General features: G+C 31.7%; 6 protein-coding genes and 2 long non-coding RNA genes across 13 annotated transcripts in view; 4 read left to right on the top strand and 4 right to left on the bottom strand.

Annotated features, from left to right (window-relative positions):
- Positions 1-260: 260 nt before the first annotated feature.
- Positions 261-11725, bottom strand: LOC139528363 (CDP-diacylglycerol--inositol 3-phosphatidyltransferase-like). Its single transcript, XM_071324312.1, has 6 exons — positions 11515-11725; positions 9889-10023; positions 7754-7907; positions 5662-5743; positions 3610-3691; positions 261-2924 (listed from the first exon to the last, which is right to left on the bottom strand). The coding sequence occupies exons 1-6, from the start codon at positions 11552-11554 to the stop codon at positions 2776-2778; spliced, it is 642 nt and encodes a 213-aa protein (XP_071180413.1). The 5' UTR covers positions 11555-11725; the 3' UTR covers positions 261-2775.
- Positions 11726-11746: 21 nt separating this feature from the next.
- Positions 11747-43439, top strand: LOC139528361 (uro-adherence factor A-like). 5 transcript variants are annotated; one of them, XM_071324308.1, is made up of 6 exons: positions 11760-11940; positions 15185-15361; positions 16111-17221; positions 33318-36203; positions 37809-37841; positions 38736-43439. In XM_071324308.1, exons 3-6 carry the CDS (start codon positions 16222-16224, stop codon positions 38765-38767), a joined length of 3951 nt encoding a protein of 1316 aa, XP_071180409.1. In that variant the 5' UTR covers positions 11760-11940; positions 15185-15361; positions 16111-16221; the 3' UTR covers positions 38768-43439. The 5 variants fall into 5 exon arrangements, with proteins under 5 accessions (XP_071180408.1, XP_071180409.1, XP_071180410.1 ...); XM_071324310.1 differs by lacking the exon at positions 11760-11940 and adding an exon at positions 12196-12379; XM_071324307.1 differs by lacking the exon at positions 15185-15361 and having other exon boundaries at positions 11747-11940.
- Positions 43440-54984: 11545 nt separating this feature from the next.
- Positions 54985-70337, top strand: LOC139528359 (protein pelota-like). Its single transcript, XM_071324306.1, has 12 exons — positions 54985-55169; positions 55890-55982; positions 56483-56633; positions 57440-57530; positions 59365-59528; positions 61329-61389; positions 62338-62378; positions 63484-63604; positions 64400-64520; positions 65023-65094; positions 66144-66250; positions 67219-70337. The coding sequence occupies exons 1-12, from the start codon at positions 55129-55131 to the stop codon at positions 67299-67301; spliced, it is 1146 nt and encodes a 381-aa protein (XP_071180407.1). The 5' UTR covers positions 54985-55128; the 3' UTR covers positions 67302-70337.
- A 417-nt stretch (positions 70338-70754) lies between these two features.
- LOC139528360 (uncharacterized) lies at positions 70755-71953 on the top strand. 2 transcript variants are annotated; one of them, XR_011665576.1, is made up of 3 exons: positions 70755-70864; positions 71215-71293; positions 71858-71953. It is a non-coding gene; the product is annotated as an uncharacterized lncRNA (long non-coding RNA). The 2 variants fall into 2 exon arrangements; XR_011665578.1 differs by lacking the exon at positions 70755-70864 and adding an exon at positions 70999-71072.
- Positions 71954-83830: 11877 nt separating this feature from the next.
- Positions 83831-85842, bottom strand: LOC139526804 (complement C1q tumor necrosis factor-related protein 4-like). The gene is made up of 2 exons (XM_071321959.1): positions 85432-85842; positions 83831-84290 (listed from the first exon to the last, which is right to left on the bottom strand). Exons 1-2 carry the CDS (start codon positions 85751-85753, stop codon positions 83836-83838), a joined length of 777 nt encoding a protein of 258 aa, XP_071178060.1. The 5' UTR covers positions 85754-85842; the 3' UTR covers positions 83831-83835.
- Positions 85843-90955: 5113 nt separating this feature from the next.
- LOC139526805 (uncharacterized) lies at positions 90956-91925 on the bottom strand. Its single transcript, XR_011665182.1, has 2 exons — positions 91823-91925; positions 90956-91425 (listed from the first exon to the last, which is right to left on the bottom strand). It is a non-coding gene; the product is annotated as an uncharacterized lncRNA (long non-coding RNA).
- A 9197-nt stretch (positions 91926-101122) lies between these two features.
- On the bottom strand, positions 101123-102760 carry LOC139526803 (uncharacterized). Its single transcript, XM_071321958.1, has 2 exons — positions 102383-102760; positions 101123-101652 (listed from the first exon to the last, which is right to left on the bottom strand). The coding sequence occupies exons 1-2, from the start codon at positions 102750-102752 to the stop codon at positions 101183-101185; spliced, it is 840 nt and encodes a 279-aa protein (XP_071178059.1). The 5' UTR covers positions 102753-102760; the 3' UTR covers positions 101123-101182.
- A 17597-nt stretch (positions 102761-120357) lies between these two features.
- Positions 120358-121896, top strand: part of LOC139528357 (uncharacterized) — an 8403-nt gene continuing 6864 nt past the window's right edge. Inside the window, exon 1 of the mRNA XM_071324304.1 lies at positions 120358-120472. The gene's annotated coding sequence lies outside the window, so the exon portion shown is untranslated. The remainder of the gene's footprint in view (positions 120473-121896) is intronic.

Here is a 121896-nt window from a genome sequence, read left to right as displayed (position 1 = left end):
TAGACAGCTGTAATCTAATAGTTTGTTTATATGTATGTTGCATTTTCGTTTGTTTTTTATTGCACTTCACAGTTTCTGTTGTTTGATTGTTTTCTTCTTATAGTTGATGTGTTTACTTAATTTTAAGTTTGTAACCCTGGCTTGTTTTCTCTCAATCGATTTTTTAATTTTGAACAGCAGTATACTACTGTTGCCTTTATTTATCCATTCATGAAGCCATTTAACAAATGCCCCTTTTAAATAAATCATGTGACAAAACATCAAAGATTGTTCAATTTTATTTCAATATTGCACACTACTGAGTGGATAATTGACATACAAATAAGCTGTTTGTATACTAAGACACTAAACACTATCAGACTTATGAATCAGTCTGGTAATTGCAAACTGTATGATATGAAATTTACATTCTATGTAAAATATGAAACAGTAAATATATTATTCAGTATATTTAAATAATCATAAAAGTTGTATATTGAAATTATTTTGTTCATAAACATTTTACTAAAAAAGGGAGGGGCTACTTAATTATGATTCATTTGTAACCATGTCAATTTTTTTTTCACACCATTCAGATTCATTGTAGCATATTATTCAATGTGAATAAGTAAAAAAAATCACTGTAGATGTACAAGAACATATTACACTAAAGTTGAATTAGGATCTCATAAATTCTGTCCAATTCCTATATATTAAAAAATAGTAATTTCAAATATTCAAATATGCCATATTTTACATTAAAAAAAACATTCATAATAATAAAATTGAGAATGGAAATAACAATGTTATATAAATAGCAATTTGGTTTTCCCCCTCAAAAACTAATGTTAAAGCTGATTCCATATACCTGAAAAACATGAGGCTGTATATAGTTAACAGAAGTTCTAAGTATCAGTTTTTTTCTAAACTTAGACCTGATTGTCTGTACTATTCTTGTCATCACAATTCACAGATATAAAGTGTTTCGACATCTTTTCAGAAATAGAAACAGGTATCTTTCAAAATTTTAAGTTAGCAGTGCAAATGAACTTTTCTCAGTAATTTCTTTATGATAACAGGTTGTGTTCAGAATAAATGCAAAAAGGTTTCAAACTACATTGTACCTACATTTTTAAGTTTAGTAATAAAATAAGGATTATTTTGAACTTATTAAAATTAATTTTTTTTTATAATAATTAACCCAGTAAAAACAGTTTGCAAAAAGTGGGTCAACTTTTTATTTGTTTCATTTCTCAGTACAAGACAGACAGATATAAATTTTTCATAGAAAACCCAATCCTTGAATACATATTTAAAAAAAAATATATATTGATATAATATGATAACTTTAAAACTATCCTTACATTTATATATGAGAAAATTCTTAAAATAAAGTTTATCTTCTCAAATTTGTAAATGTCTTTTAATAATAAAGTCAGCTATAACAAAAAAACTCATATAAAAAATATTTACTCATTCAATATTTATAATGTTCCTATTTCAAAAGTAATACAAGGATTTCTAGTTCAAAAAACATTTTGCTTTCAACAAGATTCACCATTCAACATACATTTCTTAAATAATGAAAATATTCTGTAATGCTCTTACAGTTTTATTTCCAAAATTATGATGGTTGCATTAATAACAAGTAATTTCTTAATACATCAGAAAAAAATTATAATCAAACCTCGATATATTAATAGCTGATATGAAATCCCATACACTCCTGTTTGGGAGTTTTCTGTTTTGAGAGACAAGAAATAAATGAAAATAAAATTGCACAAAACTATAAAATCATTGACATAAAAAGCATACAATATATACACAGAAATACAGATGTTACTAAAAAGTTAAAGCTATAAAGATTACATATGAAACATTTACCTGATTTATACTCAATTAACAGATTTATAAGATTAAATAATTACAAAAATGCATAAAAGTTTAGCAGATGATTTTTAAACAATTGCAATGACATATTCCAATCTTCTTAAAAATGTATGTACAAAATAAAAATTGTTTGAAAATATATTTTCCACATAGTTTTATTATATTGGTTAAAGAATTTAAATTTCTTTTGAAACTTAAGTTTTTTTAATGGAATGTTTTTGAAAATAAATATAATGAGAGATGGAGTATACAAGAGTGTTGTCATATCCCTCTAATATTTATATTTGTCATAAATGAATTAGTCTGAACTATCATTCTAGTGTTTGAGTAAAAGTTTCTTCACCAATTCCTATATCCAGGACAATATGGCAATTGACATAATATAGAGGGGGGATAGGACGTTTATCGGGACTCCAGGATCGGGTGTTTTTAAGCTCGGGATTTCGGGATCCGGGAATCCTTTTTTCGGACTTCGGGATCTACTTTATCTAAAATCGGGACCTCAGGAATTTGTTTTTTAAGTCCGGGATTTTGGGATCAGGACCCCTCCTATCCCCCCTCAATATAGGGAAGTTTGTCTATTCTTCAAACCTACATGTTCACCTTAACATGTTTTTTTTGTGAAATCGCATTGCTGTAACCATGGAAGCAGTACCTTAAATCTCCTTTTCTTCATTGTGTTTACATATTAAGTATAACTAATTAGAATTCATGTATAGTAATTCTTAAGTTAATGTGTGATTTGGCAAGTTCATATATGAAAACAACAGAAGCAATTACACAACAGATAGACAACTCTCAAAGATAAACTAACAGTACACATTATCTATTTTTAACAAACATATCCATTTCACATTAACAATAAATAAACAACATTTTATTCTTTGGCTCTAATTGTTCATCAATTTACTGGTTCTTGTTTCCAGCATCTGCAGCTCTATCTGCCACATCCACAGCGGCCACATTCTGACATGCCACCACTAACTGAAGGATACTGATACCAGTCTTAATGAGGGCTAGTGGAGCAGACAGGTACAGGATTATACTGAATAAATCTAAAATAGAAACAAATTCAATTTTAAATCAGCAAATACTTCAAAGACCTTCAAATAAACTATTTGAAATTAAAATATCCAAAAAAATCAAATTTGCTTTGTTTGCATATTAAAGAAATGTTTGAAGGTCCAGTATTTTTTTAACTACAATTAGTGAATTAACAGATACATTTATATGTATAACAGATAGAACATTAACAAATTCATATATAAATAACATACCAACTAGCATATCTAAGATATTTCTCAAAGTATGATCAGGCCTTAAGTCTTATGACAGAATGTTCTTTCCTTTTTGGTAAGCAACCTTTTATCAAAATAACGAACCCAGGATAGAAACCCATCACAAATATCTATTTTGATTCCATTTTGAATCTCAATGTGTAAATTACTTGAAAGTATTGGCTACTTACAATTAAACAATTAAGACTATGGTTTCCAAACACATTTAGAGTTATCTTAACACAGACTTTTGGAATTATTTTCAATTAAATAAATACAAGTCAGCAGTTTTTTTGGATGATTGGGCTATAGGTATGAGCCAGAAAATTAAATTCAACATGCCTGCAGATGCTCAATTCTAAAAAAAATTTATTAATATTCATAATCAATCTAAGAGATTATCCTTGTACAGAATACTTATGGAATAAATATCTTAAGTTGTAATATAAACCTTAATACTTACTGAAAGGTCCTGACGTGAAGTGTGTTAAGTATAACATACAATAGAACAGCTCATTAGCTGCACACATCACAAATAGAATTTTCTGAAAAATACGAAACAAAATGTTATTACTTCTCCTATTTTTATGTTACTTTTTTTTGTAAAAGATTCATATATATATATAGTTGTGCACAAACTAGTGGAAAATATTTTTCTTTTCTTCAAAGCTAGTTTAAAAGAAATCGAATACACAATCATTTTATAATGCTTTGTATTTTTAAAAAGGCTAAACATGTAAAGAATCTAACTAGAGGCTTCAAAATGCTATATTCACTAAAACTTCACTTCAATGCAATTCATTACTAATCCTTTAGGTTTTGATTGGTGTTAGTCACACAGTTATTGTAGTAGACTGTTTGTTCTACTATCTATTATGTATATACAAAATTTAGTCCTGGTATCTATGATGAGTTTATTTACAACCACTGGGTTGATGCCACTGCTGGTGGAGATTTATTTCCCCGAGGGTATCACAAGCCCAGTAGTCAGCACTTTTTGTGCTGACATGAATTATCATTGATATTGTTATATTTATAAATTAACTGTTTACAAAATTTTGAATTTTTTGAAATAATAAGGCTTTTCTACCTCAGGCATAGATTACCTTAGCTGTATTTGGCAACACTTTTAGGAATTTTGGATCTCAATGCTCTTCAACTTTGTACTTTATTTGGCTTTTTTAACTTTTTTGGATTCGAGCGTCACTGATGAGTCTTTTGTAGACGAAACGCGCATCTGGCGTATATACAAAATTTAGTCCTGGTATCTATAATGAGTTTATTTACCATTTCAAAAGATGCATTTCTACATAAGAAAATGCCTGAACCAAGTCAGGAATATGACAGTTGTTATCCATTCTGTTGATGTGTTTGACCTTTTGATTAGGGACTTTTCGTTTTGAATTTTCCTCAGTGTTCATTATTTTTATGATTTTACTTTTTTCAATAGAAAACAGGGCTCAAATATTAAACAATCATTTTTTCTTTTTATCTACTAATTTCCTTATGAAGACCCTATTTTATGAAATATCTTAATGTTTCTGACTATATGGAGAATTTGATAACAGATCTTTGATAGTTTCTGTCTCATTTTTCACATTTTTTTTAGATTCAGGACGACTATGAGCTTGAATAATTGTGAAGACATCTGTCTAATGTTGAAGAATATGTGTTGCCCTGTTAATGTCTTTTGGTTATTTGTGTCCATTGGTTGCTGTTGTATGGATGTATACCCACACCATCTTTATGCATAATCACATTTGTGGTATTGTAGCAGCATGCTTGCCTTGGGTGTGGGAGATTATAAAAACTGTTTCATATGATGAAGTATAAGTTTGAGGTTAATGTGATCTTTTTTGATGATATTTTGTTCCTAACATCAGCTATTCTGATAAGTGACATGAGAAGTAAAGTTCATGAGCTTGATCCTGATGATGTCAGTATGTATAAGCATTCTTTGATGCAGGATCATCCAGTAATTGTCTTGTATATCTTGTATCTATGTTTTCATAATTTGTTATATATTTATTGAGTTATCTTATTCCTCTGGACTAATTTTCATTGTGTTCTTCAGAGTAATCACTCTGTGGCAATAAATTTGTTTAACCTGCAATCAGCCAACTATTGTACAAATAATATGTACACAGATAAGTTTTTGCTTTATTTGTACAAATAAAGTCTCCTGCTATGCAGCTTTCATGTTTAGCAAATGGTAATGTGGATATTTCTTTTTGTGTGACATCTCATTTTGGGGTCATCTTTGTGGGGTCTGCTTGTCGATTTCTTTGAAAATTTTGAGACAATGATTTGGATATTAACAACAAAAGTTTCAAGTGCTGGTTGAAAATTGCAGAATTAAAACAGTACATTGTTGAAATATGAAATGCATTTGTACTTGCTACGAAACAGGAGAAAAACTTGGCAACCTTCACTTTTCATCCTCTTTCTAAAGCTCGTACAATTTTTTTTTACATTTTCTGACAATGTACATGTATTGTATATATTTTGTACTTACCCTGTTATGATAGTAATGTCTCAGTACAGGATTAGCACCTAAATCTATCATCTTGTGACTTGTAGCACCCTTCATCAGTGAACTGTAATATAAAAACAATAAACTTAATCATATAATATTAAATTTCATATTGTTGGAAATTATCTTTAAGTTTCTATTTCTATTTTTAGGTTCTATTTTACGACAATAAACAAACATAACAAATACAGATGGTCTTTCTCAGCAAGTTAAAATCTCTTCACATCACAAAGAAAATCAAAAGTTTTATAACATATCAAAATTATATATATAGTTACATCACTCAGATAACAATACAAAAAGAATTGAATCAGACATAGTTTCAATGTTATCTTTTTTCTTATTTTATCAGATTGGATTGATGATCTTTTTGAAATTAACTTTCCAACTTCCTATAACTCAAAGTACTAGGGATTATGAAACTTAAATTTGGCCTTAGATTTTTTAAGGTTTTCATTTCTAGTACATTTGTATAATTACAGTTTAATATAATGGTGTAATAGTCAGTAATAGGTATGCAGGTTATCAGAATGAACCATGTAATAATGATGTTTATAGATTCATGCATTTCTTTGGTCAAACTGATATACTGCTTTGTGAATTCTGAAACAAGTCTAGATTCCATTCTTTTTAAAGATGGCTTTAAATTATCAGTGAGAGGTAAAATTAAATATTTCATTGTATAATGCATAGGGCTATTACATGTATTACATGTATAAGGCTAAAGATGACAAACTACAATTCTGGATACAGGCAGATAACTCCAATCTTTATTGTGTAATTTTTGATTTTATAAAAATGGATAATTACCACGTGAATCACTGTTTAGATTTACTCGGAAGAAATTGTTCCGAGTATTCCTTATTTTGATTGGTCAATTTGTTACCTGGATACAGGACGCTCTTATATAATTTCTTTGTTTCGGGATTCGTGGTACATTTGAAATTTTTCATTGAAATTATTTAATACAACTGTGTTAGCATGGTTAGTTATGAATTTAAATGTATTATATGTACTTATTTATAAGATGTGCTTGTGTATACTGTGGCTAGCTCATGTGTTTATTCGAGCTGTTTGGATGAATATATTTATCATTTCTAATGGCTAGACGCTATATTTGCTCTTTAACATTAACTTTACATGTTATATGTGACTGTCAGTGGTATAGTCGAGTGTTTGTCCTGTGCTGTGAAATATATCTGTGTGTCTTGTGTATATATTGTGCCGTAATAAAATTGAGTAACTTTGATTTCTTTTGTGAGAAGCCTGGTAATTAAAGATGACTTTAACAATGGCATCATTGATATTTTTAGAACAATTATTAGATTCCTGCACCTTGCAAAAGTTATTTAATTTTCTTTGCAAGTATAACATCATATTGAAGCTTGAAAATCTGAGCACATATTTCTTTGATAAATTTCTGAAAATGTTCATTGATAGGATGCATAGAATTTTATGAACTATGCACTATATTTTGTGTAGTAGTGATAATCTTAGAAGCTTTAGATATCAAGTCAGTACCATATGGTTTTGATTGCATTCATGAAACTTTACCCAAAAAGGGTTAACAGGTTCCAACCATAAGTTGTCAAACAAAAAGGGGAAGTAACAATCAAAGCTGGTATACATGTTAACATTAAACAACAAAAAAGCATTACAAATTATCAACAGGTCAAATTAACAAGAAAGGGCAGTTTGAAAGTACATGTACTCGCAGTTAATGGCAGCTAGTTAAAAGCCAAAACAATTAATAATAAACAAGAATGTGTCCACAGTACACGGATTCCCCACTGGCACTATCATTTTCTAAGTTCAGTCGACCAAAACATTGGAGTAACAAATCTTATTTGGCATTGAAATTAGAAAGATCATATCATAGACATAGGGAACATGTATACTAAGTTTCAAGTTGATTGGACGTCAACTTCATGAAAATCTACCTTGACCAAAAATTTTAACCTGAAGCAGGACAGACAGACAGACAGACAGACAAACGTACACACAAACCAGAAAACATAATGCCCCCATCGTAGGTGGGGCTTAAAAAATCATGTTTACTTCAGATGTTTTTTACCTTTGGACATGGAACCAGTGACTGGTTATATCTATAGACATGGAGATCTGGAAGAACATCATGTAATCTGGATAGAAATGGCATAAAGCTGCTAACAGACACATAGTGGCACATCTATCTATCAACATGTCTAGGAGTGCACCTAACTTGCTTCCTACAATGTAAGCATTATAGCATGAAGATATATATCAGAAATTTGTTTCTTATTTATCTGTGGTATATAACATTACGGTAGAGTCCATAAAGTGGATACCTGAGGGTATGCAGGGTCGTTATGATAAAAACATAAAATGTAGAAAGTCTTATAACAACAACACTTTAGGGACTGCTGCAGAAAATTTATTGATCGACATGTTTCGGTGCCTAGGGCACCGTCATCAGGATAAAAACAATATATAAAATCATGTTGAAGTAAAAAATCGGGTTGTTAAAATTTAAACGTCACAATGTTACAATGGTAAGTAACGTTATTAATAGCAACGTACTGAAAGTGAAAGTGAAAGTTCATTGGAAGTATGTAAATAAACTATAAAAAGAAAATAAAAATAAAATGTTTTTGTTGTGAAAATGTTTGTTAAAATTATTCTTCCAACATGTGTTTGTCCTCTTGCACCGTGGAAAGAATAATACAATAAGTTGTCAGGCTGTGTATATACTGTATAGGTTGTGTGGTCTGACCTTTCTTCCCCAAAATAGACGACATTTTATCAGCAATTCCGTACCATTTCGACTGGCTTCCCTTGGCCAGAGGTACTGCTTCCAGTCGCGTCAGGAATGCTGTAAAATGTTTCGGTCGCCGAAAGTAAAGGACAAAGTATAAATATCACTAGTCTATGTTGAATTTTAACTATGTGTTCATTCATCAAACTATCGGGAATGGCCAGTAATCTGTAAAAGTTGTTGTATCTCGAGGGTTGTATGTTTGATTAACATATTTTCGGGAGCATCAGATTGAATTTGAAGAATACGAAATCGGGTGCATTTAATTTCAAATGAATTCTGTTAGAGAGAAATAATTTCCTATCACTGTTCTTTTCCTGCTTAAGGCTCGTTTTGGGTTAAGATGGTCCCTTATTATCGATTTCTTTTCTTGTAGTTGATGGCAGCATTCTCGGAAGGTTCCTGTGGGTGCCTCAATAAAATATAACTTTGTTTACTCTGTGCGAATGGCTAGTATGATTAGCGCTGGTTGCAACGGCGGTTCCTTAAAAGGAATGCAGGGGTTCACGATAAAAAAATAAAATCAATTACAAACGAAAGTGAACCAACGCCTGGTGAGTCTGTAGTACGGTAGAGTCCATAAAGTGGATACCCGAGGTATAAAAACATAAAATGTAGAGAGTCTTATAACAACAACACTTTAGGGATTGCTGCAGAAAATTTATTGATCGATATGTTTCGGTGCCTCGGGTTGTTAAAATTTAAACGTCACAATGTTACAATGGTAAGTAACGTTATTAATAGCAACGTACTGAAAGTGAAAGTGAAAGTTTATAAATAAAGTAATTTAATTCAACTATATTTTAGGAAAAAAGTATTAGATTCAGTTGTAAATTAAAAAAATATATACATAAATAAATTTTATATTGAACATTATTTATAAATTTAAATGCCCTTTTATACAATACTCTTCTGTAAAAAATGGATGTCACTATATTTTATGACAAATATCCAATATTTATAGGATAACTAATCGAAGAATTCAAATAGAGAAAAAATTTCAATGAGTGACCCAACAACACATTAATTCACGAATGTGTATAGCGCATGGCTTAATTATCATTATTGTATGAAGTCAAGAGTGACATGTGAAATTAAAAGTTTTTATTTCACTGGGAAATCTACGTAATTCCTTGCAACCTAATGTAATAAAAATCTAAAATTAATTTCATTCTTTCAATATTATACATGTTGTACTGATTAAGAAGCATTTTCCAAACTTATCTCATATAATCTCAAAATTATTGCTGAGAAAATCAAATCATTTTGGAAGATATTCAAGGAAAGGAGTAGCACTACCCTTAAATAACCTGTGGCGATACCTGTACCCAGGACACACTTTCACTGATATTACATAGATATATACATGTACTAGAATTGTAAGATGAAGTGTTATTAATCTGAATACACTATACCTTGATTTAACATTCTTGCTGCATGACCATCAATGGCATCTAATAGTCCACTTAACAGGTACCAGAAAGTAGTCAACATATAATCTGTTCTCATATAATAAAATGACAGCAAAGCTGTTATCACTCGGAAATAATCTGAAATACAGTATTATCATTCATGTCATTGTAATTTAGTATCAATTGATTATCAAATCATATATAGTAATCATGGTAATTGCAATAGTTGTTTCTGTACAACACATTTTCATATTCAGGCAGCCAAAAATTTAATTGAAATAAATTCTGCTTAGAAAAACAATATCAAACAAAGTCTTCTCCCTAATAAATTCTTGCATAAATTATCTATTGCATAGGTCAGCCTCCAGACCAGAGAAAACTGACCTTAAAAGAGAGATGACCTTTGAATAAGGGTTTAAAATGCAAAGGTATTACTACAGAATGACAAGAAAGACGGTTACCTGAAAAGGCAAGGTTTCACATAATAGATGGTTGTTTAACATATTCTCCTTTAGAGGCTTAAAAACAATTGGGTAAATATCCCTAATGCACCTCGAAATGCGGAACTCAAAAGTTTTGTGTAAATAAAAAATCTCTGTGTAGTTCTATTGGACAGGTCTTTATTTTTTACAAATGACTGAGCTTAACCATTGTGGTGATTAGGAAAGTAGAGCCTAGCAGAGGAATATAGTCATAGAATAAATGTGTAAAAACTATGGAGCTATTAAATGTATTCAAAGTAATATGAGACAGGCATTACCTGTGAATGGGGACGAAGTCTGTGTGTTATTTTTTCTGAAACTTACATATTTGTCCAAAAAAAAAGAAACGGAAATACCATAACGTTTTCGATTTTGTTTCTGTTGTTAGGGATTTTACTTGTGACGTTATTTAAGTTATGATGTCATGTTCAATGTAAACAAAGAAACGCAATGCTGCATCAGGTAACGTTAATATCAAAGACATAGAACTATTAAAAATGAAATATTGGTAGTATTGTGCGAGTTCCTATATTTTACTGGACTACTCAAAGTCTCACGACAACCAGACTGGAAGAAGGAAGTAGATTTCTGTGTTCTGTGCAAATGCGGGAATTAAAAAAATGTGACAAAAAAAGATTTTCCCGATTTTGAGTTCATTAGTACAATGAAAATTTCGGGAAATTTTCCCGATTTTTTAATTTTTTTTATTTTTTCTACTGTAATAGGAGACTTCGTCCCCATATTAATTTTTGAAGAACTGGACATGTGCAGATCCTTTGGTTTTGAAATCGGGTAGTTAAGTCACCCAAAATGTGCAAACCTGATGCTGTAAATGTGTTGTCTGTTGAGGGAGAAAACGGACCAACACTCTTCTTACAGTAACAGCCCAAATATATAGTGGCAATACTGCCAATAGGCAATACCAAACCTCTGAGGATAAACAGACCAGCGGTGTATAAAAAAATAAAATAACCTTTCAAGATGTCGAAATAATTGGACTAGACCAGAGTGGTGAGATAAACTGGCTAGCCTATACGTACATGTATACATGTAGATAGAATATAAAATATTAAAGTGGATGTGGTCAAATTGGATATGAGACTACTCTACACCAGAGATCAAATGATATTGAAGTTTCTGTGCATACCAATTATGTTAGGGATGAACAAAAATATGTTTTCTGCCATCTTGTTTTGCTGCAGTGACGCTCTTTCTATAAATATTTCTGACTATCTGACATGCAAATTCCTGATCAATTTCCAAAGCAGACGAAGAATTCAGTGTCATAAATGTTCTCTACTACTAAAAGAAAAGAAAGTGTCGAAAAAACACTCAGAAGACCAATTTCGTGTCAAAGGTCATTTAATTCTCGTTACTTACGAGACTTTCTCTTGGAGACGAAAAATCGGAATTTTCAAGATGGCTTCGAGGTAAAATGGAAAGCGACGCCGAAAATGCAAAAGAAATAGAAACTTATTCCTTTTTGCTTGGTTCTGCAATTAGAAATGAAGACACGAACCAGTTTTTGAGCATTTATGACTCTATTTTACCGTCTGGCTTGTCTGAGAAACAGGTATTCTATTCGTATCGATGTCAGGGCCACATTTGTTTTGAAGAATTTCAGCATGTTTTTCACGTTTATTTAGTATGTCAGTTGTGGTCGCAGTAGCTTTTGAAAACGATACTCCTTAAAATTATTTAGGATCATTATTTCATCAAAAATAAAACTCGTTCTAGCTTGTTAGTGAACTTATGGGGTGTTTTACTATGCGATTCTTTCGAAATATTTGTGTAGGCTTTTGACCTTGGTAATTTGCATCTGCTAAATATTCATGAGTAATGGTCGTCTCCCAGTAGAGTAGTGTGTCGCTGCCCCTAATGACGTGTCTGTGATTATGTTACAGCAAGAATTCCCTAATGTAGTCTTCCTCAAAAGCAACACTAAATTTTTTATTATCAAACCATTGTTAGATGACCTAAGATGGCACTAAAATGAAAAGTTGTAAACACAGGTAGGCGGCAGAGAAACCAACATGTCTGCACTTATGTGTGCTAAATATGGAGTAGGTAGGGGACATTACACAGGATGACATTACTTTTTTCTTGTTTCTTTTAGATTTGTAGGCAGACAATCATTGCCATGCCAACCCTTTAAACACTGTTGATAGGGTAAAAAACAATTTGGCATTAAAATATTCTTTATTTTCTGTGAGGTTGCAAATAATGACATGGTGAAAAGGGGGACATAAGATATACATATATCTAGTGGAGAAGGATGCATGTTTGAATTTATTTTTGCCTTCATTCTGAAACGTTCACAAGTAGTTTTAACCAGTCTTCACACTAAACATTTGAATCCACAAGCTCGAAGCGCAATTTAACAAAAAATTTAGTTGGATTCTGTTGGCTTGTAGAGAAGAATTTTACAAGCCTGAAAGCAACTCTACAAGCCATTGCCGTAGGACTTGTGGTTAAGCATGAAGACTGAGTTTACAATGTCAATGGTGTGCTAAAGAATAAACCTGACTCATGTGGTCAGCACTACATGTAGCTCTATCCAGTTATATATTCACACAACTTCAAACTTGTGCGTTTGTACATTTTTACAAGATTAAGGATTAGACTCTTCTTCAAATAAATCTTATATGCAAATTGATATCAAATCCAGTTAAAAAATAACATTCTTGTGCTGAGTTCACCTGGCATACATTGTACATGTACAAAAAATGTATTCTTCTCAAAAGGTGATAATTGTTGGTAACTATTGACAGTATTGTAAATGCTGTAAATGTTGAGAACTAAACTTTCAACTACTCAGTGCAAGTGCAATAAAAAAAAAAGGTAAATATTTTGCATAAAAAAAGATAAAAATAATAACTGATTCTGAATATTTGTTTTACAAATTTTGATTTAAAAATGGAAAAACATGGAAAAAAATAAGACAGATTAAAGTGTATGTTCAAAAATGTATATCACTCCATCATCATAGTTTTTTTTTTCACATGCTCTTTAATATGTGTCGACTATCACATGATAAAGATCGGTAAAATTTTGAATAGAGAAACATACATGCATGCATTGGTTCAATAATTTCCTCATCATTATAACTTCCAGAATCTCATTTCATTGACTTTGAGTCTGAATTACAGATTTTGAGAACTCTGATGGTCAATCCAAAAGTTGACAGAAAAGCAAATTCAAAATTCAATTATCTTAACTATTTAAGTGTCTATGATCAAATAAAACAAGAAAACAAATTAAATTTAGATACATTTGTAATGTTTTGCTACAAGGTTGAGATGAAACGTCATTGTACAATCTTGATGCAACTTTAGACATAAAAGTTCTGAAAAGGGTCAGTCTTGACAGATTTTTGTGGGATCTGACTTTGCAGTTTTAAAATTTGGAGCACGACTAGTGCTCAAGACTTTAAAGTTCTGAATCAGAATTCAACAAATAAAATGCTGGATTTCTTGTTTCTCGCACTATTAATGTATTTGAAGTACTTTGTAAATTTTTACAGAGGTACATGTAAGCCTTAGACTCATTGACTCCTCTAAGTTAGAACCAGGTATATAAAACTAAAAACAGAAAAATTATGTTGTACAATTTATAAGATTTTTCTCACTGAACATAATGAAACTAGAAAGTGTGAAACAAGACAAAATTATTATTCAATATTCATATTTAATGCAAAACATATTTTGTTTTAAATCAATTGATTTGATTAATTACATTTAATTATTTCCCAAAAATAACAGTAACAGATAATTTATAATTTGAGACCCCTGACAAATCACAAAAGGATAGTTTGAAGAATGTCAATAACATTTTAACCAATTTGAGGCTCACGGTAGCCAAAAATGACCGTTTGAAACCCAGCCGTAAAGCCTATTGAACGACATTCTTATCCTTTGTATTTATTGAAATAAATATTTATCTGTACATGTAATTTATAGATCAAATATGTTTTTCTGCTGAATAAAAAATGTACTTCTAGCCTAGGTAAAGTTTGTTGGAAAATTTACTATGCAAAGTGAAAACAAACTTAACCCCCAATGCCTGCCCTCAAATTTGATTCACCAGTCCACCCTCATGTGTTCAGACCTTGATGCTTAATATAGCTTTGATTATATTTCATTGTTGTATAATTTGCTTCTAGATTTCACAGCTGTTTTTTTTTCATGAGGTACAAATGTAAGGAGTTACTCAACTGCATAATTGACATTTTACCCAAACAATTTTAGAAACTTGTGACAATTTATCATCATTTTATTAACAAAAGTACATGATAAAAAGATGTACATTGTACAAATGCCATGAATGTAGACCAAAATTATTTAAGATTTTAACAGTTCTTTACAAATTTATATATATATATAAGCTTATGCAAAAACTATAGCATCACATCCATAACCATGATAACACAACCTATAAGAGAACCACTTCAGATAGCATCACATTTAAGATTATAGCATCACATAACCATGATGTTAAAAGACCCTGGGGAGAATACTGTTAATTATTCCATAGCTAGGAAATGTGACAAAATAAACAATATATATTCAAGTTTACTTGTTCTGATATATATATTAGTATTTATTTATAATCTATTTTTCATGAAAATATTAATGCCGGTCAAAAGAATGTATAGAGAAAAAAACAAAGCAAAATCACTTTAATTCAATGACATGCATTTAAATTTTACTATTGTCTATATCACTATCATGACTATGCTAGCTATATACATGTACTTTTGTTTCCAATGCATGATACATGTAGTCAATTTTCAAATTACTGACCTTTTCCAATTTTAGAATTTTTTACTAAAGGGAAACAACACCTAGAATAGGTAGGGAAAACTGTATCCCTGTCTTGACAAAGTAAGTGGAGTGAGCTTGGTGAATTGCATTGTTGTCAGGGTTCTCACTAAGACGAATCCATTAGTCCTGGACTCCTGAAAATCTGATAAATGTATTATTATTTCTGAACTGGTGAGTCCATAGATCCATTAAAAGCGTACAATTTACTGTATAGTTACCTATTCAGACAAGATGTGTCTTGAAGACAAGTATTTAATTGCAAAATATACTCTTTGATTTAGACACATAGTTTTAGGCAGGCAATACTGCCTTATGTGGCCATGGTCACTCCAGATTTAAAGAACCTTTAAATCATCTTCCATTATTTTTCACATGTTAAATGCCCATAAATTTAAAAAGGGGTACCTACAAATGTATATAGCTAACAGTCACAATATTCATTTTGGGACAAAAAGCCGCCTCGTAGCACCAACAATGCTTTAGTTTGATTGAAGATTATGTGATTGAAATGAGGTGCCAAGATTCGATATGGACTGGATTTCATTGCTTTAGAATTGGGCCATGCATGTTTTTGAAATCCTGATATTTATTATCAAGGATGGGATCCAGACAAAACCGTGAAAACAGAAACCTATTTTGAGAATGATTTCTGATACATACATCTATGTACATGTGATAATTGCCACAATTTTTGCATGAAACATATCATGTAGTATACATGTACACATGTATATAAACACCAAGAAAATGTTATTTTGAAAAACCACACATTTTTTAACCCCATTCTTTTTTGAAACATGCAGGAGTTAGGAAAAACAAAACTTATCTTTTAATTTTCATCCAACCAGAGAAATGTTTTGAGACTTTTCTGTAAAGACATTTGATTTCCTTTTGTAGTAACAGTTTATTATTTATTGCAGGTTGATACCGTCAAGCAAAAGGCTCGTGCTATAGCAGATCTTACAGAGGACGATTTCACAGGTCTGGTGAGCAAGGCAAGAGATTTTAGTCTGGCTCAGGACAGAGACAAGATGTCCCACAGGGACCAAAGGTCTACACACTTCACAAATAGACATCAAATTTTCCAGGATGATGATTCTGATGAAAATGGCCCTTCATCTGAATCTTCATATTTTCGTGTGAATAAGGATGTCATTATTGACATCCCATCCTTTCCGGATGAGGAGAAACGTACTGACAATGACTCAGGGATCTATAATTCTAGTAAGGCAACAACCAGTCTGTGTAGTAACTCTGATCAGGAAGAGAGCGAAGGGGAGGAAAGGGCAGCCAGTTTCGATTACTTCCCCTCTGCTACTAAAGTAACACCAATGTATCATAATGAATATGATGAGGCATATGATGTAGAGTCTGACAAAGCATCACAAAATGACATTGAGTCTCCGCGAAGTGATAAATCTGGAAACAAGGAGAGTGATCAAGACTTTTATCCAGGTACAGAAATGGAAACGTTTCGTACATACAGTCGCGGACAGGATGATTTTGAAACCAGTGAAGACAGTGATGATGAGGTCAAGTTTGCTCCTCATCGCACATTATACAATGAAAGGAGGAGTCGTAATTATTACACTCCTATGACTCAGGAAAGCACAGAAGAATATGGTGAAATGACATCGTCAACCTTTTCTTTTGACAAAAGCCGTAAGGCACTTAAAGACAACTCTGCTTCCTCTTTGAGAAGGGTGGATGATCACATTCACTTCCCATTAAGTAGTCCAACTCCTAGTCGCTACAGTAACTTTACTAGATACGATAAAAGTAAAAGCACTGGGGTACATGTAGAAAAATCTGTGTATTCTCGTCATCATGACGATATGTTCAGTGGTGAGAAGGACCCTCCTTTTGGTCATGGTAAAGACCAAGTTGACAAAGTGGGTAAATCAATCTGTTCTTTGCTGACAAACAGTTGCTCCTCAGTTGATGACATGCCTGAAGGAAGACCCATAGCACAAAGTCTAGACCTGGCTGATGATGGGAGGAGAAAGAAAAAGAAAAAGAGAGGATCAAAGGGTTTGTATATATTGCTTCATCTTTTTCTAAATCCGGTTAAGAATTTCATAAATTAATCTCTTATATTCAATATGCATTTTTGTGTAATTTGTACCTGTCCAAATCATTTTTAAATGTTAACAACAGATAGATTTTTTTATATATTCTGAGAAAAAAGCCATGAGCTCTCCTGGAAGTGTTATTTATTACATTTGTACATGTAAGTTAATACTACATGATCAGATGATTGATATAAATAAATGAGCCTCCCTATAATAATGTCTAAATGGCAAAAGCAGCAATTCATTACTAGTTTTAAGATATTTCTAGGAACTTGTAAATTTGAAGCTAGTGCGTAGAACCACAAATTCTTTAATCTTGTGAATAATAATCATGATAATGAAGAAAACATTGAAACATGAAACACGAAACATTTTATTTCACTAAAGGCCTCACATGATGAGGCATGATATAGTACAACAATATAACAAATAAGAAATAATACATGAACAAACATATTTACAAATGCATGAATAAATGGGAAGGTACTGTAAATAACATTTGTAAATTGACATTACAATTTTACAAAACTTGGCTCAGCCAACAAAAACAAATTTATCTTTGCTGTTCATTAATTAAATTAGAGAAACTCATAGTATTTTTAACTTTACAAATATCTGAAGGCAAAAATTTCAGCCGTTCAGCATTAACGAAAGTACAATCATATATGTAATGAAACTCATCTCCTAGCACATTTATGTTACACAAATCACATATTTTTTTCTGATTTATCAATACTGATCGTGTTGATAGCCTCTCATTTAGTTAGAGTTATCTCCCTTTTGCCATGTTTTCTGATCATGATGTATATATATGTTAATAAATTGTTAAAACATTTCATCTATGTATACAATGGTATACATGTACAATATACATGACAATTCTTGAATATTTCTCTCCAAAGACAAACATACATTATTGTTTAAAGATTATGACAATCAATAGACAATATCTATTTTAGAAATAGAAATAATATTGAAAATCTGAATTCACAAATCATAAATGGTTAACAAGCTTACGGGTAATGCAGGTTTAAACTTTCATACAACTATTACAATATTTTTACATGACATTATGTATATATGATAGAATAGTGAATAAGATTAAGCCTTATTACATATACACTGCATGTACAATGTACATCACTACATGAAAAAGAAATCTAAATAGGGGAGACAATCATTTGACATTGTAATTATTTATTTTCTTTGTACATCCATCATGTACATGATATAGAATCTGCTTGTATAAAATTCCTCTATCTTGCGTTGTTCGCTAAAACTTTTGCATAATTTACTAAGATAAAGTTTGTGTTTTGGGTAAGTTTAAAGGGAACCACTTATGATAAGCCAATGCTATTGGTATGCAGTTTCATATTTAGCATTGCCATTTCTCATTTCCATGGATATTATTTGACCCTGAGCCTTTAGTCTATGTCATGATTCATTGAATCTTTTGCATAGTTAACATTGTTTAAATATTGCCATTTTTATTTTCATCATTTGCATTTGAATTTTTACTATCAAAAAAGAAAAAGGGAGGTCTACATAGACATACATATCTTATACATATGTGTCAATTGTTTATTAAGAAATCAGAAATTTTTAAGTTGTAACATCTTTTTGTGATTTCATTAAAAATTGAAACATGGATATGATACATATATGTATATATATGCTAAAATTGCTATTTCCAAATGATTTCTTGTGATAAATACAACTTAATGTTATTACATGTACATCAAGGACTAATAATTTACACATGCATGTAGTTTATTACATATTATTAACCAACCAATATCATAGTAATTTACACCTTCAAATGTTCTGTACACATAGGTTTGATTTTTACATCTCTCGAGTAACTATGCACCTAGCTTGTAAAGTCAGAGGTGTTAACTACTGGTTAGCACCTCTATCTAAGGCCACTTCACCAGATCCAATCTTTAAAGACAGGAGTTTCGATATTCATAATAGGGAAGTGTAATATAAATATACCTTTGCTTGTCACTAAAGCTTTCTTGTTAGTTCTTGTCTGTAACATACACAGTGTTTGATGGGTTTATGGGCGTTAATTACACATGTACTATGCTTTCAAACAGCTGCAAGTATAGGGGAGTTTGTCCATCAATTGGAGTAACCTTCTGTCCCACAGACTCTTAACTTTTGTATATACAACTACACTTGTACCTCATGATGGAATTTTTTTGAACAAAACATCTTATTCATTTGACATGTTTGATCAATGGTCATGTCAGATCACCGTGGATGATTTACTTTTGCAATAGCTTAAATTTCCTTTCTTCTAACTACCAGTGATTGTAGGAGTCTGCTTAGGCCTGCCATGGATTGATCATTCATTTTTACCTGCGCCCTACAGTACACGTTTGAATCGATTTGAGGAATGATATTAAAAATTAAGGCTCCTCCTGAACCGCTACATGTAGTTAGAATACATGTATGTATTTTAAAACTTCCTCAGGATCTTATCAGTAACTGACTACAATGATACGTGTGGGTGTGTTAATCATGACAGGCAACTTCTTGTTTTGATTCACATCCAGACACTTTTATTCCAATAATAAAAACATAACTAAAAATGTCTTTATTTACAGTTATTAAAATGTACAAAAATTGATTAGAATTTTAAAATGATTCCATCTGGAAGTCAACTTTTAAAATGGGCTGACTGGAGGTCATAGAGGTCAAGTTTACATTTAAACTCAATCAATGTATATGAGAATTTCATATGGATATCCTTTTGAAGAATAATTGAAATGTCCACAAATTTACACAATCAATGGAGAAATATTTACAATTTACTTGTCAATTGTTGTCCAAAACTTTGTGTCCCCTTCCGACGGACTATCATCGTTCCCTCGAGACCATACTGGCTGACCCGTGTTAAGAGAGAGCCATATCTCTTGCACGTTAAAGACCCCCTTGTAGATTTCGAAAAAGAGCAGGCTAATGCCGCTACAAGGCAGCACTCACACCCGCAAAGTGGAAAGGTATTAATATAAGTTGCAAAACTTGTTTCCCAATCCACTATAAATAAATATGTTTAAACTAAAACTTTGTGTGTTTGATAATTGCATTACATGGTCTAGAAAGGCTAATAGAGGGTTCTACATTAAAAAGACAATCAATGTTCTTTTGGTTTTACCAATGCATGATAATTTGGTACAGAATGACAAATATCTCTAGACATGCTTGTTTAAAATAAAAAATATGATGGTAAACGAAAAAAATATAATGTACAATCGGCTAAATAAGTAAAAAGAAACTGTCTTTAAGAAAACAGGAAACAGCTCAAATCTGATTATATCCTAACAAATTAAAGTTAAGCTTTTTATCTTCCTGCTGAACAGGAAGTTTTACATATGAAAGACACATACATAGATCTGTGACATTAGGTTGATTAATGGAGTCTCATTGACATTGTCTGATAAAACCTTTCAATTTGTTAAATTAAAAGGGGAGACAAGTTATATTGAAATTGCACTGGGTTTTTGTATTGACTTTTTTTCACACCTGTCAGACTGAAAAAGAAACCATTTTAATATATATACATTGTACATGTATATGTTAAAAGAGCATAAATTGAATACACACATGATAGATGAGAAATTTAATCTGTTAACATCTTAAAGTGCATATTCCGTTTTAATACATTTTGCAAGTGTTAATATAAATTTACTACTGGATTTAAACAAAAAAAATGTGTCAGCATAAATAAGGAGAAATTTGAAGCCAAATGTAACTGCCTGATTATACTGATAAATGCACTTTTTGTGAATTTTTTTTAATGATTTACAGTCAGTAATCACTGGTATAAATTAAAGAACAAAATCAGTGAATTCGATATTAGTAGAAGTTGTGATTCTTCCATCTTTTGTTCATATACCTTGTTAGAAAACAATGAAGGAGTGAATGAATATAACTTGCCAATAGAATTATCATGCAAGTGATGGACTGATTGCAGTCAAAATTAATTATCGTGATAGATTTCACAGTATGAAATGAATGAAGAATGTACATTTCTACAGTATGTTATTTGACAATGTGTTGGCAGGAGATACATGATGAACTTGATGATATGCCAATAACTAGGTGATCTTAAGTATTGGCTTTTTGGTCTTTTGTTTTACCTTACCTTTCGGTTTTCGTATTACTGAGGAATCGCAACTTTTTCTCCTATCATTTCGGAGTTTAATGCAGTTTTTAAATAATTTTATAGTTGAGTTAGGTTTTCAAAGAAAAAATGAAATTAAATTTGTGATGTGAACATGAAATTAAAAAATGGATGGTATTTATAGAATACTAACTAGTGCATTTTCAGGGATAATTATCAAATATCATGTGATTTTAAAGCTAAAAGGATTAGACTGATGATAAAAACATATACAAATAGGAAAAGATAACACAAGTTTTCACCAAGCTTATTGTGTACACGTTTAAGGAAGTTTATTCACTACAATGGATTTTATACATTAACATCCTGGATGAATGAAGTAGACACACAAAAATGAAGTTGAAATTTATTTCGGATGAATTAAAAGGGGATAGCCCAGAATCACCTGATTCAGGTAAGAAAGAAGCATCTTTTATGCTGCACAATCTTTGTTAAATGTTTTAACAATTAGATTTATCTTAAATCTGATGTCAAATCCATTTGAGACTGGTCACAGTACTATTGTGTTGAGGCTAGCAAAAAAGTAAAATATTTATGGTGCTGGATATATATCTAAACCTCCACATTAACCTAGTCTTCACGCTTAACCACAGTACCAGCAGCCTAGGCTAGGTTTCTAAAATTCCTTTGTGGTCTATAAAAATAATCTCTACTGACCAACAGAATTTTTAACTAAAATTTTTACTAAAATTAAATTTAAGCTCTGGGCATGTATCGTATATTATAAACTGTAACACCCTTGTTGATAATTTGAGCAGATGCCATGAATATGATTAATGACCAACATTTATTTTCATGCAAATATGATCTTGTTATCAACTGCTAAGGTATCTTTCTTGGACTCCCTGTTCTTATTATACATGTATAAGGAAAGGCTAGCAATAATTAACCACATTGACCACCATTGACCACAACAACAAAAGTATACAGTTATCTAAGGGAAAATGTAATAAATGTGCTTCAGTTATACTTATTGTGACATCTCTTTCTCTGAATTCTCATGTTAACTATGAGCAATGGGGCATAATATATATAAAGTCTACCCCTTTTTATACCTGGTCTTTATCAACAATGGTATAAATTTTAACCAAATGTTTGAAAATAGTAGGAACCTAAGCCCTAAAATTTTATCTAACAATAGATTCCTTGCAAGTGATGATGCTAATTCACCTTTTGACAATTCGAAAAAAGCTTGCTTTGACCTCTGACAGCTGGTCTCCAAATTCTCCTAGTTTCTGAGACTGCTTAACAGTCAGAACTAGATATTCACTGTAAACTCTTAACTCTGGCTCCAGCAAGTCGGCGAATCCAACCATTTTCATATGGAGAGGTTTCAACCATATGCATTGGTCATCCTAAAAAAGGTGAGTTCCAACCCCTGGAACCCCCTGCCCTTTGGATCTGCCACTGCAAGTCATATTTAAAACTGCCATGTCAATATCCTGCAATCTCTTGGACTAAATATTGCTAGACACAGACATACTGGTATTGTAAGTTGTCAAGGTTACAAATTGTACCAGTTTACAGACAAATATAAGAACATGATCATCTTACAGTGCACTTAAAACATTTATAATGTAACATGAAATGAAATTATAGTTATTTTTTTGTGCACATGTATACAAGTATTAAATAGTTTAAAACTCTACAGTAATTTTGATGTTCTCATTTTTGAGACAGTTATGTTGATGTTGTCAGATGATGATATATGTTTACCTTATGACTTAGAACCAACCTATATTGTCTGATCAAGTGTTTTTATGCATTATGTTTTCTAATCTTTTATCCTTCTCCTTTCTGTAATATCTTTTTCCTGTTAAGGTAATTCAGTATGAAATTGTGGTTCTATAAAATTGAAACATAGTTCACGCTTTGATGTGTGTTTTTGTTTTTTTATTTATTTAAATAACACCAAAATACTATTTTTACCCTGGTTTTATGGTTAATTGAAAATAGTAAAATGATAGTGGGAAATTAGTATAGTCTCAGATTTAAGTTTTTTTGGTGAAGGTATTTTATCCTTAAAAAGTGGTTAAATCGACTTGAAACTTGAAACCAGTACACCCATTCCAATCATTGTCAATAAAACTGTTAAAATTGAATATCATATTTTGATTTTGACCTTGATTTTGTAATGAACTGAACATGAGCATGTGATAAGGTGAGGGGGCATGGTGTCTTATGGACATATATTTTTTTTTTTTTTTTTTTTTTTTCATATTTGAATATTTGAGCTCAAACATCCAGAAACTATTTGCAAAGATTATCAATTTAAAAAACATGAAGCCAGATGAAATATAAATAGAAAATCGCAATTGGCAACACCAAGTGTAGTCCCTGCACAGTATACCGCTTATTAAATATATAATCTGTTAATATAAAAATGAAGATGTGGTATGATTGCCAACTCTCCACAAAAAATAGTCTAGTTATAGTAATCTCTTCTTTTTAAAGGAACTGTAGTTCTCCCAGATATATCCAGGTTTAATGCTGTGCTATATCTGTGTGGTATATGACTTTATTTTGTCTTTAAGTTGTATGACATTCATCAGAATTATCTTGAAACCACAATATTTAGCTCTTTGTCACTGAAAATCAATATTGGAATTCTCTATGGTCTGTAAATTTTGCTTGTGACACAGACAGTATAATATCATCCTCAGCAGTTAATGGCTAAGAGATCTGAAATAGAGGTTTAATGAGACTTCATTTTGTTCTCACCACTGGAATCAAGCTCGCTTTAATCTGATCAAGTTCGAATTAGGTTGATCAATGTTAAGTACCCCTTGTTTCATTGTCAGGCTGGCGGTGGTCATTCATTGAGAACTGCTTAGCTTTGCTTTAAAGGGATTCAATACAAGGCACATTGCGGTGATTGTCATTGTTTGTGATGCTGAGATTTAATACATGTCAATTACAGTCATAGATCAAGATGAGATCTTTCCAGTTATTAAAATACATGTATAAAACCATGTTACCCTACTTTTTAAGGAAAATGTGAGGATTTAGTGTTTGTATGGCAGTACGTGCTCTGTGGTGTATCTCATTCAAAATGGGATAAACAAAATTTAGTATTACAATTTTTACATGCTTGTTGCCAAATCATGTTACCCTTTTTCTTGTATTGTCCTATTTCTATAATCTTTTAATATGAATAGGCTGTCATTGATTTAACTTTAAGTGTATTTTGAAGTAAATATGCAAAAAGAATGTGTAACTATACTTATTTTATGCATATTTATATAACTAAAAATTGTTTTGATAAATTGGTTTCCCAATATATTTGCCTTGTGGTTTTGCGAAAATCCAGCTCTTTCCTTTCCAATTTTATAACATTTTTGGCCAAACTAAAATGCATTTCAAAATCAGCAATAATTCTGTAAAACAGCAAATACTCAATTGCACCTTTTTCGGGATATATATTCTAATAAAACAACTTGGGTGCTGTGTGTGGTAGCTTCCTTAGTGAGAATTAAAAGTTCTTTAAACTTGTGAAACATCCATTCCTACCATCTTACTCAGAAAGGATCTCTAATGACTTCTCTTTTTTTTTAATTAAATCTAGTTTATAAATTTATATTTTGTATAGGATTTTCTCTGTTATGCTCCTGGTTGAAGGCTGTATTTTTTCCTATAGTTAACACCTACATCCAGGTCTCCAGTGCATAGTTGTCTCATTGACAATTGCAATAATACAGTTATTATACTTCATCTCAATATTTTTATATTATTAATCAATACAATGTATTATACAATCCTTTTGTAAAATTACAAGTTGAAAGAATTGGACCCATGATCATTTATAGGAACATCAATATATTCTATATATGGAAAACACTGGCAGCCAAGTCAAAACCTGTACCATACTAATCAGTTTAAGTTAATTATTCGACATCAGTTCCTAGTTTGCATTTTGGCCTCTATATTCTTAGAGTTGTTGCCCTTTATGTATTAAATTGTGAATGTGTCAGCAAAATTATACTTATACACTGATACATTGATGAAAAAGATTAAATGGGGGAAAGTTAGGTCAGTCTCACTTTAATTATATATGGTAGATATATATTTGTAACACGTTTAAATATATATTGTAAATGTGATTGAATATTTTAAAGCAAAATTTATAATGAGAATGAAATGTAGAAATCATGGATTTTCATATATAGATTTTTTTAGTTTTCCCTTGTAAGCCTCTTTATATTACATGTATGTACAGTTGGTCATCTATTTAATTCATTCATCTTAGATAATAATATATTTGTGAACATGTCCTGTGTGGATTGTCTTGAATGTATGAAATATACTAATGTATATAGTACGGTGACAGCAGAGTACTTCAGATTATCTTGTCAATTACACAGGTAGAAATCAACAACACTAATACTTGTTTAGACAAGGGAACTTTATGTGTGTGATGAATTAATCCTATTTATCTTTATTCTTTTCCTCTTTTCTGTCTATATGTGTCGTACTTTGAACAAGGAGTTTGAACAACTTTATCACAACTGAACAAATTTTACTTGTCAAATGTGAATTGATTATGACCTTCACTCACAAGTCATATCTGTAAATGTGGTTCATCTCTCCCATGATGTAAGCCAAGGGGAGGGGCTTAATCATGTGGCTAGCTGGATCGGCACTGAAGGATTTACCCCACGTGAAAATCTGTGATTTCTTTGGAGTTCCTATTCTAACTCAATACTCTGGTAAGTCTTGGTATATGTTGAAGGGGAGATAATTCTAAGCTGGAAAATTCTTAAAATGGAAAATTACCATGTGTGGTTGTAGCGTCTGCTACATGATTGATTTGTTATAATGTACATTTCATTTCTAGGTATAACATGCCACAAAAATCTATAGCAATGTTAAATTTTTGATCTGACTGTTAATTTGATAACAAGTTTTCTATATGTAAATATTTTATAATTACACATGTCATTTATCAAACCCACAGTCACATGGTTGTAACTTTACAAGGATGAGTATGGTTATGGAAAATATTTCAAATATTTTGTAAAAAGACAAGTCTTTTATTTATGAGGTAACTTTTGTAGGGATTTTCATAGATATGAGATTTGAAAGTTATGTAATGATCTTTAGACAGGAGAAATTGGAGGTCAAAAGTTCAGTATACATTTAACACATGTTTCAGACAGGCAGTCTTGTCTGTTTAAAACTTAACCAAAGATTTTATTGTTTTTTTTTAATTCGAAGAAATGAAGCGGGTTATACTCAGAAATGTTGAAAATAAAAAAATAAAAATATCTGGAAAAAAAATTTATGTAGTGGAAATGTTTATTTTACTGATAATCTAACTGTAGTCCTTATGCATATATGTATATGGGTTTTTGCTATATATCTATACTAAGCACATTATTCCATTCATAAGCACCAGCTGTTGACAGTTTTCCATGTATTCTTTCCTTACATTATGCAGGACAGTGTTATAAAACAGATGATGCATTGCTGATTAATCCATAAGGAACAATAAGGGGGAAATTTGAAGTATAATGTATATTCATTAAACATTTTATCAGTTCTATTTTCCTTATTTTGTGAATAACTTGATTATTTTTTTGTCTAGGATTACCCATTTACCATTTTGAATGGCAAAAAGAGTTTGACATAATTTTATTTTATAACTATGACACATAGTATGTACATGTATTGCGCAATAGAACCACTTAAGTCTTTATAGTACAAAAGGTTATTATCTAGAACAAGTTTGGGTATGAGGGATATAATACTCACATGATATTCAAATACAGGTACACATTTGTAAGTGTATATATATGTATATATATATTGATAAAAGCTAGAAAGAAAATAAATCAATACAAGATATTCTAGTAACCTTATTTAGCTGGGAAGGTGACATATTTTTTCTTGATCATGATATACATGTATAATGGAAATTAAGGACTTAGTTTTGTTTTTAGATATATAAACCCCTTAACAGAGTTCTTATTTAGGTATCGAATGGTTACTTAGATGTTCACTGTAGTAGATGATAATTTGCCAGTCCAAACATTAGTTTCACTTGACATTCAAATAATCAAATAACTAATTTTCAAGATATGTTTTAATAACCATGTAAATAGACCAGTTAAATTAAACTTGGGTCTGCAGGTGGCCTGCTAAATTTCTGTCCTTATCAAAAATACTCTCATTTTCCAGTGGCAGTCCAAATTTCCCCCAACCTTCATCCCTCAATTGGCTTCTATTTCAAGACCTATACCAATCGATTTGTTGTTAACTTGTTCTCGTCCTGAGCATGCATGAAATATTTGCCAATGGACATTAAGCAATCAACAATCAATCAATTAAATTAAACTTTAGAACATGGCCATAAGAATCTCACTGATTTTGACCATAAAAAAAGGTTGTCCTCCATGAACTCTGCTTTCACCAACATAGTGGGAATCATACAAGTCATTATGCCAAACTTTTTATTTGTACTTAGTGTTGTATCTTAAGTTATTCTTAATCCTGTCTGATGTTGATGGTGGAGTTAAGTGTGTAAAGACTGTGCTTGCTTTTTTTTTGCATTGAGGATCCTTCTTCAAGAGACTAATGCAGTAATGGTAAGATGGAAGAATGTTTTTATAAGAATATAGTTTACTGTATTCAATTTGTATAGTACCAATAATTGTTCTTCTTGAGTGTCCTTAACAGTAAGGTTTATTAGTACAAAATGTACTATGTTACACATCACAGCCTTAGATGATAACAGTATATTTTTTGCATTGAAAGTCTTTATATGTATAGAACCTTTCCAATTCACAACCCTTCCAAAATCATTTGATTGATTTTTGGAGTTGATCCTATAATTGATTTAACAGTTATTGCAAGAGTTATGGAACTTTCACCAGGTTTTTTTTTGTTTATTTTTTTTTTTTTTTTCATATTTGGCCTTTTGTAGCATAGCAATGTTAGAAGCTTTCATTTTTATTAAAATTCATATTGTATGTAGTTTTCAGAATGGCTATTTTGATTGGACACTTTTTAAGTAGTTATGGCTTATTGTGAAATAATGACAGTGCTGAACTGTCACCCATCCACTTGGTGTAACATATTTGCATAAATTTACACAGCAGCACTAAACAATCAGCACGAAAGTTTATAATTTTTGCAAAAATAGGATTTTTATATATAATATTATTTTTATTATATGTAATTCCTGTTCTGCAGTATACCATTCAGAGACCTAATTTTAAAATATTTAAGCCTGAACCAGTCTGCACCAATATATATATTTTTCAGACTACTTAAATCCAAGACCCATAAATTTCAACATTTTTCATGTTTAGGTACATTGTATCTAAATTTGGCAAGGTGCAGTATGAAGCAAAAATCAATCTGATCATGGTTGAAAAAATGTAGACATCCATTAATTTCTCCTTTCCACTGGATTTTAATGTTATAAATATGCATATATTTTGTTAATGGTGTTCATTTCTTTGGTCCTAAGGTAACATAGTTAATAAATTTCACTTTTTATGATCCGTTTAATCAGTTTTATTGATAAATAGAATGCTTGAGGAGCACATTTAGATTCCACTGTAAACAAGAGTAGATAAGACCAAGATTTCTCTGTTGTGTTTATTGATTACTGTATGTAGAAGACAAAATCAACATGTTGAACTGTCATTGGATAATCAGCATTTAAGGACTTTACAAGGTGTTATTTACTTCACAATTGTGTTGAATTGGATTTTTTACTGACAAAATTGTATAGAATTCTGGTAAGACCGGGGCTAATTTGGTCAGTAGGATCAAACTCATTGGACAGGTTGAAACATATGGGAGGGGGCAGGGAATACTCCATCTTGGCTCTCATAAATTATTGGATATAGACGAGATTTACTTCATATTTCATTATGGACTCATAACTGCATGTAGTAAATAGTTTCATGACTAGAATACTAAATGTAGTATTTGTTTACATTGTCAGTTTCATCTCATACTTGATGTACTTATGTTTATTGCCATTTGAAGGTTGAATGAACAGAATGGGGAGTTGCCCCATTTCATACCTTTTATGAGGTTCTAGTAAGAAAACGGGTAAATTTGAAGTGTTAAATCTCATTATCATCTTCTCGGCTTTCTGTCACCATTTATAGAATTCACAGACCGTCAATATCATTAGCTCTTTTGATAATTGAATCAGAAAAGTGGAAAGTTGTTGATTTCATTTGGAAATTGATTTTGAACTGCATACTAGATGAATTATTAATTGTAATCTTGGAAAAGAGCTACTTTATAGACTGCTTTGGTTTTAATGTACTTTTATCAAACACTAATGAAATCCTTTGATGTGTATTGGGTTGGTGAGAGGCTGTTTATGTATAAAACACTTGAACACATGCATAGGATTCCAACACAGGCAGGTAGCTGATTACAGTGCTGTCAACATCATCAGAAACTTGTTTATATCAGGGGCCATCTCAAAAGTTTTATTTGTATGATCCTGACTGATTTGCAGTGCTAAATATATGCACATGATCAATTTATCTCCACATTTGGAAAATGAAAAGGTTGTCAAAAGAGAAAATAGGAGATGTCAAAAGCTTTGTATAAGTACTTCAGAAATGTGCTATTGGAAAAGAGTGTTTGATGAGTGAAGAGTCCATTATGTTTTTTTAATCTGTTTGTCAGTCTGATGGTTGTTTTAGTTGATGTTTTGATTAACTAGTTAGGTTACCATTAAGTTGTGATCACATATACTTGAAACTTAATAAGGGTATTTACTCAGATTTTATGGTTCACTTAACATGGAAAGTTATAGTGTGAGGTGGGTATGGTGTTAGAGAACCACACAATATAACAAAAAACACATCTTTAAGTCAACAATTTAGTCAACAATCAGTAAACATGGTAAAGCAGAGTGTTGTCTGATCTTTTTAGACAAAGACACTAGACCCATGTTATAAATCAGATTTATTTTAGGTTGAGTAATAGATGGCTGAAGTCAAAATAATATCTCACTTAAAAAGCTGTTATAAAAAAGAAAATGTGGTAAGATCGCCAATGAGACATGCAAACCATTTGTAAAATGAAAAAGTAAAGTGTTTTTGCTTCTATTATGTATCATGGAGTGTAATAATATTGATGCATTCTCATTGAGGGTAATCACAATCATTACTCATTTAGTGTTCTAGTAAGAAATCATTCTATGACAAATTTACCCAAGTTCAGGGTCATGTTTGATTTCGTGATTGCTTGACAAACCACAAAGTTCAAGGTCATGTCAGGTTGGAAATGGGATGGAAAATCTAAAATGATGTTTTTGGCTTGAATTAAGACTCTTTAAAAACTATGAATATTTAAGTTCCATATCTTAACTTTGCAAAGCAGTATTTCTTCCTCTACAAACATTTCCCCATGATTAGTACAGCAATCAAAATTTCACCTCCTTCTTTATTCCTGATTAAAGAATCTTTCCAAGTTAATTATTGTCTAATCAGTTCTAAATATGCATGAAATATTTGCTGCTGACAATTAGCAAATAGATGTCCTTTAATTTAATATACAGCAAATCTATACATTGCACAATGAGCTTTAAGCCAATCAAAATTTCTGTTGCAGTAGGAGTTTACTGACGGAACTAATCGAATTATAATGAATTGCAACACTTGAACTTCCTTGAATGGAATTTATGTAATATATTTTTATCAGGAAACTGAAAGTCTTCAGGCATTAACATTTGAACAGTGATTTTATGCTATTTTGAGTTTTATAATTTTTTTTATCCTAACCCAGAATAGCTTGATGATTTGTTTATAAATCAAATTGATATGGGGAAATCAAGATGGAATTAGGCAATAGAGAATTTGGTGCAAAACTTCCATTTGAAATTAACCTAATCTATGTATGTCAGTACTTATTCTGCCACCAGAGGGAGGGTTGAAAGGAAGTTTACCAAAATATTTAAAAATAGGAAATACATATATTTATATTGTCTACTTTTTATGAATAGAAAGTGAAATAATTGAATAATTTTAAGTACAGCTAACTTTACTTCATGGATCAATATCACTTGGTTTGTTTAAGTTATACATTTTTATCAAAATGAGCACAGTATTTGAACTTTTTGTCAATTTGTTAATGTAAAGTTTCTTGGGTACATTTAATTTTCAAACTATATAATATTGACCTATATTTATATAGCATTCATTCATAAATATTTAGTTAAAATTTGTTTTAATTTCTTTTTACAATTGTACATTGAAATGTAAACAAACTGTATTGAGTCACAGGGCAGTGTGAGAAAGTTCGGTATATTTATACATGGGCTATATATCATGCTTGGGGAATTTTATCCCGGTAAAACCTAAGTGGTTATAAAGGTGTGATCTACCTTTACATGTTCATTTGTACATAATGATAAGTTTAAAAGAACTGTGGATGAAATTACATTGTCCATGTTGTCAGTATCAAAGTGATTGTTGACTAATTCATATGTAATACAGACTGTCAGCTATGGTCAGCTGTTTCATAATGTGTGTCTATGTGGATTTTAACTTTTCACCTGGTGTGGTGATGGTTCAGTGAATCATTCAGGGTGTAGATAAGATAGACAAATTATACGGATATCACATTGTATTTACCATGTCTTAGGTAAGGTCAACTCATTTTTCTTATATAAATATATGGAAAAGACAGGACTCTATTATTGATTGTCTGTTTTATATGAAATCGGCACTGATCTGAAGGAAACGAAATTGATTTTTTGTGTTTACATGGTCGTTGACAATTGATTCATCATGTGCTTTATATTATTTATATCAGTCTGCTGCGTAATACAGGTTAAACATACTTAAGGTTAAATATAGGTAGGAAGATATAGTTTTAGTTTATAGAAGTAAATTTGCTTGTCACTGTCCCAAAATAAATGTGGCTGATAAATGACTTGAACTTGCTTGTAAACATAGGAAACCTCTACCATTGATTAGCTTAGTCTTCAATTCTTGGGGTGGTTTTTTGTTTGTTTTTTTTTTATTAAGAGGGTACTTTTTTATACTTTTTTAAGCTGATAAGTTCTACTTAAAACCTGAGTACAATTGACATAACTCATCAGTTAACTTCGTGACACACAACTAGCTATTTTTAGGCTTATGCTGCATTATGTACATATAAATGTAAAGTTTAAATGGATTGAAATTCTATTAGGTTGTATTATGGAACGTATATGTCAAATAAAATATGTAAACATTACTAATTTGGTATGTAACTATATATATTTTGTGGTTTCATAAATTGATAATACAAAGTTGAATTTGAAAAGAAGTACATCGCATGTGCTGTTAAGTATTTGATATATATAGATGATTTTTTTCTTTTTCATTCCAATTATATTTTCTTAAGTAGCTAATTATTAGTACGTAATTTCAGGTCAATTGACTTTCAAAAAGCAATTTTATTTTTAGATGAAACAGTGCTTTTTTTTAACACTTCAAAAATCTGTGAAAGGAAACATTACAAACTTAATGTTGTTAGACAAGTCTCTACTGAAACAGCTTATCTATTTTTTTGCAATTTCAGAGGCTTTAGGGAGTCTTATTAACCATAAATATAAACCAAAATTTATGATTTTATGACTATTCAACTGATTGTTGAAATGGTGGAGAGGTTCAGATTTATTGTGATGATTTGACCTTTATTGTTATAATTTGACCCTTTGTTTGAATCTTCTACCAACATAGACATGTCATGTGATTGCTGTCATGTGATTGCCTCTAAAAGAGTGAAAACCAGCAACATATGCTCAAGTGTTCATTTCTATATTAGTGGTACATGCTTCTTTCTTTCACAAACAAAAACATTGAAACATTATTTAACCATTTGCATTATTTGATTTCAGATGATCTTGATGACAAAACCAGGAGAAACTCAGATTACGATGAGAACGGCAACCCAATAGATCGCTACTATCAGATGCGAGGCTCTCCAAAACTTGGTTCTTCAAGTTCAGTTATTCGTAAAAACTATACTGGAGCCAGCAGTTTTCCTCAGAGCCTAAGAGACTTCAGTCCGTATTCATTAGGAGGTACTCCCATAAGTGAATTAGAATCTTCACCGTTTCATCAAAGTCACGATTTAAATCGTACAGAAAAGAAAGTTCGTAAAAAAATTAAAAAAGAAAAAGTCAGTTTGTCTGAAGAGGTTGAAAATTATGTAGGGAATAAAGAAATTGACGAACTATTAGATTTCATTGATGGTGACAAAAATGGGCGTAAGCCAGCAAAGAAAAACAGTCAAACCATTACAAATGAAGTGGCAGTGGTTTCTAAATCGACAGAGAAAAACAACAAGAAAAACAAGGACAAAAAATTAAATAAACCAATTAATGAAGAAAAATGTGAAGTGAAAGAAACAAAAGAGGAAAAAAGTGAAGCTAAAATAATAGATGAAACCACCCCACTTATTAATTCAAATAAAACAGATCATATAGATTACAAAACTCAAAGTGTTCAAAATCATGATGATGATGATAAAAAGTGTGTTATTAACGAATCACATTTAAATGTTATAAATAGAATGGGAAATACCACTGCTAAAAACTCATCTGATGAGAATACTGATTCACAGGAACGAATTGAAACAATTATTACAAATGAGATAGACATAAAACACTCCGTGAGTTTACCAGTTGAAGAAATAACTATGGAAGCCAAAATAGAACAGAAAGTAAACTGTGTTCCATCAGAAAGTGTAGAAAAAACAATTAAAAAAGACAAAAAATCAACAATCAAATCTGTTGAAAAACAAAATCTGTCTAATAAACCTAAAGGAAAGGGAGTTAACTCCAAAATAGAGAATTGTATTGTAAATGGTTTTGATGCAGATGAATCTGTAGAGAACATTTCTACAAAACCCAAATCACAAACAAACAATATCAAACACAGAACAATGGAGAAAAGTGCTAATAAAGAAACCTATCAAACTGAAAGTGGGTTAAATGGCATGATAACTAACAATAACAAAGACAAAACTTCATTGTTTCTTAACGAGCTAGATTTGGTGCAGAACGAGGACTATCGATTCACGGACTTTGAACCTTTAAGAAAGGAGCCTGAATTTCAAGTTGTTGGTGGCAAAAAGAAAAAGAAGGTTCCCACAACAAAGGAAATTATAAGTGCTAAGGAAACTTTAGTTCCTCCTAAACCTTTTAAAAGGGAAGAAAGACGCAAGGCTCCCCGTTCTGTGACACCTCCTCCTTTAAACAAACTTTCATCTAACATTGGAGAACAGGGAGAAAGAACACGAGACCTTAGTCCATCAGCATTTCCTGCTCTTGGCAGCTCTAATCAACCAGGTTTCCGTGATGCTAGAAGGAACTCTACTGGTGATGTTAGAATGGAAGTTCAAAGTATTATAAAAGCTCAAGATGACAGTGATATTGAATCAGTGAAATCCCTCCCTGCCTCTTCACAAGGAGCTTGGCTACAAAATAGTCTATCCCCACGTCTCCCGGTTTCCTATGCAAAAATGGCCGCTTCTCCAAAACCGAGTGTCACTTCATTAGGAAGTTCTACAGCAGATGATGAACCTGAAGAAACAAGCATGGATTTGAAAGCAGCCAATTGGAAAGGACAAATTAAGGAGAGGCGCCATTCCATTGGTTCACATCCTGAAAACTTAAAAGAAATTGAAAGTTCTTCCATTAAACAAAAATATGGAAGCCAAGAAGTTTTAAATGTTTGTGATCAGGATGTAGTTATAGTCGATACTGACTTTCATGATGAGGATGTTGTGTTAGTCGATACTGACTTTCCCAAAGTTGGATTTGATAGCAAGTTTGTTAGCACTACCAATTCCATTAAAACTGAAGAAAGTAATACTAGTCTATGTAGTAGTGTGTCATTTGGCGATGTTATTCCGAGTGATACAAATATCATTGATAGTCAACTGACTGTATCATATAGTAAAACATGTGAGTCTGAAACTGCCAAGCAGATAAATGAAGATTTAGAATGTTCTCTTGAAAATGACAAGTCCAGCAGTGATTCATCATACAAAGTGTCAGACTCTAGAAAGATTTGTGAAACAAATAATGCTGAAAAAGTGAAGTCTGTAAAACAAACAGCTATTAATAATTCTAAAAGAGTAAAACAGTCTGTAATATTCATGGATAAAAGAGTCAGTCAGGCCCCTCGTAACTTGGGCATATCATTTTTCTTTGACTCTGCTAACGAGTCTGACGTTGCTGATAATAATTCCGAAAACATACAAAAGTGCTCATCTTCTAGCTTACAAAGTAGTTCAAATAATATTCCAAAAACTTCTGATTCCAAAAATTTTAGGAAAAATTCTTCAGAAAATTCTGTGATAGACAAAAAATCTATATCTAATAGTAATAAAGAATTCGGGACAGACTCGTCATCAAAAAGCCATCTGCTAGCTGGCAAAAATGGTATCATTGAACACATCATAAACCCTAATGTTCAAAACAAACATCTTTCTCATAAAGACGATACTATCACGTTCATTGGCGAGCCTAACCAGATCATTGAAGCTGCCCAGATCTCAAGTCACTCAAAGTTATCAAATTCCAAGGAACAATCGAACGTTAGTCAATCAGATAAGCTAGTTCTTATTACAATTGGAGATAGAATAGACTTAGAAATGAATTCATTGCCAAAAGATGATAAATGTAAACAGCAGCTTTTCTTCCGTCAGGATTCGGGAGACAACAATTCTAATCAAAGATTTAATTTCCCAGAAGCTGTTAGTTATCTAAATAAAGGTAAGTTATAAGTTATAAGAATGAACATTGTGTTTATTAAAAAGAAATTCAGTGAAGGCATTTTTGAATGACATCAATTTTATGTGAAATTCTGAAACACATGCATGTGATTTAAGGGATATTAAAAAGAAGATGTGTTATGATTGCCAATGAGAGTACTTCACCAGAGACCAAATGATACAGAAATTAACATCTATAGGTCACCTTTAGGCTTTCAACAATTGAGAGATCTATGCATTTGTGTATTTAGTCTCACCTAAATTTCTTAATTTACTCATTTGTGTGAAGGGAATCTAAGGTGAGTGTGGCCCAGCAACAAGAATGTTGATTCAAAATTTGTGAATGGTAAAATTCATTTTAATGTTTATAAATGAACTTTCAACAACCAGACAACATATTTACTTTTAGTCCAATACAGTGAATACATACAATGTAAGAACCAGATTACAGTGTTATCAAGTATTGATTATTTTTACCTACCTATTTTTACAGCATGTCATTGATTAATATAACTGCTAAATACATGCACAAAAATAGACATGTGTTGTCATAGGTACACCTGTAGGTTTGATGTTACAGTATTTGTCACTCAAACGTGGAAAAACAAGAACCTTTTATCATTTGTATTTAAGAAATCAAAGATGAGCAAGTGAAATACCTATAATTTCTTCACTTTGAATGTATAAAAAGATAAAATTGAAATAATAAACAGTACACATTTACAAATCTGTAAGAAAAGTTTGTAAATTTGGAATGAAGATTTTCGTAATTAATTTTTGGCAGACTTTAAAATAGGGATACCTATATGTACTTTATGTACTAATAAAACATACATAATACATGGCTCCTGAAATCTGAAATAAAAACATTACACTTGGTAAAAGTTGCACATTATTCAAATCCTGTCAAGTAGAAAGAACATTTATTTAACATTTAAATGGATACTTTTAGTGACTATGAACTTTATTTGCTTGGTTAATCCTGAATTTGTTTCAATACAACATTTGTACAAGGTCATCATAAGGGGAGATAATTCAGTCCAGTCAGTAAACACCTCAAGGTTACATTCCAAAATTACAAGTGCTTGTTCTTTTGTCATTAAACTAACAGTTTTATGTGTTGTTTGTCTTGTTCATTGTGTAAGTAAACAATTTACTTTAAAATGGCTTTCCTATTAACATATTAATGAAGCCACTTTTTTCAAACCATCATATGAAAATTGATGAAAGCTGCACCAGTTGTATACTTTAAAAACTTCACATAAATTCACAATATATTATAAACCGTTTACATACTAGAAAAAAAATATTGTTTGGCATAAGAAGCATAACTTACCAGAGAAAAATATTGAACACTTGCTCTTTAAAAGATTAATGAGAAGGCAAATTTCCAAATAATTTCGTAAAATGGAGCCTTTCATGGATCCCTGAAGGCAGAGTGATGAGGCTTTATTAATTGATATTTTAAATATATAATATATTATTTATATGAAAAAAGGTGGGACCCATTGATTACATGTTAGCAAAATCATGTATTTTGAAAGGAAGTTTTTTTAAATTTTAGGGTCATTTTACAAGTTATACCATTTATTTGTTTCTTTTTCAGAATGGGAAAAAGCATTAGAAGGAAGTAGAAAATGTAAGTTCATGTGTACTCTAGGTTAATTGTTTATCCATATTATACATATCCATATTGCTCTGAATATTAAAAAAAAACAAAATTTATTATTTTCTCACCTTATTAAGGATGAGAGATATATATAGCATTATATGCTGACTTTTATTTTGTATCAACCTTAACAAAATGATCTTTGTTAGTGACGATAATATATGTTTTCCAATTAACACATCTTTGAATAAAAGCTATAGAGCTAAATATGACTGAAAGAAAACATATTAGGAAGAAAAACTGAACTCCGGTTAATCTCTAACACATATTCTATATATATATGTATACATAATTAATAATATATAACTCATGTGGTGTGTAATGATAGACAAACAAACCATACAGACCAATAAATTCGCCAAAGAATGTCATACATTTACAGGTCAGACAAAATGCTACAATATTTCATTAACTGACCACAAAAACTAATATATTAAATCACTGCAGCAAACTTTATAAAAGAAAAAAACAAAGGATATAAAAAGATCAGTACTGTGCATGTCAAACAAACACATAAATAGCAAATAAACTGCTTTTATTTTACGTTCTTCATCACATGATCACAAAGTTAGTGAGCCTTCAATGCAGAGCAAAAACAACTCACCTCACTGCAATTTTCAGACTGTCTTTATAAGCTTCCTCAACACGGTTGAGCAAAAGTAAAATGTATTGCAGTGTTTAGCCAATTCATGTAGGGAAATAAGCAAATGATGTTGGCTTTATTAAAGATTTACCTAATTTTGAGTGAATATTGTATGAATTTTATCACTGTGTTGAAGACCCATGGTGACCTTCCACTGTTGTCAGGTTGTCTCGGACCCATTCCCTATTTCCCTTCTCAATTTTATTTGTGTTCTCTTTCAGATCCAAATGAAGTACTAGTATACAAGGCTTAAAAGAACACAGATTAACCTCATGAACTTCTGTTGTGTGCATTAGTACTGCTGGCTAGTGAAATCATTGCTTTTTCTCTGGGAATCGACACATATTTACATCATAGACATTGTAGGTTTTTACAATGTCATAAAACAGTCAATTAGATTTTTCAATGACATAAGCAGTTAACTGCATTTGTGATTTTGTTTCTTGTTATAGTTTATAACATGATAAATTGTATTTATTGTTGAAAGTTGTTTTTGAAGAAGGGGTATATATTTTCTGGTAAAGACATGCATGTTAAGAACATGCTCAATTTCTTTTTACTTTACTCTTGCTTTTTTTCCTTTTTTTTTTTAAGTCAATGCATCTTTTTTCTCTCTGAAATTGCACTCAGTATGAAGGGGTAAATTTTTGAAAAAAGATCTAAGGCTCAGATTTGTTTTGTTTTGTCTTTTATTTTATTACTTATTCATCAAAATCAAGACATATATATATTTCAAGTGCCTGTTGTTACCTTCTTGAGGAATAAGGTCTTTACCAGAAAAACTTAGTTGAATGTTTCAATATGGACCTATTTAAGAGAAATTTATGTTGCAATTGATTTAATAAATATGTTTTTCCTGCTAATTTGAATTGTTAGCTCTTATAATCAGGATTAAATTTAAGATTTAGCAACTATTGATAAGATTTTATAATGAACATGATGAAAAAGATATTGTGTCTTTATTTATGACCAGAAATCCTTTAATGCACCAGTGCTTTTATTGCTGTTCTTCATCTCAAAGTTATGTTTTTATTTTTTTTTTCTAATATGAAAATTGTTATATGTTAAGGTTGAGTCAAAGGTGCAAGAAAAATTATATCAGAAATTGAACTTTTATATTTCGATTTATTACTAAACATTTCATAGATCTTATGAAAGCTTGTAAGTTATGAAATCATCAATTTGTATTATTGGTAATGAATTATTTATAAATGCAAATGATGGTTTTCAGTTTTAGTTAAAAGAAAATTTCAGGGTATGTAACTATGGTTACAGACAAACATGATTCAGCATTCTTCATTTTCTTAGATTGAAATTTGTATTTTTAAATAATCGTGAATTAAATGATGTTAAAAAAATCAACAGTTTATTCTGTTTAAATTAGATTTGAAAGACGAAAATTTAACATTTGATGAATTTTACATTCAAATTTCAAGATATCATGTGACAAACTTATTAAGGTCCATAATGAAAAAGTAGACAAGATTTGTTCATTGTTCAGAGACAGATTGGTTACCTATGGATTATAGGGAACTGTATTGTAGTTGCCAAATTTGAACTTCATGGTTTTGATTGTTTTTTGGAAGAAAATGCAATTTATATTTTCATACTTTTGAGGAAAAAAGGGATTTTTATTTATTTTTTATTTTTTGTCTGAATTCAAGCGTAAAAATAGCATTTTCTGTCATATGATGTGTTTCAACATTACTATATTTTAATTGTACTTTATTGTTTCCATTTTTTGTTTTGCTTTGAAAAATTTATATGTTAAAAATATTGACATTTGTATTTGAAATGTTACAATTCCAAATGTGTGGGCTAAATATACTTCTATAAATGTACTTTTTAGCACAAATGAAAATAAAAAATCTATTAAAAATGTTGATATCAAGTTTGTACCATGTGGACGTTTTGTTTGCATTTCGAAATAAAGGAGTTACTTCCCTTTTAAAAGCAAGGGAGAATAGCTTTTGTCAATTAAGATAAGGAAAAAATGTCTTCAAAAGTTGTTTATTAGAGGGAAGTGATATTAAAATATGATCACGTAAATTAACTCTAATAACTAGCAACAAATTTGACATTTTTCTTTTGAAAAAAATTAGTTAAACGTAGCATAAAATAATTTGCACAACTTAAATACAATGTATTTCCATACACAGAAGTATTTAGTTACCTAGTGGTGTCTTAATTTATGATCTATCATTGTAGAATGTTTTATTCAAATGGAAAAATACTTTTTAGAATTGTAGTTTGAATTCATCCCACTAGAGAGTATGAACATTTAATGGTTATTTGTAGTTCAAATAAAATCACTAGCAAAAAGTACAACCATCTCTTCATATTCAGTTGATTCTTGTAAAGAAATGATAACCAAATGAATTACAGATTCTAGAAATAAGATATTTTAAAATAATATATTTTTTCAGCTGTAAATCATTTTCTTATTGGACAAAATATTAATGGAAACAAGAGGTCCACATGTGTCTTTGATAACAACAACAAAAAAGTGTATAAGAAGGCAGAGGAGGTTTAATTGTCCTATGTTTGTTTCAGCTACATATGTATGAATGAAAACATGTTGTGTTACAAATGTATGTATATATTACATAAGTTTATGTTTTGTTACGTTAAATGTCAAATTTTTGTTGGCAATTGTTCTGTCTTTCTTGCATATATTGTTTTTCATATCATCAAAAACAGAAACACATATTTTGTTACAGTAATTCTGATACTTGTTTATGCTAACTGTTCTATTTCTATAACAACTTTCTATGAAAAAGTTAAAAAGTATTCTTATTATCTAAACTAGATGAAATAATTTTAAGTCATTGAGTATTTTTTTACAATTATTTTGGATTTTACTAGTAATATTACAAGGAAAATGACTGTTTAGTCGTAAACTATTCAGTATAACTAAAAGTCAATCAATTTCAGTTGTTAATAGCTCTTGAGAATAGAGAATAGCTGTTTTGTTAGAGCCAAGATCAAAGAAAAGTCTGGAGTTAATTTACTATGTAAGCATGATTGTCCACATGTCTTTTGGTCCCGTTATTATTAGAAACTGTGTTACCCTTTGTAGTATTATTTTACATGGAATTAAATTAGTTTGAAATATTTTTGATGTAATAGTTTATTTAGATCTTTTATTAAGGACACTCATAACTTACAAATACGATAACAAATAATATTGAAGACAAATCTCAAATCCCTTATTTCCTGTATAAATCACTTAAGATTGAATGACATATTAAAAACTATGATTTTTTAGTGTAATGCAAGCTTAAAGTTTTTTGCAGTTATGGGAATTAACCTTGTGATGCTTCTTAAATTTCAGTCTTCACGCTGAACCACAGGCTCAGCAGCCCAGGCTTGTAAAATTGCTCTCGGGCCTGTAAAAATTATATCTACAGGCCAACAGAATCTAACTAATTTTTCAAAAAATTTACTTCCAGGCCTGTAAATCTAAAAGTTCATTGTGAAGACTGAACTTTGAATGCTTTATTACTTGGTTTGTAACCTTGTTAGGCTTTTAAAGTCTTAATGATTTATCACTCAGTTTGTTATCTTTGCACTCACTGACTCAGAGTCTTCAAACCATTATTTACATTTTCAGTATAAAGATCTGTGTATACATTATGCTTATTTTTTCATGAAATGTAATAAAATGTTGATGAAATATTATTTAAAAAGCATTTTGTGCGAGTTTTAAAATGGGAATTATACAGTACATGTAACTAAATCTGCAAGACTTTCTGATAAAACATTTGTAAATTCCCTTTTCCACTTCCAGTCTTCATTCCTTGCCAAAAAAATGTTTTTACAAACCTTTTACTGTTAATACAAAGTTGCAATGTAGGTGTTGCAAATTATTTACTACATAAGGAAATTTTCTATCTGAAATTATGCATATTGTTAGAAACATTATCTTTAGCAAGATCTTCAATCAGAAATTATTGCAATGTATTTTAACTTTCTGTCTCCTAATGAATATGCCTTAATGTAGAATGTATTAAACTAAACATTAAATGGTAAATGTATTTTACAGCTTATTAACATTATGGATTAATGTAAATAGTATTTTGTCTGATACTTGCAAGTGCCTAAAATTTAGTTTTGTCACTAAAATGAGCATTTTTTTTAGTTTATTTGCCATCTGCAAAGTTTTGCCAGTTTTAAATAGTAATTTATTGTTAAAAATTAATTGCATATAAATATTTATTTTTAACTTTGTTAAAAGAAGTGAATATTACAAATATAAAGGGGGAGTAGATGATAAATCTATAAAAAGGTCAAATAATTCACTTCACATCTTTTGTTTTTCGGCTGATAATAAATTTAAAAAATGTGCCATTAATATCATTCTGTGCTAATGTTTGCTGTTGCTCATTAATATCAATCATGGCAGAGTAAACCAGTCCTCAAATACTAAAAATGTCAAAATTGTTTTGTCCTGTTAAGATCTTATATTTTTCCTCTTTTATCCTGTACTGTCTCAAAATTCTAAAATACTGCTGCAGTATATCTTAAATATGAATCAAATTTATGATTATAACTTTTATGTTGGGTTTTTGAAATCCTGACTTGAAAAAAATACAAAAAAATACAGTTGCAGCTGAAAAATATCTTGAACCAGTGTTAAGTGACTGTTCCTATATATATTTTTATACGTTTTCAGTTAAAATGTTTTGTTAGGTCAAAGAACATTTATCAATCAGCTGTCAATAGATTTATGTCCGTTTAAGGAGATAAATCCCAATATTTATGCAGTAGTATTTTATGAGCTAGAGACCTGTACTTCTGAGTTGTGATTGTATTCTTTCAGATATTTTGTTTACCTGTGTATTACAAGTTGTTGGGATTAAGTTATGTAGCTGAAACAAAATTGGATATAAATATATTTAAACTCTAATAAATATTGCTTCACATACTGTTTTGGTGTCTTTTCCATGTTACTTGCAATAAAATTGAGAATGGAAATGGGGAATGTGTCAAAGAGACAACAACCCGACCAAATAAAAAACAACAGCAGAGGGTCACCAACAGGTCTTCAATGTAGTGAGAAATTCCCGCACCCGGAGGTGTCCTTCAGCTGGCCCCTAAACAAATATATACTAGTCCAGTAATAATGAACGCCATACTAATTTCCAAATTGTACACAAGAAACTAAAATTAAAATAATACAAGACTAACAAAGGCCAGAGGCTCCTGACTTGGGACAGGCGCAAAAATGCGGCGGGGTTAAACATGTTTGTGAGATCTCAACCCAAAGTATTTCTTTTTCATAGTGCCCTACTAACAAAATTGAATGGGACTTTATGTTTGCATTCCATCAATCTGTTTGTCCATTGACTCCATTTGTCAGTCTGGCAAATCAGTTTTTTCACACTATATCTACGTGCTTGAAGATATTGATTTGAAATTTTTGTGTTTTTATATTATTTTTTTATCATTACAAGTTACAGATCATGGTTGAAATTTTCTCCGGTTTAATGATTTAGTGCAGAGTTATGGTCCTTGAACTTAAATACTCGCTCAATAATCAGTTTTTATGCACTTTTTTGTGGTACTTGAAGATATTGATTTGATGATTGGTATCAAAAAGTTTTATAATGACAAGTTTAATTTAGTTTGAATTTTGGTCTGGTCTGATGATTTTGTGCAGAGTTATGGTCCTTGGATTTGAAAAATCACTCAAATTATCTGTTTTCCACCACTTTTTTTGTCATGCTTGAAGATTTTAATTTGATAATTGGTTTAGTTCAATTCGTTTTCTGGTCTAATGAATTTGTGTAGTGTTATGGTCCTTGGATTAATTTCTCTAAAAAAAAATCAATTTTCCACATTTTTCTTCTTCATGCTTTTTAATATAGATTTTGTTTTGATATTTGTTATATAGTTAACACCATGAGAAGTTAAAGATGAAGTTAGCAATTTGTTCCAGTGCAATGAATTTTTAACCTGTAAGGGAAAGAGGGGCAAAAAATACCAGAGGGACAGTCAAACTCGGTAGATCGAAAATAAACTGACAACGCCATGGTTAAAAATGAAAAAAGACAAACGGACAAATAACAGTACACATAACACAACATAGAAAACTAAAGACTAAGCAACACGAACCCCACCAAAATCTGGGGATGATCTAAGGTGCTCTGGAAGGTGAAGCAGATTCTGATCAACATGTGGCTCCTGTCATGTTATTACAAACATAAAAAAAGGAAAGGGGTTTGTAGTTACATCGTAAGAAACATATTCGATATCATCTGTGAAATGGTTATTCCATAATGGTAAATCAACTCAGGAAAGCCAGGCAATACTCACAGAATGCTCCTTTCTATCAACCATAGTGCCAAAAATTCACTAAAAGGAAGATTCCATTTATTTTAATAAATCCTGAAATTCTACAATAATCACAGTATCAGTATTGCTTTATGTATTATATATACCACGATATTTACAAGTTAACATATTTAAACGGCGAATCCGTAGGTGGTGTATTATATAGAGATTAATACATGGCCTTTTCCATATCAGCCTGGGTATCATCCCGAGACCTCCATATCAGCCCGAGACGGAGTGGAGGTGCTGATATGGGTCGAGGGATGATACCCAGGCTGATATGGAAAAGGCCATGTATTAATCGCTTCATCATATACTTCCGACAATAGTTTTGTGTAAATAAACTCATCATAGATACCAGGACTAAATAAGGCAAATAAACAAATGCAATAACTAAAACAGTCAAAAACTTTAGGGGCTATTTTACCGGCTCCGGCAAAATAGCGTTTTATATAGAGTTTTGCTATTTTGACGGTTTTAATTAAGATTAAAATAGAAGTATAGAAATTTAAGATTATAAAAAAATATAGAAACATACACTTCAATAAGAAATCTTTATACAAATATTTCTTCTTAACCATTTATACAAAACATGCATATTAAAATTGATATTCTTTACTTTTGAAATAAGAAGTCCCTAAAAATGTGTCTTTTTTAAATATTTGAAAAAAAACATAAATATTAAAATTGATACTAGTACTTTTTTTTCTATGATAGAAAGACTAGTACTAAAACATATTTCTAAAAAAACACCATATGTATTAAATTATATAATACACATGAGCAAAGCATATAAACCCATATAAAAGAATCGACATTCTGATTAAAACTTTTGATAAAAATGCTTTTAGTTTTGAAACAAAAATAACACCCAACAACCTCAAACTTGCTTTACTAGCGTTACAGAACCAGTACCTTGCTTTTGGATGAATTTCCTTTAAGTCTGGTACCAGAAGGTGCTGCCACTGCAGACATGAAATGCAAATAACACTTGTATCTTTTGCGTCTGCATCACTTTGGCTAAAAATGCAGATCTATATATTTCAGTATTCAACATTCATAGAATAAATGCTGTCAATAGCTAGATTTCTATGCATCGTGTGTACAATGGTTTTTTTTATTAATCTTATATCATAGTATTTGTTTGCATAGACTATATAGATTATAATTAAATTTTTTTCTAGTTTTCATGAACTTTTTAGTTCTCATTTCACGTTTCCACAGTTACTCATAGTTGTCGTTTTCAAAGTGCTCCAAAACCTGTTGTAGCTCTTCATATCAGTCGAAAATCAAGTTTGTTTGATAACAATTTGCAGTTTTCCATTTTCGAAAGTTCAATGTTCAACAGAAATTAACGTATGTACATGCAATTAAATGAGTGTATTCACCAAAATTGAATAACCAGGAAGCCAGGCGAAGATAAAAGGTTATTGACATCTAGTCACATATATCATTTGTGCATTAATAGTTTCCTTAAAAATATATTTAATATAGTCTTGATTAAAAATCTGAAATAAGACCGGCAAAATAGCAAAACACTATATAAATCGCCATTTGCCGGAGCCGGCAAAATAGCGCCAATGAGGCTATTTTTCCGGAGCCGGTAAAATAGAACCTAAGAGGCTATTTTGCCTGAGCCGGCAAAATAGCCACTGCCTTGAAAAAAATATTAAAAGTTGTCAGTGTGCCCTGCTTGTTGTTGATATTAAAGGGAAAGTATCTTGAAAACTTTGTTTCGGGGAAACATCTAGTAGACGTATATGCCCTGAAAAATACATTTGTAAGATAGGTGAGGGGGGATAGGACCTTTATCGGGACTCCAGGATCGGTTGTTTTTAAGCTCGGGATTTCGGGAATGACCCTTTCGGGATCCGGGAATTCTTTTTTCGAATTTCGGGACCTCGGGATTTTGTTTGTTTAAGCACGGGATTTCGGGATCTGGTGTTTTTAAGCCCGTGATTTCGGGATCAGGACCCCTCCTACCCCTCTCATAGGTGTATAAGGCTTCCCATCAAGATTAAATTCATTTCCCATTTTATGCCCGTAAATTGTGAAGCACACGTTGTGGTGTACATACTCAAATCAAATCAAATCATTTTATTGGTGTAAAATCCAAATATTGGATTGTTACCAAGACAAACATGACAATCATTACAAACATATAATATCTAAATTTAAACAACTTTCATATTCTTATAAGACTATATATTCAAATGTTTTGGGGAGGTGATACCTTTGCAAATTTGAAAGTACAAGTACAAACAATCATATTAATGCACTTTGATTGTTATAAAATATATCATTACAAGTACTATAAGAAAATATAAAATAGCCACATATTTTTTTTACATCCACTAGTTTTTCTTATCAGCTAGGCTGTTCCTTAATACATATAAGTCATTAACTATAATTTTAGTTACGTCATACTCATTAAAAGTAAACAAAAATACAAATTTTTCCTCATCAGACATTTTGGTGAAATCTGGAACTATATTCTCTACTTCTTGAAAAAGATTTTGTCTACATTTTTCTAAAATTTGACATTTAAAGTAAAATGATATTCATCTTCTACATCCTTTTTACAGAGAGGACATAATCTTTTTTCCAACGGTAATTTACGGTGCCTACCCTGTAACTATTACTTATTCTTATTTTTATAAAATTTGATATCATGTATCTATCTAAATCTATTAATAAAAAATTGTCTAATATGTATTCTTTTTTTAATTTTCTGTATGTTCTTAATTTGTTTCCATTAGGGTTATTTTGGTCGTTAAAAAGACTGTCTTTCCAAAAATCTGTATACCTTTCAGCTAATTTTTTACCTACAGCATTTATAAGGCATTTTTTAGAGAACGTACTATTTTTGAAAGAGCATTTTTTAATTTGACTGCAAAACCATTATTTAAATTTATACTACAATTATAGGCATTTGAAGCATAACTATCTTTTTTTGCATTTATCAAATGGCACCAATAGCCAACAGAAGCCTTAACAGCATCAATAGCAATAGGTAACATACCTATTTCTGCTAAAACTGCTGTGTTTACTGCAGCTTTATTTACACCAACTAGATATTTAGCAAATTTTATTTGAAATTTTGATGGTAAAAAAGACAAATATCTACATTCAAGACTTGAATTATTATCTTTAATTAACATATTAAGTGCCCATATTTCACTGCAATAAAGTAGTATAGGTTTTAAACAACTTTCTAACAGTTTTAAATGTGGATGAATATTAAGTTTATCTGAGAATAAGAGCTTTCTAATGCAAAACATTGCATTGGAAGCTTTTTTGCACAGATGATTGACAGCATAAGTGAAAATTCCTGAGAGCTTGAATAAAATTATTGTTGTATTTAGCTGCTTCTAGAACACAATGATAGATCTTGACAAAGGTCGATCTACATTCACGGTTTTATCTAATTTGATTGTTTGAAGCTAGTACGTGGTGCAGGAATTTTGATGACTAGTTCAAATGCCTGTGTATGCTAATAAAACTCTTATAATAGTCTCTCGTGGATCGTTTGTGTGAGGGTTTGGAAGGGGTTTACAAAATTAAAAAAGTGTGCAAAATATAAGGGCAAACATAATTTAGAAAAACAAAAAATTGGTAAAAAAAGAAATAAAGAATAGAGCATGAGGTGTTTAGGTCAACGGAAAAAAAGTCACAGGAAAAAAAGTCACAAAACCTCTAGGAAAAAAAGTCAAAATTAATAAAATTATTTGAAAGAAGTATATAAAATGTTTTTTAAGAAGTATGTTGGAATGCACATGACAAAAGTGATTTTGTATATCAGCTGTATGAAATAAATAATTAAAAAAATTGCAGTTTTGTTAAATAAAAATAATACTTCTTGTAAAAGTGTATCAGATCAATTATTTTTAAATAAAAGCTTTTAAAATTTATATAGGTAAAGCGCACATCGATATTAACAGATTTCGTTTTATTTATGGGTTAATAAAATAAAAAAATATATTCTTTTCATCATTTAAAAAAAAAAAAATACACTAAAAAAAATGATAATAGTTAAAGTGTAATAATTTATGTTCTCTTTTTCGAAACAAACTCTAAACAAACAGGATAAGCCATTTGTTTCCTTTTCATTCATGATAAGCCCTAGTTGTTTTTCATGGGTAGGGCTTCCTTCCAAAAGAGGAAGTGAAAGGTCTACAAAAAAGGGAAAGGTGCCACAAGAAGCCACTAATTAATCTCAACAGTCACTGTCAATAAATGTTGTAATTACATAATTATTGTTAATGGGGATGCTTTGTTTGTTTAACATGTAATTGAAGGATTCTCATGATATTGGCAAAAACACAGCTATAGAAAAACAAAAATCACAATAACATGTGGTCAAACCATATCATAAAAAAACACACACAGACAAAAGTCATTACCAATATATAAGTGCAGATCATATGACAGTTTTCATACAAAATATAAATTGTGACTTTTTTTCCTGTGACTTTTTTTCCGTGACTTTTTTTCCGTGACTTTTTTTCCTGTGACTTTTTTTCCTACATTCGGTGTTTATGCATGTATACCGGAAAGATAATCATGGACACAAAACTAAAGCATTCAGAATGAGGAACCACCATCCAGACCCACTCTTTTCATTTTTCTGAAAACAGAGTAAGTTCACATAAATTTCGTTTTCTTGACTTGCATAGCATGCTACATTTATTTCAGGTTATCATTACAATTAAAGTGAGTGTCTGTGATATCCTATTTGTTCGTAACTTAATAAGGGAATCAAGTTGATCTATTACCTATCTTAATCTCTGAAGGATGGTTATAATGTTTACACGTACCTTAGTTGATATCTCTCATGAGAACGAGAAGGTGACTCTATCTATACGTAATATTTAATTAAATTTTATCAGCATACCCCACACATACTCCGAAGTAGAACGGCTGTATATATGTAGGACTCGGAGGTGCGATGGTACTCCGAACCGCGATGGTCACGCTGAAGTGCGATGGTTAACACCCTGAAGTTCGATGGTGTTATTGTGACGTTAACTTGTTGATTTCTACGCTGAAGTGCGATGGTGGTTACGCTGTAGTGCGATTGCCAACCAAAGACTTTGAGTAAAAGCAAAATGTACATAAGCTGTTTTAATAAAATTAAACAAATATATGACAAAAGGAGCTGCTAGCCTCTTATTTGGAAAAAAGATCAAACCAAATACTTTAATTTTTGTTTTAATCTAATTTTCCAAGTCTCCAATTCTCCTTTTAGTACTCAAGAGTATGGAATAAGGTGTTCAAGGGAGAAATAAAAAAAAAGAGATTCAGCGTTTAGGTCTTTATATAATAGAACTAAGTAGTGTCTATCTCATTTACTTAAATCTTATGATAAAACTTAGTAATTGCTCGCAACAATTCTTCATCAATTTATATATACCTGATGTATGTCGGAACAGTATCCACGAAGTAAAATACTGATAAGTAAATCTATGCTTGACTAATAGCGAGGCTTGTCAATTATTTCACGAAAAATAAAGATGAGGATGGTAAATTGGGAAGTACATGTAAGAACCAATCATGTTAATTTCTGTCTGACATGTTGTAGATAATCAAAACTGAAACCATAAAAAAAAAAAAACTAGAGCCACGGTGTACTTTCAAAACAAAAAAATTATATCTCGGGAATAAAACAGCATTATATGAGCTTGATATAGATAAGATAAGATAAGATAAATTTATTTTATTAAAGTGTCACGTATTGATCTTACACAATAGTAAAATATTTACACAAGTACAATCACATAAAAAAAAAGATCAACACCCAGCCTAAAAAGACTTATGAGACACTGTTAAATACATATAAAACAGCTCAATCACACAATGTAAAAAATAGAAATAATATAAAAAAAAACACCTTGCAAACCTGATAAATTAAACGGGCTAATAAAAATTAGATTTTAAAGAAATGTAAGAATGTTAAATACACCTAGTTTAAAAATTGCGTCTAAAGACTAAAACAAAATTATGTGTAAAACTGCGATAAGAATAAAATATTTCTATATATTATTATTTAAAATTAATAAAAGTGATAGAAAAAAGAGAAAGTAAGTTGAATCATCAGTACATTTAAACCACTTTCAACAATTTTCAAAAAATATATTTAAAATGTTCTATCGACATATTACATGAAACTATTACAATACATATACTTTCATTATTTATGTACCAAAAGTTATTTCCCTTAATTAATATATATTTTCTTTAAATTATATTTTTACCCTGATAAAAAGAATAGGCTTTATGGACAATTATATGTTATAAAAAACGTTTTCGCCTGACATAAAATTTGTGAATAGAGTAGGACAGTGTTATTTGAATGTCATTACATGTCATTAAAGCATTGAACTTGAGCTCTGTACTCATGTTTTCAAAATTTTCAATGAATTGACGTGCCTTTTGAAACAATTCATATCTAATGTCTTCATACAGAGTGCAAACCATTAAAAAGTGAGTTTCGTGTTCAATATCATTCAATTTACAAAATTTACATAGTCTATTATTCAATGGAATCTGCGGTCTGGTGTATCTCCCTGTCTCTACAGCTAGGGGTAGCGATCCACTGCGGAATAATGCCATAGTTCGAGTAACGTTTCTTGGTAAAAGCGAGAGAATATACTGTTCTGTTTTAACACTTTGCTTGTAAATACGGTAAGTCCTTAGCTTGTTGCCGTTAGCATTGTTTCTGTCATCATATAAATCTTTCTCAAAATCAGCCTGGTCAAAGTTCGTTAGTTTTTCACTTATGAGGCGCATCGCCGTTTTAACACTGATAGTGGTGTTATGTACAATATCAGCAACATGTATATCGTTTGCAAATTTGTCTATTTGATGATGCCACCCTTTTCGTCGCCGCGAGGCCCACGCTGCTACTTTTGATATAAGTCTATCATCGTTAACTCGTATGATCTTACATTTTAGACGTAGGCATGATAGTTTTTGCTTCGTATAACATGAGGTTAGTCCAAGATCTCCGCGCACCGCTGTGTTGGAGGTTCGCTTCCCAACTGCAAGAAAGTATTTTGCAGCTTTGTTCTGTACATTGTTAATTACTCTGTGGGATTTGTATCCCCAAACAGCACTACCATAGAATAGAACTGGTTCTACCATCGTCGTATAAAGTTTGTGATAAACGTTCCAAGTCATACCACCTGTCGCTATGAATTTACCAAAAAGGGCTCCCAAAGCTCTACTGGCTGATTTAGAAAGTTCTGTAACTGCCTTTTCTAGTGTTAAGAACTCATCGAACCAAAGTCCCAAATATTTGTATGAGTCAATATATTCTAAGTTGTGAGTTCCACATTCAAAATCAAAGTCTGACCGAGGTATCGAAGGATTTCTAAAATGCACTACTTTGGTTTTCGACCGATTGACTTCAAGTTTCCAGTCATCACACCAAGACGCAACCTCGTTAAGCATTCTCTGTAGTTTGTGTTCATCCGGCGCAAAAATATTAAAACATTGCTAATACTAGCATTTTTTCCATCAAATTGCCCACCTAAAATCAAAAGACGCTTATGTAAGGTAAATCAAGATTAATATTTAGATTAGTATACTGTATTTATCGTACAAAAAGTCTGCAGTATAATTTAGAATACTGGTTATAAAAAAGATGATGTGGTATGATTGCCAATGAGACAACTCTCCTCAAGAATAAAAAATGAATAGCCTTTTTGGTGACTAAGGTCATCTTTCAACCGCTTTGCTGCCTAAAATGTTTAAACATATTTGTGTAACCTCAACATGTAATGCTTAAAACTGTTCGGGACTTGAATCGTTCGTTTCTTTCTTTTTTCCTTACTTTCCTTTGTTAACATGAAACCTTAATCTACAAAACCATATTCTCCTGCCTGTGAATCCATGTTTTATTTTGAAAACGTCACATTATTCAAACGTCATACACAAAACTATCGCGTGACCATCGCACTTCAGCGTCCCCATCGCACCTCCGAGTCCTACATATATATATATATTGGTCCGTCTCTCAGTCAGTCCGTCAGTCATTTTCGTTTCCAGGTGCCAACTCCACTGATGTATATCGAATAATTCTACCAAATTCGGACGTATGATTACCGGCTTGAAAGAATAAGAGGAATATTAAGATCCCTATTGATTTTGATGTCATTACATTCAGGGTCAATCAATGTTATAGTAATTGAGAATATTTAAACTCTTTTGCAGATTTCCCCCCCGGATGCTTAGTTCCGATGATTTTTTTGTATATAAATAAGTCCGGTTAGTTTTCTCGTTTGAATTGTTTTGTACATTGCCATTTCGGGGCCCTTTATAGCTGTCTATGTGATATGGGCTTTGTTTATTGTTGAAGGCCGTACGGTGATTAATTTCTGTGTCATTGTTGGTCTCTTGTGGAGAGTTGTCACATTGGCAATCATGCCACATCTTCTTTTTTTATATGTAGGATTGCAATTTTGTCTGATATTTGATCACATACAATAAGTACAGAATTGTTTAGTAGGTCACCCATGTTCAATACCATAGTAAATAACGATAGGCTCGAATTTGTACAGAAAAAAATCAATTATTACATTTAGAGTTGCACTGTAAAAAGGTTTTCCATAAAATAGTCAGTTGAGCTTCGAACGTTCCCGTCGTCTCTTCTGTTCCTTTTTTTGTGTATGTGTCATGAGTTGAAGGCAATGTGACTCATGTGTAAAAGATCACTGACTTTGCTAACGGTTAGATCCATGTCAAGTCAACTTGTATATGTCGAGCTACATATCGAAGCCACTATACATAATAGAATCTTGCTCATTACAAGCTAGAATATAGTTGGGCCTTTAATATTGTGTATAGATCAGCATCCAGACGAACGCATGTCACTTTGACTGACATTTTTTGCACATTTTTGCCCTTCATATTATATAGGGCGAAAACGTGAAATCGAGAAGTCTTAAAACGCGGAAACACGAGAACTCGAAAACGCGAAGTTTAAAAATTTCATAATTTAAGTCGCATCAAAATAACCTCTCTCTATAGAAATGGCTTTATTACCGGCAACAGCAATATAGTGAATTTGTTGCCGGCGCTGGAAAAATAGAAAATACGTTATTTTTGCCGCCGGGGCCGATGATTAGGTAAGCATGCAGAAGCAAAGTTAAAAACTATCTTGTTTTACATAATGCAATTCAAATTACTGACTTTTATTTTAAAACCAAGTTAAATTTAAACGTTTTTGAGTTTTGATTGAGCTATGTGATTGACTTTGTTATATTGTATAACATGTATAATGTTTTTATCAAATTTATGATGCAATGAAATTTTTAACTCTTTTTTTTATAACTGCACAGCGAGTTAAAAAACTGAGATTTTATTCTTATCATACATGTAGTAAAAGACTGTCACTGACTGATTTTAGATATCGTCTTACTACATGTTTAGATATGACTTCATTGCATCAAATTTATGCTCAATGATATTTTTTTTTTCTTCAAGTATTATAAATTCTTAATAGTTATTTATATTTTGACTGATAAATGTTTTTAAACGATTAGATGTGTCTCAAATATTGTTAGCTGTCTTCTTATCTAACCACGGGTACATCAGTACTTATTTGATTCTTTTAAATGTTGACTGCACATTTTCATAGATCTTTTCAAAAGTAAATATTTAATTTCACTCTTTACAAAGAACCTACAAAATAACAAATTCACTATATTGCTACTGAGACTACTATATGTTATAGTAGTCTCAGATTGCTAGTGCCGATGAAATAGCAATTTCTTTGTAATAGGCTATTTTGCCGGCTTGAATAAGAACAATTTAGTCAGAGCCGGCAAAATAGACACTGGTACTGCCAAGTTTTAACTGAAATATCAAACAGCGATTCAAAATTTAAAAATAATGAAATTTAGAAATTTTCACCAAATAATTTAAATTTTAAAATTCTAAATATTGTTGATTTTTTAAAATTTTATTTGATAGTTTAGATATTTGATCAAACATTTAAACGTGTGACAGTGTAGTTTTGATTATTTCGCTTTTTGAAAGTTTTACTATTTGATGGTGTTGCAATCTACTTTGCAGAGAGAAAGGTTGCTTCCCTTAGATAAAAATCCAAAGTTTCCAATCGAGATTTTGATTGGATGATATTGAAACTTGGACCAATTAAAAGACTTGTTTCTAAGAGTCGGAAGGCCGCCTGATTGCCCAACTTCCTGCAACTTTTCTGTCAAAATATGATCACGTTTTCGATCTAAAGAGGATGATAATAGCACCAAACTTAAAATGAAGCAAGTTTTTAGGAATATCGACAAATACTATGCAGGGTATGAATCATATTTTACTGATCGCAAAAGATTTGCAAAATTCTACTGTATGCTGTAAATTTTATAATTTTTTTTTTATTTTAACTTTTAGCATGTGTGAACGTGGCATTTCAATCAGAATATCTTTTTGGGCAAGATCTTGGATACATATATCGAATGTAAATAGTACAACATAAATACACTATGTCAAAAGCAAATTGCTGAAACCATGAAATAGTGTTTTAAAAATTGTACATTATCTTATATCTATCTATCTCTTTATTTTTTGAGGGGCCTTGGTGGCCGAGTGGTCTAAGTAGTTACTACTGTAATCACTAGCGAGTCAACACCGAGGTTGTGAGTTCAAACCCTGTTTGAGTGGGTGCACTTGACTCCTATCTTTAGTAGACTATTGATTAAGAATGTCAGTATTCCTATCGAAGATCATGGTTTTCTACATGCACTCCGGCTTCCTCCACCTAAAAAAACTGACCGCCTCAAGTGTGTACTTCTTACTACATGTCAATTGGTGTTTTTTTCCTGAACTTAAGGTTTCCCTGAAAACACTTAATTTATCTGACAACCAATAGATATTAGCTGAACAAATTATTTTATATGGTGTTATACATTTAAATTATATACTGCTTTAATTTTGAGATGTACTCATCAGTTTTACTCAATTAACCACAGTTTATCCTGAGGAATTCCATTTGTGTGTTTTTTACTTATGTTTGTTTTTAGGTCAGTAGAACTGGTCCCTGAGGAACCAGAGGACATGTGGCATGCCTACAACTTAGTGGCAGTCGGTGATACACTGAGATCAACAACAATCAGGTTAGATTTTGCATGTTTGTTATCCTGAGGTATTCTGTCAATGAGGCTGCACCAGTTTAAATTTCAAATTAAACATTGGACCTTGAACTTGTATTGGTTAATACATTGCTTCTGATAATGAACTTAATAAATTGTGTTTCAGTCTTTATTCTTAATCACCCCTGACTTATTAAAATTGCTTTTCCAGCCTGTTTCAATTGTACCTGTAGACCTACAGAACCTTGCTAAACAATTTGTTAAATGTTTGGTGTTTAACTAACAGAGGGATATAATAGTTTATTCAAAATGCTTAGTTTTTGTGTCAGTAATAATTTGAAGTAGGATGCATTATGTGAAATTAATATGTTTTTCCTGATTATACACATGATACATAATATCTTCGATTTGATGTAAGCATTCAACGTTAAGTATAAACTATTTCACTACTAATTTGTTCACAGACATAATCATTTTATTCATTCTCTTTATTCATATCTTACAATTAATGTTTCATTTCACAGAAAAGTACAAACTGAATCTGCGACAGGAAGTGTTAGTGTAAACAAAGTGCGGACAACTCTGTGCATACAGGTGGAAACTATTGACTTTGATACACAAGGATGTGTTCTCAGGGTCAAAGGTCGAAATATACAGGAAAACCAATATGTCAAGGTAATACATATAGCTTCACTGGGGCATCTTATTGACTTTTACTCTTAGCTTATTTCTTTGGATTATACATAAATTACTCATACAGATATATCTTACTGAAGCATAAAAATGATGATAAGCTTTGTTATGATTTTATTTACCAATTAACCAACATACATTTTCCTTGTGTTATGATTGTTTGATGGGATATACATGTATTCTACATTGGCTAGAGGTATAGGGGGAGGGTTGAGATCTCATAAACATGTTTAACCCCATCGCATTTTTGCGCCTGTCCCAAGTCAGGAGCCTCTGGCCTTTGTTAGTCTTGTATTATTTTAATTTTAGTTTCTTGTGTACAATTTGGAAATTAGTATGGCGTTCATTATCACTGAACTAGTATATATTTGTTTAGGGGCCAGCTGAAGGACGCCTCCGGGTGCGGGAATTTCTTGCTACATTGAAGACCTGTTGGTGACCTTCTGCTGTTGTTTTTTTCTATGGTCGGGTTGTTGTCTCTTTGGCACATTCCCCATTTTCATTCTCAATTTTATTGCAATTTAACCATGATATTTGAATCGCCTAAGAAATACATTAGAGAGGTCTGCAGTTCAAATTTTATAAAACAGTTTTATATAAAAAAAAAAAGGCTAAATCTATAAGAAAAACAGAAGTGTTAATCGAAATGTGATTCATGATTTAAACTTCACTTTAAGAGATCAGTTTATCATATTAAAACCACCAGCCTCTCTTATCTGAACAAGATTTCAGTGCTGCAATATTGTAATGGGGTTTTACCTAGAATCATGTATTATTTTATGTTTCAGATGGGAGCATATCACACGTTAGATCTGGAACTGAATAGAAAATTTGCACTAGGCAAACATGAATGGGATAGTGTAGCACTAGATAGAATAGGTATTTATTTATTAGGCATATTGATTATGTTGTACTTTAATATTTTCCAGTTGAGCCATATAAGTTTATTTTGCCAACTTGCAAAGGAGTAGGTACGGTATGGGCCGATTTTTGCCTCAAATTTCAGGTTCATCTGACGAAAGATTTCGGACACTTTTTAAACACTTAAGTGTCTATTTTAGTTGATTCAATTAGTTTATGTGAAAAATTTAACTGATTGACTCATTAAAAACGCTCTGATTCAAGCTTAAATATGAAAAACCTATACAATATGCCTAACAATGTCACTTTTCAGATGGTTTTTGTCAAAAATGAAAGTGGCCACATCCGTGTTCATCCTCAACCTTTATATGTTATGTATTATCATCAAATACAACTTACATTTCAATTTATTAAGAATGAACACAAATGCAGCCACTTTCATTTTAAAACGGAAACTGTCTAAAATTTAACTAAAATGCTATAATTGTGAAGATTTCAGTAATTTGGCATGACTTGATGATGCTAGTACCAGATATATGTGCATTGTATTGTCAAAACAGCCCATATTTATATAGCAGAAGCATTCTACTTTCCAATGAATAACTAAAAAGTTCCATTTTAACAATTTTGTAAAACTGCTATATTTTGGGGCCAAAAAAAGGGTCTTACCGTACCTACTCCTTTAAATAAAAAAATAATGTTTGGAAATGCCTGATTTTATTTTAAACATGTTATATATTGGAATCTCCTGGCAGAGAAGTTAAACTTGCCTATATATTTTGCCAAAAAAATTTGAATTTCTCCCTCTTTCGGCATCATGAATAGTTTGTCTTGTCAAAAGTCACAAGTTGATGTGTAGGCCGTTTGTTTTGTTTTAGACTTATGGAAATATTGATTAAGACTATACTGTGCAGACTTGGGGTCAATTACATTGGAATGTAATTAATTAAATTACACATTACATTGCAAAAATGATCAATTACACTAATTACACATTACACAGTTTTTAAAATGTAATTAATTAAATTACAATTACTTTACAAAAGTAATTAATTAAATTACACATTACATTTCATCATGATATTTTTCAACAATATTATACATGTATATACAATACATGTTTAAAGTATTCATGTAAGCATAGTTTAAGCGTTGCATTTGATAATCATTAGTTATTTTAATGTTTTGTCATTTAGTCTGAATCTCTCTTGTCTGAACACTTTGACAGCTATTCTAAATAGTCTTTCGGCAGGAGCTAATGTGGAAGATATTGCTTGATCAGAACATGGAAGTTCCATGATCAGAAGATCATCATATTGATAGGAGAGAGATTTGTTCTATTAACTTGCCAATACATCAAGGGGTATTTTGTCATCTCAGAAATGAATTCAAAAAAATTTCTGTTGGTCAAATAAATTATATAAAAACTTCAGAATAAATTACAGACTTCATATATTAAAAAAGTATGTGATATCAATATTTGAAAAATAAATATAATATTACAATTTATATTAATAAACACATATCCTTATCGTTAGCACAACAAAAGTACATGTAATTGAAATGTAATTCAAAAGTAATGGAGCATTACATGCTTTTTTCAATGTAATTAATTAAATTACCATTACATGTAATTAAAAAAATGCTCAATTACACATTACATTCAATTACGTGGAAAATTGTAATGCATTACACTTAATTACCATTACATTTTCAATTACCCCATCCCTGATACTGTGACTGTTCCATCATAGTGTCTTATTATTATTGAGGATTAAAATGAGTTCTGTAAGTTATATTTAGAAACAAGGGTTTTATTTGTATCTTTATTTGTTTACTTATTTAAAATTAGATATGGCCTGTGATCCCACTCAACATGCTGATTTAGCCGCTGTGATAATGCAGGAAGGATTAGCTCATGTTTGTCTCATTACACCCAATATGACATTGTTACGTGCCAAAATAGAAACAACTATACCTCGGAAAAGGAAAGGAATGTGTGCGCAACATGACAAGGTAAACTCAGTCAAATTACCATTGAGGTATGATTAGTCATACAGATAATATAGCTATGAATTTCTGCTGGACAATATTCTGTCAAAAACTGAATTGCAGTGCTGAAAATGAAAAGTAAATTAAACTTGTTTTAAAAAATAATCCAGAAAGAACATATTTGGAGTAAGTTATGTAAGTGCCATATTTGGCCCCAATTATAAAGTTCATGGTTACAAGACAATAATTGTTTTAAGTTGCCTTAAAGACATGTGAGAAAGTTAAACAGAGCTGTTTTTGTCGAAGTTTAATTCTAACACGTTGATTTTTACATCCCAAAAAGGTCAAGATAATGGATTTTGGTGAAATTTGACAAAATCAGCTGGATTTCAACCAAATAAAGGACCAGGAAACATAGAGCGCAGGCGTCGTCAAGCTTAATATTCAAATAAGGCATGTTAAATGTCTTCACAAACATTATTTTAAAAGATCTTTGTTGTCGACGTATGCGCTCTATATTTCCTGTCAAATAATCTGTGGAAATTTACCCATTTTCATTGATTTTATCGTGAAAAATCAATATGAGTACAACTTGTGACGTCATAATGAAACGCAGAAATGTAAAATTTTCAACAGAATGGCTTATATCCTATCTAGTCAATGTATTAGCTATAATTTATCGTGATATTGGTCAATAAATCCGAATTTGAATTTTATGCTAAAAAAGGGGGCCATTTTAGGACCTTATCGAACATACTCCTTTGCATTGAAATTACAATGAAGAAAATTAAAGAAAACATTAAAAAAGGACTTTAGTATCTTAAATTTGTGAATTTTAGGCCGAGAAAAAAAAGATCCGTGTTTCCGGTAACCCGACCGACCCTGTTTTTTAGCCCCGACCCTAACTTTTTTATTGGATCTTCCAAAAAAAAATAAAAAAATATTTATCAACCGACCCTGTTTTTGACACAGGCTTCTGATAGATGACATAATATTTTTTCTCTCTTGCTTCCTCTTGCATAGAAAGCCAGTAAAACATTTTATTAATGTCAAAAGGTATTCCAAATAGGTTAAAATCCAAGAAATTTGCACAGCAGGTGCTTCAAAAACATTGCAAATGACACACTTCCGGTTTTTGAAACTAATTACGGATCCGGACTTGGAAAAAACATGATAATTTTCCGGATTTCATTTACGATGTCAAAAAAAAAAAAAAAAAAAAAAAAAAAAGAATTCCGACCTACCGACCCTTTTTTTCAAAATGATGTTACCGGAAACACATATCTTTTTTTTTAGGCCTTAATACACTTAAAATAATTAAAAGGTATAATGTTCAAAAAATTCTTGTAACTTTTAATTAAGAAACTATTATTAATGTGAATATTATACGGCTAGGTGTGTTTGGCAATAATAAGATCTCACATTCTGATATCTCATACTGTATGCAGATTTCCTAATATTGCAATAATTAATCTTGCATTTTTGTCCAGTCTTCATGACAATCTATTTTTAACAATGTTCAAACATGTAGAATCAAGTTCCACCTTTCTGACCATTAGTATAGAAAATTCTTCATAAGGTCTGTCCAATAATTAATGGCATCAGGGATGGGTGCACTTTTTTAAGACACTGACAACTTATACAATAATATGTTTCATCTTATAATTACATGTAGTTAAAGTTCTTATAAAATACTAAGCAAAATGCAACAAACCGTATTTATAGTGCCTCCCCCTCACTTCCATGATAAATTTTGGAAAATCCCTAAAGACAATGAAAGTTATATATATATGTTATATAAATATTTTTTGTCTTTTTCAACAGGGTCTTACAAAGTTTTATGATCAGATTATACAGGCAGTACTTCGACATGTTAATTTTGACAGTAAGTATACATTACATTCCATAAAAAGCTTATTATCAACAACCTATCTGCGACTCTGTTTACAAATAACCTGACGATTAAAATTGAACTGATGTTATACTGAAATATGATTTTAGTATAAGTGCCGCAAGATCTATTTACTAGACTTTGCGTTCTTCATATCACTTTAAAAATCATTTACAATGAGGAAGAAACTTGGAAATGCGCGTTGGAATTGATAAGATTGAGTGATTGGTTGTACTGAAATTTGTTGCAAACAGTGTTTCCTTTTTTATTTAAATTTAGGTCAAATCACATGCATAAGCAATGTTAATCTACTTTGAATACAAAATCTAAATACTGCGGTTTATTTATTCAGTTGGTACTGATTTTCATGAATTGAGACACAATCATGTTTTCGTGGATATTTAATTTTATAGTGGTTTGGATAAGGTCTGCATACAAGCCTATATAAAACTGGTACCTCATTGAATATTATAATTTGTGGTTCACCTATAACCACGAAATACATGAACATTTGCATATCATGAAATTGGGGCATATTGAAAAAATCTACTGTTACAGTAGTTGACAGAAATTTTTTATATTGAGACATCATGAAATTCAGGAAAAGATTGGTACATTTGGTCAAACAAAGAACAATCTTTTTGGGGGATTTAATTTCATGATTTTATAACTTTGTTTACGAGGTAACATATTCTCATAAGAAGTAAGATCCAAGGTAAGACATAATTGTGATATTTCTACTTCTAAATGTCGTGTAAACATATTGCCCCCACAATTAATTGGTTTACTGTATTTTCTTAGCTTATATTTTTAGACATGTTTAGTTATGGGCAAGACTAATTTTCATATTTCTCTTTTTAAGCTGGGTGTTTAAATGAGGGAATGTTAGGAAACACAGATGAGGGAATACAAAATCTTATTGAAATATATTTCTATTTTCAGTTGTGAAGTGTGTTCTTATTGCAAGTCCAGGCTTTGTAAAGGTAATGTTGACATGATGATTTAACACTGAACAAATAGAATAGATTTTTTGTGAGTAATGGTATATAAATCATGTCTCAATTTTGGTATTAACCGAAATTTTATTATTTATAAGAAAAATTCTAGTTATGTCACATGTGTGGGTGAAAAGGGGGTGGGGTCATAGTTATATATGTAATTATTTTTGAATTGTATAAAGAAATGCTCATTTTATTTTTTTATATAAATGGACAGTTAAAGTGTCTCATAAGTCTATTCTAAGGCTGGATATTTGATCTCTGTTTGTATTATGAATTGTTGTATATATATATTGTCTGATCAAATATGTGACACTATAATAAAATAATTATTTATTTAAATTATTTATTATTTATTTATATGAATCCAATGTTCTATCTTTAAGTTATGATAATTGATCCTTTCTGAATCTAAAGAACCATGGGTAATTTCATTGTTCGAACCCCAATATGAAAAAACGTTGTGTCATTGGTTGTATTTCCATGTTCTATGACATTTCTAACCAATCGTCACGTTTTGGTGTAAATTTTTGAAAATATTAACCAGGATGCATTAGATTCTGAAACAGCGAATTGTCACAATGGGAGAAAAGTTATGTATTTTGCTATGTAATTCTTGGAGGGGGTCTTTATTTTGCATTCCCTTGGTTGCCATCATGTGAAGATACTAAGTACTAGTTGGAGTAGAAAGCAAGGAAGAGTTATCACCCTTACCATAAAAATTGGATAAAATTTATACTTTTTCATATACAAATAAAAAATTACATCAATGAAAATGGTGTATCATTTAAATGCAGCAGATTTAATATTCAATTAATTTTGTATTATAGGTCAAATATAGAAAATTGCATTCATTCAAATAATTAAAATATTTAAAAATGTGACCAAAAAAAAAATTGAGATTTATTTTCCATCTTGAGGAATGAAGAGATGTATCAATGTGCTGTTAATAGAATTTAAAGTCCCTGACTCATATTTGTGCTGCTGGCCTCCTTTTAAATACTTTAGAAGATCATTCACGTTCACAAATTCCTTCAACAGGGACATTCTTTTAAGTTGATGTGAACAATTGATTATCTCCCTTTTTTAGGACCAGTTTGCAGAGTATATGTTTACAATGGCAGTAAAGATGGATTGGAAAATACTGACAGATAATAAATCAAAGTTTGTACTGGTACACTCCTCATCAGGGTTTAAACATTCACTAAAGGGTAAGAAACAGGAAATCAGTGTGTGTCATGGTTCTATGGTCCTATAGTTTTTTCATTCACTGAAGGGTAAGAACTGGGAATCAATGTGTGTCATGGTTCAATGATTTTTAAAGTTTTTTCTACACTGAAGGTGGAAAGATCTTGTGAACTGTGTAGTCTTATAGTAGATCTTAAGCATCCACTTCAATTTTCACATACAATTCCTCCACAACTTGGATAAGAATTAGAATTTTAAAAAATCCAACAATCAAGTATTAAATAACATTTATTATATACTTAGTAGTAAATACAGATAAATTGTATGTGTAATACAATCAACGGCAAGCGTGCTGTATCAGCCACCTGCGATGATATCGATATCAGCACGTTTGCAAAAGCTTTATCACACCTTTAATCTGTATGACGTCATGTCATCGATTGTAGTCACTGTTGCAAAGGCTTTATCAAAACCCTAATCTGTATGACGTCATGTCAAACCTATAATCTGTATGACGTCATTTCAATCCTCCTTATCTGTATGACGTCATGTCACATAAAAAACATCTACTTGAGATATATATGTATATAATAAAGTGTATATGATATGGCTTTTTCAATATCGCACACCGTATCAACCCTCAACCAATATAATCCCTCGAGCAGAGCTCTTGTGATTATATTGGTGTCTCGGGTTGATACGGATGAGATATTGAAAAAGCCATATGATATTCTCTATTTACAACATGTGATGTACTTTTATATTGGATAATGAGAAGTGTGTTGTAGAAGAATATAAATTTCTCTATCTTTTAACAGAAGTATTACAAGACCCAAGTTTAGCTCCAAAGCTTGCTGATACCAAAGCCTTGACAGAAGTAAAAGCTTTAGATGAATTCTATCAAATGCTGATGAATGATGCAGACAGAGCTTCTTATGGGTAAAAATGTTACTATCTTCTAGCTTTTATAGACATCTTCTGTTTTACATATTTATGTAGAAATATGATGACATATTATAATTGCCACTGAGGCAACTATTGTTGATTTTCTACTTACTGTCACAAGTGTTATTGATATTTTCAAATTTGGAATTATCAAAATGATTAAGATTAAACATATAATGAATTTTACAATGGGAAATATTTTGCAGGCAAATTAAAACTGCTGGATAACAAAAAGCTCTGATTTTGCTGTTTTCACTGGCCAAAATGGGCATCTCACTGAAACCTTTGATTTTTAAAATGATATTTAATGAAACAAAAAGTTTGGTAAAAATCAATATTTATTGTATTTGAATGAAAATATAAAAATAATCTGATACTAAAATATAGAACTGTCAACGAATTACCTCTTGTTTTCCAAATCACTTGTCTATTAATAGCAGAAGAATGATGATTTTATTTGGTCTTATATTTAAACTACTATTATCATTTATTGCAGAGTAAAACATGTGGAAAAAGCGGTAGATTTACAGGCTGTTGAGATCCTGTTGATATCAGATGAGTTGTTTAGGTATGTGTTATCAACAGTTCTTGTCTTCTATTTAATGATATCTTACTTGAAAGTCTTGACACAAACGAATCACTATTTGAATAAGTTTGCAAAACTTCTGTCCCATACCAACATACAGTAATTTTCCATTGACAGCCAAAAGGCTTTTTTTGATAGCTTATTTGTTCTTGTACTGAACATGCTTGAAATATTGGCAAGGAAATAAAGCAATTTATCGATAACTTCATAAAACGACATTATGAATACTAAAAATCTAGGCTAAACATAGTCCAATCATAGAGTCAGAGTAATGCAGGTGTGTTCTGGAATCAATTAAAGATATAAACTGCGAAAAATGTTTTGGTATTCTCAAGCTTCTTCTTCTTCTCTCCGTATAAGCTTCCTTTATAAGGAACACCAAGTATTATCTCCAAGTAAAAGTATTATTTACACATTAAAATATATAGTGGATATATTTTAAAAGTTATTGTCCAACGGTAAAAAATACACAGTAAAACTCTTCTATTTACACATACGAGTGTCATTTATAAACATTAAAACACAACTTATACGGGTTGGAAACTGTTTGTTTCAGACCATCAACCATCCATTGCCTCAAGCAACTTTAAGTGCTTAATATAAAGTTTATAGCACATCTCCTTAGTTTTGGCTTCTATCGTGTTCATTATCTTGCCTTCTCTTAGAGTTTGTGAAAAATGCCTGCAGTCTATAATTAGCCTGATAATGTTTGATTTGAATTGAAAGACATCATCAAGCAAGAATTAATTTTAATACAATTAAAAAAAGAATTAGATAAGTAGGATACAAATGGAAAGATTTATTATTGTAGAAACCAAATTTAGAAGGGACTTGGGGAAAACAAGCACATCTCTTTTAAGTCCAAGCACTATCAGTTTCAAATAGAGAATTCATATTGTACGATGATTCTGAAGTAAGGGTAATGTAAGCACTGAAGTTCATCTTTTGTTTTTTAATGAAATAATGCTATGATGTGATATTATGAAAATATGTGGCATATTGTTAGTTTACTGGAGATATTCGTATTGTAGGGCTCAAGATGTACAAAAGAGGAAAAGATATATAAAAATAGTTGATGGTGTCAAAGAGAATGGAGGGGAAGTTAGAATATTTTCCAGCCTACATGTGTCTGGCGAACGTAAGTCAAAACGATCATCTCTTTTAAGTGTTATTTCTTTGACTTTTAAAGGTTTAATACCTTCAAACAACTTGTATTGTTCATGATAAGAAATTGGCTCAATGGTATCATGTTAGTGTGCATGCCAAAAGTACTAAAAGGTAAGAACAAAATCCAACAGCCATAAAATTACAATGTTATTAAAAATATCAAGATTTATCATAGCTCAAGGATATTGATAGTACAAAGTTACCTCTCTCTCATTGTCTTCAACTTTAAAAAAAAAATTGACATGAGAAAAACTTTCATTATGATCTTGTTTTTCCTTAAAAATACACTACAACTGAGTTGGCTATGGATGAATCAATATCTATTTGTCTTGAATTATATTTATAGACCAAACGTTCTTTTTAATCAACTTTTAGGTGTATAAAATAAGTATGTTTTATAACAAATTTCAATGATAATTTTATGAGTTGAAGATGAAGAGAACTGTAATTACACAGTTTTATATAATAAAACAGAACTGAGAAATAAATTAAACAAAAACAATCAGTCAAGACTTTGATACAAAATATGTATAAAGATGCATTACTGTTCAGATACTTTATATGTTATTGTACAGTTGTGTCCCTTTGATCATTTACAGAATGATTCTACAACAATCCTACATTAAGTTTACTCCAGCTACTAAAAGCTGACTTGTGCTTTTTCTGTTCATAAATAAGCTAGTTAAGTGACTTTTGAAACAAATCAAAGTGAAGTCCTTGCTAGTTGTGTAAGTGACTTTTGAAACAAATTAAAGTGAAGTCATTGCTAGTTTTGTAAGTGACATTTGAAACAAATTAAAGTGAAGTCATTGCTAGTTTTGTAAGTGACGTTTGAAACAAATTAAAGTGAAGTCATTGCTAGTTTTGTTATCAAGGTGATATGATATCAATCTAAATAACACAGGATTATTATATAATACAATATTTTGTTTTTTTCAGAACTAGGACAATTATCTGGTGTGGCGGCCATTTTAAGATTCCCAATTCATGATGATGATGATGATTCAGAAGAGGAAGGATGATAAAAGACTAGACTTTAAAAAAATATTGTTAACCTGATCCATTAAAGGTTACATGTACAATGTTCATTTGACCCTTTCAGGGTTACATGTGCAATGTTTATTGACCCCTTTCAAGGGTTACATGTGCAATGTTCATTTGACCCTTTCAGGGTTACATTTGCAATGTTCATTTACCCTGCTTCAGGTTTAAATGTACAATGCTGATTTGATCCCTCTCAGGGTTATATGCTCAAAGCTCATTTGACCCGTTATAGGGTTACATGTGCAATGTTGATTCAGCTTTGATCGATGATGGGGATGGTCATGATCTTGCTTTATGATGTGATAACCATCCAGGAACTGTCAAGATGAGGAATAGAAATTGAAAGCAAGTTCATTCAGTATAGGTCATTGTTAATTCATCAGGTCATTGTTAATTCATCAGTAAACATTGACTATCAAATTTTGTGTCATTTGGTGTCTCCGGTTATTGAATTCATTTTCTGCTATCTTCTTCTCTCTGCATAATCTGTTGTCTTCAAGCTTTAATCTATCTCCAAATCATACAAAATCACTTAATTAAACTGTTTTGTTTGAAGTTTTGCTGTGCACCTTTAAATTAACACACATGTATAATGTCACTGTGATAGGCATGAGTATGATAATATACAGATAATATTAGATTTCAAGTAAATTAAAACAGGGGGTATAACCCATTTATTTATTATGCTAGTTCCTCATAAAATAACTAATTTAAAGCCTGTTCATCAAATAACAGAGATTTGAAAATTACAATAAATAGAATATGTATCATGTCATATTCTATGAAATAAGGCATTGGAAGGTTCTCTATTCAAATTTGATAGGTGGTTATTATTTAATGAAGATAGCTGAAACAATTGAAATTTTATTCAGTAATAGAGAAATGAAAAAGACTGCTTTTAGCTATTTACTTTCTTGTTATGTTATGATTTGTTAATACAGATATTTAGTGTTGTATTTATTTATGAATTACATGGTTTAAAAGACTGCTTTTGAAATACAACATATGAAGGATTAAATGTAAGACTATGATGAAAGAACTGTTATATATTATATCTATGATTGTACTATGGTGCTGAAATTTTATTTTGGTTTTGAACATACATGTATTAGGAGTAATTATAGTTTGTGATCTGATTGACCTTATAATTTTGCATTTGATTAGGTTTGATATATTTTGAAAGCTCATATTTACATTTTAAGAAAATGGTTTTGCTGATTGTTTGTTACATCAGGAAATTTTTATATATTATTCTTTGATGATTCAATGTTGCTTTTTTTGAACAAAAATTAAAATGATTTTATTGCTATTCAATTTTCATCATCCTGAGATTAGCACTTTTCTAATTAGATGATCAGTTGAAATCTACTCTACTGACACTTTTCTAATTAGATGATCAGTTGAAATCTACTCTACTGACACTGCATTTACCTGTTTTAAAAGTTACATATCTGCTAATTCACCTCAAGTTAAGTTTTCACATAGAAAACATTTTGTTCTATTTATATGAATTTTGAGTTCAATTGTTGATAAAAATTTAAAAATTGATAGTTTTGAATGATAAGTTTGAATCTACCCAGTGTTTTCATTGTTAAACTTTATACCGGTAGTATTGTTTTGTTTTGTTTTTAAAGTGCTATTCCACCATTTAAATTTTTATCTATTGTTTAATTGTTATGAAATATAAATGCAATATTTCTTATCTTTCCAAATGTTAAAATCTTGTGTGTATTTTATTTGTGAATTAGGACATTGAAACAAAGGTTGTTATAACCATTTATGTACAAACATTTTTATGCCCCTGTTGTAGAGGAGTCATTAAGTTTTACTCGTGTCTGTCTGTATCTCCCTATGTGATTGAATTGGTTTCCCTTCTGTTACTCAAGCTTGCTTCAATCAATTGTTATAAACTTATACACAATACCTTTAATCACAAAACAATGATGAAATTTTGAATTTAGGTGGCATAAATTTAGGTTTCTAGAGTTATGGCCCTAACTTAAGCATGTTAAGTATGCCTCAACCATAAGTAATGAAATGTATACACATTGCTAATTACCACAAAACTCAGACCCAGTACAAATTTAGGTAGCATCACTTTTACTGTTCTTGAAGTTATGTTCCTTTATAACGTTTATATGTATGAGTGGGGATCATCTGTATCTCATGAACACATTCCTCCTGAATACAATCGTAGTTATATTTCATATGTTCATGTTAAAAATCTGTGCATTGTTCATAATTTATGACTAATTTGTATAAAATACTTCTATGGTCAATAGGAGTTAAAGTAGTTAAGCACTATTTGTCTATTAAATGAGGTCAAACTAGTTGCAATGTAATAGATAAATTAGTATGGAAAAAAAAACCTATTTTTGTTTGGAATATTTTTCATATTGAAAAGTAATGTTATGAAATTAGCCATGAAGGAGTAGGTTCTATATTTCTAAGAAAAAAAAACCCAACAGGAACCTCCATTTAAAATAACAACTTTAATGAAATTATTTTGATTTTTGAAAATTTACCTAAAGGGATTCTTTTAATTCTGATTTTATAGTACAATTTGATGAAGTCTGTTCCATGAAATAATGGAGAAGTTAAGGGTAATTTAAATATGTGTATGATTTTCTAGTCGTGTGAACATAACCACAACTACCACAAATATCAGTCAACTCGTTAACAGTTGCATTAAGACAACTCATAAAAGGCAAAATGCTTGCCGTTTTCTAACATAACTTTTCCTGTTATAGCCCAAATTATCGAATTTAGGTGATAACTTTATTAACATTTATTTCATATATTTATGATTTTGAAAACAATCAATAGGTCTGATAAGTTGTGAATGTTTCAAGAAGGAATGAGAAATACAAGTTATAAATATAAGGTCTGGAATGGATGTGTTTTATCTTTCCAAAAAACATGTTAAAGCTCTAATCATTGGAAGTTATTCTTGTCTTGTTATTGTTGTCATATAACTATTTATTGGAAAAGAAATAAAAAAGGTTTTTATAAAATTTTGTTTGTTATTTATAGTTATCATTTTACTACATCGTAGAGTTACCAGTTTTGAAACAACCAAGTTGAATTATAAGCCTTTTGCTATGGTATATGGCACAAACTGAGCAATCTGATTTTTGTCCCATCACATTTGTCAAGGTGTAATACCACCAAATCATGGTACGCCACATCCGGTTGCATACGAAAGTAGGCCTAAAAAAATATTCCCTTGAATTTGACAGTTGTAGAAAATTAACCCTGCATTTCAATGCACTTAAATTTTTCTGAGTCGTAAATATGTATGTTGGATGTCTGAATGCATCATTCTTTTTTTATTTGATCGTCTTATAAAATATTCTGGAACGTTAAGGTTACATAGTTACCAAAGCAAGTAACCAGTAAATACAAGTGTAAAAATTGGGTTGTTTACTTCCGGTGATGATTATTTTCTTATATGCAATGAAATGTAGTGTGAAATTTTCACTGTATCACTGGAAAGGATTAAACTTTACACATGCAAAGTATTTCTTTGGTTGAAATAAAGGTAAATACTGTACAATTTTTTTAAAAGTGTCAATTTAACAAAGACTAATAGGGAAAAATCAATGGTGGTATTACACCTATTTAGGGAAACCATATGTGCACTCGTGACCTTTTTGTACTTTCATTTTTAAAAGTTATAAATAAACCAGTTCATACATTGTAAACATGGACAATTCGGCATGGATTTAGACACAGAAAGCACGTTTGAGGTAAAATTGCCTTGAAATGGGGGTTTACGGGTGTTTTCTAAGTCAAATGGGTGGACAGACAAAGCTGTATTTAGTTTACTGTGTTAAATTTTAAATTACCCTTACAGTTTTGTTTATACAACATGTGAATTTTTTATTTCAGTGTTAACCATGTTCTGAAGAGCATTCTGTTGAAAAATCTTATATGTGAATTGGTCTGCAGATAACACTTCAGCATTAAAGTAAGTATCAACTATCATCATGTTTTTTGTTGTTTTTTTTGGCCGCAAAAGTTTACAATTTGCCATTGTGTCGTCTACATTTTGCACAGACAATAAATCATCTAAACACTTATTTGCCCTGGATTTATACACATCAGATACCAGTCTCACATACTTAAACTTTATAATTCTTACCAATTATTTTTTGTACCAGCATTCCAAGGGACATAACCCTTTTTAAAACATTTTGAGGTATTTTTGTATTACTCTTTTCCCCATTTTTTAATGTAAAATACAAGAAAGTTGACTCTTTGTATAAATCTATTAGAAATATACTGTTATGAGTAAATAAAAAGACCTTGATACCAGTAACAATAAATGATTGACTGAAAGGGAACCGTTATTTGTCACACTAGGCGAACAGACCAAAAACTCGAGTTACACATAAGGGCTTATAGAAACTTCCGTGTAGACTGTTAACATTTATAGAGACAGTTCTTTCAGCTAAAACACTTTAATTATTGATTTAACATTATATTTATTTAATTTTTGTGGGTAAATAATCACATTTGTTTTATTTTTTAGACAAAAGATATCAAGTTTTCATGAAAAGGGAAGGAAGGAGGAAAAATGGACCAAAACAGACCAAAACAGACCTTCAAATGAACTCTAAAAGGTGCAATAAAATTGTTTATCATCTTAAAGTTGTCTTTTGTATTCTATTTAATTGTTTGAATGCATAGATCATGAGTTTATGATCAGATAGTAGTCATTTTATAATGATACACTGAAATGAACATTTTTCGAAGAAATTAGACTGAAATTGCCGTAGGATATGGCCTTACATTATAGTGATTTTCTCTGAAACTATAGCTCTGACTGAGACAAAACTTGACAGTTATGCTTGAAATAACTTGCAATTGGAGGGGAAAAAATTACATTAAGTTTATTTGATATTTAGGTGTTCTTTAGGTGTAATACCACCAAATCATGGTACGCCACATCCGGTTGCATACGAAAGTAGGCCTAAAAAAATATTCCCTTGAATTTGACAGTTGTAGAAAATTAACCCTGCATTTCAATGCACTTAAATTTTTCTGAGTCGTAAATATGTATGTTGGATGTCTGAATGCATCATTCTTTTTTTATTTGATCGTCTTATAAAATATTCTGGAACGTTAAGGTTACATAGTTACCAAAGCAAGTAACCAGTAAATACAAGTGTAAAAATTGGGTTGTTTACTTCCGGTGATGATTATTTTCTTATATGCAATGAAATGTAGTGTGAAATTTTCACTGTATCACTGGAAAGGATTAAACTTTACACATGCAAAGTATTTCTTTGGTTGAAATAAAGGTAAATACTGTACAATTTTTTTAAAAGTGTCAATTTAACAAAGACTAATAGGGAAAAATCAATGGTGGTATTACACCTCAACAGCCTTTCAACTACCAAAATGCAATAAAGTATTAGTATGCTATGTGCACAGTAGCTTAGATATATCTTTAATTAATTATATGTTTTACTAAAACCAATCTTCATAGCTAATAGAAAATTGGTCACAATCATCCTTTAGAATTTATGCCTTGAAAAATTGAAAATCTTTAAGGTGGGAAAAACATTATGAAGTAAATGGGTCTAAGACAACTTATTTGAGTAATATAAATGTTTATACCAATAAAAGAATTATCAATAACCTTCTTTTTGCAAGGGAAAAAATGTTCAAGGATTAGATATAGACCACCAGCAAGATCTAGACCTATTGTTATATTTGGTAAAAACAACAGTTTGGTTGACACTGATAGCTGTATTTAAAACATTGAGGTTACAATACAAGATAACTAAAATCAGGTGCACATTTTGTGGTCTATATTCTGTCTGTGGTTAAAATATTTCACCAGTAACATTGCCAAACCTTAATAAAATTGTATGAAACTGCTTAATTTTTATATACGACCGCAAACATTTTTGGGGTCATATATTGGTATGACGTTGGTGTCGTCTTCGTCGTCCAACATTGGTTTTTGCACTATAACTTTAGTTTAAGTAAATAGAAATCTATGAAATTTAAACACAAGGTTTATGACCATAAAAGGAAGGTTTGGATTGATTTTAGGACTTTGGTCCAAACAGTTTAGGAATTAGGGGCCAAAAAGGACTTAATTAAGCATTTTCTTGGTTTTCGCACAATAACTTTAGTACAAGTAAATATAAAATCTATGAAATTTGAGCACAAGGTTTATGAACACAAAAGGAAGGTTGGGATTGATTTTGGGAGTTTTGGTCCCAACAGTTTAGGAATTAGGGACCAAAAAGGTGCCCAAATAAGCATATTTTTTTTTGGTTTTCGCACCACAACTTAAGTATAAGTAAATAGAAATCTATGAAATTTAAACACTAGGTTTATGACTATAAAAGGAAGGTTGGGATTGATTTTGGGAGTTTGGGTCCCAACAGTTTAGGAATTAGGGGCCCAAAGGGTCCCAAATTAAACTTTGTTTGATTTCATCAGAAATTCAATAATTGGGGTTCTTTGATATGCCAAATCTAACTGTTTATGTAGGTTCTTAATTTTTGGTCCCGTTTTCAAATTGGTCTATATTAAGGTCTAAAGGGTCCAAAATTAAACTTAGTTTGATTTCAACAAAAAATGAATATGTGGGGTTCTTTGATATATGCTGAATCTAACCATGTATTTAGATTTTTGATATTTGGGCCTGGTTATCAAATTGGTCCACATTGAGGTTTAAAGGGTCCAAAATTGAACTTTATTTGATTTCATCAAAAAATGAATTCTTGGGGTTCTTTGATATGCTGAATCTTACCATGTATTTAGATTTTGGATATTGAACCATAATTGGTAAATGTCCAATTTAAAATTTTTAAGTTTTTTTTTAAGTTTTAAGTTCTTAGACCACATTCATTCTGTGTCAGAAACTTATGTTGTGTCAACTATTTAATCACAATCCAAATTCAGAGCTGTATCAAGCTTGATTGTTTTGTGCATACTTGCCCAAACTGTTCAGGGTCGAAATCTATGGTCGTATAAAGAGTGTAAGGTGTATATGTCCAGTTGGCAGGTGTCATCTGACCTTAATCTCATTTTCATGGTTCAGTGGTCAACGTTAAGGTATCACCCAAGGGTTTCACCAGCCCAGTAGTCAGCACTTCGGTGTTGACATGAATATCAATTATGTGGTAATTTCTATAAATGTCCTGTTTACAAAACTTTGAATTAATCGAAAAACTAAGGATTTTCTTATCCCAGGCATAAATTTCCTTAGCCGTATTTGGCACAACGTTTTGGAATATTGAATCCTCAATGCTCTTCAACTTGGTATTTGTTTGGCTTTATAACTATTTTGATATGAGCGTCACTGATGAGTCTTATGTAGACGAAACGCGTCTGGCGTACTAAATTATAATCCTGGTACCTTTGATAACTATTAAGTTTTTGAGTTTTGGTATTTTTTCTAATACTAATTGCGATAAGTCAATTATATTTGGTGTATGAAAATATTTTTAATGATCTATTTGTCAGTCGCGCAGGTTTTATTTGACATTGACCTCATTTTCACGGTACATTGCTCAGTGTTAAGTTTTTGTGTTTTGGTCTGTTTTTCTTATACTTTAAGCAATAGGTCAACTATATTTGTTGGATGGAAGAATTGTCTGCCTGGCATGGTTCATCGGACCTTGGCCTCATTTTCATGGAACATCGGTCAATGTTTAGTTTTCTTGGTTAAGTTTATGTTTCGGACTATCACCATAATATCAATGAATAATAAAGAAGGCGAGACATTTCAGCGTGTGCACTCTTGTTAAAATTGAAATGGTCATCTGCTTTCATATTTGTATGTGCATCTACTTTGATTTCTATCTGTCTCTTGATGTGACTGATTGAAAAATATTGAGCATTTTTCAGAAGTAGAAATAAGAAAATGGCAGCGCTTAAAAATTGAATTTGTTTGGCATTGATATAAAGTTCAATCAGTAGTAATATTATCTTATTTACCTCAGGAATAGATTACCGTAGCTGTATTTGGTAAAACTTGTAGGAATTTTAAGCCTCAATGCTCTTCAACTACTTCTTAATTTGGCATCTTTATCTTTTTTTTTATTCGAGCGTCATTGGTCAGTCTTTTGTAGACGAAGTTGATGTCTCGCGCAAATATAAAATTTTAATCGTGGTATATATGATTAGTTTATTTACAGTCAATTCAACATAAAGTGTAAATGTTAGTGTCTTAAATATTCAACAAAAATTGATTTAAAGATTTGAATTGTCATATGAAGGACGAACTTGCATATTAAACTTCAACCTTTATAAATTTCAGCTTAACCCCTTTTTATTTCAATATCTTGCACTCAGCTGACATAATGAGTTAACTATACAAATAAAGACATTTTCTCGTTATTTTCCACAACCCCAAATATTTTTTTTTGAAAATAAATTTAAATAAGTGTGAATCACACAAATGACAAAAGATTAATTTTATATGATACAATTTTAAGTTTGTCAAATATTAAATAATTTTATCCTAAACTATCTTTCAAAAATAATTTATTTCCGTAATAACAAAACAAGACGTGTACAATCATGACCAGGCGAGTGGAAAACTGATTTTATTAATCAAACATCAATTGTCTAATTATAAAAAGCGGAGTAACATTGAACTGTGCGTTTGTTAGGACATAAAGACAGAGGCTTCTGGGCATCACTTAATTTCCACGTCTTATCAGTCTTCTCCAATCTCGATAAAAGCACAAATAAAATATAAAACAATATACAAGATGAATACTGTCGGTAAGATTAAACACATCCATCTGATTAATTTTCATTTTTCACGCATTTCCAGTGTTTTATGAAGACCTCTCATGACCTGTGGTCAGACACCGCTTGATATTTTACTACCATCAATAAAAAAAACATATGTCTCGATATGATGACTAGGAATCTTAAGAAATACTTACAATTCTTCGCATTTATAAATGCTATTTTTTACTTTACTAAATGGTTCTTTATTTATGAGGTTTTACCTTCTTCAGAAAATGCCTGTACCAAGTAAGGAATATAACATTTGTTTTTCACTTATTCCGTTGACTGATAACGTTTGATTTCACCAGTTTAAATGGACTCCTTTCTCTTTTAATATTCTTGGAGTTCGGTATTTTCTATTATACTTTGATATACAAGGTTGTTGTTTTGGACGTATCGATAATAAAGGCGAGTAAACACAAAATCGTCTTCAATGTTTCGTATGTTTTACTAGAGTCAAAATATACAAGAGAGTCGTCGACAAGTGACGACGTTGCAGGCCTATTGTTACGTAAAATGGCGGTAAACATTAAGCAAATAAAAGAGTATAAAATACTAAACTGAAACTATAACTTATTCACAACATTTGTATTCATAACGGACGTGACTAGAATCATTCTGGTCTACTACGTTTGCCTAGTTAATGTCCAAGAACTTGATAGTATATCTTATTTTTTTTAATGCAATGGAATTGTAACTTTAGCTATTTTGCCATGCTAAATATTGAAATTTATGTATTAAACACGAAAAAAAATTGATAAATTGAACCCTGGGTCTTTAAATTATTTCTCTTAACAGATTGACCTATACAAAATGTTGTAAACTAACATTGATAAGATCCACAGATTTGTGCATGTTCGGTAAACCGAACGACGAACAGGTATCTATGTTCCATGATTTCCCTACTTTCTGAATTTTCGTCATGTTAAATCGAAGTATCTTATATGTGATTGACTACCTGTTACGTTTTACATATTATAATGACGTTCTTGATTAGTTTTATTCCATTGCTTCAATTGATGTATTAATTAAATACGACTCAATTTGAAAAAAAAGTATAATGTAAAAAACAGATAGCTGTCAAGCAGTTGTGAACCTTATGGATATCCGACATGTCTTGGTTACAAATGATTTAATTAACTAAGCATATGTTTTAGATGATTTACCTCTTGTATGGGTATATAAATTTATTTAGTTGTCAGTTTTGTGCCGGAAGACGATGTTTATTTCAATGCTCATCTGAATGAAAAACATTGATATACATTTCCATCGATGTTTTGACGGACATAAAATATGATTACACGCTTATTAATTACACAGTGGATTAGTTCGCGTGACGACACAGGTGATGAATTGTAATGTTGGTTGATCGTATTTGAAATGACCACGATACCATATCACATACTGACTTTTTTTTATATCCACTGTAACCGTAGATCTCAAACAATATTAGACATAATAAGATATAAATGAACTCTTTAAAGATACCAGGATTGAAATTTTGTATTTGCGCAAGACGCTCGAATAAAAAAAAGTTACAAAGGCCAAATAAAGTACAAAGTTGTAGAGCGTTTAGGACTATACAGTTCCTAAATCTTTTGGCCAAATACAGCTAAGGTAATCTATTCCCGAGACAGAAAGCCTTAGTATTTTAAAAATTCAAAGTTTTGTAAACAGTTAATTCATAATTATGACCATATCAATGATAAATCATGTTCACACAGAAGTGCTGACTCCTGGGATGTTGATACCCTCGGAGAATAAAAACTCAACCAGTAGTGGCATCGACCCAGTGGTTGTATATTAACTCATCATAAGTAATAAAAATGGCTGCGGCGGAGTGATAAATATAGACATTTCGGAAATAACAAAAGTAGGATTATGTAAATCGAACCATTTCCAAAATAATCCAGACAATCACCTTGTTACATTTATGGCGATCATAAAACGAGCTATGCGCTACTCAGACTAATTAGATAGGTGATAGACATTGATATATCTAAAAAAATTTGTAGTTGACTGAAGTTCCATTTACTACTAAAATAAGAAATTCTATAATGTTGGAGAAACACATGGACGAAAAATGTAGCAGGGAACACCAAAATCTATCTTCACTTCCGTTACTTTTTATTGTAAAAGATTTACTCGTGCGTTTTTATAGATATTGTTAAAAAGATAACTTTTATAGTTAAATGTTTCAAAACCACTCCTTCCAAGGATGTTTTTGGATGTATATAAATGCGCACTCTCTTCTATTGCAGTCACTTCCATTGTGATTATGATTATTAAAATTGTTACAAATTTTCCGAGGTTCAAATTAGTTTACAAACAGCTGTGTCTACTTTGTTGGTGAGGGTAATTGCATAACATCTTTTGATACATTTTCCCATGATTGGAATACTAGTACTATATATTTAGTACTTTTGCACCAGACGAAATTGTAATGCTTTATTTAAAATGGAGGAGTTCGGAAGACATGATATTCTTCATAAAGACATGTGTTTCTTAAAATATTCGTCTTATCGGAGACTTTCAAAGCTGAATATACAGTTTGAGATTTTCTTTTTGTTGAATCCATCGTGCTCTACAGAATAAGCCATAGTGTCATAGTTTAAACAACCGAACCGTATCCCCATTCCACTACAAGTAACAAAAAGCATTTGACATTACCGTAATTTTCTTACGTCAAAAGAGAAAGTGTCTGACGACACAAAAGTAAAAAGATTGTTGTATGACGTCAATAGTTCGAGTGTCGAGGGTTCCTACGTGGCAACGAAGGGGCGAGCTTAACCTTTTGGTGTGCACTGAGGTATCATTACGATATTGAGAAAAAGAACAACAATAAATCGCTGCTCCTTTGTTTTCTGATTTATCAAGTACATATTCGATTTTTTTCGCAGTGATTCATTTTCAAGTCGTTCATTATTGGAATGTTGTTTAGTTGATGTGTTTTTGTTGATATCAACGAGAGAGAAAAACATATGCTCGACATGGTAGCTTTGGAAGTATAACATGGCTCGGTTTATCGGTAAGGATACAGCTTAATTGCCAGCCTTAAACATAATCTACTTATACCATTAAATAGATGAATAATACTATAACACCATCTAAAAAAACTTTAATTTGATATTAACCATCCAGCAATCATAGATCTTCCATGAGTGCTACTCAGTATCGAACGATGGTGTAGGAGACCTGAGAGTGTTCTAACGACAATGTCGTCACCTTGACTTGCTGAAATTATTACTGTCCCGACCACTTGTTGTTGAATACCGGCACCTTCTACAAGACCTATCGCTGAACCAACAGTTTCTGCGTTTTTTATTATTTCATATGAACCATAGCTTGTACCGTCTTCCCTAACACTAAACGTAAAACCATACACCCCATCCACAGGGACTCGGAAAATTCCCGTATTTGAACTGTAGCCTTCATTAATGTTTGATTTTACTGTATCAAATATTAGAATATGTTTTGTTTCCTGCGTTGTTAATGACTGACTCATATTACCATAGAACGCTGTTATAGGAACAGGGACCGGAGACGGATGGATTGCTTCCAGAAGTCGCTTATCTGAAAAATCAAATATAAAAATAAGTCAATAGTCATTCTCTTTGTGCAACTTTCCCCCCTAAACGTTAAATAGCTAAGCAGAAATTTCGATTGATTGATTTTTGGTGGTTAACGTCATTTTCAGCACACTTGGCGTCATCATTGGGGCCATGTGTTATTTGTGGAGGTGTCCGAAATTTATGGAGATGAGCGCCGTAAAATATACTGGTAATTAAGAAAGAGTCTAACGCACATTACTAGAGGGGTTCTTACTCAAACCGTGTTATTATATTGATTAGCCTATGATAATCGTAGATGACTACTTAGAATACTCAGCTATCTATGAACCCGGAAATTTTAAATCGGCAAATATTTAGAATTTATCTTATCTTTTTAACTTGTGATTATGTAATACTCATATCTTACTTGATGAATTGATAAAAGATTTTTAACTTCTGAGGAGGGTTTGGATGTTGGGCCATTAATTTCAGTTTTCTTTAATATTTTGGGGCATCATTTCGTATTTAATAAAATCAAATGCTGGTTTTTTTTTTGCATCCCACTATTCTCTATTTTGTTTATGTTTTGCTCATTTTTCATTATTTTGCCATTATACTCAATCCTGTAAACCCCATCTAGTCCCTTCGTAAGGTGTTAAATCTATCATTGTATCAATTTTGCTGATAATTATCGAGGTAATGTTGACTTGAAATACATACGATTGTAGTAGACCATAGTACAAAATGTAATGATAACAAGACAATAACAATCAAAACCAAGCAAGTCAAATGGTATAACTTGAGTTTTAGATTTTCTTTAAAGAATTGTTTTACCAACAAAAAGTGTTCAAAGTCATTTCGTAATTTTTTCTATGCACGATTTTCAATAGTTCCAAGTAAAGAAGTAAAAATCATCCTTTCGAAAATTTTTACAGATCCCATCATGTGTTGATTGACAGTTTCTGGCGGATATGTGCCAATAGAAAACTATCAACGGCTTTGTGGTTAAATATGGAACATAACAGGTGTAAAAGATGGAACAAGATTTGCGAACTCTTCCAGAACACAAGAGATCATCCCTGAGTTTTGGGTTGGCTTCGTATTGCTCAGTCTTGTTTCCTGTGATGTGTATTACGTACTCGTATTTGACTGTTGCTCTTTTTATACGCCCGTTTACTCAACCAATTCGCATGAAACTTTGGTGAATTGTTTTATCTTTTGACGTGAGCTCCTTTTCGTTTTTTTTTTAATTTTAGACATTAAATTTCATAGTTCTTAGGGCCTTTTCATTAAAATCGGTGATTTTCTAGATTTTGGACAATAATTCAAAAACGCTTTCACCAATTTGCAAGTAAATTCGGTGAATTGTTTATAACTATTGACTAGAGCTCCTTTCGATTTTCATAAAGGAGTAGGTTCAGTAAGACCCCTTTTTGGCCCCAAAAATTAGCAGTTTTACAAAATTGTTAAAATGTAAACCTTTAGTTATTTATTGGACAGTAAAATGCTTCTGCTACATATATATGGGCTGACTTTGACAATACAATGCACATATATCCGGTACTAGCACCATTAAGTCATGCTAAATTACTGAAATCCTCATAATTCTAGCATTTTAGTTAAATTTTAGACGGTTTTCGTGTAAAACGAAAGTGGCCGCATTCGTGTTCATCCTTAATATTGAAATGTAAGTTGTATTTTATGATAATACATAACATATATAAAGGTTGAGGATGCGGCCACTTTCATTTTTACCAAAAACCATCTGAAAAGTGACATTTTTCGGCATATTAGGTAGATTTTTCATATTTCAGCTTGAATCGGATCGTTTTTAATGACTAAATCTGTTAAAATCTTTCACATAAACTAATTAATTTAAATAAAATAGACACTTAAGTGTTTAAAAAGTAGTCAAAATCTTTCGTCAGATGAACCTGAAATTTGAGGCCAAAATCGGTCCTTACCGGACCTACTCCTTTTAGATTTTACATTTCAGTGTGATTTTATTGATAAAAAAGGGGTGTTGCAATTATTGGACAATGCTTTGAGCAGTTATCGTGAAACTTTGGTGACTATTTTTTGTCTATTATAATAACCATCCTTATTTTTATATGATTTCTGCTTTAACATTGAGAAATTATTGATTTTTATTCTTCAAAATAGCGACGAGCGTATCAAATGCTCATGGCGCAGCTGTTTTTTGTCTTTTAGCCATGTCGTTGTCAGTTCACATTCAAACTTTTAAGTTTGAATCTCCATTTCGTATCATTCACTTCAATTTTATAGTGCATTAGAGCGTACTAATAACCGTCAATCAATTTCACTTACTTTTATCAAAATTAACTAGATTATCATGCACCTTAAGATCTACTTCATGTTTCTTGCAACGGAAACTTTTCAATACAATTTTCTTTAGAATAGAAATCTGCTCCTGTTTGTCCTAATTTTCCGATTTAACGTCAACCAATTCACCATTGAGCTCTTTTATCTCCACTGTTTGACTGGCCACGGTATGTTCAAGATTTTTTATACTGTCATTCTGGTGTTATAATATCCTTTCCATGTTTTGAAATTTTCTATTCATCCGGGTCTCCAGTTCCTCCATCGACGCATTAGAATAAGTAACAAACAACATCAGAAAAACTACCAAAGACATTCGACCAGACATTTTTTGGTGGTGCAAATATTAAAGAATAAGTCTGGAATAGATAAGTCAAAGACACAATAACTTGATTAAAATAGAAGTAATCTTTGTCATAGAACAAAGGGGTTATCACTACCAGACAATTATGTCATTCTTTTATCTTCTTGTCTTTTTATTATAATTTGTGCGATAGACGTAAGTGTAACAATAACATCAGTCCAGTAGTGAAATTTGTTCGCCAGACCTGTCGACCTTTGTACAAAAAGTTTGCGACCGTCATTTTCCTTGGAATTTAAGTCCCTGAAGCTAGTAGAATATGTCTTGCACTTAGGTTCTTTTGGAAAGTTTAATAACTTTTTTTTTAATAATGTATCAATACTAAATCTAAGAAATTAAAATGAGTAATCATTTAAATTATAAAAGTCTTTAATATCAATTTCCCTAGTACACTGAATAAGATTATAGTTTCAATGTATGCTATTCAACCGTTTTTTCTTTGAACGTATATATTCTTTCATCACATGTCTGTTTTCACTATGATATATTTGTATTTTGACAAAAAAAGCATTCCGATATTGTTTTTATTGATTGTGAGTGTCATTAACGAGACCAATAGAAAATCAGCTACCTGAATTTTGTGGTTATCCGTTTTAGTTAAGTTCTGGCGATCTGTCAATTCCAGTGATATTAGACAAGTTAGCACAGTGGGTTATCTCAACAACTATTCGTTCAGTTTTGTGTTGTTCTGTAATACCTTTTCGCCAGAATCGTGGGAGAGTTGGGCGACCAATAGCATTTAAACCCCGCCACATGCTGTATGCGCCAGTCCCAAGTCAGGCGCCTGTAATTCCATGGTTGTCGTTTGTTGCTGTGGTACATATTTTTGTTTCGTTCATTTGGTCTCTTGTAGTATAGAGAGTTGTCTCATTGTCAACCATACCACATCATCTTTCTCATATGTAACTAACAGTTTATGTTGTGTTTTGAGTTTCGTTTTCTTTAAACCATGAATTTATTGTTTCTTGATTAATTTTCAGTGACACATATTACATGTATTTAAGCTTGATACATTTTCCAATGATTTATTTACTAGTTAGTAATCTTTGACAAGACGGGGTTGATTGTGTTGGTAACAGTGTAGGAGTACCCATGAAGACATGTTATTCTGCACCTGCATGCGTAATTTTAAGTCATGTCAGAGACTTCAAAAGCTAAATATACAGTTTGAGATTTTCTTGTTGTTAAAGCCATGATGGTCTACAGAAGAGTCCACAACAAATCCGTACCTTTTTCCACTACAAGTATCCGCAACCGATAAACATTCCTATAGATTGTTTATGGCACAAGAGTTAATGTCTGACGACACTTAAGAAAATAGATTGTCGTATAACGTCAATAGTGAAAGAACCAATGCGCGACATTGTGGTTTTGGAAGAAAAAACGTTGCCCGAATAAGTTACGCATTTTCTTAATTAATGAAAATAATATACTTATGATACATTTTTATAATTTTGAATGATACTCGAACACCATCTTGAAGTTAAACATTTAATGGGATATAAACCATCCAGCAAACATAGTTCTGCCATGAGTGTTACTCAGTATCGCGCCATGGTGTTGGATACTGGAATGTGTTCTAACAAAAATGTCGTCACCTTGACTTGCCAAAATTATTACTGTCCCGATCACTTGTTCCTGAATATTGGTACCTTCACTAATACCTATCGCTGAACCTACAGCTTCGGCGTTTTTAATTATTTCGTATGAACCATAGCTAGTGGGATTTTCCCTTACACTAAACGTAAAACCATACACACCATCAACAGGGACTCTGAAAATTCCTGTGTATGGACTGTAGCCGCCATTAATGTTTGTTTTAACGGTATCAAAAATTAGAATACGGTTTTGGTCCAGCGTTGTTAAGGTCTGATTCATGTATGCGTAGAATGCTGTGGTATGAATAGGGACCGGAGAAGGTTGGATACCCTCTAGAAGTCGCTTATCTAAAAAAAAATCACATAATTTATTTTAACGACGCATACGATAATTATCAAAACAAATAAGTCAAAAGTCTTATGAAAACGTCTATGTTGTGTTATCAAATAAATGAGTCAAAGACGAATATTTGATTATATTAATCACGTCTTTAGTCCGAACAGTGGTGGATGTACAGAGGTTACATTGCGTCTTATTCTTAATGTGAGACTTTGTTTCTTTAGAATGAAAACTAACTAAGCAGAATAATTTTTGATTTATTGATTGTTGGTATTTAATGCCACATTCAGTACACTTGACTACATCATGGCGGGAATTTGTGGAGGTACCATAATACATGGAGTGGACCATCGACCATTGACAGTTACGATCGGTATAATTCGAAACCTGTTACGGTTGATAGGCTTATGGTTTTCCCTTAGATGACTACTTATACTACTTGTCCACATATGTCCACAGAATTGGTGAAATGACGAATATTTTATCATATTAATCGTTAAGTCTTTAAGCCGAAACGAATAAGATGTAAAAAGGTTTCGTTGCATCTATATTTTCTTTAATTCTCGAGATAATGTTGATTTGAATTAGTTAGGTTGGCTAGGACTGCATGTAAAAACATGAACGTAATAAAAATACAAGTAAAGTTGTATGACTTTAAATTCAGGTTTCTTAAACGAATTGACCAACTAAACCGAAATATTCAAAATTAATATGTAACAACTGTCTTGCATGATTTCCAAGAGTTCGAAGAAATGAAGTTCCCATTTTACGATCACCGTCAAAAGTTTGGTTTACCGTCAAACAGATAACAGCATATATTATCACATTAAGGTCATCTTGGTCTTGATAGTGACCTACGAAATTCGACTTATTACCCTTTAAATAGTATCACAAGCATCACGACGGGTGCCAAATGTGGTCATTTCCGGAACATCTGAAGTCATCCTCATATTTTTGTAGGATTCGTGTTGCTTAGTCTTCAATATTCTATGTTGTGTAATGTGTTCCTTTGGTTGTTTTTTGCTGGTTTTTTTGTTTTTGCCATGTCATTGTCAGTGAGTTTGAAAGTTCATTTTGTATCGGTTGCCTATCTATTGGTAGTATTTTAGAGAGCAGACTTAATGATAGCTGTTATTAAATTTTACTTACTTTTGACAAGATGAACTAGATTGTTATGCACTTTATGATCTACTTTTCTGTTCAACTGTTCACGGAAACCTTTCAATTCTATTTTGTCCGAATTCTGCATTTTAACGTTAGCCAATTCACTATTTAGTTCAATTATTTCCATTTTCTGACTGGCCACGGTATGTTCCAGTTTTTGGATACGTTTATTCTGGTCCCGCAATAGCCTTTCCATGTCTAGAAATTTTCTATTCATCCGGGTCTCCAGTTCCTCAAACGACGCATTGGAATAAGTAACAAACAACGTGAACAGCAGAAAAACTACAAAAGACATTCGACAGGACATTTTTGAGAAATGTAAATGTAAAATCGGTCTGAAATAAACAAGTCAAAGTCGCAATAAATTGATTAGAATAAAATTAATCTTTGTCATTGGACAAAGGGGTTATCATAACAAGACAAGTATGTCATTCTTAGATCGTCTTATCTTTTCATCACAATTTGTGCGATAGACGTAAGTGTAACAGTGAATTCAGTTAGGCAGTAAAATTTGTCCGCTAGACTTGTCGTCCTAGGTAATCAATTCCGTGACCATTATTTGACTTGGAATGTAGATCCCTCGAGCTAGTAAAACATGTCTTGCTCTTAGGTTCCTTGGGAAAGTTTAATATCCCAATTCTCGTTTGTTTTTGGAAAATGGTCTCTTAAAATTTTTATTTCTGGAGACATTCTTTCAAATTAATCAATTCTAAAACTAAGAAAGGAAAATTTTTAATTAATTAAATCCTTAAAGTCTTTGATATCATTTTTTGAAGACAACAGTCCGTTTAACTAATGAAATAAAACATCTAAAAAAAATAGTGAAACATTTATGCACACAACTGTTAAATAATTTAAAAACATTTCATTGCTTCCATCAAAATCATTTCATTTATGAAACATTTTCCAAATAAAGAACATGGACATTTCTACCTAGGACTATTGATGACATGGAAATAAATTCCTAGGAATATTAGAATGGGGACATACATTACTTACATGCGACTTAATATACTAGTAGATTTTGTAACTATTGACTTTATGTACGGTTAATAATTGTCCGTCTTGACACCTTTTACCGGTAACTATTTATCTCTTACACAAGTCCTCATCATAATGCATTTTCTACAGTTAAAAATAAAACTGTTAGGAAACATCAAGATCAACATTCATGGGTTGTAATGTGCGTTTTATAACGTCTCGAAAGATTGACTTCAGGTTTAAATGACTGAAAAGTCTACGTCAAAGATATATGATGTTCCACTAAAGAAACCGAACAGTTCTAGGTCCTCAATGCTTTGTACTTGTTTGGCTTTTTAACTGTTTTGATTTGAGCGTCACTGACGAGTCTTATGTAGACGAAACGCGCGTCTGGCGTATTAAATTAAAATTCTGGTACCTTCGGTTACTATTACATTTATTTTAAACCACAAACCACACAATAATCAAGACATCAGCAATATAACGATATGACAGGTTTGGAAAATGTGAAATGACTATGATAACTGTTACCTTTACATCAGAAAGATCATAAATATGACATTCTAATGCAATTTGTATGTAACAATTTTTTTCATTGGCTAACAGTTGCCGTCAAATCCACAGTTGACCAGGCGTAACTAAGGAGGGACAACCATTTTGAAATGAGTGAATCAACAAATGTTCGATTTCTATTATATAATCCACCACAAAACAACACCTACCTCGAATTCGCCGTTTTAAAGTTATTTTATCCGAATTTGAAGCATATAGGTAACGTAATAACCTCCAGTTTGTAAGTTTTCATTTGTCTGACGTCACGTTTACCCATGACATCTTTGCGCCAAAATCATTCATGAAGTTTCGCGGACTTATTTTTATTTGTCAAATTCAGACATTTTTCCAAGTTTTATCGTATTATTTCTTTTTGAAATGCATTAGAATTGGAATAACAGTACTGTAGTTGAAGAGTTGCCACCGTCAATTTTGATTTGACGGTTGCAAATCTCCGTTTTACTGTCTCCGCTACGCGTCGCCAGTAAAACTGCATTTGCGACCGTCAAATCTACAATTGACGGTGGCAACTCTTCAACTATAGTACTGTTATTCCTTAATTTTTTATGCAAACCGAGTCACACAGGACAATGATGTTGTGACCCCGCATAACCACTCATAACAAGGGTTGGCTGTATGAAATGTTTATATGCGCAACAACTTATAAATGATATTATTATATTTGCAGGGTACAAAACGTTTTCACGCTCAATTGTGTATGATGTAACTGTTATGTAACCTCCATTACGCCTAAGACGCAGTGATGTATGTACAATCAAAATATATTTATACGTTCATATGAATGTTGTTGGGAGGCCGTTCTTAGAGGCGTCTACTGATTATATTGTAACTTCCACAGCTGGTAAGTCGTTCTATAGTCGTGTGGTTGATTGAAAGAACGATTGTTAGTGACACTAAATCTTAAAAGATGGGAGTTTATATCTTTGATCATGATCTCTATAGTTGTTGAAGTTACTTGTTGTGGAATGGGATACGGTTTGGTTGGTACAGCCATTACTTAATGACTATTCTGTAAAACGAGGAGACGGATTCTAATTAATTCTATCTATTCTTATCATAACTGTTTGTCTGCTCATTTCAGTTGATTATACTAGTGCTATTAAAAGAATTGAATCTGTGAGCTACTTCTCACTAATGATACCCATGCCCGCTTAAAGTATATGGTACACAGGGAATTGTTAAGTGATGAAAACGCACCACACACTATAGCTGACTTATAAATCCTCAAACCAAATTTCAGAAATCCTTGTATTTTAATTCCTGAGAAAAATGTGTACTTGGCTATCATGTGTAAAATGATACAAGTGTTCGGTAAACAGGAAGCTGTTGTTTTCAAAATGCTTCATAAAATCGTTAAACCGATATGTTTGCTTTATTTTATTAGATGATAAGCATTGTTTCTTGATTTTTTTTCAGATTATCGGGAATGAATCTTCAATTTGTAGAACAATACTTTGTTGTTGCCAGTCATGTAATAAATTACATCATAAATGGACATAACATACATTCCTGTAAAAATGCTGACGACACAAAAAGGAAAAAAAATGTTTGTTGTATGAAGGCAATAGTTCAAGATTCGTAAATTGCAATAATGATGATTAATTTAAACTGAAATCATTTGTATAACTGTCATATAGGCTATAATGTGATATACTTTAAAATATTGTCATATTGACAACTTTTTCTTTTTAACTGTCTTCATAAAGTCGGGACTATGCGCCTTTCCTTGTCGACTCCTTCATGTTTTCATAAGAATCGGAGTTTCTTCATGCATTATTCAAAACAAGAAGACCAAAGAAGCCAGGTTATTGCATTTTACATTCAGATCTATTGATGTTGTTTTTTCCATTTACCATCCAAAATTTTCGGATTGGGTTTTATCTCTTGAACTGAAAATAAAAGAAACAACAGACACGGTTTCCCCCGCCTAATTTTTAGACTTATACCTCGAGTTGGACAAACACGGTCATATCAGTGCTATAATCTATAACAAATGAAACGATGTTATTTTTGAAAGTATCAATTTTCTCCCACCTTAGTAGCAATATACCAACTTGAACTGCACATACGATATACATTTCCCAACTTATTCGGTATTCAAGAGCATGCAGCAAAGTAATGCTAAGGTGGATTTGGTTATTGCATTCAGGTCATTTTCTTCTCGAAGCTCTTCATATGTTTTGGCACTAATTAATCCTTGTCTTCGGTTTTGATAGTTCCAGATGAATGTTAATCCAGAGAGCTCGAGGCGCCTCAAAGTTGTTAAATTTTTAATTTTTTTTTTATTTTATCAGTGATACAGAAATTAGGGAACCCCATGCATACCTTAGTGCATTATAGACATTCAACAACAAAGGTCACGCAAACCGTGAGTGTTGTATAGGATCAAGAGAAAATCAGCTACCTGAATTATGTTGTTATCCTTGTAAGTTAAGTTCTGACAATCTCCCAATTTCAGTGATACATTTGTATTAGGCAAGTTATCACAGTGGGTGATTTGAACATGTATTTTGTACAGTTCTTGTGTAGTTGTGTAGCACCTTTCCCCCAGAATCATGGGCAGGTTGGGCGTTTAATTCCGCCATATTCTGTATGTGCAAGTCGTCCCAAATCAGGAGACTGTAGTTCAGTGGCGGTCTTTTGTTGTTGTGTTACATATATGTTTTCCGTTCATAATTTTGTACATAAGTAAAGCCGTAGTTTTCTCACCGTACAGTGACACATAGATTTTGATTTCTGTGTCATTTTGTCTCTTGTAGAGAGTTGTCTCATTGTCAATTATACCACATCATCTTTGTCATATGTACCTGCATCCCTGCATTTTATTTGGTTTTTCCTTTTTGTTTTCTTCAAACCATGGATTTATTGTTTATTGCAAATTTTTCAATGACACATATTACATGAATATCAGCTTGATATATTTTTATTTGATTTAAATATTATTTACGACTTTCCTAATCAAATGGCAAAACAAAAGCTGAACCACACTAAACGAAAGGATTACAACTGTCATATTCTGCCCTGGTACAGGAATTTTCTTATGTAGAAAATGGTGGAATAAATCTGATTTTAAAGCTAGATAAACCTCTCACTTGTATGACAGTCGCATCCATTCCATTATATTGACAACTATGTGTGAACAAAACAAACACAATAAGTAAAAATGTCACAAATTGGGGTACAACACAAACCCCATGTATATGTTAAACTGTGTCCTATCGGAGACTATCAAAGCTCAATATACAGTTTGAGATTTTCTCGTTGTTAAAGTCATGATGGTCTATTGAAGACACCCAAAGGTCATGACGGTAACAACAAATATGTATCCTATTCCACTACATATATCTGCAACACATTAACATTTCCGTAAACTGCATATGTCACATGAGAAAATGTCTGATGACACAAAAGAAAAGAGATTGTGGTATGACGTCAATAGTGTAAGTGGCGTAGTTCCTGAGTAGGAATAAAGATGTGAGCTAAACCTTTTGGTATACATTGAGTTTCTAAAACGAGTTTTAGAAGATTGATTGATTGGACTGCCACTAGAAAAAAAAAGGTATATTGGACGAGCACAGATATTTTGCCTTGCGGACCCCGATATTACTATTCCCAATTCATCATTGGGGTGATTTTTAGAAAGAGAAGAACAACAAGACGGTGCTCCTTTTTATAGAAATTGTCAAGTACGTGTATCACCTATTTGTAATTGTTTCGTAGTTATATTAATATTGATGTCGATGTTATTGGATTTTTGTCGAGTTGATGTAAATTTAAAAACATGTGCCTTTTTATTAATATAAACAAGAGTAAAAAAAATCTGACTTAGTGGCTATGGAAGAAAAACGAGACTCGACTGAGTTACGCATTTTCTTCACGCCTTAGTTAATAAATATAATCGACATATAACAGCATATGCTTTTTTTTACTTTTGAATGAAAACATAAAACCATCATGAAGTTAAAAATCTTTAATGAGATATTAACCATCCAGCAAACATAGATCTGCCATGAGTGTTACTCAGTATTAAACCATTGTGTGGGAGACTTGAGTGTGTTCTAACGGAAATTTCGTCACCTTTATCTGCTGAAATTATAACTGTCCCGATCACTTGTTGCTGAATATTGGTACCCTCAACAATACCTATCGCTGAACCTACAGGTACACCTTTGTTCATTATTTCGTATGAACCATAGCTCCTGCCGTCCTCCCTTACACTAAACGTAAAACCATACACACCATTAAACGGGACTGTGAAAATTCCGTTGTGTGGATTGTAGGCGTCATGTATGTTTGTTTTAACTATATTAAATATTAAGGTTCGGTCTTGGTCCTGTGTTGTTAATGCCCCACCCATGTATGCGTAGAACGCTGTGGTATGAACAGGGACCGGAGAAGGATCGATACTCTCAAGAAGTCTTTTATCTGGAAAGTCACATGTAAAGATAAAAATATCATCAAAATTAATGAGTCAATAAATATTCTAAATATGCGACTTAATTTTCTTAAATGTCTAAGTAATCCTGGTACAGGTTTTGTATCTACACGAGTAACATGACGGGTACCAAATAAGAAAAAGGATCTGCTTATTCTTGATCTGATACCACACTCGGTTTTTGGTAGGATTTGTATTATCCAGTCTTTATATTTTTCTGGGTTTAGTTTTTTGTACAGATGCTTGTCTTTTGCTCGTTTTTCATTCGATTGCCATGTCGTTGTCTATTCGTATTCGTTTTTACTGTCCAATGCATTTCGTTTGTCTCGCTGTTTTAGTGCTTTTGTGGGCAAGCTTACCTATTATTTATTAATAAATTTCACTTACGTTTGTCAAAATGAATCAGATTATCATGCACCTCAGGATCTACTTCTTGTTTCGACTGTTGATGGAAACTTTCCAATACTATTTTCTTTAAAATAGAAATCTGTCCAAATTCTCCGATTTAACGCCAACCAATTCACCATTCAGCTCCTTTATCTCGGTTGTTTGACTGGACACGGTATGTTCCAGTTGTTTGATACGGTAATTCTGGTGCTGCAATATCCTTTCCATGTTTTGAATCCGGGTCTCTAGTTCCTCCAATGATGCATTGGAACAACTAACAAACAACAGCAAAAACACAATTAAAGACATCCGACCTGGTATGTTTTGCTAATGCAAATGTAGAATAAGTCTGAAATAGACAAGTCAAAGTCACAATTACTTGATTAAAATAGAAATAATCTTTGTCATTGAACCAGAAGGTTATCACTTTTAGACAATTATGTCACCGAAATATATTTTCATAACTTGTGTAACAGACCTGTCATAATAATTGCGCAGTTTCTACGGCTAAAAATTAAATCATTGCAAAAATCTCAATCATCATTGATAGGTAGAGTTTTCAAAAGAATCAAACAAAGGTCATAATCAATGAAAAGTCTACGTGAAATATATATGTTCATCAGACTAAAATAAAGCAGTATAATTCTCCATTCATTATAAAACCGGTTCACAGAGGACTATTATAAATTTGCCCCGCACAACAACTCGTGCCACAATACAAGCCAAAAAAGGCCCCTTAAATGACCAGTGCACCTTGGCAAATAATTGCAATGATTCTTTAGTTTTTTGCCTCCTTCGGTAACATTGAATTTTACAACCCCTTTACGACCGAACATGCTTATTTATTAGGGATGTCAACTCGGTGAAGTTTACTAATCGAGTACTCGTTTGATTTACCTAGCGATACTCGAGTACTCGCTCGGTAACACATTTACCGAGCGAGTACTGGTCATGTTTTTTTGGGTCGTTGTCTTATGAACGTTAAACCCTCAAAATTTTTACCTTGGACTAGATAATAGTCCAAGGACTCTTATACCATAATTAATAGCTAATTTACTACATGTACTAAATATATAAACTGGCAAAAATCTAATCAAGAAATTAATAAATATCTATAGAAAAATGATTACTCAAACAACAGTAAACAAACACATTTAATGATCAACAAAGGGGTGGTGATTTGGGGTGATGATTAGAACTTACCGATGCCTTCAATAATTTTCTGACGGCCGAGACAGGGTGCAACGAATTTGTTCCTATTTAAAAATATTAAAAAAATTGTCAACTATTTCTTGGACGAGGTGATTTCTCAACTTATTTTCGTAGCTATAAACAGTCCTGCTGATGAAAACATATGCCCTGACAGTACAAAGGTGAAGAAATAACTAAGGATAGCTTAAAGTGTAAGCCTTGGGAAAGTGCTCTTGTTCATAGACTGCCTCTGATTGAAGGCATTTTAAAAGACATTCAGTTATTAAAACACAAACATTCAAATCGTAATTTTATTTTTATTTTCTAATTTCCCGGGAGGTGCTCTCAAAAAAAAAAACATTTTGTTTTTATTAAGCTTTAGAAAGAAAGTTACACCGTTTTAACAGGGAACCGATTAATCGAGTATTATTTAAGTATTCGATACTCGGTACTACCGAGCGATATTCGAGTACTCGAGTACTCGAGTACTCGTTGACATCCCTATTATTTACACATACCACACATGCAAAATGGCAACCACTTTGGCAATGGTTTATTGCCGGTCAGATAAGTAACCTAAGTGACAATTTTTCCATACCCCAATAATCCTAGGAATGTTATGAGAAAGGATATGACATCATATTGTTTAAAAAAAAAGTCTTTTTACAAAATACTTCGTAATGACGTAGAAGCGATATTATTGCTTTGTTTTCTGGTACTAGTATTTAGCATTGTTTTTTTTGTTTTCAGATTATTGGGAATGTAATTTTAATATGCAGAATGATACATTGCTGTTGCTGGTACACCTTATCGTTATATCTCCATCAAAAATGGACATAACATGCGTTCTTGTTAAATGCTGTGATCATAAGAAAAAAAAATGTGTGCAAGTGTCACAGATTCCTATTTAGCAATAATGACGATTAATTTGAACTGAATTCATTTTTATTACTGTCATATAGGTCAGAATCTGAAATATCTAAAATCTGGTCGAAATGTTCACCTTTCATCTGAAGTTTCTTTAATATATTGTTATCGACTTCCAGTAACGAAGGTCACTCAGCCCGTTACCAAGAACATATAGGAAGTGCAATTTTGAGTAAATGTGGGTCACAATTTCCACTCTGAGATGAACAAAGCAATACAAATGCTGTTCTTTTGCATTCAAATGTGTCAAGTATGAATATCTCCAGTTCCCCCCCCCCCCCCCCCCCCCCACTTTTTAGTCGTCTATTATTGGATTTTTGTCCAGTTAATATAAACCACATGATATAGACGAACATTAATGTGCGACCTGGTGTCTATGTAAGTGAAGTAGTTCATTATTGAATATATGCCCAGATTATTATATTGTAACCACAGAGTATAAACGAAAATAAAAGAACGACCAAAATGTGGTTCGGTTTATCGTTTATGTTAAGCATCAACAATGTGCCTCAATAAATAAACATAACATTTTATTTAGGAGCCTGATTACGCCCACCTCCGGGTGCGGAATATTCTCGCTGCGTTGAGGACCCATTGGTGGTCTTCTGCTGATTTCTGCTCTTTGATAGGGTTGTTGTTTCTTTGATCTATTCCCCAATTTAATTCTCAGTTTTATCAGATACTTTTTAAAGATACTCCAAAACAATATTTAAGCGCTTTATTTTAATTAGAAATCAACCATCCAGCAAACGAAGTTCTTCCGTGATCGTTGCTCAATATCGCAGTTGAGTGTGTTCTAACGTAAATGACGTCACCATGAATTGCCGAAATTACGACTGTCCCAATCACGTGTTGTTACATAGTGGTACCTTCAAGAACGCCAATTGCCGAACCAACAACTTCGGAATTTTTAATTATTTCTTATGAACAGAAGCTGGTACTGTGGTCTTTAATACTAAATGTAAATACATACACACCATCAACAACTGTTGTGAAAATTCCTGTGTTCGGACTGTAGCCTCCATTTAAATTCGTGATAACTGTATCAAATACTAAAATACGGTTTGGTTCCATCATGGTTAAGTGCTGGCTGATGTATGCATAGAACGCTGCGGTATGGACTTGGTTCGGATAAGGCTGGATACCCTTAATGCGTCGCTTATCTAAAACAATCACATATAATTATAATAATTTAATTGCCAAAATAAAAAAGTCAATTACTATTCATATTGTGCAATTTTGTCTCATTTACATTAATTGCATCATCTTAACAGATTTGATAAAATAATAATTCTTATGATAATGATAATTAATGATGTACTTAGGTGAAGGTAGGTAAAAATTAAGAGATTAAGAAACTAAAATTGATACTTTAAGCTGGTAGAGAATCAATTAAGGATAAAGATAAGCTAAAAATATTGATAGGTCATGGACCTCCTTTTCAAGATATTTGATGTTTAAAATATGGCGGGAAAAGGCTGATTCAGACTTTTACCTTATATTTGCATTGGTATTATTTGGATCTCAAAACAAAAGAAAGAAAATCAAGAATCTTCTAAAATTTTGGTAAATGACCTTTCATGAGCTATTAAGTCTTGCATGAAAAAATAAATGGGTGTTATGGGGCAAAATATTTTACATTGTATTGTATGGAAAAACACCAAGGAGTCTGAACATTTGACACAAATTCCAAAACCTCACCTAAGTACATCCTTAAACCACAGAAAGGAAGACTATAGCATCTCATAAGTCGATTTGTTTGGCTGGGTGTTGATTATTTTAAATATTGTATATGTTTAATTTTATATTGTACAGCTATTGATCACTACGTTACACTTTAATCAAATCATTTATTATTATAGTATTAAAATGTTATTTCATAACAATAGAACAAGGTCTCAGTATATGAAGACGTGCTGGTTTTGCAGACCTTATCGAACTATTATAATGGGCAGTACATAGTACATATAGCTATTTTACATTAGAATAAAACCCTTATATTGCCATGTATTTCAACTGTTTAAATAGGTATGCTCTGCTTGAAATGGATTTTTTAAACTTCTGCACTGTTTTAAATGTATTACAATATCATATCCTACAGTTCCTAACAAGATGTTATATTGTGATAAAGCACATAAACATTCATTGTTTTTTTCTAGATTTTCCTCTCGAACAATCACACATTCTGTTTTCATTTCTGTAATCTTAATTTTAACATCTGTTTAAAATTACAATTCATATGGATGTAAAATGAAATTCCTCCAGGTCTACACTGACGTTTTGAATCGACACAAATACTATTCTTGAGTAATGATATGTTTAAACCCATCGTACTGACTGAATTAACATCTCAACACCAACAATTGAGATTTCTTTTACAATCTGTTATCATAGTTTGTATTTCTAATGCTTCGGAAGGACAATGAAATTTACTTACCTTTGACAAGATGCTCACGCATGTTATGCATTTCATCAACTGCCTTTCCGATAGAATGTTTAAAAGCACTTTTCAATATGATTTTCTTTAAACTAGAAATCTACTGTTTTCTGTCTTTATTTTCCTTTTTATTGATAGCCAGTTCACTTTTTTTTTTGAATTTTCGGACCTCAATGCTCTTCAGCTTTTATACTTGTTTGGCTTTTTAAGTGTTTTGATCTGAGCGTCACTGATGAGTCTTATAAAGACGAAACGCGCGTCTGGCGCATTAAATTATAATCCTGGTACCTTTTATAACTTTAAATATTGTCAACATTTCAATATAGATGTAAACAGCTTCGAAACGGCTTAGTACAGTTTGAAACGATAGGAAAACATATTTCAAACATAATATCAGAACAAACAATTTAAACGAAGTGATGAAGAAATAATTTCTGATAATCTTCATTTTGCTTTCCTATGGTGGTGGAGTAGAAGCAAATATCAAGATTTTAAAGTCTTTTTGTTTTAGCTTGGTTTCAAAAAGGATAACATTCCACTGAAACATCATATGACGTGTACAATTTTCTTTAATTTTCATCATTTTGTTTCACCTTAATAGTATTTGTTTTGTAATGTTGTGTGTGAACAAAAAGAGAAATTGTGTAAAACATCAATAAAATAGTAAACATACAAATAGTTTAGACATCAATACGTTAACATGCAATCTTAAAGATAAGACCAGTGCCAAAATGTTAAGCTAAAAAAGGCATAAAATACCAAAGAAAGAAACCAAAAAAAAATAGCCGAAAGTAAACTGGCAATGCCATGGCCAACAAAATAAGACTAAAAGACAACAACAGTACACACAACACAAAACAGAGCAACACGTTAACACGAACCCGCTTAAATACGAAGATGATCTCATGTGCTCTAAGAAGGAAGATAAACAGATCCTGCTTCAAATTTTGCATCTGCTATGTTACCCGTGTTAGAAAAAATCCGGCAGTAGTATATCCCCTTGTTTCTTCCATGTATCATAGCATAATGAATATGTATCAAAATTCTAGGGAGATTTTTGTTTGGCTGCTTATCCCGGAACAACTAATATCACCCAAGTTTTTGTTGGGTTTGTTTTGGTCAGTCTTTAGTTCTGTATTTAGCTTTTTTTCTCATTCAGGTCTCCAATTCCGAAAATTACTCAAATGATTAACTAACAAACAACTACAGCAAGAATATTACAAAAGACATTCGGCCAAGTTTGTCTTATTAGATTTTTAATCTACCACAAAGTCCATTTTAGTAATATGTAACAATTTTTCAAGAAAAATTGCCATATTCGTACATTTTGCTGTGTTTATTATAACAGCACGTCTCTTTCAACAATTAGATTATACATTCCTATATTTGTTTGGATTTGTATTTCTATAAGCTTTTTAAAACCAACTTTTATATACTCCAACTAAAATATAAGAATTGCAGAATGTCTTTGTTATTGTCATTTTAACAAACAGTTTCCAGTTTAATATTCTGCTTTTAGCGTTCCTGGTGAAGTTAAAACAATAAAAGCGCATCGTACACTTGTTGTTTTCCCCTTATTTGTAATATACATTCGGTATATAAAACAGTGTGCCTGGATCTCCAATGAAATTGTTTTATTTTATTTTTCAATGCTCATTTGTTTAATCTCATCCATAATATTCCATGTTGGTTATAACTAAAGGTTTTAATGACAAATATGTCTTTTACCATTTGTTTCATAAAAAAACATCATTGTGAAAGCTACCAAGTTCCTTATAAATTTGAATTAACAATCAAAATGCTTAAAACGGATGACCAATACTTGTGATGAATTCAGAACACTATCAAATCAAGGCCACCTTTTGGTAGCGAAAAAGTCGTCCCTGCAAACGTTTTAGAGATGATAACTTGGATGGATTGACCGTTATAAAATATAAATATCAAAGATAATCACGAATATTTTCAATTTGTTGAAGTCATAACCAAGCCCTCTTTTCATTAAGAAATATCGAATGTGAATTATTGCGTGGTGGCATAATCAACATAATGGGTACTACTTGTGCAAAATGATTACTTGAAGGTATCACCAGTCCAGTACTGGCATGAAAATACGTTTTTTTATGTTATAAAAAAATTTGCTGTAACAAAATGTTAGAAATTATTATAAATTAAGGAATGTATCTCCCTCATGCAAAGCTCTGATTCCTTTTTCGGATTTGGCTTTAGTTTTTGGATATTTTGCATTATAGCTCTTCATCTTTTAAACTTTACGACAAAAGAGATGATTTCAGCTTTCCAATTGTGAACTTTCCATTTCTAAGTAGCAACATTCCAGCAGCACTTGCATACGGGGTATATATCTCCCAATTGATACGATATTCCCGTGCTTGCATTTCCTATCATGATTTTCTTGATAGAGGTTTGCTGCTCACAAGGAAGCTATTAAACCAAGAGTTCCAAATGGTGAAGTTGAAATCATCCCTTCGTAAATTTTACGGACGCCATCACGAGTTGGTTGACCGTTATGGAATAACCGTTTCACAAATGATATCGGATATGTTCCTTACGTCGTAACTACAATCCCCTTCCCTTTCATGAATATGACCTACCGAATTAGACTATTTACCGGATTTGTAATCACTTAAGCAACACGACGGGTGCCACATGTGGAGCAGGATCTGCTTACCCTTCCGGAGCACCTGAGATCACCCCTAGTTTTTGGTGGGGTTCGTGTTGTTTATTCTTTAGTTTTCTATGTTGTGTCGTGTGTACTATTGTTTTTCTGTTTGTCTTTTTTATTTTTAGCCATGGCGTTGTCAGTTTGTTTTAGATTTATGAGTTTGACTGTCCCTTTGGTATCTTTCGTCCCTCTTTTATATAAGCTTTGGATTTCAAATATTTTGGCCACGAGCATCACTGAAGAGACATGTATTGTCGAAATGCGCATCTGGTGCAGGAAAATTGGTACCGTTAATGTTATTGAATTAATGCATAAAGTTTTGTTTTAACGTGACTGAGTTGCTGTCGATTTCAGTGTTGTCTTCAAGAAACAATCTGTCTATTGTACTGCAAAAAGCTCATCAAAATCAAAACCGCTATCTTTTTTATTTGGTAACTTTTTTTGTTAAGGTAGTTTACATGAACCTTTGGTCTGTGAGTTTGGTGAAGTCTCAGGATCACAAAAATAGGCACTTGGTAATTCACAATTATATGATGCCTTATCACCGGATATGATTTGTTAACATTTTAACAAAAGTAGACGAGCAGAGGTTTACCAATCGGCCAGCTGGATATGCTGACCATTCTTAGGCACCCTATTAATATTGGTGTAGATTAAATTACATTATCACCGAATTCAAACGTTAATATATTGTAGACTTCATTGGTCCCAAAAACCTGCAGTCTTGTATTAATATTCTATTTCAAGACCTTCGACCGGAATCATACAATTGGTCGAATGAAGAAATATGCATTATACTCATTTAACAAGCACTTTTTCGATACCACAGTGTTCTGCTCCTCTGCAGGATATCTTGCATCCGAAAACAAAGGTTTTAGCATCGACTATAATTTACTATAATTCACTATAGAATTTGACTGTCATACATGTGAGAACTTTAGCGCTTTAAAACCATGTTTAATCCATCAATTTCTACAGAAGAAAATGTCTGTACCAAGTCAAGAATATGACAAATGATATTCATTCGTTTGATGAGTTTGAGCTTTTGATTTTGCCATTTAATAAGAGACTTTCGATATCCGTTCTGAATTTTTCTCAGAGTTCAGTATTTTTGTGATTTTACTTTTTACTACTTTCAAAATATTTAATAATTCTCAACTGATACACAACGTAACTTTTTGATCATATTTTGTTTTGGTAAGTATCTGATAAGTGTGCGCAAAACTGACATTTAAGGTAAGTACTGTTTACCGTATACGTAAAGATGGTAAATCGGGTCAAAGGACGAGAGGCTGTCACAGGGAGAAAGATGACATACTGGATAAGAGTAGAAGTTCTATATCTTTCAACAGGCCGAAATGTGCAATGATACGAGAATTTTAATTTATTTCAGCATATGGACCCCTCACAATAAATCCAAATAGTTTCCAAAGGACAAGTTCCACGATGAATTACATGTAACGTCCCAATTCTCACGGGTAGATTTGCGTATGCATTCATCCAGCACAGTCAAACTAACGACCATAAGAATAGTTTTTACCGCCGAATTGAACATATTTCTTTATCTCAGTCAAACATTACAGTTTTTATGTATTTATAGATAGCTAGATTCGTAATATTTCAAAACTGTTGCGATGAGCAAGTTACGATGGTAGAGAAACATGATAAAATACTTAGAAATGTTTTAGACATTGTGCACCATTTGATTTTCCAATAAAAAAGTTATATTACTGAAATGATTCTAATTCCATGGATCCTAATGAAATACTTTGCTATAAATATATATAACTCAAATGTTCCGTCAACAAAAGAAAAATTACAATGGGTATCGAAAAATCGCCTCTTGTGTTGAGTATTCCGTAAAAACCTTTAATATCCAAATTTATGAAAGGAGATTATTGTTGTTCATATTTTATTTATTTAAAGTACTTATAAACAACAACAAAAAATCACCAAAACAGTAAGTTATGCTTGATCCCACTAGTATTTGAAACCACAAACTTGGCACTGGAGGAGAACACACTACCCCGAGCGATATTCATACTAACAAATGACCAATAACATATTAGAAGTATTCATTTATATTTCAATAGGTAACTAATGAAAATGTAGAATATAAGTAACTTTAATTTAAAATTGACCAACCAGCAAACATCGATCTACCATTACCATCGGCAAGTATATAACCGGTATGACCATATTGCGAATGCGTTCTAACAAAAACTTTGTCGCCTTTGGTAGCAGAAATGACGATTGTCTCGGAAACTTGTAATTGAATGTCATGCCCACTATCAGAATGGATGACCCCTATTGCAGAACCTTGAACATCAGCGTTTTTAACGATTTCAAATGCACCATTTGTACCAGTCTCTATTCTCAAACTCAATGTAAATACATACACACCATCAAATGGCACTGTGAAAATTCCGGAAAAAGGACTGTAATCGTTATTGATGTTTGTCTTTATGACATCAAATATCAAAGTGCGATGTTTTCCAGCATTTATTTCATTCTGACTCATGTGGGCATAAAAAGCTGTAGAACGAGTTGGAGTAGGAGTTGGTGTTCCATCCACACTATCCAATTGTCTCTTACCTGTAATATATATTTAAAAAAAGAAATCATTGAACGTATTTAAGTACGAAATAAGATAATAATATAATGTCTATTCAAATAAGGAGATATGAACTTTTGCAAATTATACAACTATCCATCGAAAATAAAATGAAGTAACAGTAATCATAGTATATGCCACCGTAGGGTCTGCAGCAGCGACAGGACATCAATACCGTGATATCGTATATAAAAGTCCGCGACATAAAAATATGATATTCAACATATTAGAATTTTATTAAGAGCTTGTATTACTTTTATTTTCAGATAAGAATAATATCTGGCACATGACAGATATTTTCGATCAAAATAACGATCCAAAATTGGAATTGGAGACATTTTAATGGCCTCCTGTTGTTGTCTGCTCTTTGGTCGGGCTGTCGTGTCTTTGACTCAAAATGTTCCGTCATCAAAGGACAAAATAAATACAACACAGAACGAAGTAAAAAACTTAAATATACAATGTACGTGGACATCATGCGTACAGAATACATTTCTTTTTTTTTTAAAGTAATAATCGGTTACAAAAGTCATATACTGCAATATTTATCATTAAGACATTGAAGGCTTCAAGAAGAGAAAACGTGTGTGCATTAGTTATTCGATAAATCACAGAGTGCAATAGGGGATGGAACCATCCCCTACCCCACGACAATATAATGGGAGAAAAGCTATATTCTTCACTGTTTAGTAAAACAAATTAATAACATACCGATATTATGTCTTTCGACAATCGCCATTTTATCGTCTTTCCCTTCATTGGTATCCACAGAATTACATGCTTTCTGATCGTTACATTTTTGCAAGAGTTTCGATATTGTTTCTTTCATTTTTACAATTTCATACTCCTTTTCATGATTCTGAATTTTGACAATACTAAATTCATCTGTTAACACATTTATCTCCTCTTTTTGAATATTCACTATGTTCTCCAGATTACGGATTCTCTCATTCTGTTTTCGTAATAATGACGCCATGTTTTGGAATTTGACGTTCATTTGACTTTCAAGTTCGTCCAAAGAAGCATTAGAGTAACAAATCATAATAATCAACAAAGCTAACGAAAACATCTTTTCATACATATCGAGCCTATCCCGTGCACAGGAATTGTAAGAATTCCAAATAGATAAGATATACGAAATTTGGTTCAAAGGAAATCAATCCATTAACTAGTACAAATTACATGTATTACAGATTAAAAATAGCGTAGTCAACATAACTCAGAACATTATAATTGTAAATTAATTATAGATATATTATATTTATAGATTTCATGCATTGAAATGTGCAAAGATTCATTTTAATAACCAAGGAGCCAATTATAAATGACATTTGCTAGCCTAAAGAAATTAAGAGATTGCAATGAATCGAGTAGTAATGTGTGGGAGGGATACTTGATTTTTTTTATATGTTTCACCGAGCATACATACAAAAGTAAACTCTTTTCATGTTTCATTTGCACGATTGTTTAAGTGTATTAAAAGCTGAATAATTTCATTAAGATTTTTTTTAAATATCTAACTATAAGGCCGTTAGTTTTCTCGTTTGAATTGTTTTACATTGTCTTATTTGGGGCCTTTTATAGCTCACTATGCGGTATGGGCTTTGCTCATTGTTGAAGGCCGTACGGTGACCTATAGTTGTTAATGTCTGTGTCATTTTGGTCTTTTGTGGACAGTTGTCTCATTGGCAATCATACCATATATTCTTTTTTTATATAGACAGTATATAATATGATCTTATGATGATATAGTTTAAGTGTTTAAAAGAGAGGCGAAAGATACTAAATGGATAAACTGGAAGGGTAAGTTAATCTTTCATCCACGTGTGACACCCGTCGTGATGCTCATGAATATAACAAATTTGGTGTTATGTCCTAATCTGCAGGTCACATATGAGAAAAAAGAAAGTCTGGATTTTTGTTACAACTATTTGAACATATCCGTCGTCATCTGTTTAACAAATATTCAAGAACGATAAACATGAGTTGTGATGGCGTCCGTAATTGATTTTGAAGGGATGATAACAAGTCATGCTTTAAAAGCTTCCTATAAGCAACATTCCTATATTAATGAAACCAACATAGGCAATGCAAATTTTGGCACATCGTATCAAGAAATATACCCCAGACATAAGTAAATAGGTTTGTTTACATGTATCGGTATGTATGTTTTATTTACAAGCACGAAGAGAGAACGTGGAAAAAGCCAGAGTTCTATTGTTAGGGACCACGTGTTAGGAACACTTCGAAAATTGGTGTTTAAAAAATGTTTGAATGTATATGAATTTTATGTTTTTCGTACATATACAGAAAAGATCAACATTTTTTTAAATATCAGTATATACAGTTGGTAATTTCTCATAATAAAACAATATGCATTGTTTTAAATCTAGAATTCCTTGTATGTATATCGTAAATAATTGATTTTGTATATTAGTAATCATAAGAGGACTAACTCTCCCCCCCCCCCCCCCCCCCCCCCCCCCCGCTTAACCAGCTTTCACACTCAAGTTAAAATTACAGGAATTGCTATATACTGTAAACCAACTTATTTTCGCGGATACTTTATTTCGCGTTTAATCCTTTCTTGACCATTTCGGGACTATTTAATTTTGAGATATTCTGATTGACTTGATGTAGTTTAATGAGAAAGAAGCAAGTTTTACATATTCGCGACAATTAATATTCGTGTTATATCTCTACTTGCGAAAGTCGCGAAAATAAATCGCTCGCAAAAATAATATCAGATTATTACATGGCATTTTTCATATCGCATGTATTATCAGCCCTAGGTTTAATATCAGCCCAAGAGCCGCATGGCTCGAGGGCTGATATTGACCGAGGGCTGATAATACATGCGATATGAAAAATGACATGTTATGATCTTTTTATCATATGCTTCAACAGTAGAGAAAAATAACAGATTCACATATTGATCCTTCTACGTGGTTCCCGAAAAGAAGTTGAAAGAGTAAAAAGTTCAAAGACGTCGGACCAAAAATTTGATACATTCAATATGAAATCTTTCCATCATATGCCTCAACAGAGAAAAAACCCACATTTTAATATAGACGAATCGACAAAAAAAATAATTCAACAATATACATAATGAACATTGTTTGGAAAAGTCAACTTTTTTAAAGTAACTTTCTAAATTATGTTTCAGAAAAACTTAAAAAATGCATTTATTTAATTATTTTTTTTAATTAAATTTAATTATTTTACACAATATAGTTTCCAGTATTCAAATAATTGTTTTGTACACTACTTTGTAATGTTTTTCACTGAAAACGTAGCATTGAGATGTATTTTCCGGAATTTGCCGAGTATCACCGGAATGCCATGTGATAACGTTACGGAAAGGCATGTGATAACAATCGAAGCATGTGATAAACTTTTCATATCAGCCCGCTAAGCACCAATTCGAAAAATATGGAAAATATTTTAATTTAATGCTATTATCATACGGTAAAAATCATATGTTATTTAGTTTAAGTATATGATAAGTTGGTTTACAGTAATCCGTCTTAGCAACTTTTCGTGAAATATCAGTCGTATCTGAAATGTTGGCCGTTTAAACGATTATGGATCTATCAGAAGTATTTTGCAGTTTGGTATTGATAGTAGATCTCCGATATCCGTAGTTAAATTTATTCACAACACGGAGTCACTTAAAGCTTAACTTATTCTATAGCTAAATGCCGTATGTTGTCCCCTTATCGTTTTTATCATTTCATTTATTGTAGTTGCTGTTTCACATTTCAATTTAGACTTTCATCTTTTATTCACTCATTTCGGGTAAATTGCGACTTATAACTATCCTTTTATCAGATAAACTTGATAGAGGACTGATCTATGCAAGGAAGCTTGTACCTAAGAGTTTTTTCGGGATTTAATTGATTAGATGTTCCATGGATTTCACCTTAAGGATTTACTTTGTTTACCATAACAAAATGTCAGTTCCACATTTATATGCTGTTTGCCGTAGCCACAATCCTATTCTACTGTAGCTTCTGAATTTTCAACTCTGAGTTTTATATTGACATTGGCAATTCGACAAATACTACTTATGAATAAATTGATTACGAATTGAGGCACTTTCCGTCAACCGTACTGCTTAATGCAGTTCAATATCAAACCCGTTCATTTCTAATAATATCGAAAGTGACTATCTAGCGATGACTGGTGACTATTCCCTTGTTAATCAAAGTTGGAGGATTTTTAACGAAAAACTTTATCACATTGTTTGAAATTATTTTTGGTGATTCTGATCCTGTGCGCCTGTATTTTCCACTACGGCAACGATCGTGCAAACATAAAAAGCAGATTGGTTATTTTGTATGAACCCACTATACGGGATAGCAATGTTATGAAATACTCTACTGATAAATAATTACCATATTCAGCTAAGGTAAACCTTTCTTTAGGGAGTTCGGACCTTAGTTTCTTAGTAATTTCTTAAATTAGATACTAGTGAGGGACAAATTTGGAAGAAGTTTTGATGAAAATAACACATTTCTGACTTATATTCTCGAAGTGTATATTACATATGATATATTTATCACTATTGACTTAAGAACTTATTACAACAGATATATACCAGAGAATAACAATTCAACTTTTATTCGAATATTATGCTAATGCACCGTATTTGGTGTCGATTCATAGATAAATCACATGACATTTTATAATATCAGTTCTGTTGGGAATTATCCTTTTTCTGTCTGAATCAAGGACATTGAATTTAGTATATTTCATTATCATGACTTTGTTATGCTTTATCATCTTTATAATGTGTTATAGCATTATTGTATTTGTCATTATGAATATTAGTAATATTATTACTATTTGGTCTGATTTTGGTGGTATGTATTCGTTTGACGTGGCTCTGTACTTATACATCCTGTCTTGTGTGTTTGTTCTATGATATTTTTATGTATTCTTGTCTTTCTTATTCGCTAATATGCTTTGTGTTTATGCCATTTGTGTTTCTTTGTTACATATGACGTGGTTCTGTACTTATGCATCCAGTCATTGTGTTATTGTTCTAGGATAATATTTGTATTCTTATCTAATTTTAGCTAATATGTTCTATCTATATGCTTGTTTGTGTTCTTTATTTATATGACGTGGATCTGTTCTGATACCTCCCGTTATTTTGTCATTGTGCAATGATAAATGTGTGTTTACATATGTGTTTGTTTTTATAGTGATTAAGGGCAACCGATACAGTTTCAAGGGAGTTAACTCTTGGCGCGACGTTAAGCGTTTGAATTCCCGCAAAACGTCACTTTTTGCGGGACGTAATGCGTGTAATGTTCCGTAATAAGAAACGTAATGTGGAATTTTTATGCTCCAATTTCTGCTCCAATTTCTGTTTCTTTCTCCCGCATGCTAACTTCTACGCCATTAATATTAGTGCATTCGATTCTAACAGGATAACAGTCTAATAACATTATAAGAAATAAAACAAATTACTGTTTCTTTGAGATCTTCAACAAAATATCGTATAGTGAGCAATCTCAAGACGACTGACCCTTTTGTTGCATGTCAATTATCATTTTTATTATCATTCATCATCCATGATTGACATTTTATTACATCACAAGAAACCAATGATATTTTAAAACTAATACGGAAAATGTAGGTAAACGCCGCTAATATAAACAATGACACAACTTTTATAAAAGAACAAAGTTCTTATTTCTTTCACGTTGCACGTATTTTATCTAACAAAAGGCAATAGCCAACAATATGTTTATACATCCGTAAATATTTTGACGGGACATATTATGGTATACAAATGCCCGCGTCCGTCTGTCCGTCGTAAACATGGTACAGCATATTATTCAAATCATAAGACGACGGGCGTATCATGCGCTCGTAGCGCAACTGTTTATTTTGGTTTTTTTTTAATATTTTTTATAAATATATTAGAGAAATGACGGAATGACAGCAAATACAATGCAATTTCCAATATAATCAATATTTCCGAATGGCATAACTCTTTTAAAGAATAGTTGATATGCACTGATTTTCGAGCGTGTCTATACGATATCAGTTTTATAGAAAGTTAACAAGAATTGTACCCTTGAAAAATGTGATTAACCAGAAGGACCGGAAGGACAGACAGAGGAATGGACGTGCGATCTTTTATGTACGCGTTATCATGGAGCATTTGTGTGCCAAGTGAGATATTATAATCATTATGCGTCAATCGTGCGTCTTAAGGTGTTAAAAGTGAACCCAATGTATCCATCGTTTTCAACATGACAATCATTTAGGTTTGTCGAAAAATAAAACGATGGCAATGCAAGCAAATAAAAAAATATCGATTAGTTACTGATAAAATTGAGAATGGAAATGGGGAATGTGTCAAAGAGACAATGACCTGACCAAAGAGCAGATAACAGATAACAGCCGAACGCCACCAAAGGGTCTTCAATGCAGCAAGAAAATTCCGCACCCGGAGGTGTGCTTCTACAGGCCCTAAACAAATATGTTAGTGTATACTAGTTCACGGATATTTGACTTCATACTGGATTATTGTTATCAAAACTGTATCGAAAATAATACTTTTCTATTTCAAACCATTGATGAATTGTGATTTACGAATTCTTTGTATCACAATCAAACGTCGTAAAAATATCTTATTTCGGATTTACGTCACGAAATAGCTGAACGATACGACATGTCGGGGTCTCAAATCAATATTTGCGACATATTTTTGCGGTCTCATATCAGTAGTACTTATTCAATTAGTCGTCATATTTGTGATTTTATTGAATGATCCCATCTGCGATGGTAAGGAAGTGGTGATTTTTATATAAAAGAGGGACGAAAGATACCAGAGGGACAGTCAGACTCATAAATCGAAAATAAACTGACAAAGCCTGGTTAAAAATGAAAAAAAGACAAACAGAAAAACATAAGAACACTTGAGACAACATAGAAAACTAAAGAATAAGCAACACGAACCCCACCAAAACTAGGGGTGATCTCAGGTGCTCCGGAAGGGTAAGCAGATCCTGCTCCACATGTTACACCCGTCTTGTTGCTTGTGTTATAACAAATCCGGTAAATAGTCTATTTCGGTAGGTCACATTCATGAAAGGGAAGTGGATTTTAGTTACGACGTAAGGAACATATCCGATATCATTTGTGAAACGGTTATTCCATAACGGTCAACCAACTCGTGATGACGTCCGTAAAATTTTTGAAGGGATGATTTCAACTTCACCATTTGGAACTCTTGGTTTAATAGCTTCCTTGTGAGCAGCAACCCTCTATCAAGAAAATCATGATAGGGAATGCAAGCACGGGAATATCGTATCATGTTTCTGTTTTGTATAAAGATAATTGATACAGTGGATTATATTGGAGTTTTATAACTGGATTGCGATGATTTCAGCTTCGAGAAAAATGAAAAAATAACTTCTTTTTAAGACCAGGACACGGTTGCACAAACGTCTATTAAAGTTAATAGTCTATTAAAAGTACACTTAAATTTAATAGTCTATTACTTGCGTTGCACAAAATTAAATTAACGTTAATAGTCTATTAACTCACTATTAAATTTAATTGAACGAAGGAGCGCTATTAAGTCCTTAATTGTACATTTACCATGCAAGTGCTTGGATAACTTGTACCTCAAAATCAGCCGAAAAATACCGTGACAGGATTCTCAACTCGATGACTTGACGGACTGAGAGCCTCGCACAGCCGATGATATCCCACATTGTATGATTTCGTCACAAAAAGATAAAATTGTTTTTTTTTTATGATTAACCATTTTCATTATAAATCTATTAGGGAAACAATGGTTTTATTTTCAATACGACAAGTGTCATTAAACTGAAGAAAAAAACTTTTGCCCACATCCTTCGAAGTATGCTTTGTTCAAACTGAAATATATTTCTTGGTATAAAATCCATTCTCCAAAATTAACAATTTTTAGAAGGCATGCATGGACGAAAGCATTGGACATTTGAAACCCTTTTATAACAGGGGTGAAGAATGTGCAATCTCCGTTGACGCTTTGATAAAGAGTGCTTTCTTTCACGTCCGCATTTCTATTAAGTATGGGATGCCGAGTCAACATTTTAATGATTACTACAGATTTGAGAAATGAATAACAGAACAGTGCACAATAACGTACAATAACATACATTGTTATTCGTAGGAGATAAGAGAAACTACGTGATAATTTTGATATTTTTTTTTTATTATTTAAGATGGCATGGTGTATATTGTCCATAAACAAACTAGCCTCACCGGACACAATTACGAACGATTTTTGAACTGTGATTAATATTTTTTTTATGTAGACTACTTTTCTTGAATTTTTTATACCATAGAATTTAAGATGTATGAAGGCTTTGCATTTTGCATCATATCCCACATAAATTTTTATGCACGTTGGGATACTTTAGTAAGATTTGCGTGACCTCGTTTTACGGGTCAAGAGAGCCACATATGGACGCAATTCCGAACAGCATTATATTGATATATCTTGCAGAAGAAATCAATGACAACAGTCTATATTGATAAAGCATACATTAATCTTTATCTCAAACACATTTTCATAGGAAAATAAAAAGCACAAGTTTGTTTTTTACTTCAATTACTTCAGCAGTGGTTGCAGACGAAATGTCGGTCATGTGTAAAGGAAAGATTTCTAATTTTTTTTGGTTTTGTGTAAGTTCCTCCTTTAAAGGAGCACTAAATTCAAGTTTATCCATTTCGGTGGTGTACTTATCATTCATCTATGATTTTTTTTTTATTGGTCAACATTTCTTTCGGAGTTCTCTGGACTTTTCAATAAAATTAACATATTTTCTTTTGGCGATAAATAGGTTCACAAGAGTCTAAAAAACGTCAATTGAGGGGTTATTTGGGCATGATAAAAGGCATCACGCATATGAACAGAATCAGGAGATTTTTTTCTTTCTATATATTAACAAAAGAAGGCAATATGCACTTACCTTTATGTATTTTTTTTTAAAAAAGTTGTTGAATTATTCCATGTCAGACTATTTGGGATATCGGAATATCATGGGGTGTCGGACTATTGGGTTGTTGGACCAATGGGGTGTCGGACTAATGGGACATCTGAATAATGGGGCTGCCCCGATTTATGATACTTAATTTCTCCCCTCGTGTATTTTTCCGAGAATATTTATTCCCTTTCAATGACAACACAAGTAATTTCTTGTATCTTGTTTGAAATAAATTAGCGGCTAAATTTCTCTCATGGGAGATTAAAAATTTCTGATTTTACCACGATTGTGCCAAATGTTATAGTAATTTATTCGAGTTAAAAAACGAAGTGAAAAATCGACTTAGATTGAGTCAGTCTCTCGAAATGGAAGATATAAATATAGCAGGCTGAAGTTGTCAATTTTCTTTTGTATACGTCGACAATAAACTTTATATTTAAATTAGTAACATAATGGAATTTAAGACATACTTTTTTATTCCCCTATTCCCCTTGTTTTTCGAGACTTTCTATCTTTTTCAATACAACATATGCAATTTCTTGTATTTTAGAATTGGACATGTTTTGGTGTCAATTGAAAGTAGACCCAGGGTTGCGTTCAATATATTAGCAGCTACGTAGATGTATGACTATTGAACGTGTAGCTAGCCTATACTTATAGCAGCTACGTAGACTATTGATAGAAGCTAGGCTAACTACACGTTTAATAGTCATAAATCTACGTAGCACTACGTAGCATTATTTAGCTGCTTCGATGTTGAACACAACCCCGTTGAAAAATGATGAAATCGCTAAATTATCGTTTTGACGTCATGAAAAATTGATGAAAATCGCTGAAATCGTGTTGACGTCATGAAAAATTGATGAAAATCGTGAAAATCATGATGACGTCGTGAAAATGATGAAAATCGAGAAAATCGTAATGACGTTGTGAAAAAATGATGAAAATCGCAGAATTAAATGGAGCTTAATTGACTATTAAAATGTTAATAGTCACTTAATACGGTTTATCGCTTTTATAAGATAAACCAATTTAATTAAAGAGAAATGATTGTTGCCTCATTCGGATCCGGTTCTTGTTTCCCGCCAATCAACGTCACATGACTCGTCAGCATTACATTGCACTAGCCAATCTTGTAGATATGTAAAAGTTGAAAAAAATGCAATCGTAAAATATCTTTGACATCCGCATATCCTATTCTAATATTTTGAAATGAAACTATCGTAGAGACAAGACAATTCTCCAAGAAAGGATTTTCATTTGCAAGGGTCAGCAAACGACGATATTAAAAGGTAAACCGAACGGTCACCACACGATCCAATGCCATCAACCGAGTCATCAACACGAGGAACACATCCAGCTTCTTTCGACATGTTTATGTTTGTGAGATTATTAGAACAATTTAATAATGTATCTTCGCCATAAAAGTTATACAATGCTCGAATGACGGGGACAGCTTCCAATTTGTCAGTGGCTCATTGACCGGTGATCAATTTAATGGCAGAACAAAATCTTCACACCAGGAGCCCCCGTTTAGAATTCCACACAGCACAAGATGCACTTGTAAGGAAAACACGATTTAAAAGAAGGAAAACCACTGATCCAAAGAATTCACTACCTGTTTCCAGCGGTTTGCAGATTTCGTCAAGCTTTAACCTCGGTATGTTGAATTTATATATATATAAAAAAAAAAAAAAAAAAAAAAAAAAAAAAAAAAAAAAGTTGATGTTTTGTGGTGTATAATTATTCTAATTGATATTTATCTCATTAGGAATAAGATTATCTGATGGTGATAAGATAAGATTACTGAAAGGATTATTTATTATTATAATTTGATGTCATATATTTAATTCGTGGCCTTTTTTACATGTCTGCTTTAATGTACATAAACTATATAACCATGCAGTCGTTTTGAAGACGCACCTAGCGCTATTACACACAAGATACACACGAGGGTAATAAGTGCAAATTCCTCATCTTTATTTACTTTATAGATTCTACCACTATTATACACAATTTTACACTACGTGTTAGATGGCTCAGCTGACGTGTAATAGATGAAATACACTATATGAGAGTTAGAAGAGAAATTTTGTGGCGGATGACGCGATAGCTTTAGATTAAATCCATCAGAGTCGATGGCTTAGATTAAAATATTTACAAGTGGAAATCCTTTGAACATGTACAGTCTTAAATATTTCCTAAACTGTTTGATACACTTAAAACGGCATTACTATATAAAAAAAAATGTACATAAATTATGCCTACTGTTTTCTCGTTTGACTTGTTTAACATTTTTCTTTTTGGTTTTTAATTACTCTTTAATGCAGTATCATGGGCTCTGCTCATTGTTGAATGCAGTACAATGACTTCGTTTAATGCAGTATGGGCACTGCTCATTGTTGTAGGCAGAAAAGTGACTAAATGTTATTAATGCGACTTGGGCTCTGCTCATTGTTGACGGCAGTACACTGACTTATTGATATTAATGCAGTATATGGGCCCTGCTCATAAATGAAGGCAGAAAGTGACTAATTATAGTTAATGTGGCATGGGCTCTGCTCATAAATAAAGGCAGAAAAGAGACTACTAATAATTATAGTTAATGTGGCATGGGCTCTGCTCATTGTTGAAGGCAGTAAAATGACTTTTTGTTATTATTTTATTTGCCGTTTGTTCTACTGCGAAGAGTTGTCTAATTGAATCATACCAATTCTATTTACACGAGGGAGCTTCTCAGTTACATGTATATATTTATACTTTTCAATTTGCGTTTATTTTCTTGTTAGCTTGCTTGTTTTAATTTTTGCATGTTTGCCTAGCTATTTACATTATGCATGTGTTCCTGTTGTAAAATATGCTTATATTAAATTTGATATTTGATTTTGATATGAAATATCACGTCAGTTGAACTTGTGAGAGATTTGCAGAGCTCTTGTTTACGTTGTTGAATCCTACATACCAAGCCCAACCCTAAATTTTCTGACTTGCGTAAATATAGTTCATATAGTGATACAAGCAAATATAGTTATACAAGCAATAGTCTGTATAGGTTTCAAATAGCTTACTTATGCTCATGAACAGGACAATTAGTTTACCAACAAGTCAACTTAGAGAAAATAAGAGAATTATGTGCACTATTCACACAATTATCAAATTACTTTATAACTCACGAAGCAGTAGACAGAGCATGGTACACAACATCCTCTATACTTTGAAGTGCGATAATGTTATTGTATATATACACATGATACATGTACATGTATTGTTTAGATTATTTTTGATTGTCTTATCTAACTCAGATATGTGAACATTGATGTTTTAATACGTTTGTATTTTACTATCATATTTATTTTACATGTCGGCACGAACTATGGGCTTCCCCACATCTATTTTTAGAAACAAAACAAATATGCGGTATATAAGTTACTGTTAAGGACTTTTACAAACGAACACGCATATTATCCAGATGGGAAACTCGATGAATTTTTAAATTTATTTCAAATACTCTTGATCTATTTCCTTCTATCAAAGGGAACATTTAGCATTCTTATCTAGAAGCTGATGGACACAATCTTTTTAATTCTAGTCGGAATAAATCAACTATCCATTACTTAAAGTAATACCATGGAATTTTACTCTAGCACCTCGTTCTTTTAGGTCACAAAATATATTCGACGCAAAACTATTCAAGATAGAACTTTCCAAAAACATGTATTCGAATTTTTAAGTACTACTAGGAATGCATGGGGTAGCCAATTTAGTACAGGAAACGCCTAGTTCTTTTAGGTCTCAAAATATATTCGACGTAAAACTATTCAAGTTTGAACTTTCCAAAAAAGCGGCACATACTGCTTAGCTGTATCCGAATTTTAAGTACTACTAGGAATGCATGTGATTGCCAATTTTAGTCATGTTAGTACAGGATATGTGGTACTTTCTATGTATTGATTGATATGATTTTTTTTTTTTTTTTTTTTTTTTTGTGTACGTTCTACTCCCTTGGTTTCTAAAATATTGGTCACGTTACTTGTTTAAAATTAATATATAGATTAGCCTATACAAATGTACACGACTTTGAAGGAGTGCCTAGGATAGCACTTATTATATATACAGGTAATGTATTTTCGTAAACTTTGTAGAGGATTATAAAATTGAAAATGGGAAACTAATATTAGTGCATATTACAGATTAACAAAGCAATTGAGTAGATTCATGGCATACCACCATCTTGCATTGTACTTTTGCAGTGACCAATCAATCTAGTTATTACCCAAATCTCCGAATGTATACACAGATGTTCAGTTTTATTGATTATACTGTTTATTTTTATGAAGAAACTTCCTGATTTATCGAATTATATCTCTTAGAAATATTTAACAAGTTCCAAACATATGTGCTTTAGAATACATTTTGTTCAACTAAGCCGGTTAAGGCGAGATAACTCTTTTAGTAAACCCATTGGTAATTCATGATCGGTTTATCAGTGGATGTATTACTGCTAAAACAATGCGTTTTATGATGATAAATATATATATATATATAACATGGATAATACAACGAAAGAAGTGATATCTTCAAAAACAGCACCTTTATAACAAAGCTATTACAAAAGGAAAAATATGATTGTCTAAGATTCAAACATATTAACAAAGAATAATGCCTTCTTAGCTAGTTCACCTAAATGGACCTTTATGTTGTAGGAAAAGGGGGGGGGGGATTCTGGTGAGTGTGTATAGACACGCTCAAGTGGCAAGATTAAGGGGTTATGATCGTTTCCCGTAATTGTACGTCGGATCATATTAGGTTTTTACTTTCCTGCGGTACCGCAGGAAGTTCTGTTGAGACCATCTCATGTCTACCCTGAGTGGCCGGTTCTGAATTGGTACCAGTTCGAGCTTGACTGTTAATGATACATAGTATGGCCTATGTATTCAGTGTTTTATAATATAAAAAATGTTAATCTTTACTCCCCTGAAACCAGGGGGTGATGCGAATAAGACCCGACGTATTTGGGGATCATAACCCTCGTTCTCTTTAGAATTTAACCTGGAGGAACTTGAGCATCCATTGCTACCAATGGTGCACAGATTTGTCAGTTAAAACTAGCATGTCGGCATTCTGTAATCATGTCAGACCTCGTCATTCTAAGTGAACTGTGGCCGTTATTTCCACAATAGCTATTTGTTTGTTATGTTTTTGCCTAAAAATGGATTCTGTGATTAATACGGTTTATCGCTTTTATAAGATAAACCAATTTAATTAAAGAGAAATGATTGTTGCCTCATTCGGATCCGGTTCTTGTTTCCCGCCAATCAACGTCACATGACTCGTCAGCATTACATTGCACTAGCCAATCTTGTAGATATGTAAAAGTTGAAAAAACCCACCCACCTCCCCTTGCAATCTGCCATCTAATAACAATTCTTGTGTCTGCTGCTGTTTTATTTATCTTTTCAGAATGACCAGAACATGCCGGATTCATAACTTTTTGGACAAAACAGAGGAGACAATCAAGCCGATGGATTTGCTAGCTGAATGATACGTTCGAGAACTATAATTATTATGTCAATGCTAATTTTCATGAATGGCTACAACCTTTATCTAAATATTTAGACACATTCAGTGTGAAAATGGAATTACCAATACCTGGTATTAGTTCTTCGCCTAGATGCATTTAACTTTTGACTTTATTTGGATAATAATCATGCAGCATTTATTTTAATTACTCCATTCTAATTGTTCATTGTTTTGTAATAAAATCATTCGTCACAGTCAAAAAGAATGTCGGGATCTGGCAAGATTAAGGGGTTATGATCGTTTCCCGTAATTGTACGTCGGATCATATTAGGTTTTTACTTTCCTGCGGTACCGCAGGAAGTTCTGTTGAGACCATCTCATGTCTACCCTGAGTGGCCGGTTCTGAATTGGTACCAGTTCGAGCTTGACTGTTAATGATACATAGTATGGCCTATGTATTCAGTGTTTTATAATATAAAAAATGTTAATCTTTACTCCCCTGAAACCAGGGGGTGATGCGAATAAGACCCGACGTATTTGGGGATCATAACCCTCGTTCTCTTTAGAATTTAACCTGGAGGAACTTGAGCATCCATTGCTACCAATGGTGCACAGATTTGTCAGTTAAAACTAGCATGTCGGCATTCTGTAATCATGTCAGACCTCGTCATTCTAAGTGAACTGTGGCCGTTATTTCCACAATAGCTATTTGTTTGTTATGTTTTTGCCTAAAAATGGATTCTGTGATTAATTGTCTATTAGTTAATAGTATCCTTAAAAGTGATTCGTGCAACGCTATTAAATCACTCTATTAACTAATTGTCAATTAGATATTTAATAGTCTATTAGAAGTTAATAGTCTATTAACTTAATAGACGTTTGTGCAACCCAGTCCTGATAATAACGCAGTCAAAAAAATGCTTCTTTGAGTAATGTCTCGTCATTTGGAGTCTATTAGATAGATGATTTATTCTGAATCACACCACATAATTGTTTTACTGTTAACTGAAAAAAGCAGGTTTAGATCATTTATCATATGTATCAATTTGAAAATCAGTGTTGACAGGGATTAGGATACTATAGAAATGTTTTTCTTTGGAAAAAACTTAGTTTGTGTGAAAATTTGGATATTAGTTTTTTTTTATGCAAATGTGACGTTTTCGATCGAAGGACTGATGCACAATTCTGTTCATTTCCTGTGTTTGAAATCTTGATGTACATACTTAATTTCAAATATATTTTAAAAAATTAGAAAAATGCTATGTTTCGTTTTGTTAACTGTTGTTTGTCTGTTTATCTGTTTGTCTTTTTCTGTTTTATCACTGACGTTGTCATTTTATTTTCGTCTAATGTGGTGGAGTGTCCCGTTGTTATCTTTCGCTATCTCTTGAAGATTTATCTGTTAAATTTTTGAGAAGCATCTTTCAATAAAAATTGGTTATAACATAATATTATATATAGTATTCTGATTATATTTTGCAATGAATAAAATATCTGTGTGTCGCTTTCTTTTAAATTACCGACAAAATACATGAACAAATCATTCAATGTGGATTTGAATTTGAATGTCCTACCCGTCATCATGATTTGTATTTGTGTCTTTACTTCTTTTTCGTAGTTTACTTACCTCTTGACCAGTGTTGTTTTAGATACAAAAAAATGCTCCAACAGAAATAAACGAGACACTACATACGCTTTACAGCCATCGTCTCAATTCATTAACTGATACGCTGTATTGGTTTCATAACTCATATCGACAAGTTTTTTGCGGTCTCAGGTCTTTATATAAACGCATACTCGCATGATTAGTTCTTCTACCGATTTTGATATTTTGACTGTATGTGGTTTCACATGGTGGGTGATAAATGCATAGACGAATAGTTTATCCTGTCGATTCGCCGATCTTTTTCCGTTTAAAGTTGATGCAATTTCCTCAATGTTGTTTGTTAAGATGACCAGTTTTCATCGATTAACGCGATTTGAACATTGTTTAGGTTCATCATTACCTCAAATATGGCCGTATTTACACTACAAATTTCATTCTGAGTACAGACAAACCTGTGCAACTGAACCCGTTTTAGAGCATGAGCTTGTCCTAGATAAATACACTTAACATGCATTGTAAGTTTCTAAATGTTAAAAACTTAATTCTGATATGACGTGCTTCTTTCGCTTTGTAAACAACACCTCCCAAGTAAATCCACGTGTATCTGAACCTATTTGTAAACGCGATGGCGATTTTATTGTTTTAAAAACTTAATTGAAAAAAGACTATATAAGTTTGAATCGTATTCGAATGCATAACAATAAGGATTTATAAACAAGAGCTCCGTGAAATCTACAAAATCAAAATGAAATAAAATCCCACGAAAGTTAATTAATGCTTTTGGCGCATTTAAGTAATTTCAAAACATGACGTCATACACATTAAAACGCGAAAGAAGAAGGTATTTCTGTTACTTAACCATTGAAATTCGTACAATATAACACTAATATGATTTTTTGAGATAGGTGTTGTTTTATTTTCTGTTATATTACATTAACTCATATTTACAGATTTCAGCAAGTCAACATTGATGGCTCACTAGTTACAAAATGTCAACTTTGAATTTAACGGGAGCTTATGAGAAAAAGATGTAGATTAAAAATGTTCGGTTTGAGAATTAAGAAAAAAATAAGTTCTTTTTTCTAAGCGGTTATTTGCAAAATAATTCATGCAAGCTACAGATTTGTAAAAAAATGTTTTAGCTTTATCTAACAGGTAGAAAAAAATAACAGCCACACACACGGCATTTCCATCCTCGCTTCAGATTTTTATTGGCCATATTTGTCCTATTAGAATCGAAATTATTCATGGAAGCCATAGATCAGTTGCTAACGCTCAGGATACAATTCGATTATCACGGCCAAGCCATGTGTGTATTTCCAACAATTCTATGACTTCCATGAATAATTTCTTAATAGAATTTGCTATTAATTTTTTTTCAGTTCATGCAGAAGGTGCAAAAATAAATTAAATTGGAAATTTTTTTTGAGAAGCTCTCCTAGTATTGTAAATAGACTCTGAGTGCGTGATTTTCTCTCTGTATTAAAGAACCATTGGTGGCCTTCAGCTGTTTTCCGCTCTTAGGTCGGGTTGTTTCAAAAAGAAATATGCAAGACTGCAACCATCGACAATAACTGAATAACAAGCTACTAACTTATGTAAATGTTGAATTGGCAGCAACCATGTAAAACGGTTAATGATTTACTCTCCTCAACTAGAGATAAAGAAAACACAGATTCAGCTTCCTCCTCTCATTTTTCTAGACATGCACTGCGAATTTGAGTTCAATGTTTATTTATGTACTAAAATCAATGCTAAACAGGACGATTTCAAAGGATACATTTCGGCAATCAAGTAGTACATAGATTTGCGGAAACTGTTATGTATTTCTCTAAATCATATATGCTCCATCATGAAAAAAAAACCCCGAAAGAAACGCTTTTTATCGTCGTCAGATTTTGTAATTGTGCAGGACTATAAAATTGAGAAACGAAATGGAAATGTGTCAAAGCGACAACAACCCGACCAACCATAGAGCAGCCGAAGGCCTCCAATGGGTCTTCAATGTAGCAATTTAGTATAGTACACCGTACTCAGTCATTCGACAATTTATGCTCTGTTTTTGGAAGTAAATACTAAGACCCAAGATTAAAAATAATAGCATCACCATTGAAAATTGTATGATGAAAGAAAAAAGAAAAGAGGAAGATCATTCATTTTGTTTTAGCAAAGAAGTAAACAGAGGGAATAATCAACTTATAATTTACTCACTTTCACCTAAAATTAACGTATTATAAAGACTTTTTTGAAAGCACAATTACGAACTTTTCTGTAACACTGGTTGTCGGAGGCTTGTCATATAGTATGTAAATGATAATTTAACTGTTTAAAAAATATCTAATTACAACAAAGGTAAAGTATACACATGTTAAGCTTTTTCAATTTATTATTTGCAAAATGATCCGAAAGAAATTTAAATCTTTCAAATTGCATTTTAATAGAGTTGCTTAAAAAGGAAGATCATAATCAATGGATATTCATATTTTGTAAACAGTTACTGATTATTTATACAGTTTCTATGCGGTTTTGATTGTGTTTTGACTATCTATCACGTATGATATATTTAATCAACACCAAGGTAGTATAAATTTCATAGTTTGTAAAAACAACTTTAAGGACCATTTACAAAATTAGAAAATATAAGTGAAGTGACTTTATATACATCAGAAATAAAAGGTAAATAGTCATATATTACTAAGGTATCTTTTTATGAGGAAGAACGTACAAATAGGTCAACATTGCAATAGAAACTAATACTTTTATAGAATTTCTAAATCTCCCTGGAAATGTTTTTTTCTTCAACGAGTTCAGCTGGATGTCTAATTGTGAAATATATAAACTGCTCATATAAATATAGGAAGATGTGGTATGAGTGCCAATTAGAAAACTCCCCATCAAAATTAAAAATGCTTATTCATGATATACAGCAGACGTATGTTTTTATGAGAGACTTCACCTTTTCAACTTGAGAAAAAAAAAGAACAGACAATTCACATTTATACTTTGTGTTTGAACTATTATAGTTTTGTTTTATGAAATATATCTGACAGATTTAAAACATAGAAGTAATCAAATTTGTTATTTGAGTAGATATGAAAAAAATATAGAAGTAATTGAGAAAATAGTTATCAAAGGTACCAGGACTATGATTTAATACGCCAGACGCGCGTTTCGTCTACATAAGACTCATTAGTGACGCTCAGACCAAAATAGTTATAAAGCCAAACAAATACAAAGTAAAAAATCATTGAGGACCCAAAATTCCTAAAAGTTGCTCCAAATACGGCTTAGGTAATCTACTCCTGGGATAAGAAAATCCTTAGTTTTTCGAAAACTTTAAAGTTTTATAAACAGGAAATTTATAAAAAAAAAAATGACCATATAATTGATATTCATGTAAACACTGAAGTGCTGACTACTGGGCTGGTGATACCCTCGGTGACGAAACGTCCACCAGCAGTGGCATCGACCCAGTGGTGTAATGACAAAAAAAGGTTTATACAGGGCACTTTTATTATATATTTTATTTGTATAAAACATATGGTATGACCAGTCCAGTTTGAGCTTTAATTCAGAAGAATGGTGTTTGGTCAAAATATTCTAATTTGGTCAATTTTGGTATCAAATGAAACTGTAGAACATGTGATCACTGAAACACTTCTTTTTAAACTTTTTTCAATAATGAAAATTATATTCAATGATAAAGGAAGGTATATTTTGCCTATGGCTATGTCACTAAAAGTATGTTCAGTGTTTTATCACAAACCAAGGTACGCTAATTGATTTGGCATGAACTGACACACTTGTTTTGAATTAATGAAAAAATAGGGTTGCATTTTTTAATTTGAGGAATTTTTACTTAACAATCCATGGGCTTTGTATTAGTGTTTGTATTCCATAAGAGGTCAATTGTTAATTTCCATTGATTTGATTTTTTGGTAGATTTGATTGTTTTGGTAATTTTCACAACTTAAAATATGCTCCAACTGTATTCGTAATTGAGATTAGAGCAAAACACTGTATTTAAAATAAATATGAACATTCAAGTACTAAAAAATTGATTGTTCGATTTTTTTTCCGGATTCCCGTGTTCAAAACTT

This window comes from Mytilus edulis, chromosome 6 (assembly GCF_963676685.1).
Source record: "Mytilus edulis chromosome 6, xbMytEdul2.2, whole genome shotgun sequence".
NCBI lineage: Eukaryota > Metazoa > Mollusca > Bivalvia > Mytilida > Mytilidae > Mytilus > Mytilus edulis.
The sequence above is the reverse complement of the archived record's forward strand: the minus strand, read 5'-3'. Positions and strand labels throughout refer to the sequence as shown.

What these genes read in the sequence shown, in the direction of transcription:
- LOC139528363 (XM_071324312.1), bottom strand. Translation starts at nt 11,554, where the DNA reads ATGGCAGAAAACATATTTTTGTTCATCCCTAACATAATTG. An exon ending in CACTGGTTCCATGTCCAAAG is followed by an intron (nt 5,744 to 7,753) that starts GTAAAAAACATC and finishes TTTATATTACAG; the next exon opens with TTCACTGATGAAGGGTGCTA. An exon ending in GACATTACTATCATAACAGG is followed by an intron (nt 3,692 to 5,661) that starts GTAAGTACAAAA and finishes CGTATTTTTCAG; the next exon opens with AAAATTCTATTTGTGATGTG.
- LOC139528361 (XM_071324307.1), top strand. Translation starts at nt 11,803, where the DNA reads ATGGAAAGCGACGCCGAAAATGCAAAAGAAATAGAAACTTATTCCTTT. An exon ending in GAAAAAGAGAGGATCAAAGG is followed by an intron (nt 17,222 to 33,317) that starts GTTTGTATATAT and finishes ATTTGATTTCAG; the next exon opens with ATGATCTTGATGACAAAACC. An exon ending in TGTTAGTTATCTAAATAAAG is followed by an intron (nt 36,204 to 37,808) that starts GTAAGTTATAAG and finishes TTTCTTTTTCAG; the next exon opens with AATGGGAAAAAGCATTAGAA.
- LOC139528359 (XM_071324306.1), top strand. Translation starts at nt 55,129, where the DNA reads ATGAAGCAAGTTTTTAGGAATATCGACAAATACTATGCAGG. An exon ending in ATCGACAAATACTATGCAGG is followed by an intron (nt 55,170 to 55,889) that starts GTATGAATCATA and finishes GTTTGTTTTTAG; the next exon opens with GTCAGTAGAACTGGTCCCTG. An exon ending in CTGAGATCAACAACAATCAG is followed by an intron (nt 55,983 to 56,482) that starts GTTAGATTTTGC and finishes TTCATTTCACAG; the next exon opens with AAAAGTACAAACTGAATCTG.
- LOC139526804 (XM_071321959.1), bottom strand. Translation starts at nt 85,753, where the DNA reads ATGTCCTGTCGAATGTCTTTTGTAGTTTTTCTGCTGTTCACGTTGTTT. An exon ending in TCTAGTTCATCTTGTCAAAA is followed by an intron (nt 84,291 to 85,431) that starts GTAAGTAAAATT and finishes ATTTTTTTTTAG; the next exon opens with ATAAGCGACTTCTAGAGGGT.
- LOC139526803 (XM_071321958.1), bottom strand. Translation starts at nt 102,752, where the DNA reads ATGTATGAAAAGATGTTTTCGTTAGCTTTGTTGATTATTATGATTTGT. An exon ending in TGTCGAAAGACATAATATCG is followed by an intron (nt 101,653 to 102,382) that starts GTATGTTATTAA and finishes TATATATTACAG; the next exon opens with GTAAGAGACAATTGGATAGT.